The sequence below is a fragment of the Lutjanus erythropterus genome, chromosome 1 (assembly GCF_056507025.1).
Source record: "Lutjanus erythropterus isolate fLutEry1 chromosome 1, fLutEry1.hap2, whole genome shotgun sequence".
Taxonomy (NCBI): domain Eukaryota; kingdom Metazoa; phylum Chordata; class Actinopteri; order Lutjaniformes; family Lutjanidae; genus Lutjanus; species Lutjanus erythropterus.
The window spans coordinates 37,056,592-37,200,770 of record NC_139317.1 but is presented as its reverse complement, the minus strand read 5'-3'; the positions used below and the strand labels follow the sequence as shown (position 1 = coordinate 37,200,770).

The 144,179-nt window shown below is 39.5% G+C and overlaps 3 protein-coding genes across 3 annotated transcripts in view; 2 read left to right on the top strand and 1 right to left on the bottom strand.

Annotated features, from left to right (window-relative positions):
- The first annotated feature begins 782 nt into the window (after positions 1-782).
- On the top strand, positions 783-48,765 carry lrrc49 (leucine rich repeat containing 49). The gene is made up of 18 exons (XM_084721124.1): positions 783-1,064; positions 1,238-1,300; positions 1,396-1,465; positions 1,604-1,843; positions 1,994-2,096; positions 3,311-3,514; positions 4,318-4,384; positions 10,646-10,789; positions 18,322-18,383; positions 21,645-21,792; positions 25,217-25,300; positions 27,352-27,527; positions 29,320-29,415; positions 40,494-40,728; positions 42,057-42,242; positions 42,931-43,040; positions 46,247-46,400; positions 47,938-48,765. Exons 1-18 carry the CDS (start codon positions 975-977, stop codon positions 48,151-48,153), a joined length of 2,448 nt encoding a protein of 815 aa, XP_084577250.1. The 5' UTR covers positions 783-974; the 3' UTR covers positions 48,154-48,765.
- Positions 48,766-56,836: 8,071 nt separating this feature from the next.
- On the top strand, positions 56,837-117,104 carry thsd4 (thrombospondin type 1 domain containing 4). The gene is made up of 18 exons (XM_084721110.1): positions 56,837-57,107; positions 57,832-57,886; positions 59,279-59,348; positions 60,587-60,909; positions 62,806-63,238; positions 64,829-64,931; positions 67,651-67,787; positions 102,888-103,092; positions 107,317-107,492; positions 108,806-108,887; positions 109,127-109,324; positions 109,576-109,705; positions 110,368-110,572; positions 111,669-111,842; positions 113,016-113,189; positions 113,327-113,506; positions 114,803-114,947; positions 115,788-117,104. The coding sequence occupies exons 2-18, from the start codon at positions 57,858-57,860 to the stop codon at positions 115,928-115,930; spliced, it is 2,907 nt and encodes a 968-aa protein (XP_084577236.1). The 5' UTR covers positions 56,837-57,107; positions 57,832-57,857; the 3' UTR covers positions 115,931-117,104.
- A 15,846-nt stretch (positions 117,105-132,950) lies between these two features.
- Positions 132,951-144,179, bottom strand: part of pepd (peptidase D) — a 20,518-nt gene continuing 9,289 nt past the window's right edge. Inside the window, exons 6-15 of the mRNA XM_084721094.1 lie at positions 143,276-143,337; positions 141,471-141,515; positions 140,477-140,552; positions 139,017-139,063; positions 137,941-138,009; positions 136,601-136,678; positions 136,353-136,501; positions 135,711-135,895; positions 134,461-134,652; positions 132,951-133,850 (exon numbers count right to left, since the gene is read on the bottom strand). Of these exons, the coding sequence (XP_084577220.1) occupies positions 133,707-133,850; positions 134,461-134,652; positions 135,711-135,895; positions 136,353-136,501; positions 136,601-136,678; positions 137,941-138,009; positions 139,017-139,063; positions 140,477-140,552; positions 141,471-141,515; positions 143,276-143,337 (1,047 nt within the window). The 3' untranslated portion in view covers positions 132,951-133,706. The remainder of the gene's footprint in view (positions 133,851-134,460; positions 134,653-135,710; positions 135,896-136,352; positions 136,502-136,600; positions 136,679-137,940; positions 138,010-139,016; positions 139,064-140,476; positions 140,553-141,470; positions 141,516-143,275; positions 143,338-144,179) is intronic.

Here is a 144,179-nt window from a genome sequence, read left to right as displayed (position 1 = left end):
ATGCACAATATCAGCACCCTGACCCTGTTTGATCTGAATATAATGGAACCTTAATTATTGTCATTGGTAACACCTATGTTTACACTACTATTTCATGTCAAAATGGCTGCTATGAAAAATATATTTTTGTTTGTTTTATGCTCATACTCATTTATTTATTCTTAAAGATTTTTTTAAATTTAATTTTTTTTTAGTTTTTTTTTCTGTTTTTATGTCTGTGAAGCACTTTGTAAATTTGTTATTTGTAATGTTATATAAATGAGGAAATTTATCATTATTATTACTAGGTACAGTCCATATAACAGACCTCCATAGACTTTTATTTTCATGAAAACCACATTGACACAAAATAGTAAACACAGGTGTTACCAATGATACTAATTAATGTTCTGTTTCATTCAGGTCAAACAGAGTCAGGGTGCTATTGTGCATGTTCTGGAAAGGCTCTGCCACACTAAATGTCATAGAACCTTAATTAGTATAATTGGGAACACCTGTGTTTACCCTACTATTTCATATCAATATGGCTACCATGAAAAAGGTTTATTCGGTGATACTGCCTGGCCTCATTACTGTGTGTAATACGGGCATCTAAATTCAGATTATGACGCAGCTGGCTTCAACTAGACAAAGACACAATATAAAGTAATGCCGTGTGTTGCAAATAAAGCCAGTTTGAGCAAAAGTAGTTTCCTTAGTTTCCCTACGGAGTGCTTTTCAGTGACACGGGAAGTGAGTGTAACCAAGCAACGCCGTCATTGCCATGGCAACAGTGCTTGTCTCCCAGGAAGTTTGTAGCGCCTGAAGTAAAGATGAATGTCGGTAATGGAAAAACAAATCTAAGCTGTAGAAATAACTTCATGTAGCAAAAGAGTTTGTGTAATGCTTTTAAATATTCGTGACGTTTTTCATAGAGGTTTAGTCAACGCGGAGGTTGATCTTGTTATCTGTTAACTTTAGCAAACGTTAGCTAAATGGAGCCGGAGCGGACTGAGAGCAAAACAATGCGGTCTCAGAAACACAACACCAGTGCCAACGATAGATGGGTGTTTCTCACCCCCATGGTAAATACATCTTTTCAGTAGACTTTTACCATTGCTTCACAATACGATACTATATAGGCAAACGATATAAGTTTAAGAATCTAAATTAATAGGATAGCTATATGTTAGTGTTTAAGGGCTCTGTGTCTTTTTTAATGCAACACAATTTATTTATTAGTAAAATATTTTTGCAGGTCAACAGCTGCAAGCTGCACCTTACAACTATTAAATCACTACCTGAGGGAGCCCAGAAGATGGTATGTAATGTCAAGGAACACACTGAGAGACAAGCTATGTGGTTAACGGACTATATACATTTCAGTGCTTCACAATTTATCATATTTCTTCGCAGACAGACTGTCAAGATCTTGTAAAAAGGCAGCACATGAATACCACCCAAACACTGAATCATTCTAACCCAGGTAAGCTTGACCCAGTCCACTCATTCACACACTCTCCCACCAACCACCCAAGAGGTTTTCGTGTGATTCATCCTTGTATATTCACGAGGTATGTAAATAATCTTATGGACCGTTTGCACTCTACCATACCATCTGCAGAAAACAGATTGCATGCATGCAGCCAGAGAGGACTTGTCCAGACACATCCGGTGCCATTGCTTGCCAGTGACTCTATGTATTCTTCTGCACATAACCTAGCACCACTAGCGTGTGGTGCTCAAAGTGGTTTGGATACATTTTCACATGCTGCCCAAGAAGCCAGAGACAAATCTAGGAGACCAACCCATAGTGCAGGGACCACTTACTACTTTAATGCCTTAAACCTTCCCAAGCCAGCAGGTAATGACAGTATCACTTAGCAAATATTGTGGAACTGGGGAATTAGTTTTATAACTGATTTTTAGATTGTACAAATATATAACAATGTTTTTTATGCAATGGACTATGTATTATTTGTGTGTATTGACCTAAGTGTAATGTCCATGCCAGGTGGCTCTGGAGGATATAAGTACAACGCAGTTCCTGGTTTTCCCTTCACTCGATTGCCTTGTGACAGCTTAGCATCTGGTTTTCAACGAATGGACTTGGACAGGTACCTCTGGTCTCGTTCTGATTTTTTAACAGATTAGATTTTTTTCTCTGCAGTAGAGCTGCAAGAAAGAAAATTAGTTGCTAGCTTGATAATTGATTAATCATTTCAGTCATTTTATACACAAAAAACATTTCCTGGTTCCAGCTTCTTTAATGTAAGTGGTTGCTGCATTTCTTTGTCATTTATGAGGGTAAATGAAGAGTCTTTTGGTTTTGGAATGTTGGTCATACAAAGAAGAAGTTTTCACTTTGGGCTCTTAGAAATAATTATGAGTGTTTCACATTTTTCTGACTTTTTTTTTTTACTGAACAATTATTTGATTTACTGCAAAAATAATTAGCAGATTAATCAATCACAAAAATATATAATAATATAAATAATAATACATTCTAATTTGTTGCAGCCCTGTTGTCTGATAAAATCTGTGAACTGGACATGTCATGTTTCAGGGAGGTTGTGTTGTGTTGTGTTTAGTTTGTATATCTTTCATATTCTTGTGTCATCCCTGTGCTAATAAGTTTATGATCTAGAGCTGAACAATTTTGAAATTTTATTGAAATTGCAATATGGTCTAAGCAATTTTCAAATTGCAGGATGCGCAATATTTGTTAAAGGCAACATGTGTGTTAAAATACCATTTTAAATTAAATATTATTTGTGCCACAGAGATGCCCTGGCCTACAGATATATTCAACAACATTTAAGAACGTTTAGTGCAGATCCCCACAAAAAAATCACATAATAATAATTTTAATATCTTTTTCAGTGATGGGACAATAATGATGCAAAAATGATCATTCCCTTTAATGTCACTAATCATATCACAAATGCAATATCAGTCAATATAACTGCAATTAAATGTTTTTTCAACATTGTTCAGCCCTATTTTGAACTTAGTCTGGACATCACAGTATCTTGAAATAATGAGACTTTTATCTAAAATGGCAAGTGCTTCAGATTGCCACCAGGGAGCAGCAAAGTCCCTTGAAATAGCCATTCCTAGTCTGAAAAGATAAGTGTTTACTGAGAAAGAATTACTCACTGGTGGCAGGGCAGAAACAAGTCAATCAATAATCACAGCAAAATACTAAATGAGTAATTTGCCAAACTAGATTGCATGTCTTGAAGGTGAAATGCAGTTATGTCAGGAAAATGAGGCACTGATCTGTAATCATCTAAGTAAAGCTTAAACTGTGTTACATTTAATTTTCCAGGCGTGGTCTGGAGGAATGCCCTCAGCTGGGCATTATGGATGGACTACAGCTTCTCAACCTCCAGCACAATCTAATCACAAGAATCCAGCATCTGTCACATCTGCAACAGCTTGTTTTCCTGAACTTGTATGACAATAACATCTCTGAAATGAATGGCATTGAGGCCCTGAGCTCTCTTAGGATCCTTATGTTGGGGCGGAACAGGTTGGCTGTCATCAGTGGATTCACAAACAAACAAACACAAGAATGGCTCAGATTCGTCTGAATTGTCTCTGTTACACAAGATAGCATTGTGTGGTTCAGATTTGTGGTAGTACAGAATTTCAGGGTAGATGAGAGTGTATAGACTTCAGATGGAGTCTAATGTGGTGTTGCTCATACCTTATTTGTTTTATACATTTTATACTGTTATACTCGCTTTTCCACATGTTAAGATTCAGAAAGGGGTGTTTTCCAGCAGGTTCCCTGTTTAATTTGAAAAACCATTCATTTTGGTAGTAGTCATTTTTGTTTCAAGAGGTCAGCAGGAAGAATATTAAAGTCACAAATCACTGTCAATGACATCAAGATTTTATAGACAAACTCTGGCTTTTTTTTTTCCTGGCATTTTTGTTTCTGTAAAACATGACGTTTATCTTTCTAGACCTGCTTCCTAAGCCATGTTTGGCTCTTGAAGAGCAAAGAATACCACTATTTAGCTTTTGTACTGGCATTCTTCAAGAGACTGCAGCCTTACATGTAATTTGATCTAAATCCATATGAATCGTCCTGAACAATAAATCACTTATGTATATTTCCCTTGGGGGAATGTAACACACACACACACACACACACACACACACACACACACACACACACACACACACACACAAACTTTCCTATTTTCCCATGATTTTCCTGAACACGTAGTTGGCTGCACCTGGTACATTTAAGAATCAACAAAATGTGTTGTTGATCTTTTTGAAGAGATCATAACAAATTATGTCACTTCTTCTTAATATTCTCAGAATCCACAAGATATGTTTCCTGGAAAGCCTGTCCAAACTGAATATCCTGGATTTGCATAACAATCAGGTACTGTTCCTTTGCTACCCTCCCACCTACAAGGATGTGTGTGTGTGTTTAGTCTAGTTCGTTTGGTTGCCAATATTGTAACTGGAGATCATTATTTTCAGCTGCAGAGTTCAGCAGCAGCACTGGATTGTCGCTTCCGCCTCCTCCACACTGTGGCTAACTAGTAGTTTGCTGTGTGAGATGCAGCTCTGTAATGCTAGAGTCAAACAGACATGACAGCAGGAGGCCAGGCATGAGGAAACACATCCTCATGCTCATTCTAAGCCCTTCATCTTAGTCCATTGGCCTATAAAGTGATGTCTATTCAGGGCAGACATTATAGCTAAATTGTCAACTTGTTACTGTCTAACATCTTTGAAATGCAGTGCAGCTATATTTTGTAGATTGAGTGTCAATCAACAGTTTTAGGGACAGAGAGTCATGTCTGGCATTTTTTCAGGCCACAAAGTAATTTTTAAGTCATAAATCTGATGGATGATGCTATGATCACCCTCCTACCTACCTCAGTTTTTAAGGACTTAAAACAGCATTTGTTTGAGTTCCCAGCACTGTAAGAGAACAAACAATTGAAAACCATAAGAACCCACAAGCTCTTGTCCAGGGTCTACTCCCACATTTGTTTCCTTAGTGACCCTAGCATAATTTATTCAACAGGCACAACTGATTCTATGTTGTTGGGTTTTTTTTTTATCACTGGGAATCGTTATGCACTGTAGTAAATTATGCTGCCCCTCAGGTATTTTGAGTCAAAGGCTGGATTGCACCAACACGAATCCATTTGAAAATCATGGTCCGATCATGGTTTAACTTGCTTCCCCAAACTTTTAAACTAGCTTAAAATGAAAATAGATAATAGAGAAAGGTAAATTTTAAACCTCTCTTTCATTATTACTTTAGTTTTTATTCTAAATCCAAATCAAATTTAAACCTTTTGCACCAAATATTTTTGCTACATTTTTTGAGATGGATTGAGTAAAATTATCCAGTAGAAGTTTAAAGAACAAACTCAGCTCAATTGAGTTCTATGATGCGTCTCTGCTTATGTTCACCCCAGGTGATTCATTAAAACAGTTATTGGCAGGTAGTCTCTTTTTTCCCCTACTATATTGTTATCCATTTTATAATATTCTATCTATCATGCCTAGGCTAACTAGGTTAACTAACTTTTTAGCCAGATAGCAAACAATCTAACATTTTAATTACTTTGCTAACACACTATAAACTTTTGTTAATTTTTTAGCTCTGTCAAACAACATACGTTATTGTTAAGTGTTTAACTAGCTATCAAACATTGTGACATATTGTTAACTTTGTAGCTAGCTAACAAACAAAATGATATTTTGTTAATTTTCTTCTCAATCTGTATTTACTCAGTTGAAACCTGGTTTTGCTTCTGTCTGGCCTGCCTCCATAATAGAGCATAGCTCACTGCTCTTAAAAGCCTGAGAAATAAACTGGTGTCAGATGAGGATTTTAGCCGCTCCTGGAAAGGGAGTATAGAATAGAAAGGCTTCCCTCGGTTAAATTAGCATTTTGCCAGTTTGCCGCCTACGCCCATCCTCAGAGAGCTACTCCAGAGGCCTGGTAAGACTCCTTCCTTCTCTGATGTTGGCTGTCCTTTGCATGAGCAGATGTCCCGATTACTATTCAATGACTGCTTCAGTGTTGTGTTGTTTTTCCTGACAGCGGATACTTTGTTGTCTCAAGCTCTGTCCACCTGTTGTGTTTCCTAACTACATCTCTATAGTTACTTTAAACACCTCTGATAATGTGACAGTTGAATGGTGAGTGAGTTTAGACAGAAATTATAAATAGAATCTTTTGTGCTGTCCTTGTTAGAAATGAGAGCATATTGTATTCGGAGGTAGCCTTTTGTTGGCAGGCGCCTATTGAAGAGCAGATGATAAATCTATTATTCTGACCAGGACAGGTTGCTTTTCACTCAGTGGCCTCGAACCCTCTGTTTTGTGCACTTAAATAACTGTTAAATCACCTTTATTCAGCGTTTTACGAACTCACTAGAGACGTGACCACCCAAATGTAATGTGAATCGCTGCACAACGATGTTACAAGATGATGAGGTGAGTGAAGTCAGCAGGGGGATTATTGGATAAATGAAGTAAAATAAAGTTGAAGTCATAGTTATTCTACCCAGATGAGTTGTTGTGTAGTCACTGTTGGCTGCATAAAACCAGCTGCTTGTCCTCTTTCCTTTTGTGTGCATGCTTTAACCACAAGCAGTACATCATTGTCATCCTTTCTTCCTCCAATCCTCTAGCAGGGGGGCTCACATCACTTCCCAACCTATCCTTTTACACACACATTTCTGTAACAGGATGTCGTTTCATTTCCAGTTTGCTGGAACTATTCAAAAGGAGATATTCTCTTTGGGAGTGTGCATCCAACCCACATTTGGTCTCACTGACCAAGTATTGGGGTTAAAGTGTGACCCGACATTGTTGGATAACCTCTTAAGTCAGGCGGCGGTGTTTTACACTCGAGCAGTTTGACTTGAATACTCTCAGAAGAGAGTGGAGAAAGCCCTGCAGGGTCTGTGAAACAAAGAAAAAGTATCACAGTTAGAGAAGTTTGTTAAACTCATGTACACGGTAGAGCTAATATCACTCTTGAACATCAAGATGATGATTTTGATCAAGTTTGACTATATCTGTCATGTGTGGTAAGCATAGTACTCAGGGTTTTGCTAAAGCTGGAACAGAGAATGCATTTGGCTTTTCTGTCATTAATGACAGCTGTAACCCAAGGTTATCTGTGTGTTCTCTTAGTTGACAACACAAGGCCATTATATGAAATATTTAAGATGTTATTACTGTATTGTTTACACGAAACAGGCCAGGAGTTGATGTTACAGCTCTCCTTCTTGGCATGCCCACCGCTGCTCTCAAATCTCCGAACAAGAACCTCTGTTTTCTGTCCTGCCTGTCCTTTTTCAAAATCACATTTAAATGACCTGTATGTAAGATTTAGTGGTGTCTAGATTGCAGCCAAATTAATACTGCTCACGTCACCGTCCCCTTCCAAGGCCCCGTTTGAGGCAGTTTTTGGATTATCTGTTGTGGGCTCCTACAAAAACACGGCAGTTCAATATTGTGGCTAAGTACTAAGATGAACTGGATACAGTGTTGGAGGCTGTTCACTCCTATGAGCTTTGCTCAGCCACACATGAAGCCACCATGTTGGAGCTTCAGCTTATGCTTCCGTGTTGTGTGGCCCTTTGAGGAAGCGCAGAGACCTCCTTTGGCCAGGTGACTAACTTCCACTTTAGCCTCTGCTAACTTGAATGGGATGAAATGATTTAATCATGCAGCTCTTCTAGACTTTCCAATGTTATTGGACTGAACGTATTAAATTCTGATTGGAATGAGTCATTTTGAGGGATTGTGATACTCAAAAAATTTATCCTCTCATTTGCAGACCATTCTTTCACAATTTAAGTCTATGGGGAAAAAGCATGTCATGACACGATGTTGTCATTACATGGTTTGGCCACTATGCTGAATGGACTTCTGAGCCTGGTGCTCTTCCTTCCTAGTAACGTTGTGTGCATGTGATATAATTGCTGTCATTGTTCTGTGGCCTGGCTTAGATAAAAAAAAAAAAAAGACTTACGGGACGCTGCTAGGAGGTAGCAGTGTCTCATTTCAGTGCTAATAAATTACATGATATAAGGTTGTTGCATAGATAGGGTATTGAATATTTGCTGATAGCCAAGCCAGCATTTTGGGCTGTATTGGAGGCATTTCCAATACTGGTACTGGAATAATCCTATTCCTACTGTTTTTGAAGTAAGAGACATCTTCTACACTCTCGCATCCATGTCCTACTTCCATAATCTCAAGTGCTTAGAGAAATGAAATGTTATTAGTGTAGTACAGGTGAAACATTTACCATGTAAAATACCATCTTAACGTTGTGGATGCCTGACCTAAACCACTGGAAAGGACCTAATTCATGGTGTGTAACACAAAATCCTCAAATATTTACAAACGAAGCTATCCAAAAAAAATTTCAGTGTATGTAGAGATACTGTGTCTTTGTGCTGACAGAGGCCTGGTGTGCCGACATCTGCCTTGCTCAGGTCAGGGATACCCAAGTCTGAGCTGCTGTGAGGTAATGTTAACCTTGTGAGAGTGTTTCTTTCCTGTTTGGGCGATGATATGTATAATGTATTCAGGTACGGTTCACTGACTGTTTTACATTCATGCATTTCCCTTCTTCATACTTGAAACATAAAGGTATCACAAGCCTGCCTCTCTAATCTATGAGGTGTTATGGTCCTGTTAGTGTGTGGTGACTGAAGTGTTCATGTTAGCTGTGACACCACAGTTGTAAACACCTTTGAATGCAGTGTAATGATCTCACTCTGTTCATCCATCACCAGATAAGACTGCCTAATGGGGGTATTTGGAGGTGATGCACTCAGTTTATTGTCATTTTCTTTTAAGAGTGCTGCCACCTGTACATGCACACGCACTGACAGTGCACTGAACCAGCTCTGTAAAAATGTTGTGTTTTTCATACATCAAAAACAAGCAAACTTAACAGTCTTGATTTTTAAACATTTGAGCTTTTCATGACATTACCAGAGGGTGTACATTTGTCTCTTCCCAATATTTAGAAAGTGCTACGCAAGTTTATCTCTGTTGTAATAAGTTCCTGTCTGAACTCTTCAAAACAATCTAAAACTCTGCAGTCAGACTGCTGACTGAGGCCAAAGGGAAAGCACCTATTACTCCTCATGTTACAGTGGTTTCCTGCAGGTTTGTGTATTGATTTTAAAATCCTCTTTGTAGTTTTTACAAGTATGACCCTGTGAGATCTCTCAGATATTTCAAGACACATGCTTAAAACCCATTTGCTTCTTATCTCTATCTGTATTTCAACTACTTTTTCCTTTTTTTTAAGGAGAAATATGTAACATGTTTACTGCACTAAATTATAAAACGAACATGATCTGCCATCAGAGATTAAGGAAACATGCTATGTTGAAATACTGGCTTCTACAGCAACAATGCTACAGCCAGCATGTACTCAGTTTTACCTTTCTTAGAGTTAAAATTCATCCTGAATGGTTTATGAATGAATAAGAGTTTGTTTATAAGTTATAAGAAATCTGATAATCTTTTAGAAGGTATAGATGTTTATAACAGTTAAACTGAGCAATACAAAGTCTGGCAGGCAGTCCCTGAACTCCATCTCCACATTGACAGACAACTGGCTGTTCTAAATAGCTGATCATTTTACAGTGTACAATATCGCACTTGTCTTGCACTCCTGTGGGTTCAGTGTTCATGCAGCCTGCAGGCAGCCTGCCTGACCTTCTATTCTGTGGATTGGGTGGGGGAAAGAACTCACTTCAACCATAGACCGTATAATAAATAGGGCTTCATCCTATTTAATATACTGTCTATGGTTTCAGCTTTCTATCAGGATTTTTTTTTAAAAAAAGGGTCTTACATATTGCTCCTTTAATTCTTAGCTGAATTTCTATTCCAGTTGACCTATTTAATATTTGAACAGTGGTGATCCTTGGGTATTGTCTTTTGACAGAATCCTTGAACCCCTGCTGCCCTTTTATCCTCATCCTCATATCTACAGTGTATGCTATAGGGGGCAAACACATCATTCTCAGGGTAACAGCCTTCAGGAATTCTTCTGAAGTATTTTACGTGTCATTATGACAGGGGGCCCCTAAGTATTCTCTCCCAGACAGAGAGGGGAGAGAGCTGGGTATCGTTTCACCATTGACTGATCCTCAACTTCTTGTTTGTTCTTATGATTTTGGAGGTCAAATGGGAGTTACAACTTGAAGTGAATGACTGCGTCTGAGTCCTTCAAGATGTTCACAAGTTATACAGATTGTTGCTGTGAACTGGTTCACTCTGAGGTACTTGAGAGGGGTGGAAATGTCATTTCTGTTTTAGTGTCATTTAGCAGAAGGTGTAGCCTCAGGCACTGCAAAGAAAATGGAGCACACTGCTCTTTTGCTGTCTTGCATCTCCAAAGAATTAGCTGAGTGTAGGCAAAAGAATTCTAAATAGATAAAAACCATCTAATGATTATTAAATGCATGATTTGAATGTGAGGGTGAGCGCTAAATGTACACAATTCCAAGTGTATTTTCACACTTCTAACTGCCTCCCTCTGTGCCTCTCTGTATGAACAGTATGATTTTATAGACTGTTGTTTTACATAATCTTATGTTATGCACTGTCTTTGTCTCACTGTGCTTTCATACAGATCTGCAGGATAGAAAATGTGTCTCACCTGAGCGAGTTACGGGTATTGAACCTGGCAGGAAACAGCATCTCCAGAATGGAAAAACTGCAGGGCCTGGACTGTCTGAATGAACTCAACCTACGACACAACTGCATCTCTATGGTGGTGAGGGGCCTTTTTCCCAATTAGCGACATCTTAAAGCTTATTATTCACTGCATGCTCATTATTCTGCTTCATATAAAGGGAAAGAATTGTTCAATTGTTCACATTAAACACAATCTCATTTCTAGCCAAGGCTGACATTTCTTCCCTTTTGCTTTATGGAGCTTCTGTTTTCTTCTATGCAAACAGAAGTTAGAAATATTATAAACATGTGTTACAAGATTATGATAGCAAGCTCAACAGGCTTTCTTTGCATGAAATGGATATCATGATGGTGGTTATCAACTTTCTTTGGGAACCCAGGCTTTCTTCTTCAGGCTCTGTGCATGTTCACCTAAAAAAAAAGGGTGTTTTGTGCATAATTTGAGTCTTCTTCTGCACAAAGTGGGCTGATTGTGTGACACCAACTTCAGTCAAGATGAACAAGTTGTAATAATGGAGGGCTATTTATAAATAAATATACTACAGAATATATTAAGGCAGACAGCAACAGTGTTACCTAAAATAAGGCAAGAGAAGAACGCAGAAAATTACACATACAATTAATGTGTTCTTGAAGCCTGCTGTTTATTTCTAACAACTGCGACAACTGCATGACAAACAATTAAACTTGATACAGTATGATACATGATGTGTTGGTCTGACACTGTCCCATATTGGATACGTGGAAATTGCTTTAGCTTTTGGCCAAGTCAAAGTGAAATGAATTTTATTGATCAGATCTTTTCTGTAATTAATAGGATAGACTAGTCAGTTTTCTAATAAGTGTTCTGAGATTATTTCAGCAGTGTCAAACAGAGTTGGCAGCAAATCAGGATCAAGCTTAAAAACATCATTCAAAGTGGTCTGTATTTGCTTCACCAGTCTTTTAGTGTATGCTGTGTAAACTTTCGTGACCTGGAGCACTTGTGAAAAATCAGTTTATGCATCACCAACTGAGGTTCCCATAGCAACCTGATGCATACAGGTTGCACTGCTGTAATTACATGACATTCATTTGATGACATTATTAACATACAGCTCAGCAGCTTTGCATCTTCCCTATCTATATTGCTCATAAAGCACATCATCAGAAAAAGAGTTAGTTAAAGAGTGGCATTTTTTACTGCCAATTTAATCTGAAACTCAGAATATAACCTGGAAATTCCTCAACAGTACCTCCCTAATCTATTGATCTTTGATCTCAGGTTTTCGCCAAAGTGCTTTATGACAAAACTGAGCAAAAATCCAACATACTTAAGTGCATGGATGTATTGATGACCTGTGAAGTTTCTGCAGCTGCCAAATAATTCACAGTATTTTTTTTCCTGCATTTTCATGAACAAATAAACATTGTCATACCCACTGACAACTCTTCTGTAGGAAAATATTCTTCATAGGATAAAAGTGCAAGTAGCGTGCTTCATCTTTCATCTTCATGTCACTCCTTTGGACCAGGCTCTTTGGAAGGTTACTGTTTCCTCTATTTGTGGGATCACACGTAGCAGTTTTTACTGTCACAAAATAACAAACACAGAAATTACATCAATAGAATCTTTGTAAGAAAGTCTGTGGTGAAATGTATCTCAACGGTGTTACCCAGGGAGACACAGCTCATTACCCACAACCTCCCACCAAGTTTCTGGCACAGTGAAAGAGAAACTGGATATTCTAAACACGGAAATTCACTCCCCTTGGTTTCTATAGTTTTAATCTGATAAACAGAAGGGTGCATGCCAAAACAGGCCCCTTCATTTGTATGCAAATCCCCTAAGCCCTTTCCTGCTTTTTGGGGTAGAAAATACAAACGGAATTCAACATTGTGTGGTATGAAGGCTCTTCCCATCACTCACCCTGCCCTCTGCCTGCAAGGTCTGATCGAGAACCACTTCCAGTCCTAATTATCGGATGCAATGTTTCATTTGATACACAGTAAAGGAAAAATGCTACCCCTCAGCAGATTCTCCAGTCTCTGTCATTAGTGGTGTGTGCTGCCAAGTGCTTGTTTCAGGCGCAAAGTAAATAACCATCCTCCAGGTGTCCAGGCTTTCCCTTTCATTCAAGGCAGATGAAAAGTGGAATTCTGGACTAGAAAAAAGTGCTGTGGCTGAGAGTGCCAGAATTTTAAGACTCATATGTCAGACTCAGTCATCCAGTACATAATTATATAAGCCTTACATGTTACATACGCATATTTTATCTGCCAGAGGTGTGCAGCCTTTACTTTCAAAGTATCTGTTTCAAGCCACAACTGCCAAATTTGCTATTTTCCTCTGTGACTTTACTTTTTTTGGATTTGGCATCCATAGCTGTCTATGGTCGTTGTTGTGTTTTTCATACTGTATTTTGTACAGTGCAGTGAGTATTTACTGTTTTTATCATATAAGGCATCTGCATTTACTGTAGTCGATATTGCACTTTAAATTTCATTTATTGCATCTACTTGTTATGTGCAGGACTACAGATGGAAATTAGCATCTTGCTAAATCTGGTGCGACCATGTTTTCATTCCTTGACCCATGTCATTGCAGACTATCCTTTTATAAATCAAATAAACTGAACTAAACTAGGGAGACTCAAGATGAGTCACTGGCAAAATTTGGATGAAAAGGCACTGAGCCATAGATGTCAGCTATGATGCACAATTTTAGTTGAAGAAATATTCAACTTTTTTTTTTTAATTTACTGTAGAAACAACACATTTTCTAACTGAAGAAGGTAAAACTATTTTAAGACCCACAACAATGCTAAATAAAAATGATGAAAGATATGTTATTCATTTCCATGTGATTGATTTGTAGAAGTCACAGGGAGCTGCTGGAGAGGGGCAAAGAAGCTGCTTGATGCTCTGGGATTGCAAGTTGAGAGATGTAAGAAAATGTACAAAAATAGAGAGTAGGCCTAAATCTCAGAATTTTCTTTTATTTTCTCTGAATAAAACTGAACAAAATTGTAATTTTGAAAGTTTAGATTAGTATTTAAGATGTAAACTTTCAAATAACTTTCAATAAATAAAAAGTATGTATGATTGTTAATCATAAGAAAAAACACAATACAGGCAAAGAATAGTATAAAATGTTCCTACAGAACTAATCTCTGATGCAATATTCACAGGAAATAATGGGCTTAAAATCCATCCATATTGCTTGTTTTGCACAAACTTCCTGCAGTCATTATGTTCACTATTTGGGTTAATTGTACAGTTTATCAGTTGTTCATTGAAAATAATATGAAATATCCATAAAATATGTCACTTGGGGCTGTCAGGTTTCTTAATGATAGAAAATTGGTCCTTTAAGGAAAAAGGTGGAGAACCACTGTTTTAAAGCATCTAAACAGATGTATTTTTGGTTCTGTTTTGTTGAAATACATTCTAGTACAGTTGTTTTGCTTACTCACTTGTAGTAGCCAAACATTTCCACTTAAATTGATTACATTTTCATACACATTACACTCTAATGCTTACTACACAATGATAACACAGCAGTGATTCAGCATATAATGATTTCATAAAACTTTTGCTGTTTACTCGTGCTCTCAGGTGGGTCTTCCCATTGAGAGATTTTGTGGCAGTCAGTAAGTGATACATTTTACATTTTTGGCAGCAGGAACAGTGATTTGTTTAGAAAAGCAAAGCAGCATGAGCATTGCTAAAACAGACAAAACAGAAAGGCATCACCCAGAGGCAGACTGGCTTTATGGATTAACAGGAGTTTTTCCAACGGGCTTGTCTCCTTGTGGGGCCAATAATGAGTCAAGCATCACTGCAATTGAAAAATATCCAATGCTGTCAGGTAGCACTGCTGGAGATTAGTCAGCTCTGGTCTGTATGTGTGTGTGTTCACATCTTCTGAATCCATAATTTCTCTTTGGCTAACATTACATAGGTCTGTTCTACATGTTATAAACTTGAAATTTTCCACTGAGGGGATCTAATGAATTAATATGCTGCCTCAAAGCAGAAAAAGTGGAAAATTTTAACATTAAACTTGAATTATCAAAGACAGGGTCAATATAGCAGCAATAATGAGGATTTTTTTTGCTCAGTTTCCCCAAGTTTAAAGGCAAAGAGCAGAGAAAATTAGATTAATTATGAAGCAAGTTAATTTTGCTACTGAAAATCTAATCGATTGATTGAGTGATCCGATCTCTCTCAAGTGCAGTGCAAAAACAACACAGGAAGGCACATTTAACACCAGATCTGCTGTCTCAACATGTGTGTATACATAATGCACAGCATCTGCTATTCTAGTGCACAATACCTGCCAGATGTGCTCACGTCTCAAGTCTGTGCTATTCAAAGAGCAGCCGCAAAACCCAACAGCTTACAATCGTTGTAACCCCCTCAGCATCCACATGTACCTGTGTGTTTGTTTGAGCAGCTTTCATGCTCTTTTTTTTGTGGTGTGTTTGTGTATGCACCTGAGACAGCGGTGATGAGAGGCAGCTCTGTGTTTGTGGAGTAATGCCTCTTGCCAGGGCTCAGTATAAGTGTGAAAAATATAGACACGCAAACTGTCAGTGAGAAGAGGGTGGAGCCGCGATAAAGAGGTGAAGGCACAGGCACACCGACATAAATACATACCCGCAGGCATGCCAGCACACAGCAACACAGCTGTACCCAACAACTGTACCCAACCTCACATCAGATCCTGTCAGCCGATTGGTTCTGATCAATCGGGCTGCTTGAAAAAGAGACCACATTGGTGGGCGATTGTTATGCAGCACATCAGCTCAGTGATGACATCATTCTGTCTGAGACAGGGCTGCTAAATTTAGTCTCAGACTGTGCGTGCAGGGGCTGCAGCTTCACCAGCATCCATACAGGGACTAGCACAGACACAGACTCAGGGAGTGTGGTGGAGGGTCAGATGAAGCTAGCACTGGATAGCATGACTTGCAGTTTTAACATGTGCCCGTATTGCTGAGGTGCACAGTAAAGCATTACACAGCTGATACAACAAAAATCCCTTCATTCTTGGTCTTTAGTGTTGAGTCAGTATGTATGTGTGCTGTTGCAATAAGAAGCACGCTTTGCTTTTCCACATATCAGAAATGATTGTCAAAGTAATGTTTTACCACCAGGCAGCAAAAAACCTGAATTATCATGCTCATGGCTTGCATGTTTGCTTAAAATTTACAAATGATATATTCAGCAAACACAGAGCAACATGATCGTCCCATTTTAGGTGTGGTTCAAGCCACCAGATAAATGTTAAGGGGAGGTTCACCCCCAAATGGAAAATACATCTCTTTACTCTTACCTGTAGTGCTGTTTATTCAGCTACATAGTTTAAGTGTGAGTTGTCAAGTGTTGGAGATGTCAGCCATAGAGATGTCTGCCCTATCTGAAATATAATGGAACTAGATGGCACTTGGCTTGTGGCGCTAAAGGTCAACAAACTCAACAGCAGTGTCTCTTTCCATAAATCATGGCCCGGTTAATCTAAATAATACACTATTTTGTGCTGGACAGTTGTTGCTTACTGGAGTTCTAATGCAGGGAAAACAACCAATTCCTGTCATGTTATAAATTAACCATTTCAGCTTCATCAGCGATAAAAATAGTTCTGATAAGCCTCTTTTTTGTATCTGATAATGTAGAGAGTCGGGGAAGAAGGGCATGATCAATGATGATCTGATGCTTATGTTGACTAAGAAGGTGGTTGTGCTGTGGAAATGAATATGTTGATGTTGATGTTACATACAAACACTAATATATACTAATACTAATACAATTGATGGTTATTCTATTTATTTTGGTATTGTTCTCTTCCTTTATCCTGTACTGCCTTGAGATATGTTGTTTTTTTTTAATCTTTTTGTCTGTCCTATGTATATGGTTTTCCCCCTTGGGGATTAATAAAGGATTGTATCATATTGTATGTACATTGTTAAACAGTTCTCAACAAAACAGATCTCTGAGACGGTCTAGGATGAATCTTTATGGAGGATTGTTGGGTAGATTGCGTGTCTGACCTTACTTACCTGCCTTAAAACACAACTTTGTATAATGAGAGTAAGTTGTAGTTCCCTTTTTGCTACTCACAAAGCCCATGTTGTATGCAAAAATTACATTCAGTATCAGTTGAATGAATGATAAGTCATAAAAATGAAACTAAAAGAAATTATTTTGCATGGTGGAGTGCTGAGAATAGGTGGGAGAGTAAGGGAGTCTCACAGCCTGAGGGAAGAAGCTGCTCTGTTGTCTGGTGTTGTGGTAGCAGATACTTTTGTATCTCTTGCCAGATGGCAGCTTGCTATGATTTGGGAAATACTCAAAAAAACAACAAACTGATAAATCGTTGTTGGTCCACAGCATGCAAACGGGAAAGCTAAGAATGGTTGCTGTAACTGTTGAATTTAGTGCAGTGAGACTGAAATAGACAGGAAATGTCTGCTAGTTTGTTGTGCAGCAAGATGAAACGACTCTATACTGTCAACAAAGTTTTTACTTACAAAATTTTTATTGAAGGTTCACAGATTTCATTATATTAATTTCATAGATTGAGAAGAACAGATAACCAGATGAAGATTCTCTTTAGCTTTGCTCCTGCTGTTGTTGTACTATGACGAGCATTTTAGCTGTTGGAATGGATAAAACAAGGATGAGTAATGTGTGCTATATTTATAAGGTTGCGTGGACGGGGAGTCTAGGAATTCTCCAAATGACTGGACTGCAGTGTTGAGCTGTTTTCTGCAGAGGAGCTAGCATACTCTCAGCTGCTGATCACTCATTTGAATGGAGGCTGCCAACAGTTCTTGAGGAGGCTGCGAGGCGGTGGCTGCAATATGGGTGGACGCTGACGCAGCTCATTCAGACTGCTGCTGGGAGTGTCCTCACTGCTTCCAGCATGTGCAGCACTGGCCATCCACACACACACATGTAGACACACACGTAGCACAGACTTTGACACAACTGAACATGATTCCCTCCCACACTGCCGTCTGATTAGCTTAAGTCGTGGTGGTTATGACATTGCCTGTGTCCCTGTATGTCCTGTTCGGCTTGCCAGGTGGCCAGCTGCGGCTCCTCACCCCACCCCCTCGCTAAATTCCGCATTGATTTTGATGCTGAGTCTGCCTGATGAAGGAACAGCCCCCATCCCATTTCGTTTGCATTGAATTCTACCTCAGCTATTGTTCTTGCCGGATGAGGAACACTAGCTAGCTGCTGGATGTGTGTGTGTATCAATGAGCATTTCGAGTTAGCCTCCTGCAGCAGGGGATCTCTGCATTAGCGCAGCACACACTCTGCTCTCTCTCTCCCCTCCCCCCTTCCCTTCCTCCTCATGCTCTCTCTCTCTGTCTTCCTCCTGCCCCTCCTCTCCATGTGCAGACGAGGCAGCGTGCTGTTTGTGTGTGTGTGCATGCGCAGGGTGGTTGGGGATGCTGGATGCTGGAGCTGAGAGCTGCAAGGTGACTGAGGGAATGGAGAGGGATACGGAGCTCTGACGACAGTGACGATGCAGTGCCCTCTTCCCGAGCACCTTCTCCTCTTCACATCCCTCCATCTCTCTCTCCTCCCTCTCCCTCTTTCTCTGTTTCTTTCCAGACTGAGGTGGACCGCCTGCCCTGCTTGCAGCGCCTCTTTCTCAGCTGCAACAGCATCACCAGGTAAGAGCTCGCACCGCTTAACTCCCTCCTCCCCACAGGGCAGGGACGGGGATAGTGGCCGGACAGTTCCACGTCCACACGTCCACTCCCTTGGCTCCTGGCAAGGCCTGGCCAACAAGCTGCAGGCAGAATATACACAAACATGCACAGCCTCTTACACACACACACACACACACACACAGGTTTGCTGTGGTGGGCAGTTTCTGTAACCTAGAACACAACAACCTGGATGTGTTCTTTAAATGTTAGTAATTATCATGCTGCTACTAAGAAATGGGTGTGCCAACACTTTAAAGTTATTCAGAAAAAAAGAGATGGTAGCTTGCCTCTGTGGAAAATTAATGACACATTTGAAGGTGAGTGAATACAGCGGCAATAATGCTAGTTTAGGGTGTGTATTATGAATGACAGGAGTGTTTTGTTGCTTGGTGCAAACATCAACCTGCTTTACACACTTTTTCCAGTACCTGTAGTCTGTTTTTTTCTTTGCTTCTCCCAGCAATCAAAATGTCTAAGAGTTAACTTGTTCAAGCCATCACTGTATTTTACACTGCTTTAAAATTGCTTTGTGTTTCCCTGGAGGAGGGGCCTGTGTGTGGGATTCAGGGTGGGACAGTGTTCATTAGCCTCCTTTTACCACAGTCACCTTGTGCTGTGATAGATCTGATCTGACATCTCAAGCCAGCGTCACTGTTCTAGTGTCCGTATGACCTGTATCTGACACACTGTCACAGAGAGAGTCATGACAGAGACATAGGCAATAAATATCATGCTAACTAATGTCAGTTTGTATCCTTAAACTCTTTATGAGACTGTAGAGAGACACTATACTCTATATACAGTGGTGTTATCCAAGTAATTCCCATAATATTGACATTTGTATTGTTTTCCTTCTTCGCATTCTTATTGCCATCAAGACCTTGTGGTAAAGGCATTTTAAGTAAAACTACTCTTTTGAATGGATTCAGTGTAGAAACCTGGTGTGTGTACCTTTTGAAACTGTTCAAAGCTGATAGGAGAGCAGTTGTGCTCTGTTGCTAGGTAGAGGGACAGAGCACACTTGTCTATGTGGTGCAGTGAGTTTGTCCAGTAGAGGATGTTAGAACAAAAAAAAAAAAATCAATCATTAATCTTTACAGTCATTATTTCACTCACCGTAATATTGTTCTTTATTTTTTTTACCTTAACCTGCCAGGATTATAAAACCAGAGCAAGTCACAACTGATAATGAGAAGTCAGCAAAGACAGAGATGCAGGGATTGTAGTGCTGGATGAATTTGGACACTACAGAGTTTTCAGCCACACCCCACTCTGCATCCACAGCACACACAATATTTTTTGACATTCACTTCTTACTGACTTTTAAATGTATGTAATGTATTTACTGTACTAAATGATAAAATAAACATGATATGTCATCAACATTAAGGAAAAATGCCAAGTTGAAATATTGGCTTATTCGACAACAGTGCTACAGCCAGAGTGTTCTCCTTTTGAAATTTCCATTCTGGCCTGTTCCACCTTTATACACTTTACATGGAGATAAAATAATATAGTATGTTCATGGAATGAATGTCTGTTTATGAGTTGTAAGACATCCTTAATTATCTTTTAGAAGGAGTAGATGTTTATAACAGTTAAATTGGGCAATATGTTAACAGAGTCTGGAAGATGATAAAGCCGGCCTGCAGGGCTGAACTACAGCACTGTAGCATATATTCTTCCCAGGGTCCACAAAAACCATTTACATCATAACACATAATATTACAAAGTGCACTGGACAAAGACCCAGAGGGGGGGGGGGGGGGGCTCTTCTATGGCTCTCCCTGAGGTTTTTTTTCAATTTTTTCCATATTAAAAGAGTTTTTTTGGGGGAGTTTTCCTTACTCCTTTGAGGGTTTACAGGTCAGGGGGTGTTGCAGACTGTACATTATGGATCGTCCAATTGATTATATTCAGTCACTTCTTTTAATTCTATCCACCACTTATCTTACTATGAACACACTATATTCGTACCAACATAGCAACATCAAGAAATGAAAAAGATTTATAATACTATCATAAACGAGAGCCACTACAACTATAATACATTGATGACTGACAGTAATAGAAAACTGATCAACTTATAGTGCAGGACTCGTCATGGTAATGTTGTACTTGTCTTGTGCTCGTGTAGGTTCAGTGTCCCTGCAGCCTGCAGGCAGCCTGCCTTAGCTTTGAGTGTGGGGAGGAGGGGACCGGGGAAACAACTTGCTCTAATATTTTTAATTTGGACTGTACTACCAATTTTTTAATTCTAGCGTGTTATAAGTAGTATTTCACCTCTAATTACCGTGACTAATATTTGGCACTGTCACTGTGATTATGAATGCAATAATTAAACAAAATGCATGAGGTGCAGTCAAACACCATTTGGAACTTTCAACTAGTCTCTCATTATCACTGTGAAAAACGCCCTGTTTATTATTAATAGTATATAATTGTCTCTATTATAAGTAATTATATGAAATGACACAAACTATTGTACGTACGTGAGAATTAATAACAAATAAACATGGCCATAGGTGACAGGGTTGTGCATGTATTAGACATCTCCACACAGTGCAAGAGAACAGAAGACAGATATGTACCCACTGTCATTCTGAGATAAGAGAAAAAAATGTTCAAATCTCTGAAATGATTGCTGTTCTCTGACTATCTCAAGTGAAATTTTGCTTTGTGCTTGTCAGAACACCAGCTGCACTTGCTTTAATAGTACATCAGAGGTTTATTATCTGAACCTCTTTTGCATCTGAAGAGGCCTCTGGCTGGCATCAGGCACAGTGCAGTGTTGTAGGTCCATAAGTAGTTCCAGGCAAATGATTCATCAAGGTTATTATCACAAATTAGCAACAATAGAATCTCCAAAGCCTCACATAGCATGACTGTGCTCTTTCATGTCTCCCTTTGCCACAGGGTGATAAGGGCAACAGTGTCTTGGATATTTCTCTCTTCATTGCCCCCTGAGTAATGTCAGCCTGTCTGCTTAATTACCAGTTTTTCATGTCTTGTTTTAGCTTGGCTCCATTCTGTCAATACAGGCCTAAATTAAAGGTTCGAGAATAAAAACAGAGAAAGGGGAAGTTATCTTGTTTGATTTGCTAGGTGGATGACTCAGGCTTCCCAATATTGAGTTAAGTCATCATGATGCTGTTCAGTGTACCTTGTTTTGTATAACTTTAACCCTTGATCTCATTCAAATTGTTCTTTCTTTGTGTCTAGTTTTGATCAGCTAGCCTGCCTTGGAGAGTCGCGCTCCCTTTCTGAGCTCACCCTGGATGGGAATCCTGTAGCCCTGGAGACATGGTACAAGCAGGCCGTCCTGCGCTGTGTGCTTCATCTGAGACAGCTGGACATGAAGCGCATCACAGTAAGGCTGAACTGTTTAGCTGTGTCTGTGTTTACAAGAGGAGAAACTGGCCTCTGGCCAAATTCTGCTAATTATAGCTATGTCTGCAAATATTAGTTAACTGTCCCTTCAGATATTTTTTCTTTTTTTCTTCACGCTTAGGATAATGAATCACATGAGCAGAGCAGGAGAACGTCATGTCATATTTTTTCTCATGCTCTATAGCCATTACCAAAGATGTTAAACATTAACAATGATGACTCATACAAAGTTAGGATGAACTTAAAGCTAAAAAGGCCTCACAACTCGTGCCTGTGCTGTCTTTGTATTTACAGAAGCCTGTTTTGCGTGCCATATTTTGATCAGACACTCATGTTCAGCTAATGGCCCAAAGCTTTATGTCACTGTCTGAGCATATGTTCCTGACGGCACTGCGCATGTTGATTCTTGAATGTGATGCTGTCTTGACATAAACCTGATTGATGAAAAACTTGATGATTTCATAGTTCAAAACAAACTTGATGAACCCACATAGTCACTCTCCCATTCACTGTCAATGTGGCATGTCCAAGCTCCTGTGCATGTTGACAGTACTATACTCTTAGTTTTTGTTCTTCATCATGTTCTGAGGTGCATACTAAAGGCAAGAATACAACAGTAACCATGATCTAAGTTTTACCAGTACCCATAATGTAAATCCAGGCTAACAAAACAATGATTATTTTCAAGCATAGATAAGAAGTCACTGTATTTGTACAGCATGCCAGCAAAGTGCTACAGTGAATGATCAGCACGCTCTTAGAGGCTGTCAAGCAGGGAGCTCAGTCTCAGCTTGTACTTTTAAGGAATCTGTGAGTACCACACACCTTGCCCTCAGAACATACTGCAGATGCTTAAAAAAATCCTCATAACGCCAATTTCAACAATTTTCATGTTTTTACTTGAATTTTACGGTACGTATGGCCCCATAACAGGTTTAGCAAGTTTCACGATTTCCAGCGGCCATTAAACCCCTCCAACAATTTGCCATATGTAGCTGTCATTCCTGAAAACAGGGATGGTGTTTCATTTCCAGAAAGTTTCCTTTTGGGAGATGCAGAGTTTTGATTTGACAACAACATCTTCCATCAAACGGCATCATGATGTTGCTGGGGGCAAACTTCATGGTAGCCACTGAAGATACACATTTTCCCCTCTCAACTGATTTGGAAAAAACTTGCCCCCAGTGCACTGTGCTGTCAGTAGGAGTGAGATGAGATTATCTGAGATAAAATCTATGCCTTACTGCTGGCAGACTGGCCATTATTTATGAATGGAAAGGGAGTTAATACTGCAAATGAGGAGATACAGTACTTCTGTCCTGCTTTGGGCTAAATTAATAAATGCTGCTTCTGTTTCATCTGGGGATATACGTGCCAGGATTGTTTGGATTATTTCTAAAGCTAATAAAGAAAGTTCAAACAAGACACACACAGCTAGACTCAAGCTGTCTTTGACAAAATATCAGTTAGCTTAAAGTAATTATGTGTTACAGACTAATGAAACATATAATCCCTTTGGTGGCATCTAGGCATGCTGAGCTGTCAAATGCTTGTGGTGATTGGCTGCAAAACATTTGATGCACTAGTCAACGAGGCAGAGACCAGAACTGGACATTTTTTTTTACAGGTGACCAGCTGGTCAGCGTCACATATCCGATTCTGTACCAGTCAAATTCACACACACATGCTCTGATGGTCAGATCATACACGTAGTGACACAGACAGTAACATCACAGCCACAACAGTGCTGGTCACAGCTACACACTCAGACACATGCATGAAGTCGGCATTAGTGACAGATTCCAAGAACAGAATAAAGAAACGACAGACAGTCTACAAGAAGAAGGAGCAGCTGAGCAGCTGACAGTGTCACTGAACAACAGTAACATTTCTAGCTCCTCAGGCTAATGTTAGCCAGCAGCAGACTACTGTTCACAGACTGACAGTTAAAATCTCACCTCCTGTTCTGGCTGAAGAATAAACAACTTGTGTTGATGTGTCTCCTCAAACATTTTCTCATCCAGACTTGTTTAACTTCTAATGTTTTTCTCAAAGCCTTATGACAGCAAACCGTTGCACCACATCCGTCTCTGGTTTGTTTACATCTGCTTCCACATGAGAACACATGAAATCGCATTCTTGTGATCTTGTGGGACCGTGCTCCTTCTAGTATATAATCTTAATATGATAATGTAATAAGGCCTGGCTGTAACCTGGTGCACTTTTGGAGGAAATGTAAAAGTGATTTTATAGTCAGCGTTTTATTATGAACATCCAATTTAATTTTTACATTAAAGTAAAGTTACAAAAATGTATTCTGACAATTATAGTTTGCAGAAACACTGAAAATTGGCCAAAATTGGCAATCAGCCAAGAAAATTGCAATCAGTGCATCTCTATCAAACACAAGTATCATTTGACTGGTTTCTATATTACTTGATACTGGGCTGTTTTCAGTTGATACCTTAAAAGGTATTGAGCACTGATACCCCGCTCTAGCACTGCATGTATTAGCTCTTATTATTAGCCTCAGACTGACAGGATCTATACACTGTCTTCAAACAAGACACATACAGTAGACTAGAGCTGTGTCTGACAGAAGATGTTATCAGTTGGCTTATAGTCCTTATATTTCATTGGCTAATAAAACATATAAACCCACTCTGATTGTAATATTTCCTGGAAAATACATTTAATATGGCAAATAGAGCTTCTGTATTATATAAGACAACCATTATGTTTGTGCAAAGATAATTTTCAGGAAATAATTTGTTTAAAATGTTTTATTGTATTATTAAAAACTGGAAATAATGTAGTTGACTGAAACCTTAACAGCCAAAAAAGCTGCCCAGCAAAGACATTGTTATTGCAGATAAATAGTACCCTTTGCAATCAATAAGATATTGATCACTTTCACAGAGTGACCCTCTGGTCTTTTTTCCATGAAAAGCTATTCTTTTTACAAAATTAGTTTTAAGTTGTGACATATGGGCCTGGCATCTTAATCTGCCTTCACCAGCTGACATCAGCGCCTTGACTCCAGCAAGGCTAGCATTTTGCCTCTATTGATCAGACTGAAGTGTTGTCTGTGCTAGCTCGTCACCGACAGCTGAATATCCCCCAGCTCTTAACTGGCACACTCAGATTGTGTTGGCAGCGTTGCATTCTGGGAGTTTTGGCTTTCCCCAACAGCTGGGCTCAGTTGATCCGAGACTGGAAATCAGACAGATAATCCTGTGATGCAGCCGGCTGGTGTGAGAATCTCTCCCATCCTCCACAGTGGTCCAGTTCTGGTGTAGAGAAGCAGTCTTCCTGGCGGCATCTTTTGTGGTTCCCCTCTCTCCTGAATAATTCAGAACTCATGAATGGAGCGACACTCTGATTGCACAAGCTATCTTTTTCAGGACGAGGATCGGCGCATGGCTGGTGTACAGGCTCGAAAAGAGGAGGAGAAGAAGAGGGAGAGTCACAAGCAGACCATTCATAAGGTACCACTCTGATGTGATTTGCTCCAGTTGTCTTTGTCTGCTGGATTGAGACTTTAATTGTATAGCAAATGACGACACATGACGGCATACATTTCAGAGAGTAGAGTACCTAGTGTTCTTTGAATCCACTGGTGTCTTTTTTTTTATCACATTGAGTGTTTTTTGGTTAGTTATTCATAGTAAGAAGAAGATAATTAGTTGCAAAGATTCAAAGTACTGGATAAAGCTACGTATTGCAACCTTCTAAAACTACCACATACTGTGGTCATAATGAGATGCTATTAGCAGTGTTTCATGCGTTATCTGAATGTTATACTGTAGTTTGAATCCAATGCATTTTACAGTATTAGCCAGCATCACACCCTTACAATTATCCAGGTCCAAGTAAGGGTAAGTAAGTGTTTATCTGAACCATAGCTGACTTCTGTAGCATCTTAGTAATAACGCTTGCAGTTTTTTTCGTTTTGATCAGTTTTTCGTTAGAGAGGTTTCGATACCACTATTAGAAATAACTTCAATACAGCCTAAAATGCTGGATAAACGGGACCTTGATACTTCCCAGTAATGTCCTGTGTGTACTTTATATATCTATACAGCTATTAAAATAATAACAAAAAATATATATTTTTAGGGATGCACAATATGGATTTTTTTTTCCGTCACATAACCAATAACATTACCAATAACCAATAACTTCTCATGGCCAGTACCAGTAAAATAACCAATAATTTCACTTTTTTGTATTTAAAAAAAAAGAAGAAGAACTTCAGTGTTTTAAGATAAGCTGTGAAATCAGATATTAATATACCTAACATACCTAACATATGCCCATACTGACATAGCTGTAATAGGCCAATATTGGCAGAAAATCTTTTGTGCACTGGTGTCACATTGGATCATACTGCTATTGCACAGTATTGGATTGGTATTGACTGATACGCAAAGTTCAGCTATCAGAATCAGTATCAGGAAGGGAAAAAATGGTACTGAAACATCTCCAATCTAAGCACATTTGATAAAAATAACAGCTCTAAAATATTTAGGTCATGCACAGGATTTGTTTCTACATTTCCCCAACTCTTTTCCCTCCTCTTATGTGTCCTCTAATGTATGTGTCATGTGATCGTTGAGGCTGTTTTAGTGGGCCATTAAACACACTTTTTGGAGGCTGACATGGACTTCAAACAAATCCACATCAGTACTTCAGTACTACACACCACATGGGCCCGTTGGGAATATGTTAATGTATGGAGAGGGATAAACTGTCCACAGTGGTACTGTATCCTTAAATGGGTCTGTAAGTTATAATTTATTTCTTTAAATGGTCTAAAATGTTCTGTCCTACACAGGCATCTGTTTTGCTGTAAATGTGTTTGTGTGTCTATGTGTGTGAGAAAGTATATATTGATGTGCTCCTGCTGTGTTTGCGCTGCAGTGGTTACTCTTGCTGAGAGACAGTCTGTGTGGAACACATTGTCTCTCAGTAACCTGACTCCTGCTAATCCCTGGTGTTGAGAAAATGTTATATTGAATGCTGCAGCCAAGAGTTCGTAAGGGCGAAGGATTCACTATGAATTGATACTGACTCACCCCTGCATTGGGGAGTGGCACATTCCATGAGTGAGCATATCGAAACTACAGCTTGGCCAGGAAGGAACAATTGAAAGAGCAGAAATCTTCTCTCTTGCGGGGTAGGGATGTCACTTTTACTGCTGTGAGAGCCAAGCACAGTTAAATTTAAATGCTGCAGTAACTGAAGCAAACAAATAGGAGAAACACATGTATATTCTATTTCATTTCATTTTATTCTATTCTATTTCAGATCTTTCTTAAATTAAGTGTGATATCTGCCAGTAAGGCCGATAAGCAGTTTTCAAACTCTCTTTAACAACATACTGTATCTCAGGGGGTCTAAGTTTGCCTGTGATTATGTTAAGATAAACAGAGAGGTTCCATCAGCCTAGTATATGCCCTTTGTGTTGCGCTCAAGAGAATTGTTACTTGAAACCACCTCTGTCCTTTGTTTGTGTGCTTGTGCTGTGTTCATCAAGGAGAAGCGGCGTCTGGCCATCCGTAATGCAGCGCAGCAGTGGGAGGGGGTCAGGGCCTGCCTTGAGCTGCCACCAACAAATGGTGCTAAAGATGAAGTCAGTCCAGAGAACAGTCCGGCCCACAGTCCTGCCCAGACCAATGGGCTGGCACAGGAGCCTTCTCCAGACGAACCCAGGTACACATCACGTGTAGGGCTCAGGGCTCAGCTAACTTACCTGAACTTTCGTGGTCAACTGGCCTTTTTATAAGCTATGGAATGCTAGTTTTGTACAGGCAGATGAAGCCCACTGACTTTAGTAATCACCTGACTTTTACTGTAGCGTCACACATTTGTGTTTTTTATTAAAGTGTCTCAGCAGCTGTTGGGTGGATTTCTATGAAATTTGGCACAGACGTACATGTCCTACTTAGGATGAATTGTTAGTTTTACACACGTTGGTCCATTGTTCCCCAAATGTCTGAAGAGCTAATGACTAGGGGTGTCCCGATCCGATATTGATATCGGATATCGGTCTGATATCAGACAAAAAACGAATATCAGATTTTATCAGACTGCATCTAAAATCTCTGATATAAGCGCTCCGATAAGCAGTCCATTTTCCGCTCCAGCACTTCTATCCATAGGTGCCTCTGGTTGCTGACTATTGTTCTCTGTTTGAGTAACATCACTTGATCAAGCCTTTTCTAACATCCCACACTACAAAATAAGTAATAAAAGTATGTATGATTCGTGCTGATATTGTATCAGATCTATATCAGTATCAGCCAATACTCAAGGCTGCAATATCGGTATTGTATCGGAAGTGAAAAAGTTGTATGGGGACATTCCTACTAATGACATTCCCATTATCCTCAGCTGTACTTTGTGTCTAGTGCAAATCAGTCAATGTTAGCATGCTAACATGGTAAAACTAGCTGGTTAGCAGTTTTCTAATACAAACAGTCAATTTAATTCTAACTGCTGTTATTAGCACTGCTGTGCCTCATATTCATTTCTCAAGCTACTGTTCAATTAAGTGTTCATGTAGTTAGGCATCATCGGATGTTAATGTTCAGTAAGTAAGGGTTTTTATCAGGCTGTGGAAGTGTTTCAGTGGTAGATTGTAGTGGATCATGATAAACTAGTTGTTGTTGTTTGAGATTTAGACCTGGGATTAATAAAAGTGTGGAAGATTCAGTAAACAGATTTTACAAATCTGTTGACAGGTACATCTTCTGTGCAGACTATTTGTACATGGTGAGTCAACATGATTAACACTGTCAAAGTCTAGTTATTTAGATTTGATTAGACTTAGACTTAGACATAGTGCTGCTCAGATAAGAAGCCGAGGTTTGATTTGATCTATAGTAGTCATGACTCATGAGTCCTGACAGTCGGAGAGGAAATCTGGTCCGGGGTTTTGATTAGTACTGATTTTGGGCATGGAATATATCTTTTGAGAAACATCAGTCTTCAGACAAAATGATAACCCTTCAGAACCCTTGGTTCTCATCTGGCACCCTAATAATTCTAAACCAATTTCATGTATGCAATTATGTCAGTACTGTCTGGATGGACACACACAATAGGCAATGGGAGACAAATCAACAAGGTGGAAGAAGGGAGACATCTGAGATGGTGGAAAGGAAATGTGTCTGTTATCGTGCATAAGGAAGATTTGGGAGGAGAGAGAAGCATGCATGAGGGTGGGACAAGTATGGGCAATCTTAATAGTTTTGTGTCTTTTATGTTGCAGTTATTTTTAATCCTGTAATGTATGTTCGTAATTAGACAGCAGAGAGTCTGTAAAATCTATTTAAATGTTTGTGATTCATGTGATTTCAAAATTGGTTTGGATTTCAAAACCACTCTAATCTGAGTCTGGCTTTAAAGGCTTGCTTCTCCTTCATCTGCGAGGGTTCTGAAAAGAATAGCTTGCTTTGATGCTGAGTTTTTTTGTTTTGTTTTGTGTGTTTTTTTTAATCAGACGGGTAAGCCCAGGTTCAGGACCAGAGCGACCGTCAGGGGGAACGGAGAGCAGACTCCGCACCAACAGCCGTCCAAACAGCCCACGAGATCCCAAGTAAGAAATAAGTGCATGTCTTTGTATATCCAACCTGCCATAAACATCAACATAAGGTCCAAAATAACCACTCCCCCTGGGTGCTTAAAGGGAAAAGTCCAGTCAGTGTTGATGGTTAATGTAGTTAATTGAAACCATAAGTTCCTCAGTGTGTACTATATTGACCAAGAGAGCTGAGTTTTCCTTCTGCAAAATTTGTTGTTCCTCCTGCATCCTGTGATGTCACAGTGATATAGTTGGAGGCAAGAAGGAAATACAGGCTATTTCAGCTTGGATTTGTAGTCTCCACCTCTGGATATCCATGGGGCAAACTAGATGAGTATTTTTGTCACCTAATGCTATGTTTTGCCCAACAAAGTCATAGCTATGGCTATGCTCTACCATCTGAATGAGACACAACACGATGTATGCCACCAGTTTTGTGTGGAAATAATTCTAAAGTTTAAATAATGGAGATGCATATTGTGCACTGCGCTGGAAGGATAAAATCTGCTAGACTGATGTTTGCTGCAACATTTGAAATATCAGACAAAATTCCAGGGGAAAGCCCAGTGTTTCAAGAACACTGGATTTATAGTTTATCCGAAACACATCTGTTTGAAATACTGCAGCATCCGATGGATTTAACATCAGCAGTTGGCTGTGGCAAAAAGCGTGCCTCACTGAAGAAAGACACCAAAATCTCCTGAAGAATCCATCCAAAGCCTCACACCAAGTAACTGAGAACTTTTTTAGAGTTTTACTTTTTAATGTTAAGCGATCATTAACTTTATTAAGCCTACTCAGTTGAACATTGAAGCGTGCACGTTGCGATCTCTCTTGGTCTTTATAGCACACACTGAGAAATGTATTGCCTTACATGTACCTTTAACACTGATTGGACATTCACATGAAAAGTGCTACATTTTCCTTTGACCATGATGTGTCATCAGAAGTCAAGCAAACGTGTTAAGTTGAAATACTTACCTTTCCAATCCTGATCAAAATAATTTGTTTTGTATGTCTGTTTCACATTAATCAGAGTTCAAAGTAATGCCAGAGTTTTGCTGAATGAGTAAGTGTCTATTTATGAGTTGTAAAAAATCAATGATTTCATAGAAAGCGTTGATGTTTATAACTGTTACATTGAACAAACTGTTAATTTAGTCTGGTAGGCAGTAAGAATGGCAGCCACTGAATTCATTGTCCAGTGTGTTATTTCAGAGCAGTGGGCTTTTGTTTTCAGGGTGATCAATCTAACTTTACATCTACAGACAAATGACGGTGATAAACCGATGATCAACTTACAGTGAAGGACTCGTTGTCACTAGTTATTGTCAGTTTATGAAGTTTTGTGTATCCTGCACTCATGAAAAACAACTCACTTCAACCATAGATACCTACAACTTGCTATTTGGACTGCTGTACTCATTTTTGCATGCACAATGACTACGTATTTATCTTTTTGAAGCGTAAAAAAAAGCTGATTACAGATTTTATGATTTCTGTTGGACTCCATGATGATTTTGAGACATACGTATGTAAAATTGGTAAGTGGATCAGTTCAGACAAATTGTAAAAACATTTCCCCTTGTGCTGTCTAGCCATGTAGATAGTTCTGGTTTTGAGGTATCTGCCACTGTGACACATATGTTGTATTGGCAGAATGGAATTTTGCTTCAGGCAATGAAACAAGAAGTAACATTGAAAAAGGGTTAGACAGACAGACACTCATAAATACATACACACAAATATGCAGATCACTTAAGAAAGCTAAATCCATTAATGACAGAGGGTCACTGAAATCCGCAGCGCACAGAATATTCAAAATCGAGCATGAAACTGTAGAGAGATCATCCTGGTTACAGATCTGATCCATGCAACAGCTGGTGCATCAAACTCATCTTGAAATATTAGCACCAAGGTGGCCCCTTTACTTACTCCAGGGGTGTGGGTCTCTCTGTGAGCTCTCTGGTAAAATCAGTCTGTGCATGTCTGAGATGTTGCTTCTTCCACTGTTTTTTAACATGATGTTGGACAATTACTCTAAATCAACAGTCTGTGTCGAGCACAGGGCTGCGATATACCCTCCTACACAGATTGTGATCCAGGTCTGGATGTGTTATGAGGGGGAGGATGACATGGAAGTGTGGGCTGCGTCAAGGACTATTATTACATGTTTCAAAGACGGCTTTTCCTTCCTGCACAAGGATATGAAAATGGGCCTGGAGGGCAATCCCTCAATGGCAATGGCTTTCCTTTACGAGCTCTATTATAACTTCAGTCATGTGGCTTAACAGGTTATGTTGACAAACAGGACTCACGCGATCCAATCTACCACAGTCTAATGAGTTGGGAGTTTTGTTACTTTGGCTTGTATTGAATGACTAAATAACAAGGGCGTTTACAAACCCCTGGCACCACCAGTAACTTGAAGGAGAAGCATGATGTGTCACTAAAAGGTCAAAGGGTAAATCTTCAAAATGCTGGGGTCTGTGTACAGTAGATGGGAAATAGAAAGATTGTTTTGTTCAACAATGTGTGTAGGTATATTGAAGGGTTATAATACCCACACAGTGTAGGCCAGATCACCTCTGATAGCTGCTGAAGTACTAGATGCTGAAGAAAATTACACCCTCCTCCCTCATTGTAGAGCATGAAGGGGCAGATGATGGATGAATTTCGATGAACTGTTTTTTGAGGCCTGTTAATCAACACTCTTTCCTCACTAGTGTATGATGTATCACGTATCAGGTCCTTGGGGGTGTGAATTCCCAGGAAATGCTGACAACAGGAGGAGCTTTATTCTTTTGCACCCTGAAGAGACAGTGTGTGGTTTGTTACAGATCATCCATAATCCTGTTACTCCAGAATCTCAACAGATTCTTGGTTTTCTATTGAGGTCAGGGGCCGGACCTGGCACATCCTCACATCTGGATCTTTTTAGTGGCAGCCTGGGGAGCAGGGCAGACACTTGGTGCATATATGTGTGTGTGCCGTCCTAAGTTACGAACTGAGGACTGCCCTCCTTTTTTTAACTCCAGTGCTTCCAAGCCTGCTGCTGAGAACCATCATCACACCTTAAAGCTATGATATGTAACATTTCCACATTAAAATGTCTAAACATGCTATACATATATGATCTATTTTGTAGAGTTCTGAGTTGCTGTATCCCAAATATTTCCAATAATGTTCAAATGCAGAAGTATTAGTTATTTATTTGAGGTAATAGTGTGTTTCCTGATACGTCAGAGAGTCAGTGAGGCAGTCAGAGCATTTGAGTAAATGCAACATGAATAAAACTTAAATATTACCCTATCCATGAAATATGATTTCTGCCCTAGTCACACCAGATAGATTTACATCAGCTATGGTTGTAGTTTAAAAGTGAAGTTACAACAACTCTGATGGTTCCACTGCACAACATCATCAAACTACGTGTTCTGTTATTGTTTTAAAGTAAGAGAGACCCCAAGTGGAAGAATTTACATATTATGTATTTAAGAGTAAAAAACAACTTTAATTGCTTAAGTTATTATTCTAAACTAAAATTATTCTAACTTGCCTCATTTGCCAATTTTCTCATATTTTGAATATTCTCTTAGGCACGAACACAATTTACGACTGTTCCAGACTAGTTGTAAGAGTCATTTGCAGTTAGTCTGCTGTTACCTAAACAAAAAAAGGTTTTCATTAATAGATTGTATACTTCAGTACTTGAAGCACATCCTAAATTATAACTCATAATTATATTGACATCATCTTGTTTGACTCTGCAATTTGAATTATAATTATGTCCAAATTAATTCACATAGCCTAACAATATCATCATTAATTTAAATTGGCTATTACCATTACTGTCATTACTGTCTATTTGCTATATCGTCACATGCAGATTTACTGAAGTCACTGTCTGGTGGAACATCCGTGGTTACAGTTCCTGACAGTGCAACATCACTGTTGTCCATCTCCAGGATGGAGACTTCATTTCATCCCCTCCTCTCTTTGAAGCCATCCATTGCCTTCCTGTGGCAAGTGTTTTTTTTTTTTTATATTGAACCATGTCATCTTTATTTCAGTGCCAGGACCGCCCTCTCGTGACACAGCGTTAACAGCACTATTTTTCACTCTCGATCACTATTTTTCCCCATTCCTTTGCTTTAGCAGGTCTTTCAATTCCACGGCTGATACATTAAAATGATTGACTTTATAATATCGTTCTCTAAATGCAAGTCTTCAGTCTCTCAACTTGTGAGCTTGTTAAGTTTTTCTATGATTCTATTTTCATTGAATGAACGCTTCCTGACATATCGGGCAGGACGTGGCTTAATTTGGAATTATTTGGCAAAGGAGGGTTAAGGAGAGTTAGGAGAGTTTAGGAGTTTAAGAGAGATTGCTGAATCTGACGTGGCAACTCAATTTAGAAAAATCTGTTAAAGTTCATGTAAAGCGACAATAAATGTGTGTTCTGAGTTCTTTGTTTGTGTCGGGTTGTTGGGACTGAAGTGAGCTGAAGTGAACTGCTGGGCTGATTTGGACTGAGAGTCACTTAAGGTACGTTCGTAACTGAACATTAGGGAGGGTGAGGGGAGGTGGAGTTTCGTTTGTGTGTTGGTTCGTGGGGCTTATATAGTGTTGGGGGAACAATGACTCCGGCTCCGTTACGAAGTCATGTTTCAGGTCCACCCTGAACACAGAAATCGTTTTGTATTAAGGTTGCAGGATAATTTACATCAGTTTCACTTTGAAAATTTACATCATTGAGGATTTTTACAGCAGACATTAAACTTGAACACCAACATACACGGAGGAGATGAAGAGACAAACACTGAGACAGAGAGTTTAGTCTGCAGTGCATAAACCACACAACTGCGCAGCAATATCAGGATTTATAGTCAAAAAATTACAGTCAGCACTTCGCACACACGCTATTGTTCCTTTCTCCTCTCTGCTGTCTTTCTCTCCACCCTTGCAGTTATGATTCATTGGCATGGAGTAATTAAGTATTAGAAGTACACAGATCAGACTTGGAGCGAAAAATCACAGACCACAGAGCTGTACAGTAACATTATGCTTCACGATCATTAAGTTTTTATAACAACTTGGCTCACCTGTCCATATCCACAGGCTCTCTCCCTCTTCCTCCCTCCCTTTCTGCTGTGGGTTGGCTTTTTCTTCTTTTACCTGGTTTCAGGTGGAAGTGCAGCTCCATCGGTATTCACTCCTCACACCTTCGCCTTTTTTAAAAATTCATTTAGCTCTCCCCAAACATGTACCGCAGCTGCAGAAAAAAAGCTCTGGTCCTCATTTGACACCAAAATTGAAACAAGTTCAGAGTGGGAGCGTCAAGGCAGTTTGACGTGCGCCAAGATGCTTTCAGTGTGTGTTCTGCCGTTTAAAACAATGGGTGTACTTCAAAAGGAGAGCTTCAGACACTTTTTTGTGCAACAATTCAGTACATAGCTCTCAGTTTTCTCACATGTTTTCAGCAACTATGTTCTACCATGTAGAATGTGTTAAGAAGAAAAACTTTTTCCTTTTCACCAACTTTAATGGAGAAAAGTGTGCTGGGTCCAATTCAATTTATCTGAATAAAGATATAAACTATGTATGTATAAATTTATTTATACATATATTGGAAAATAGAGAAGAAGATGAAGATGATGTCATCTCTGGTTGACATTAACAGCCCCAGTGAGGTCGAACTGAATGTTGACAGCACACTTAGCATGATTGTGTCAATGTGCTCCTACAATAAGTTATGGGACAATAACCTGTGTCACTGCCAGACTTGACTGTGATGCAGGCCCAAGTTTATTCCTGTGCAAATTTAAGATTTATTTGACCTCATTTCCCCTGAGAGACAGGGGCAGGGCTGCATGGTATGGAGGAGTTATTACTCAGAAATCCAGAAGTGGTGTTTGATCACCATGTGGAGAGATTGAAAGGCCTTTGTACTATTCATACGTATATGTAATAAAGAGCTGTGCAGACATCCCGAACAGGTGGTTTTTCAGGCACATAAATCAACGAGTTATCTTCACCATTCAAGTGGCCCCTCAAATGAAACCTGAAATCCAAAACCAGCACATACTGTAGAGACACACTTCACAGTAACAGGCTGCAGCACTCACCACCAATCAGCCTAAAATCTGCTCTGCACCAGTAACTGCCACTTGAACCATTTGTTTTCACTTTCTAACATAGTGAAATGATGAAATGCTCTTTTAGAATGACAGCTCAGAGAGTAATGTTTCATGCACACCACTGCCACACAGTATTTAGGCGATTGGAGACATGTGGATGCTACAAGCCATGTCTTTGGGGGGATTAAGTTGTTGAGAGATGACAGATGTCCTTTTTAAAACTCCTGTAGGATTTAGTGAGATAGCTCTAATTGAATTAGATTCTGAGTCTAATAGGCCAGAGCAGGATCCATGTAATTGTGACACATTCTTCATTCGGTCTTCTCCGCCTCGTTCACTTCTTCTCTCAGCGTTTGTTGCCGGGTTCATGTCAGGAGGGGATTCAGGGCCACCTGGCAGCGTTTCAGCTGTGATTATGGGTGAACAATATGTGACACAGTACAGAGTGTGTTCATGGCACTCCTCCAGGCGCACAGAAGTTACTCTCATTCTTTATGTGACTTATCTACATGTTACGCTCCATCTCCTGCACTGCTCCCCAACTCTTCCTGATTTACTGCCTTTGGCAATCCTACATTTCGGAGGCGGGGCATATCCTGACGATTAAACTGCCTTTCAGCGTCTGGCGTCTGGCCGTCTGTTGCTGGCCAGGACCCATGTTTCTGTCCATGTGTGTGCTTGCAACAGGACACACGCAGACTTTGCAGCTTTTGCTACTACCAGGTCTGCTTTAAATACTTAAAGTAATACAATCAGTCTGTACTTTTTCTGCAAGGAAGTTGTGTGTTCAGTGCCATTTGTTTGTTTGTCAGTGGGATTATCGAAAAACTACTGGCCCTGTTTTCATGAAACTTGGTCGAAGGGTGTAGCATGGACCAAGGAAGAGCCCATTAAATTTTGGAGCAGATACGACTCAAGGGGCAGATACACAAATTATGTTTCATTTTCATTAACATTGCGAGACAGGGCATTTGGCCTTGGTCGACTAAATGCCATACATCTTAAAATCCAGTAGATGCTAGTAAAGTTTAATTGTGACAAAACATAGCCAATTGACCCTTCTTAGGCCCCACCCCTTTTTGCTCTATGCTACAGTTATACAGTTTAGTAAGCTTGCTACCTGGGTCAGCTTTCTAATCTAATCTATACCAGTTGTTAGCTAGCTGGTTAGCTGACATTTTGCTCTGTTGCAAAACTCTACCTAACTAGCTAGTTACATGTGGTGGCTTATATTAGCAAAACCCTCACCAATTAGCTAGCTTATCTACATCAATAGTTACCTAGCTGGTTGGCTAGCATTTTGCTCACATTAGCTAACTCAAAATGTTACTATATATATGTTGCTTTTTCACGCCTCCAAGCAACATCTTTTGACCATCTTTTTTTCAATGTGGACAAGCCTAGAGCATAGCATATCTAAGTTGCAGGAACAGGAAAGGAGAAACTAGAACAAAATTTCAAAAGGGGTGGGCCTTAGGAAGGGTCAATTGTAGCAGTACAATGACTCCATATCACAATCCATATCCACATACTCCAGTATACTCCAGTGTGTGTAGCCCACACATGTTGTCACTTTAACTTCATGCAGAAAGCAGTCGTTACAGAACGCTAATGGACGGTAATTTCATGGGAGATTCAGTACAATTATGACATTGCCACAATTGTAACACCACTTTTTCTCAAATTAATGTATGGATATGGGAGCATTACTACATATATATCATGCAACTATTTCTATTCTTACATCCAAATGTGAATTGTCCAAAAGAAACCCCACTAATGGTATTGAAGGAAAATATTCAAACTTTAGGCTTCATGAGATCAAGCATTAATATGGACCGTGAAGTGTGTGCTTGGAGATTTGCATATCATAAAAGAGTGGGCTACTGGCCTTGGTGGAGGTCTGTACTCTCTGAGTACACTTCTACAGTAGCTATGCCTCAATGCTGCACTCAATTCTGTGAGTTAGTAGTATAACAAGGGACCAGAGTAATAATTGACCCTGTGTTTTTTAAGATGTCCTGACCGATGTGTGTTTTGTAATCAATGTCTTTTGGCGGTTGGCCCCTGGGAAAAATTGACAGCATATCCACTTCTCTTAATATATCCATGGCATTCCCCCACATTCTCCCATTACCATTCCTTGACCTGTGATCCAGAATGGCCTTTATACAAGGTACACAGAGGATCACCTGGGGTATCATGTCAGAGAAATGTGTCTGGAAACAAAGTTAACGATTAGGTAGGATATTCCCTGTCACTCACCGGTTTATTGGGAGAGGTTCAGGCTTTATTACACGATTAATCTGGTTGTTGTGTTTTCTGGCAAGTGTAATTTGTGGCTTAATTTGTTAGGCTGTAGCTGTCCCAAAGGGTATTTAAAATGAACTTAGTTAATTAACTTGACTAAACTCCAAGGCAGCCTCAAAGAAGACTTGGAGTTACATCACACCAGATACTTACATAGACACATACAAGCAGGCCACACACACACACACACACACACACACACACACACACACACACACACACACACACACACAGAAAGTTTCCAAAGCCCCAACATCCATTGTATAAACTGGTCCTGCACTTTTTCATCCCCTGAGGCACCTGACCATTCACCCGTGTTTTTTTTACACAAGAATGAATCACTTAAAGTGGCTCAAGGCCAGTATCACCCACAAAGAACCTGATGTTAGTGTCTTGTCATGTTCCTCCTCCAGCATTTTACACATATAGTGTGGGCTGGTGGAATATTCCACTGTGATTACTGGTTTGTGATCATTTATCAACCATATTGACAGGCTTCACCTTTCAAAATGATCACTGGAATCAATAGGCATGCCACGATTCACTCAACTCACAATACAATTCTATCACGATTCAGGGTTCACGATACAGGCCACATCGCGATTCATGGTTTAATTAAATCGATTCGAATCATATTTTAAAAAATCGATTTAAATCGATTTAAATCGATTTTTTTTTTTTTAAATTGCGGCATGCATAGGAATCAACAATTATTAAACTCTTGTTTTTCAGATGTGAGGATTTGCTGCTTTTCTTTGATTTGTTTGATAGCAAACTGAATCTCTTTGTGTTTTGGACCGTTAGTGAGACAAAACCCAACCTGAAGACAGTTTAGAGGAACAGTTTATAGAGTAATTGAGAAAATAATCTGCAGATGAATCGATAATGAAAATATTTGTTCCAGCCATAATCAACAGCATATTGCTCTGATGCACCAACCAAACAAAGTTCAGTATGGAATTTTAAGATTATTTTGGGGGATTTTTAGCATTTATTTGATAGGACAGATATAGATAGATAGACACTCTACTAACTGAACTACCTGGCCACCTTCTCAGTTCACTTTAGATGTACAAGGGGCGTTATCCATTATCAACCAATGAAGTCTAATGCCTTTTGACACGATTGTGTAGACCTACAACTAATCAGAGCAATGAAACGTGATGCAGCGCTGAGTGACACATGCAAGTTTGGGCGGTAAAGCAGAAAAAAATGGCAGCCAGCAGTGTGTGGTTCAGTGTGGTTACGTATGTAGCATAGTAATGTATTTCTGAAAACATCTGAGGTGAGAAATAGGCAATGCAGTTTTTTCCCCAAGAAGGTGGTTGTGGTAGATGAATTGATCAAAAACAGGACTTTCATCCAGGAGACTGGTCTTTGTGTTCTATGCGAGGCTAAATAATACTTTTAAGTGTGTTTTTTTTAAGATGTAGTTAACTTATTATTTTCAGTTTTCAGTCATAGTTTGATTAGGTTTAGGCACAAAAACTACCTAGATTTAGGCAAGACTGTGTGGTTAGGCAAGATCATTACTTGGGTAGATTGAGGCATAAAAACTACTTGGATATGTTTACAAAAAAAATAATTTGTTTATGATTAAAATAGCATTAGAAGGGCTCTCTGGCTGTCACACAGACATGTGTAATATCACTGTGACTTTTCAGATGTCTGAACGGGAGAGTGGCCAGACATATCTGCCAGAGTGGATGAAACAAGCTCACAAATTCATCTGGCTCACCAGGCTACCAATCTACTGTAGCACACCTCTCATTTTGAAGATGGCGTTTAATAATCTCATTTAATTATTTGCCAAATCCTACAAATATTTGATCCCCTTTTTGCTGCTCAGTTAGAAGAAGACACTGTTCCTTTTCTCTGGTACAGAGAGGAGTCACCTCTGGGGGATCAGTCAGACTGTGCCTGCAACAAAAGTGGCCTTTTCAAAGAAGCTTCAGTTACAGTACAGCTTCGTTTTGTTTCCTTATGTATACCTCACTTTCTACAGTGTGTCTGTTGTCCTTTCTCTTTCTGACTGTCTTTCACCTCTCAAACACACTCTAAAATATCGGCCTCAACAAGAATCTTGGATTTGCCTTCTGCAATCAAAGGATTAGTCTTCTAACCACTATGGCTTTCTGTTGCGACGAGATTGGGAGGGTGTGAAATATGAATAGGGGTGATTAGTTTGTTGGCGGGCTGAACCCAAAGTGATCAGTGTTGAGTAGCGTGCAGCCAGTAGCCATCTGATGCCCTGCTATGCTGAAAAGTCCCCCGAGTGTCAGCAGACCCAGAGGGTTGAGCACATGGGCTCAGGCAGGGAGATTATGTCTCCTTGAGACTTGCCTAGTTTCTCTACTCTCACGACTCTCTTATCAGGGAAGGGCACTTCAGCTGTCGTATAGCAGAATAGGAAGCAATTAGACAAGACAAATGGGACATTGACTAGACCACTGCAAGTTCTGTAGCGATGATGCTTTTTCCTTCTTTTAGCACAATGCCTGCTTTTTCAAACAAATGCAAGCAAAGCACTTTTGGCCCAAAGATAGTCCTCAAGTTTCACAAGGCAACAAATTATGTGCATTCAGCATATTAAGACTGCTTTACAAAGACTGTTTTTGTGTTTCTGTGTGTGGTACTTTGCAGACTTGTGGAGGCAGGGAGTGGCAGTGTTCAGAGCTTGTCCCTCTCTGACAGTCACCTGGCGGAGCTGGATGGAGACACCCTGCGTTTATTTGGACTCGGAGCCCTGGAGGCCCTGGAGAGGGGCTGGGGAGTTCAGACTGCTGGTGCTGTCACTTTAATAACCTTCCGCTACATCAACTTTGACGCCATTGTACCAACACTGCCGCGAATAAGGGTCAAATTCCCCAATCTATCGGTGAGGAAATAGCCTCATACCATACTGAGACATGTTGACATAAATTCCTCAAACAGAGAGAAGTAGTATTTTAAGTTTCCATTTTACCTTCAGATGTGGTTGTAGCAATTCTTCATTGTCATCTAACATCAAACTGCCATGTCATGACACAAAGGTGAGGATTTTGGAGGTGTTGGCTGGTGGATACCTGCCTTTCAAGCCAAATAGTCTTTGTTTATCATCAACTTTTGTCTTTATCTGCTGCACCATTTCCTATCTTGTGGGGCTGCAGTAGTTGTAAACCCAATGTATAATTTTTTTCCCAAGGCTAATCTGACATAATCTGACCTCAACAGATAACTAAAGGTGCTGCATATGCAGTTGTGGTTATTCTGACTCTCTTGCACAAAAACATCAAATATTTGTGGCAGAGCTGTCAGATTGCTGTGGTAAAGAGAGCACTGACTTCAAAGGGAAAGAAAAGGGTTCATTTAGCAGTCACTGGTCATGGCAAGAACTAAAGCCAAGACCCTACAGTGTCTGATATACATATTTCTTTCACTTCAACTTCCATTTACCTCACAGCTGTTCCCACTCCTGGGCATGAAATGCATTGATGCACACAAAGAGGCAGGGCTAATCGGGAATCAGGAAATATGTATGTATGTTAGCATGGTACTCTTCTTGCTTCTGCAAGGAGAAACAAAGAGAAAGAAAAATACAGACAAAGACTTTTAGAATGTCGTTGAATTAAACCTTAAATTTGTGTTTTGCAAGTAAAGTTTCTGGTCAGCCTTTCATTGTCTAAGCTAAGTCAAGTCTGTCCAGAAAATAGCTGACACATATTTTTCATACTAAAGTTAGGGCAAGTCATTGGATAAAAGCTCCATAATACTCTTTAAGCATAATGTAATTCAAGTGGTCTGAGTGAAAACTAGACTTCTGCTCCTCCTCTTGGCTCAGTCTTTAGCCTTACAGAATCTATCATGTGACCAAAGACTTTGGCCAATCACAGATCATTAAGATAGTAGATTGTTTAGTCTTATTCTCAAAATGTCAGTATTTGATGGCCTGGGAATGAGACTCAACAATCAACTATCTTTCTCTAGAATTGCTTACTGCCCCTTTAAATACTGTGAATAAAAAACATTGCTCATGCAACATACTGTATAATTAGCTGGATATTTTTGTTAAAATCACCTTATTTTCTCATACGCAGATTTGCTTTAAATTGATTTCTCTGATAAAAATCCTAACACTGTCAGTCTTAGTCACTGTCACAAACAATTATACATTAGCTATATGTATAGTTCTGCCTCTCTGAAACCAACATGTCACTTTTTCTGCAGCACCTGATCTTCTTAGAAACCAACATCAGCCGTCTGCCCCAGCTGGCGGCCCTGGCTCAGGTGAGGCGTCTGGACCAGCTGACCATCCACCCAGAGGGCAATCCAGTGGTCAGTCTGGCTCTGTGGCGCTCCTTCGTCATCTACCGCCTCCACCACTTCAACCTGCAGAGGATCAATGGCCAGGAGGTGAGGACCAGCTCTTTTCTCTTTTTTTTCTTGCAGCCGTCATGCTGTAAAGAGGGGACGTCTCCTGTTGCCTTTGTAAGGCAAATATAGTAACGAATAAAAAAATGTACTTAATTATAGGCACTGTTTTATTTTTTTGCCTGTGGGTGCCCAAATTATCTACTCACAACCACTCCAGACAATTACTGCAACTCCCATCCTGCAAACCGAATTAGAACCTGACATTGCTAAGACAACATAATTTAAACAGCTTGTCTGGCTCTGTCCAGCCCCTCTTAAAATCACTGATTAACACATTTTATGTTGTTTGTTAAATCCACCCAAAATGTCGAACTCATCTATCTCTCCACCAGAAACCAAAAGAAAGCAACATATCAAACTATTGCTTTACTGTCCCCAGCTTTCAGTTTTGGGGCTCTTATTTAAGTCTCTTTTCAGACTGTAGTTTGATAAATAATCTTTTATTTTTTTTTATATCTGCTGCCTGCTATATCTTGTTTCTTACCTTGTTTTTATTCTGTCAGCTTCTGACTTATCTCAAGCAGCATCTGTTAAATGAGTTGTAATATTTTGCTGAGTCTAAAGCTTTTGACAAAATGGTATACTCCTACCTTTGTGTTTTTGGAGTCTAGAGATATACATGAAGCGGCCAACCAGTCAAACATGTTTTGCTGTGTATCTACCTCAGGTGACCATGAATGATGTGATCGCTGCAGAGCGTGTGTTCGGGACACTGGGTCACATAGCAGCCACTGAAACTCCACGTTGCCGTCTCCTCCTGCTGCTAGAGGAGTCCAGGTGAGAACGTAATCACAGACACATAACCACAACATAACATTAACTACAGTCTAATGACGGGTGTGTGCTGTATCCTGGACTGTGTATGTGGTTCATTTAGATATGTCAAGTATGTGTGGAGTCTTAAATGAGCATATATGTGAGTCATAGCTCACAGCTTGTGAGTGTGTAGCCTGCACTACATGTATGTGCATGCCTGTGCATAGTGTTTTTTCGTGTATACGTTTGTGTGTGTGTGTGTGTATGTGTTCATGTTTGTGTGAGACAGCAAGACAGAGCCTGGCACCGAGGAGCCAGGGGAATTAGACTATGTGTCTCAGGGTAAGGGTGGGTACTTGGCACTTGGACACAAACATTCCTCTCTCTCCCCAGCCAAAAGTTCTTGAGGTCTGTCACTCTTGGTTAATGAAAAACATCCTTGTGAAGCAAAAATCACCTGAATTTGTCATGCACAAGAATATTTTTTAATGCCTTTTAGTCTTACTAGTCCACCAAAGATTGGAACATTGCCAGGTTGAATCATCTGACTGGTTAAGAAAACTGCATTACATGCATTACAACTCTTTCTAAATAAAGTCAACTTTAATGGACACAATTCGAGAATTTTATTGCTCTGGCAGAGTTATTCAGTTAGAAGTGGAAAACAGTGACAGTCATGTGCAGATGTAAATGTGAGTTTTGATGGTGCTCAATGAAACATGGGACCTGTTTACACCTGGCATTAACACACATCTTCTCCAGTTACAAGTGGACAGCCTTAAGTACAGGTGTGAATGTACCAAGGACGCATTAAGGACGCATTGAGATGCGATGGCTCAGACCATATTTTTGGGTGGGCTGGCCACATGTCACCACATTCTTTTAGCAATGTGTAAGCAGTATCCCCTGAGTCCCTTAAAAAAATCACAAAGCTCTCAAAATTCTGAGACCTGGTGAGTTGTGAAGAAACTAAACTGTAAATGACTATGGCAAAATCCTTCGAGCCTAATTGTAAATTTGAAATTGCATGCAATTCATTATTTGCTTCTTCTCTTGTAAAAAACATTGTCAGTTTGTTTCAGCATTGCTGGTGGCTATTTCAGTCTCACTGAAGTGTGTCTTACTTGCCTATATTTAGCAACTGATTTTACCATTTACACTAAATGTATGAAAATAGACAATATTTTGGTGACATTAAACATGTGAAATGTGAAAAAACAGTTGTTGAGGTAGGAGAAACATCACAAACTTTGTGAAACATTTAATTATTTGGGATTTCTTATAAATTTGGCAATTGCAATACATTAAGTTAAACGCAACAACATAGTTTGATGACATGTGAAGTAGCATGGGATCGGGGAGCTGTGTTCTTCATTGTTTAACAACCATCACGCATATGAAAATTCATCTGACATGAAATTGGGTAGAAATCAGGTAATTTTATTCACATTATTTTTAGTCCCGTTTCTCCGCTTTCCTTCCTCACTCTCTGATGTATCCCTTGTTTTCCTGCAAGTTAAAGCAACTAGCGGCTGGCAAGAAGTGCACTGTTACCTGAATAAATTACAGGTTTCTCTGCATTTGACCATTGTTGGAAACATTTGGGATAATTTTAGTCCAAAGCTCAACAAAATATACAACATATGTCTAGTATTTTTAGGTATTTTAATGTGGTCATGTGAGACGCATGTGGACATGCCAGGTTTAAACAGCACCATAAATAACATAAATAAATACTGTTGAGTAGTACAGCAGTATGTGAGACTCAGTGTCCTCAATTGGCCTTTGAGAATGATGTTGAACATGAACTGGTGAAGTACAACTGGCTCTTGGCTGTAACTCACCCTGATTCATACTCTGTTACGGACAGATAATACACAGCAGCCCAAGGGTGAAGATTATTTTTGCATCAGTGCTGAAATCTTAATCACTTATCTGCATGCTTGCAAAATCATTACCCCTTGAGTAAATAAATCCATTTATTACACTCAGCGCTGTTAGATTTGATCTGTTATCTATCAAAACCTTCCTGCTGAAGACTGTATTTGATATAAAGTGTATATTCTGGATAAACAACACCACAATGTCTTCAGAAAACACAATGAATCGGTTATTAGAAAAAAATTGTCAGGACAACACTTCCATTTAATGGCCGTCAGTATTGTTTGATTTCAACCTCAGCTGACCCCTTGACCTTGGGCCTGTGTTTTGAAGGAGGAGAGCTCACTTCTCCTGCTCAACACATTTCATCACCAGCGTCTCACAGAAGGGAAAACGTAGACGGGAAACTGCTTTGAACCAAATCCACTCACTGTAATGCCTCCTGTTGCATCAAAACCTTGTGTCTAACAGAGAGCAACAATTAGAGATAGATTTTATTGCCTCTGTGTTTGTAAAAGAACCAAAACTAGTATCACGTTAACATTTGGCTCAAACGCAAAAATTAAAAATGAAATTCACAAGAAGTGTTGCAAGGTTCCCACCACGCATCAGATATTCTTGACACAAGAAGCATTTGGCTGAGTTGGACTTTGTTACAACCTGATCGTAACTGCTGTTCTCTCAAGGGACGTTTACACTCAATTACACTTTATTTGATGGATATACAACACTTACTTTTTCTGATGTCAGGATACTGGCTGTAATTTGCACACAAACACACACAGACAGAAGTCTGCCTTCCTTGAGCTTGTTTTACCTTGTTAGTCAGCATGATTTGTGACAAACTAAAGCATGTTGGCATACACACACACACGTACACACACGTACGTACCCACACGTTCACACACACTTTACAAACTGTCTTGTTCTATATGGAATGTTTGCCTGCAGCCTCCTCTGAAAAGACTATTTCAGCATCCTGGCACTGGCCTGTAGAACATGTTGGTGCAGTAGTGAGATTTCATTCTGATAGACAGAAACATTTGATGTAGTTTACATCACTTTTCCTCTACTGCCTTTATAAGTGTACACATCCTGCTGCTGAGTGATAAGAGTGAAATTAAAACACTGAAGTTCACATTTACACAACACTGGCTGCTGTCAGTTTGTTTATTTCTCAAAAAACTTGCTTCCCAGTATTGAGGTGAGAGCGTTTCATTTGATGGACACGAGAACACGCTTTTTATTACCCTGGTGTCACTCACTTTCAGCCACTGTTCACCCCAGGTGTCTGTGTGTCTCCTCACTCGGTGTCTAACTCACGCTTGTCTCTCTTCACCCTGAAGAAAGCGCCAGCTGCAGTTCCTGTTGGAGGGGCGGGGCCGGCGAGCGGGGCTGAGTCCGGAGGAGCTGCGAGACAATGGGAAGCTCCTGGGAGAAGGCCTGAGCAGAGCGCTGTTCAACTATCCAAGCAGAGACTGCAGTGCGGACAGCCCTGAGGTCAGTTCTGGTTTGGTTTTTGTTTTGTAACATCTTTTTTTAGCAGTGGCCATGTGGTTTGAGAAATTTGACGTTGCATTCATTTTTTCAGTAATTCATGGTTAACCCTCCCAAAGAAGCTAGAAGTCACCAAATCAGGAGGCAAAATTTTATTCACAACAAAGTATTTCCATGTAGAAGGCATCAGGATACGTTCATCATAAATCTTGCACAACACTTGACAGTTCACCCTGTATGATGTGTGATGTGTTAATGAATGCGCTTTAACTCGCCATCAGATTTCACTTTCTATGCTACTATGTTTGGCTCCTTGTCCCAAACATCATTCAGTCTTCATTTCCACCACAATAATTGAATAGGATTTTGGTAAACAGCCCACTCAAACTGTTGTTAAAGTTAATTCTAAACACATAGCAATTTAATACAGTTTATCACAGCGTTTTAGCTACTATGGCCTCTAATTCCCTTCTGGTGAAAAAGCGGGCAGTAGCTCTAATGCAGTCTCAATACAGTTTTATTCAGGAAAAAAATAAAACCTCCCTTCCACCAAGAGAGCGTGGAGTGGTGTTAGGGCTGTAGGATATGATGCCATATATCATGTGACGATAGAAAAATGTGGTGCGTTTGAGTTTTTTTTTTTTTAGGTGTTTTTGCAGATCTGGTACTACAGTACAATACTGGTACTTGTGTTGGCACTACTTTGCTGTTGCTTGTCTGCCTCCTGTTCAGATCACACTTTCACTTTGATCAACGGCTTCCACCAAGAAGCAAATACACATTTTTAATCTGGTACTGATTTGGAACTAAATTAAAGCCCAACTTCTAATTCAACTAATGGATTGGATGGGCATTATTTTAGCTTTTTATCCAAATCAGTAATAAAACCAATTCCAGAAATGAATTAATGCTGCTAGCAAGTATTTTCTGTGTAGGCAAAGCCTGATACACCTTCTGCTTTTGTGACATTTTTGCTGCTAAACTGTCGACACAAGGTTCATAGTGACATGTTCTATCACTGCCATATGATGGAAAGTTAAGTTTATTCATGAAAAAGAGAAAAAGAAAAAGCTTTGCACACAAGATGTACTTTGTATACAGCATGCACCAATTGAAAGATTAACATGTAATCAGAAAATTAAATCAATAATACACCGCTTTACTTTTAATTACTTTGATGTAGTCATAACTGTAGTCATAACTTTGTATCATTCATTATGATTAGGAATTTCAAAAGCGGACATCATCTGACATTGAAAGCATATTTTGACAGCTATAAAAAAGCATTTAGGATATTACTTTTTTGTATCTAATAACTCAACTGTCATTTTTTGTCAATACTCACGTGTTGATGTCCTGCTTCAGGAGCTATATTAAACTTGGGCACTGTGATAGCTTCATTTTAAATTACGATGCATCTAATAAGTTCCCTCTTTGATTTAGATCCACACTGGTTCAAAATGTTGTCAGCCATAGCACCTTAATGTACTGTTGAAATGACAACCGAATCAGTACAAATATTTACTTCTTTTCTTCACAGGAGGGCACTGTGGAGTCATCGGAGCGTGCAGCCATGATAGAGCAGTACCTCCAGGAGTTGGTCCAGCGGGCGTCAGACACCAACCTGAAGGGCGAGGCTCTACACAAGCTGTGGCCCTCCATGTTTGCAGAGATGGTGAGGGACTGTGTGTTGGAGATGAGGGACCGAGCCGCCTTCCGCCAAGCCAGCCTTGCAAAGCTCTCTGAGACCAAGTGAAGAGGACCAAAGGTTCACTCTTAGAGACACACGCTCACACACACGTGGACACAGCTTGCTTGGGCTCTTCCAGGGCTTCATCTCAAACTCCCTAACCTTAACCCTAACACATCATCACTTAGTGACTTAACACTGACTATCAGTTATTAAAACCTTTGGAAACTGAGGGGTGTATTTCCCTCGTATTTGGGAAGCGCTCTCTTAAGATGGATGTAGACCGTCTGAAGAAAATATAACAAAAGCATCTTGATTGAATGTAGATTTTCACTGTTTGATTCTTCAGTGCTTGGAGCTGTAACATACTTGAAGAGAGTTAAAGAGACTTATCGACTCATGGTGCATTGTGGTCCCTACGGAGCATCCTGTGCACTTTAAAAGCCTTCTGAATGACCCCTCGTCACCATTACTGTCATCAGCTGAAAACGTCCGCTGTCTCTTTTGTCGAGACTAGAATGATTTTTCTGTGTCTTAAATCTTGTTTCATGCATCGCTCGCTCACTCTCTCCTGCCTGACGTAAAAAGAAGGGCACAAACAAGGACAAAGACTTTTCTTTGTTTACCACTGATTTTCTGTATTGTACTTAGTATTAAAAGATTCTGTATTAACACTCAGTTGTGTGTACATGGCTTGCATGATTGTTCTTCCTACAAAAACTGTCCACAGGAGTGAAGAAGTCATGTAGGGTTGGGCAATATGTTAAAATTTTCCAGGCGTTTTATCTGTGGGGTTGCTGTTCTCTGACCATCTGGTGCGTTTTCCGTATTGCACATATCCATGTATAGAGAGGAGAGGGTTGCACTCACGAGTAATATCATTTAACAGGCCTTCATTTTCTGCCAACTTTTCCAATCGACTATCGTCAGTCCAGCGACTCAGGTGTGCTGCTGGAGTTTTAGCTGGGAGATATGTGCAAGTGGTGACTTCAGTAAGTTATGTATGCCATGTGTGTACGTTAGGTACAATAAATAAACAAAATAAATCTACAAAATGTCAAGAAAGGAAACATTTTCTGTACTGTACACCCTCTGAATTCAAGTTTTTCTTTCTTACCGAACTAAAACATACTTAATTTAAATTCAACAGAAAAAACTAAATAAAACTCTCTTTCCAGTGTTCACGAACTGTAGTTTGGTGGAAATAAATCCTCAGTTCATTGTGTTAGATGTGAAAATATTCTGGCACTGCAGGCTGTTTTTCTCCCACTTGTTCTTCAGCTCAATGAATGTACACTGTGGCTCTGAATAAGAGTCTGTCCCCGAGCACCTTGTCTCACTAGTTCTTCTGAGGCAGACCATTAAATAATTTATTATTATTATTACATTGCCCAACCCTAAAGTCATGTCTTCCTTTAATCAGGCATCAGATCTGTTCAGATCAGTTGTTTTGTTGGTGTGTGTTTTTCTGAAGTCTACCTCTAAAATTCATTAAAAAGATCGTTCAGATTTTTTTAAGTGGGGTTGTATGAGTAACTTATGCATAGTCAGTGTATTGCCTACAGTAGATGGCAATCGAAACCCCCCCAGTTTGAAGAGGCAGCAGGAGTACTGATGTAGGAAGCTAATTAATGTACTGCTGTGGACAGGGTCAGTAGCAAACCAGAGGGTGATTTTGTCTTATATAATAGAGGTTTCCTTGGGAAAAGGAAAATATTCTAAATATGGCCTACACTTCAAGTGAGTTTTTTTTAGGTGGCTAAAATCTGTTTTGCTGCTAACCCTGTCCACAACATTGCATTGCTTAGCTTCCTACATTGGTACTCCTACTGCTTCTTCGAACTGGGGGCATGCTGACCATCATCTACTGTAGGTAAAACACTAACTATACATAAGTACTTCTTACAACCCCACTTCAAAAAATCTGAACTATCCCTTTAAGGCTCAAGTTCTCCTGAATGCTCTCTTTGGCAGTTTAGCAACACCTCATAAACCGTTGGTCTGCCATCAGGCAGAGGCTGTGTATGTGTTTGCGAGGAGGTCCAGGAACCATGAAAGGTCCTCTGGGTAGTGTGAACTCAGACTGGAATGTCCCTGAAGGCGTGGAGGCTTCACCAGTTTCTCACCACCTGTTCCTGCTCACCTCACTCAAGACTATCCCACAAAGAAATTTTAAACCCTCATTTAATAAGGCGTAGGTGGAGAACACCGCACCGACCTGCAGGAGGATGGAGCGTCACGTACACCGAAGAGTTACAGGTACTGCTGTCCAACGTCATCCACTCCACTGGAGATCAGTGCCTTGTTCACAGGTATTCGACTTGGAGAACAACAGGATTATATGTTAAAGGGTAACTGTGGTATTTTTCAACCTGGACCGTTTATTCCCTTGTTTTGTGTCTTAGTGATTTTTGACTTTTGAAACTGGTTCATTATTGTGCGAGATGCAGAGAAACAGACTGCAGCGTAATCCTTATGGGCAATTACAAACTGTCAAAGTGCTCATTTTGACACCATTGTTGACATTGATGACTGATTATGGAAACAGAGAAATAATAATTTTGTCACTGAAAAACGCACTTCATTCAAATTTGACAGAAACAAAATAAAACTCGCCAAAAGCATCTTCGTTTGTCTTTGCACTGCTCCAACAAATTGCTCTGCTTTGGTTGAAGTAAACTTTAATTGACCACGTTAGATGTGAAAATAATTCGGAGAGGAAAAAGCGGGAGATCCGACATCAGAGAACAAGCGTGGGGGAAATAATGTGTACAACTGGAATATTTCCACAGCTGGTGAATTAAGGGTTTATTTCAATGAAACAACCAGAGTTGGTGACGGCTGGAGCAGCAGAAAGATGAGCCAAGGCGTTTTTGGTGAGTATTATTTTGTTTGAATTTACAATGATAAAATTGCTGTTTCTGTAAATGGAGTCTGGTGGCTTAGGTGAGACAAAGAAACAAATGTTTCTGATTAAACAAACATCTTACTCTTTAAGAAAAAGGTCTACCCCTGTAGTGATCCTTTGCATAATGTTGCCAGACTCTTACAATAACTGTCTGAGCTTATCACTGGCAAAAACAAGTACTGTTAGTGGACGGGTCCATGTTCTCCATTGGTACTGGACCAATTTAAAAAATTAATGTCCCTACTAGTCACTTACACACAAAAATAGATTGGTCCAGGTTGAAAAATCCTGAAGTTACCCTTTAAATGAGTTTTCTGAATACTTCTCCAATAGACTGGTTGATCTGAATTAGAACAGAATATGTAGAATATGTAAACATGCTGCATATGAAGTATGACTCTATATTGTGTTGCTTTTGAGGAGGTCCTGAAGATCTCATACAGACATGAAAAATAAATGCTATGTTTTCTGCTTTGACAAGACACCACTCAGTGCACATGTCTTCTATCAAAAAGCGACAGCGAGTTTCTTTTTGAACAACTCTGATAAACAACATGGCTTTGTGCTGACACATTTATTCATTTTATGGGACTCCGGCTGTCAGTGTCATGACAGAATTCGTGTCCCAAAGGACTGACAGAACTCCACGACCGGTGACAGCATGGAGATGCAGAGACAGACAGCCAGTGTCTCAGAGTTCGAAAGCAGTTTAGAAGTGAAGATAGTGCAGTTATTCTTTAGTCCCACACAGTGCAAAGGGCTCAACACATTAACAAAGTCCATATGTCCATAATTAATCTGTTTATCAAATTAAAAATAGTATTTCTTCTTTACAGAGCCTCATATTGGGATTTGTGTCAAACATATTTTTCCCATTTTTGGCAGAGAGAGACAGCAGTGCTCCAGGTCTTGATGACTGTGAGTGCGTGAGAGCCGCTGTATATTTAGCAAATTTCTGTGCTGCTAGAGTTGGGGCTTAAGGATTATGCTGGTGATGTCAGGTGTCTCCATCCATTAATTCACCCAACATCTTTGTCCAGATATAGAGCTGGGTATTTTAGACCTTCTGTGAGCTTCTCTCTTGTGCTGCCCTCAAGCTAAATGTCTCACCAAAGTCAAATAAGGAGATCACCATTGTGATTTCATGTGCATTCTTCAGGAAAAAATGGATTGCAATGAACATTTCAGTTTGTAGTGGCTAATACAAAGTGATCTAGGCCTCACAGGGGTTCCCAAACCTGCCCATATCACAGCCCCACAAATTGCATTATCTTATCCCTGCGGCCTCCACTTTGCAAGATGTCTTTAAAAACTTCTAACATTTTGGCAGCAGCCCATGGCAGCCCCCACTTACTAATGCTAAAGTGTATACACGTTGTTTGAATGTTGATAGTGCAATCTTTTGGCAGTTAATTTCTACAAAATAATGTACTATTCTATTTATAAAAGGTCTGCACTAACAGATGTCTGCCCCTGTAAACTTTATTTTTGGGGGAAAAAAACCAAAAACAAGCCAGTTTTATTTTTTAGCTATTGCCAGCTCTAAGTAACTCCTCAATTTCAGTTATCTATTCTGTCATCCATCGATACTAGTTTCCAAAATTACCATAAGCCATTTTCATGTGGACAATGGTAAAAAAAAAAGTACTTATATTACGTATTGGTTTTCTTTTTCTAGTTCAAATTTGAGATGTTTTTTGTTCCACACAACTGGAACACAGGAGTCATCTTGTTACATAATATCAACCATTTATAGTACCTGACAGTGAGTGAGGAGGTGGGGATTAGTGTCTGAACTGGCAACCTCTTGGTTATAAGACTCCACTCACCAGACAGAATGATCTATTTAAATGTAGAATTCCTCATGTATTTTGGGGAGAAATGTAGATGTAAATTAGTCAGTATTTGAAATATATACATTTAAAAGGCAATTAGATAAGTAAAAAATTATACAGAAGCTTAACTGGTGAATATATATGTTTTGTGGTTTTTCAAAGCAGGTTTTCAGTTAAAGGTATAATATGTCACTCTTATGCATTAAAATGCCTAAAAATGCTGTGTACTTACATTATCTTAATGTTCAAATGTAGAGAAATATGTAATTTATTTAAAGTTACAGTGTGTTTCCTAGTGGCTGCTAATTACTGTAACTTCCAGGAAAAAACAGGATATGTTGGATACGTCTGAGAGAGAGGAAGGTAGTCGACACGTGTGACAAAATGTAGCGTGATTTAAACTTTAATGTTACTTCGACCATGAACTGCCTGAGTCATATCAAATAGGTTTGAATCTGAGATGGTGGTTGTTATCGACGAAGAGAACCACTCCCATAAACCCATGCTCCTTCACAACTTCATCTAGCTACGTCTTTTGTTATTGTTACACCAGAACTTACATGTTGTGTGTTTAATCTGAATTATCAGTGTCATTAAAATTACTATTTTTTTAAAAAAAGCTAAGTTCTTAGCTAAACTCTTGGGACACAGATGAATGTGACATGTAATAAATCAAAGCAGTGGGTTTTTTTCAGTCACAAAGTGCACAGTGGAGATCGGCCAAGGAATTTAAGGATACATATAATTACACAAATATTCATATCAGTGTACGTGTGTGTTGCACCAACTTTCTCTGTCTGCCTTGTGTACCTCTATTTCAGTTAGTTATTCCCTACAATTCCCAGAATACTTTTTGATAACCCCCAAGGAACATGCATGAACTTGTTTCATCCAGCTGTAAATTTTATAGATGTACCCGTTAAACACAGTAATGTTGTCATGATAATTTTGTTTGCATTGAAGAGGTTAGGGCAGCACAAAGAGTCAGTGAAGCGACAGCAGCATTATTGTGCTAACATTAGCTGAACAAAAGACTGCGATCAGGCAATATTATCTTCACAATTTGTGTTCAGCTGAATGACAAGCAATAAACCTAAGCGCTGGTTACTGGAGGCTGCAGTGTTGATGTGCTCGACCCTCTGATAGACTTTTGTCTAGTCTGGAGACAAGGCTGCCAATTCGTTCCACCTCACAGGACCGACTATTAGATTCTCCTGGAATGAACTGAACGCATTGTTTATTGTTACCCGTGCACTGCAAAAAAATAACCAACTGTCATTTCAAGGTGTTTCAAGTTTTTGCAAATACCAAAGTAATTCTTTACAATATTTTATTCTGTTGAATCGTCAGTGATTTTTTTTTTCTTTTCATATCCAGTGGCAGCTCAATGCATATTTTTGTCCAATGTCAGACGACAGTAGGTCCCCTCTCCAGATCTCGTCTGAGGCCTTCAGTGGGTCATCCGGAACGCTAGTTCATTAACGACGCTTTAATTGGACGCTTGTTTGCCTCTGACGGGTTTGGAAACATTGGGGTTAAAGGCAAATTCCTGAGCAGCATCAGTATCTACGCACCAGTGAGGACGGCCAGTGGGGACAACAATGGGACAGGCTCCCCTGCAGACACATACAGAGATACATATGTACATGGACTTGTTGGCACAGAGTTATATTTGTAGACATATGGACACACTGCTACAGTTCACAGTATTTATAAATGATGTTTGGCTACATAATGAAGCCATTGTCAGTCCACTGTGTTTACAGACAATGGCTGTAATGAACAGCGTGCTGTACGTCACATAGTGTGGTGTAAACCACTGAACCATGCACAGCTCTGTTTTGTCCTGTCAAGTTAAACAAACAGGCCAAAGAGGGCAACAAGCCAAGTCTTTTACGTTTATATTACAAGAAAGTGAATGTCAATGATTTTGCCCTGGAGACAAATTTCACTCCACTCACCAAAACTTTTGGACCACTCTCATAAATTAACAGGCTATGAACCATGTCCCATTTTTCACTTTGCTTAAAAGTCTTTTACTTCTATCCAATTTAGTGTATTTGTTTTGGGGCAATAAGTCACGGCTGAGTGTGGGTGATGTACTTCCTCTTAATGGATTGTGATGGTGCCCTGCTTTTACTAGTTTTTTTTTTTCTTCTTTGAGCTGAATGCAGAGAAAAGGCTTGACATCTGTCCACAAGAATGTTTCAAGTAGGGCTGCAATGAATCATTATTTTCATTATCTATTAATCTGTCAGTTCTGTTCTTGATTGATCGCTTAGTTGGTTGGTCTATAAAATTTTGAAAATAAAATAAAAAATAAATAAATAAATAAATAAAAAAAAAAAAATCAATTGATCAGTGTTTCCGGGAAGCTGGAAGGTGGTGTCCACAAATGTCCTCTTTTATCCACAACCTTTACTATATTCAGTATTCGTAGAAGACTAAAGAAACCAGAAAATATTCATATTTGAGAAGCGGAAAACAGGGAATTTGGACATAAAAAAAAAAAAATCATGACTCAAAATGATTAATCAGGGTTTTGGACCATTGACTAAAGGAGACCTGGGAAAAATACGGCCCGGGGACTGAATCAGGCCCACTGAAATGGAAAGGTTTCACGTCTCATTGTAAGGAAGGTTAAAAAAAAAAAAAAAAAAAAAAAAAAAGTTATTAAATGAGTTATCAAAAGGAGATCACATAGAATAGCCTAAATTTGTTTAATTTGGTTGAAGAGATATTGGGGAATGTTACAGTTTTTCCCACTTTTCTAGAGTCTGAAACTAATAAATGCCTCTGGACAGACCTTCTTTATATATTTGGTGTAGTCTGAAGTTATATAACAGCTCTATTAGGCTACCTTGGCTTAATTGTGAGTGTCTGTGGGCTCAGATAACATATCCCAGAGAAATTGAGCAGAACTAAGCAAGTGAACTAAAGGAGTGGGTGTTTTTTTCCAAGATTTGTCTGAGGGGAGGCCCACAGTCTCAGACTTCCAAAACCACTGATCTAGATAGTTTTTGTGCGAGTTGCCAGGTTTTGTAAATATCAGCAGTAGAGTTGTCTGCCTTCTCTAAAATATTTAATGGAACTGAATCACACTTGGCTTGTGGTGCTCAAACTGCCAAAAAATACACTTGAAAAATTCATTGCAAAACCTGTTTACTCAAGATAAACAACAGATGTTGTGATGAGCAGTTTCATTTAGAAACTATTTTCTAGTCACGAAACTGCTCAGAACAAAGGTCTGTGGTTCTTACTTAGTTTTGCTCAGTTCCTGGATGTCTATGGGATCATGATTATGTTATTTGATCCCACAGACACTCAACAATTGAGCCAAGATATCCTATTATTGCTCTTTGGAGTTCATGCTGAGTGCCATCTAGTTCCATTATAATGGAGAGAGGACAGACTAATCTCTACAGCCAATATGTCCAAAACTCTGCAACTCACACCAAAATGATCTAGATGGATAAAGAGCACTACAAGACAGAAAAAAAGTGTACTTTTGATTTCCAGGTGAACTGACCCTTTAAACAATCACAGAGCAGCCAAATCAGTTAACTGATGTCTCAGGGTTTCTGGATTTTTTAAACCAACAGAGCTGCCAGATGCAGCTTTGAGCTTTGGCCTCACTTCAGCAGGTAAATGAGATCATTTACCTGCCTGTGGCTCCTCTGTGGACACTTGACTGCGAAAGACATGAGAGGCAGAGAGACACAGAGGCTGCAGAGCGTTATGAAAAACTCTGTCTTCCACACACAAACACATCAGAGCGCGCTACTCACGGAGTGGGGGGAAAAAAGGAGACACACACCTACATATTTACACGACACTCTCTCTCTCACACACACACACACACACACACACACACACAGAGAAGATAAAGTGCTTGTTGCGGCAGGGGGCGCAGCAGAGGTTGTTTTCTGTCTGCCCGCCGTATGTGTGTGTGTGTGTGTGTGTGTCGGTTTCCAGCTTTCTGTCATTCTGTGTCTTCGTGCGTAAAAGCAGAACCGCCGGATTCACCATGATGACCGACGTCCGGAGTTTCCACGGCACCAGGATCTGATTCACTACTCGGGTAACGGATCTACTGACTTAAATGGCTCAGGACAAAGTCTCCGGAGGGAAACCCTGCAGCTCCACCTGGATTAATGTTTCCACCATGAGGATACCTGCGCCTGGAAAACTATCTTTGAACGCTGCGGTGTAACATTGGATACACTGCTTAGAAAGTACAGTGAAGTAGCAAATACTTCACCAGCAGTCACATACAGGTACGTAGACATGACATATCGGATGTTATCCTTATGTTTTTAGGTTTGTTTTGCTGTATTGATAATAATGATAATATTATTATTAATGATAATATTAATAATGATGATGATGATGATAATAATAGTAATGTGTGGTCTATGTTTTTCTATAGCGTGCAGGACTTTTTGACCATTCTGTCTACTTCACTGAACTTAATTTAGACAGGTTGCAAAGCAGGGCTGAGTTATAAGGTCTGGGGTGAGGGGTGAAAGTCCTTCCCTAAGTGGCGCACAGACCTGCTGTCTAATCGGGTTGCAGTTTTTCAGCAGGGGGGCTCCCTCATTAGGAGCCAGAGGTCACAGAGGTCAACTCACATGGTCAAGTGGGCAGAAGTCGTTTATTTTTTCCCTGAGTCAGAGTCCCGAGGGGCTGTCAAGCAGAGGGATGTAGTCGCAGGATGTTGACATTGGTGGGATATTTATGGCACACGGGCAGGCACAGATATCAGTAATCAAGTAAGTCATATAATTTACATTTTGATACAAGTAGCTGTTTGTTCTTTTTTGGAGTTTGTCTAGACAGGTGAGTGGGCTCTATTCTGTAGGTTGATGGTGATTAGATAAAACAGAGTTGGGTTTTGACACTGCAGTGCCTCTGCACTGCAGCCACACACAGGCAGCGTTTGTGTTGAAAATGTCACCACTCAGGTTTATGCTAATGTAAACTTCTCTGTTTTCACTTAAGTGTCCAACTTTAAGAGTCCAGCAGCTATGCAGGGAGCCTCTGTCTGGATTGTCAGGTAATGTCAGTGATTGTTTAAATTATGGATTACACATTCATTTAAATATGTCTGTATTCATTTGTATTTGATTGCAGATGAATATTTTGATGTAAATGTCTCATTCTCTGATTATACACCAATCTCTATTTTATTAGCATCAACAGTGCTAAGTATATCCTTGTTTGTAATACCACTTAAAGGGACAGTTCACCGCAAAATCAAAATTTCCCTCTTACCTATAGTGCTGTCTATCCGTCTAGGTCATCAAACTCAAGCACCTCATTGTATATGGCCTGTGAGAACTTGTAAAAAATATCATCTGCGCAATATAATTTCATGGAAGTATAGTGTCCATAAACTACATATCCCAGAATGCATCCCAGATGGCAGTATATATGGATACAGTCTCAATATCATATAGCTATTTCCAGCAGTGGCACTCTAGCCGAGTGTTTGTAGCTAGTAGCATTAATTGTAGCCACCTAGCAAAATGCTATTTTCTTTTTTCTGACATGTACCCCTTCAGAACCAAAAAGTTCCCACCAACCCACTTCACAATTATTATCAATCATAAAAATAATTGGGCAACTGATAAAAGATGATTCAAGTTGAATTTTAGTGAAATAAAGCTGAACTTTGTTTCACTCTATATTTCTCCCCTGGTCATCCACACCTGCAGTGGCTCTAGGCCCCACAGGGGGGCCTGCTCCCCAGTTTGAGCTAAATAAACTGAAAAAAGCCTTAGTGTTATGTTGACTTTATTAGTAATACTACTTTGTATATTTCATAGTAGGCTTACTACTTGAATATCTGTGTGCCATAATTTTTCCCAGACTTTTGCAATCAGCTAGTTATTAATCATTAATTTATTACTAAATGTAATAATAATCAAATACAGAGACAGTTATGTAATATGATAACAAGTAGATACATTTATACAGTCTCACATTTACAGCTTGAGGCAACCATAACACTGATGTGGCCTGGAATGAAACTAAGTTTGATACCCCTGATTATTTTGGTTTGAGTTGCCAAAATTTTCCCTCTAATAAAATGGGACTAGGTGGCACTTGGCTCGTGGTGCTCAAAGTGCCAAAAAATGCATTTGAACAACCCAACAGTTCATGTTCCGCTTAATCAAAATAATCCACAGACGACATGAGTGGTTTCATGTAGGAATCATGTTGTGATTTCTGGAAAGAGATGTTGCTATTGAGTTTTTCGAATGTGTTTGTTTTTGGTGTTTTCAACCACAAGTTAAGTGAGAACTCTGCAACTCACATCAAAACTAGATGGATAAATCTAGAAATAGAGCTACATGTACAGGGGGAAAATATGTTTTTGATTTTGTGCACTGTCCCTTTATGTAAAACTACCAGTATCACCAGTAATCACTTCTATCTTCTCTAGAATTTCCGTCCTCCTGCTGTTACTTTGGTCAGACCCCCTGGACTGCCAGCACACCACAGACCACAGGAAGGTGAGCAGCAGTTGTGTAGCAGGTGGTGCTGAGTTCTAACATGTGCGATCTGTTTGACACCCTCATGCTACAATGGTGGACCTCCCTCAGATATTTCCAGGAACATTTCTGTGTGTTGTTTTATCTTTTAGTTTGATCGCATGGTTGGCAACAGGCTGGTGGAACGCTTGAAGATGGCATGCATGATTTTGTCTTGTTAGCAGAGCAAAATGCCATAAACTTTCACTCTTGCTTCCTCTGTCCCAGCATGTGTAAACAGTAAGTCTTCCCAGGGGAAACCTGACCGGGGTGCTAATCTGTTAACTTGTAATGAAAGCATGAGTGAAAAGTTCTGTTGATTGCAGTGAAACAGAGAGAGGGCTCATGTCAGTTGTCAGCAAACCACCTCCTGACCTGTGGAGCCACAGGAACCACATGGAGGAAAGTAGTGATTTCACCTCGTGTTGGGTGAAGATGACTGACATATCGAGTGTCCAGTCAGGTTCGAGGGGGTCTAGCCTAGTGCGAGCCGGCTCCATGGTTGTCGAGCTGCGTGTGACCTACAGCTGACCCGAGAGATGACAGTGGCGTTGAGTTACAAAGGCTGAAGCAGGGTAGAAGAGGTGGGGCTGGGGGTTCTGAGGTCTCTCTGAATAGCTGCCCAGGCTGATTGACAGCAGTAGAACTTCCTGCCAACTCTCCCCACTGCTTCTGTATTCTCTTTCCATTCGCTAGAAGTCAAAGACAGCTGAGCTTTTACTACGGCCATGTGTTTGCCCAGAGAGGTTGCTGTGAATGGAGACAAAGTGCTGCTTAAAGAGCTGGATTTCCACGCGGCTCCACGGATAAAGCCAGCTTGGCACAGGGCTCCTCCTGGCAGGTTCCTCAAACAGAGAGTGCACTGATCACTGCTAATACGTCCCTGGCAAAGTTGTACAGAGGGATAGAGTCAACAGTGAGAAAAGCAGGTAGCCAATAGGGGATAGGCCCCTCACAGACACCCACTAATCGGCCAAATCAGGGCTTTATGACCATGAACAGAGGTCTGTTTCATGCACAGTGTTGGGAGGCAGAGGGGCAGGATAGTCATGTTGATGAGATGAGGTCATTGACTTGAGCCTTTCTACAAGGTCGTGATCTAGGGGGATTAAAGTCTCGATGGAGGCTTCCATCAGTCCTTGGCATTAACTGTCTGTGGCACTATCCGCCTCTCTGCACTCTGTGGTGTTGCTAATTGTGGTTATTTCATCTCCACACAGGTTACCCAGAGGGTAGAGCCCCAGCAGGAGTTCAGGGCTGAGCATGGAGAAATTCAGGGGTCCTGGGGCGCCTGGGGTTCCTGGTCGACCTGCTCTCGGACCTGTGGAACAGGGGTACAAGAGCAGAGCAGGCCCTGCCTGCCTGTTTACATTCAATCCCAACACCCTTCCAGAAGAGCTGGTGCTCACCCCCAGCAGTCAGGCCATGTCATTTCAGCCTTGCGGCCCACAGTTCCCCTGCATCGTGATGCAGGCAGGTCCTCCAACAGCAGCGGCCGTGGAGAGCTGAAGGAGGAGAAGCAGACCCGGCCTGGTGTACGCAGGTATTGGATCATCTAGCAAAGGGTGATGGAATTAGTATTGAACAATAGGAATAATAGGAATAGGAATGCTGTGCTTTATGTTATTAATTTAAACAAAGTATTTAACTATAGATGGGGAAAGGATACACACAACTAAATGAATGAAGAAACATAATAAAAGCAGATGCATCCATACAGGCCATGAGATGTCAATCCATGGTGGTTTAATGAGTATATTATTATGTTAATGATGTTCTATGACCTGAATGATCACTGGCTCTAGATACAGACTTTGGCGTTTTGTGCAAGATTTGTGGCCACTGTAGGTTCTCCTGCATGATTGGAAGGGGAGAGTGAGACAACATGTTTGCAGTCTGCAAGCTCACCACTAGATGCCAGTAAATCCTACACACAGGTCCTTTAAATGAGGGAAAAACTGTTGGAAGAATGGTGTCCATCCTTCCAACTAAGTTTCAGAAATGGGGACACTATTTTGGTCCTTCCTTTAATTTGTCACCCATTTGTAGCTCTGGAATTAAGCACAAAAGAGTTTGTTTCTTTTTCAAAGGAGTTATTATTATCTATTACATTTTATTATAATCCATATTTATATGGTCTGAGTTTTACATTTTATGCACTAAAAAGTACTGTGAAAAAACTGTCATCTGTTGGAAGTAATTTGAGTATCATCATGGTCAATGAAGAACTTTTTTCATTATTTGCAGCTCTTGTCTTTGTTGGGATTTGCAGGTCCTTAAAGAGTCTGTATGGCTGTACTGCATGCTGAGCAGCCTGGTCTAAAAGTGACTCTGTGGAGCCATCACTGTGGGCCATCTGACTGCCCTTCAGGGGAAAGCTCGTCTTTTATGGATGGAGTCAAAGGCTCGGCTTGTGCTTGGCAGCTCTGTGACCTCCTTCCTGTTGTGCTTGCCTTTAAACAAATAGCACTGACAGCTTAGTAATGGGGGGCTGTTTGAGTTGGAATCTAAGGAGCCAAATAATGACAAAAGCTCCCAGATTTCTGCTACTGGGATCTGGACGCTTGTCAAAAGTCATAATATGGATGAAAGGCCATGATAGCTTCTACAATAAAAAGAAGAAATTAGCTAAAACATTCTTAATTTAAGAAGATATTGATCCAAATGTACTGGATAGCCTCTGTTGTAAAATGTCTGGTTGGTTTTAGGAAAGTAATCAGATAATTTTATACAGTTAGATGGACCAAAGGTAGCTGTTAACTAGATTCAGTCCACCGTCCACCTGTCCTAAGCCCTGCCCATTTTTGCTGTGTGCTCCAGTAACAGTAACTAGGTAGCTAATCCACATCAGTGATTAGCTAGATAGTTAACTAGCGTTACCAAGATACTAGCTAGCTAGTTAGGTAATCTGCGTCAATAGGAAAGGGTCTTTCTTTGTCCCCTCAGCATACAAGACATGCCCACATTATTACTTGATTGCATGATTACATCATGAGATAACTTTGAGCCTTAACAAACATATTTAAACCCAAACCGTGATCTTCTCCTAAACCTAAGTATTTTTGTCCCTGAGTATTTTTTGTGCCTAGATCTACCCATGTGGTTTTTGCTGGTTAAACCTGCAACTGTTTTGGGGTGGTTGTCCTGTAGTCGTGTCCACAGTTAGGTCTACCTGGGTCAGTCATTAACTAGTTACATCTGATAGTTAATGTTAGCAAAACAATAGCTAACTAGCCACTTAATTTGCATCAATTGTTAGCTAGCTAGGTAGCTAGCGTTTTGCCAATTTTAGTCAGCATTAACTTCAGATATGACTATATGTTGCTTTTATAGGTCCCCCAGCAACTTAGGAACAGTTTTATGCTAGTTAGCAGGGACATGTCTAGGTCTAGAGATGGAGGTGACAACTACAACACAGTTTTGATTTTTTGTTCTGCAGGAGGGTCACTCACATCATCCCGGGGAGGTATGGCTATGGGAGAGCTCCTTATGTCGCTCCTCTGCAGACAGACACAGGCCAGGGATCTGGGACAGTTCGCCCACACAGGCAGAGACGCTCTGCCGTTGCTGATGCCCACCACCACACCGCTAGAGGCCAAGGTGGCTACAGGTCAAACAATCTTGACCCCTCCAACAACCTCCAGCGCTACAGCAGACCCTATGTGCAGCCCAGGGCCCAGCAGCCCCAAAATAACCAAGTCTGGGCCCCCCTCTACCAGCCTGGTTCGCCCAACCAGGCCCAGGTCCAGCAGGAAGTACAACCAGGCAGCCAGACATATGGACCCCAGCAGCATCAAGAGAGACCCTATAACCCCCTGCCTATGTCCTTCTGCACAGGGGAGCATGCCCACTACAGAATCTGCAACAGTAATGTACGCAAATCTGTACCTTCTTATGTTATTCATGTGGTTGAATAATGTTTCTGATTTTGTTTATTGTTCTGATTTGTTATTGATTCTTTTTGTTGATAAATCAGCAGGTGCAAAGAAGGATATATATAACCTTTGTAGTAATTAGTTTTATTCTATAAAACGAAATGTTAGAGCCACAGATCAAAACATAATACCCTTCTGGGTAATACTTTATGTGAAGTGGTGTGCATAACACTGTCAAGACTGTGAATGTGTCTTAGTGAATGATTGGGGATGAGTCAGCTGCAGCTGCATGGCTAACTACGCTAACCAGCTAATACCAGCTACAGTGAACAACTAATAGTGGTTTGCCTAAGTTAGCAACAAGCAAATTAGATAACAAATATTTGTCCATCAGGTATCTTAAATCTGTAAATCACCTTGGCACTGTACCCTGTCATCAAACAAGCCTCATGACATTTAATGACACCTTAATGACAAGTCTAAATTAACCACTTTACTTGAGGTCAAGAAAAATATTCATGACACACTTATAATCAAAACCAACCACACATAACAGACTACATCTCACAAGCTACGATTTTGCCACGAGATTTTTGTATATTCAGACTAGTATATCCACATAATAATGTGACCAGTGCTCACCCCTTCAAGCTAGATTGAGTATTTATTAACAAATATTATTCAGGAGTGGCAGGTCTGTGGAGGAGAGGATCATTATTGTATTTTCTGGGATCCCTCTATTCTCTGCCACTGCCCTCCAGGATTACAGATACAAAACAATCTATGAAGTGCTGCTTGACACAGCTTCATGCAGCACTAACACAATCACTGACTGAGAAGTGGCGGAAATTGTTTGTTTGCTTCCGCTGTTCCTCTTTTGCATAGAGTTTATTGTTGTCCAGAAACTATACAAAACTCATTAATGATCCATACCATTGCACAAGGTGACATGTCTCTTTATTATAAAACTCATCTGGTGCTGGTAAATAGCATTTTTACATTAGTTTGTAGTGAAACATTTGTCAGATTTTAAAATTATTTAGGCCTAATACTTAAACTAAATATTTTCCATTGGTAACTCTTGTAGAAAAATACTGGCAGAGCTTTTAGATCAGGAAGGCTTACTAGTTAAACCCCAGCTGTGATACACAAGTGTGTGGATGGGCTTTGCTTATCTGATCTGGGGTTATGGAATCCATCCTGTGCATTAAAATAAATTCAAACAGTGTCTGGTTCTGTATATTGTCTCTGGTGTGCGATGACACTGATATTTAAGCAAAGTAAAGCAGACCGGGGCCTTGTTTAGACAAAGGAGATATGGAGAGATGTCAGGTTGAGGTTGAGTTTCACTGCTGAGCCTTCAGAAATACTGAACTTTTGGCAAGAAATCTTGAGCTACAAGTGCAGGGTTAAAACAGTTGAAACAGAAGAGGTCAACTGTAGCAGTCAATCACTGGCTACAGAGCGTGACAGTGAGAAATATGAGCTGCTGTAGTCACGAAAGGATTTACCTGTTGGACTCGGCATATATGGAAAATAAATGTATGTGTGTGTATGTTTATGTGTGTGTGTCTGGTCCATTCTCAGGCCTGTCCTCTATCCAGCAAACACATCAGGGCCGTTCAGTGTTCTTCATACAACAACCAGCCTTTCATGGGCAGACTGTACGAGTGGGAACCTTTCAATGAAGGTAGGTTGTATCTATGTATTTATGTATGTACAGGATGTGTACATGTATGGCTTTATATGTATATGTATGTAATGCTTTGCTGATATTTGGTTGTAAACTTAAGCACTGGATAAATTGATATGTTCACCTGATGATGTTTATAGTCACCAACGTGGTTACAATCCATCCTGAGGTGTGTATACCAGTTTTCACAGTAATCCAGTGCACTCTTAGAAAGGGTTCCAAAATGGTTCTTCCCGAAGGGCTGAGGTTCTGCCCAGAACCATTTACTTCTAAAGAACCCTTTTTGAAGTAGGATTCATCAAGAGGTCTTTGAAAGACCCAAGGGTTCCATTTCAGATGAAGCCACCTAAACTTTTCTGTTCCTCCCTGGTAGAGCACTGGCTGATCTGTGGTGGGTTTTTGCTGTGACCTGGCAGAGCTCGTGGCTGTAATGAGATCCCCTGTGATGACGCAGAGAACACAGGGCCAGTTCGTAACACCCATAAGTTCAGTTTGTAGAAACCAGTTGCAATGGTCTGTTTATCCACCAGCAGGACCAGTGATTCTGGGAGCTGAAGCGACTTACTATACCTGAATTCAACTGTTATTAGTGTACTATATCATAGACATTTTTGATGAGGGAGTGTGCTTCTCACACAGAGCACATTTAATGATCATCAGGCTGTAAGAACATCCTTATCAAGGGTTCTTTGTAGAGCCCCCTGGGCAGGTTCTAGATAAGACCCTAGGAATATAAAAGGTTTTTTATAATATTGCCTGGTCCAGGTTCTAGATAAAACCCTTGGGATACAAAAGAGTTCTCGGTAGAACCCCCTGGGCAGGTTCTAGGTAAAATCCTTATAACCCTTTATAGAGTATAAGAAGTTCTCAGTTGAACTCCCATTTGGTGGTCTGAAGTTATGCCAGACAGCAATATTAGTCTATCTTGGCTCAATTGTTGAGTGTCTGTGATGAAATTGATTAAACTAAGTGGGGAGAGGGGGCACCTTTTTCCAAGCTTTGTCTGAGTGGTGGCCCACTGACTCACTTTGTAAACCTCTGCCTTAGTAGCAGCACCCAATTTTATTCTGTGGCACCAGAATAAAAGTCTGGGGGTTTGGGGACCAGGGACTCGTGTTGGGCTGACCAACCAACAGAACAATATCGCCATCCACAGCCACATCACTATCAAAGCTAATAAAAAACTGATGGAACAAACAAGCGAAACCTTGCAGTCTGTCTATAAAAATGTCTGTAAGACGGGAAAGAAAATGTGTAAACAAATGTATGAGACCTAAAAAGTCTTAACAGCAAAACACACACATTTCACAATTAATCACATTTCCTCTGTCAGTTACATCTTCAGCTTCCTGACCTTTGACCTATATGAACTGAGGTGTGTTGTGATGTAAGAGCTGCAGTATGTCACCTACCTGTACGCTCTCTGATAAATGTTCATTCATACAAACTCTCTGACCTAATGCACCTGAAGTATCCAGGCAACAGTCAAAACACCTTCTGACATGTCATTTCTCTGACAACACTAATGGAAATAACAGTCTCCAAATTAATATCCTGTCAGACAGATGTGTATTTTGAGATCTTGTCTTTGTGCCGCAGCCCTGACTGAAGGGTAACGCAGATGTAAAGATTAAATATCCTCAGGTAAATGTATGAGTTTGAGTCTGGATGATTTGACACCCATCTTGAACAATGCTTAAACATGCTCCTGTACATCTGTTTAAGGAATACCTTGCTACTGGGCTTACTGTATATCTAATTGATAAAACACCTGAGCAGAATGTAAAGAACAGGAGTCAGGATCCTTTGTGGTCACTCACTGCTGTTCTTGTGTCATCAAATAAAACAGGGAATCTTTTGTTGAAATCAAAGAGATGATGTCAAACAAAGCTGAACATTTTGAGGACACATTTTTATTTTATTGTACTGTCTATTTTAATTTCAACATGAATTTATACTTTTAAGTAACTGATAACTTATCAAACAAGTTCTAAATTATTCTAAATTTGTCAGCAACTTTAGAGGACTTAAAGTCATAATATGAAATATTTTCTTCAGAAAAACAGCGTTGATTCACATAAACAAAATCCCTCTAAATCATCACTTATGACCCACTAGAAGTGTTTCGTGGTGTCTATATCTGCAGAGACCCTGACCTCTGCCTCTATTTTCTGTTTTCTCATATTTTGCTATACTCAGGACTAGAGCTGAGAAATTAATTTAAATTTTTTATCAAAAGCACAACATGGCCTATGGCAATTTTCAAAGTGCATGAGGTGCAATGCAACATGTGTGTCAAATTACCATTTTTAATTAAATACTGTACTGCAGACTTAGGAAAACATCTTTGTTTGGTACAGATCCTTGCAAACATCACACCGTAATGATATGTTTTAAATGAAAATGAGCTCTAAAAAAACATGGCAACTAACAGTTGTATCATATTCTCTATCTCTTTCCTCTGCTCTCTATGTGTGAGAGCTGTGAAGAGAGTTTTACACACAGACACACACAGGCAGAGCAGACTGAGAATTTCTTCAGCTGTATTCACACAAAACCATCGTACGAAGGTGTGAGCTTGTTTAGTTGTTTTAGAACGTAAAACAATCAGCAAATAATGTGTTGTTACTTGGATTCACTGCTTTGTTTGCACTACTGTCACTCACTCTCCTAATTTACAGTCTCTTCTCTCCTTCTCTCCTAAATTTTGTTTCAGTTCCCGGGGATCAGCATTGTGAGCTCAACTGCCGGGCCATAGGGTTCAGGTTCTATGTACGACAAGCAGACAAGGTGATCGATGGGACTCCATGTGGGGTGAATGACACCTCTATCTGTGTGGCAGGAAAGTGCGCGGTAGGCCATTGTTTTTATTTCAAAAGGAAAATGATACAGGAGAAAGTTTTGTTCATGTAATTTTACAGTGAGAGTTTCTTCTGCTCAGTAATACTTTTTTAATCTTGGCCAATACGCAGCTTCATTGAGGCTGTTAGCTGCAGAAACATTATGAATCTACAAGTTGGATTAATTTGTGGATTTGACTCAATGAACTTTTACTGACAAGTCAGCTTTTTTGCTTTATCTTATGACTTCACCTTATTTCTACCAGATCCATGGTGTTTGTGAATATATATGCTGGAAAATAATACATTTGATCACTTTATTCACATTATATTAATACTCAGGTATACAGCAATACATACAATACCATACCAAACAATAACAAATGTGTTGTTTCCCCTCAATCTATTTCCTACAGTTACATATTGCAAATTCTGACTGCATTACTCTCTGATCTAATCTTCTAATCTCTGTTATCTTTATTTGATAGTAGATTTACTTGATTGATCAAACTCTCGATTAATCGGTCACTGATCCACTGTCATCATCCCTAGTATTGACCTTGCTATTTCCTAAAATGCTTGTATTAGTATCAGCGAGTACACCTGCCTATGCACTGATCCAATACCACGATTAACCCCAAAACCCCAAAATGGAACACTGCTGCATGCTGTACACCATGTTTTTGCCTATAGTTTTTCATGTTTTACAAAGGGTTTAACCTAATAACCTAATTGGTGCTCGGTATTTGTCATTACGCAAAGTTCAGGTATCGGAATCAGTATAAGGAAGGAAAAAATGGTATCGGAGCATCTCTACAAACAGTAGTGCAAAGGATATTGAGGTAGTATTGTATTATGTAGCTGTATGTGGATGAGGTAGCTTTAAGTATACCATATGGAAGTAGGTGCAGTAAACCCAAAGTAACAGAGTGCAGTGCAGGAGTAATGGGTGTACTAATCAGTTAAGTATTGCAATAGATAAATAAATACTGTAATAATGTAATAATATAATCATGTAATACATCAAAAACGTCAACCACTCTTAAAACATGAATGAGCAGGTGGTACAGATATTTTGGTCAACACTTTATTAGGATGTCCCATGCTGCAATCTTGGAATATGGTTGACAAAAAAGTAATATTTCTATTTTTAAATGAATTACTTTTGATTACTTTGATTTTTTTTCTTTGAGTTTTTAGCTCTAGACAAAACATCCTGACCATAAACACAACAAATCACTAAACAATAAGACACTGAAAAAAGGGAGAGGAAGAGGGCAGTAAAGACACATATACATTATCATTCTCAGTTATTCCATAATTTAACAGTTCAGTTACAGACAATCTCAAACCTTTTCTCTCCCTAGAGGCTCACCTTTGTAACAGTTCTTTGTTATAGCTTTGTTGCTGATTGTAAGCAGAATTGTTGCCAGATATGTTTCTTTCCTTTGTACAACATCCTCATTGATCCCTAGGTACATCATAGCACAGTTGTTTGGAACAGCTTATCCCATAATATCTTTTAAATTTACATTTGGATTTTTCTAGTAAGGCTTTCAAGGTGTAATTTAACCCAACATTGTGATGATCAATGTAAATTTAGGCTTTTAGCAATAAGGTGTTTAAGACCTGGAGTGATTGCAGTAATGTAGTGACATCTGTGACCAGCAGAGGGCAGCACAGCACCAGACTGAGAGCTTTTCGTGTACAGCACGATGTGGAGGAGTGAAGCGGAGGTCAGAAGGAAGTTTTTACCCCTGTGGGCCAAAGCAGGAGATCTGGGATCTCGATGTAGGACATATTTGTACTTCTGACCCTGTATTTAATAACACACCATGAAAACACACCTGTGAGCTCAGAGCTGGGCAGACAGAAGTCGTTGTGTGGGCCTGCTTATGGCTGGCTGTGTATTCAGTGTGCTGGATTCACTTTAACATTCTTTTGATCAGGGTTTAACTCAAAGAAATATGTTGGAGACGGAGCTCATTTACTGACCTCGCTCTGTTTCTCATGCGCTGTAATCCAGCGACAATCTTTGCAACATTAAGATTTAATCAAGATAGAAAGCCCTCTGATCTCTCATTTTGCCCTTGATCACATTTCCACCGTTAACACACACGACATGGCGAGCCCTCACATGGGTAGGGTTGAATTATTATTAATAATGGAAACTAAATTGTGATATATTAGTTTAAATCAGGCAATTCCACAGAAAGTATTGATCTGCAGGTGTTACTCATTTATTTTCCCGTATTCCCGTATACTGGCTGAGCATTTGACGATTCAAACTCATCAGCAGTTTTTCAGAGAGGAAAGATTTTTTCTCATCGCTCACTCCCCTGAGATTTTCTCAGCTGGTCCAGCCATTTGAACAGGAGATCCCCCTCAGCTTCAAGCCAAGAGATAATGTAAAAACATCTGGATAATTGAATTTAAATCAGAACCGCTCTCATCATTAAAGTCAAACATTATTGTGGGAATTGATAACCTTTTGAAGTTCTGCTCTCCCCCCCAGGCGTAAGAGCTCCCAGCAGATATACAACATATGGAAAATACTCTGTAAATAATACTCAAAGCGAGAGACGTCATTGCGAGCATATTGATAAAAAAGACCACAACAGGGGGAAGTTGACCTGGTGGAGGGAGTAAGCAGCGCAGCTATTCATCAGCAGCAGCATGGAGCAGGAAGGAACCACAGGGAAGAACGAGGAGTTGGCAGCTCCAACAGATTGTTTGAAGTGTCAGTCATCATTGGTGCCTGTTTGGATCAGCTGACGGTCAGCTGGTTTGGTGCACTCTGCTTGACCTAACATGATACCTCAGAACGTGTCAAAATACTATAGTAAGTAATGGATCAAAATTGAACTACAGTATAGATTACAGGCTATACTACAGGCTTGTTAAAGGACCATTGTGTAGGATTTTAGTGGTCTGTTGGTGAAGTTGTAGACCGCAACCAACTGAATACTACAAAAAAACATTAAAGACCATATCTAGAGCCAGTGCCTGTTTGGCCATTCTTGGCTACTGTAGAAACATGGCAGTGCACCATGATCAGCCTCTATGGAAGAGGACTGTTGTCCTTTACCTACAAAGGGCTCCTTCTAAGGAAATGAAAACTCAAAGATTCTTATTTTCAGGTGGTTATATACTAATGAAAAGATATTAATTATACATATTTCATACCATCTCTGCCATATTCTGCTAATAGATTCCCCTAAATCTTACACACCTTTAAATGATGACATAGTAGTGACATAATTGTGATGACTGCTGTAATAATATTTAATAACTCATAATAATATTAAAAAACCAGTTACTTACACCCTCAAACATACACCTGCCTGTCAGGCAAATGCAAATTGTCCAGGAATGTTTCATATAAACAAGTTTGGTCTAAAGTATGACCCATTTTGAGAGACATTGTGTAACACTTAGATGGTATTGCATCGTTCACCTGTTAGCAGAAGTTAGCTTGTCACTGGCTAAGGATGTAGTTTCTAAGGTCTTTGTGGATAGTAAGGTGTCACTTGTGAAGGGGTCATCTCCATGAGCCAGCTCCTTTAAGTCGAAAACAGGAGCCAGTCTTTTTTTTGTAAATGAATACAAGACAGTAAAATACTATATTTTTTTTGCCACACTGCTTGTTGGCAAAGTGAGCAGTGTGGTGGAGGAGGAGGCTGAAAGTTAGAAGTTGGCTGTACTGTGAGTCCTTCCACAAAGTAATAATATTTTACAAGTTGTTTTACTGTTTATTCTTAAAAATGTTTTTGCGTGAAATACCTTTCAGATAATTTTTTGTCCTAGTGATTATTTTGCAGATAAACCTAATCCCAACAAAACAAAACCAATGAGCCGTTCTTTGAACAGCTCTTGAAAGGCATTAGATCCAGCTCCCTTCAAAGAGCCGTAATTCCCATCACTGCAGACTAGAATGAGTGCAGTGTTTTGATGTGGCCCCGGTGGCTTTCAGCTTTGCCCCAGTCCACTATACTGTATGTGTTAAAGTGTTTGATGGTCTCTGGTACTGGAATAACAGGGATATCATGTCATCGGTATTTTGAAATGTGTGTTCAATGCATAGTGAGTGAGCACGTTTGCTCCCTGGGAGAGTCAGACCGTACGAGCGAATTTTACAAGTCGGTCACTTTACGAGGATATACCGGATTGTATTTTACAACATGTTTCACACATTCATGACATATGACTGCGGTTTTCAGTTGCTTCTCTACTGTAGTGAAAACCAGACTGTTTAATCATTTTCTGACATGATGAACGAACAACAATGACAGACCGAGATGGATATTACATTTTGCTTCCTATGGGAAAGTTGTCACATAAAAATCATGAAGTTTGATCCGTGTTTGTGTAGTTGTTATAGCAATACCCTCCTGAGCATCTCTGCTATTTAAAAGTCAAATTTTCACTGCTCTCTTTGTCATTTGATCTGTATTCGGTCTTTTGCCTCAAACTATTTTTGTTGGCTGTTTCAAAGTCAGGTTAAAACTGAAGTAATGCAAAACTAAAACTCAATAAAGTAAAAACTTGTCTATTAAAGTCCTGACTAAAGCACCACTACACTATAAAGATCAGTCTGTATATCGAAAACAGCTACTGTACGAACTGGCACGCTGTCCTCAAGACAGTGAGAAGTTTTATACTCTGACTGACCTACTGTACCAGGCGCTGCCTCAGGTAATGCCTCTGTTTCACATCCGCGCCAAACCATACAACCATTTCTTTGTAATTATTCAAACGGAGGGGATCCAGCAGGTCAGAGCCTGTCCTGGCATAGCACAGAGATACTGGAGGAGATTTTTCTGGAAACTCAAAACACATTGATGTGGTTGTCAAGAGACAGCCAGTTATCCAAAAGTGTACCTATTTTTCTGGTTCATCATATTGAAAGTTTGCTGTTTGTACAATTAGGTAGGAAACTTCTCCCATAGAAAAAAAAATCAGTTTCCCATTGCCTCCAATAATAAATGTGTCATAAGACTTATATGTCTCATACTATGATTTACTCACTGAAGTGGTCACTTTCAGAAAGAACAGTTATGAACATACATGTTTATTGATATAAATATATATTATTACACTATATATATATATATATATATATATATATATATAGTTGTTTAGGTTTATCTTTTTCTTAAATTGTCTGAACTCTTGTATCTGGTTTGGCTGTCATATATATTATATGGAGTATATGAAATTCAAATTAATTAATTATTCAAATAAAACCTTCATCTGTAACACTTTATATGAAGGTGCTTGTTATAAATGTTAATTAATAGGTAATAAGGCCCATATAAGATGCTTATTAAATGTATGTAAATATGTGATAGTAGGACAACGTAAGTGTTAATAATAGCATAATAAACATGTTTATTGTAAGATTATAAGACATTTATAAGCATTTATAGAGATATTTGCTTGTTTATTTGTAAAGTGACATCCACTCATCATTTAAAAACCTAATTGAAACCTGATTGAAAACACGGGTACAGAAATTATTATAACATTTTGCAGAGGGTAGTTATTAACATATGTACTTGGTTGGACAAAGTTATTACCCTTATAGGCAGAATCAGTTTTTATTTTTATGGTTTCTACTTTCCTAGTAACTTTTGGAAAATAACAGATGAATTAATGAGAAGAAGAAGAAGAGGAACAGTGTCAAGAGCTGAGGTTAAACCTACATTAAACTCACACAACATAACCGCTCACACTGTCCTTTGATAGTCATTGTACTTTGCAGTAGTGTCTGGAGGTAATTTTAGTGTTGGCTTTCATATCGGTCCCAATGTTCTCTACTGCAGGTTGTGGCAGTGAACCGATTTTTAGATACTTAATCATGATAATGAAAAATTAATTCAAAACATTTGGACTGTGCTTTCATTTTAGAGGGAGCTGTGGCTCATGCTTGTGCTTAAACCAGAGAGGTTTTGTGCTTGTTGCAGTGATGCACTGCTGCTGAAACAGTGTCTCCTACCACACAGCCCACAGTTTGTGTGGTCCCTGATACTTCTCCCTGACACCTTTCATGCTGCATGAATAACAACCCAGCTCTGTCCATTTGACCTTTGGCCCCTGCCACAGGTCTCCATCTCATATTTCTGAATGTGACGCTCTCAAATTGGCCTGTTACAGAAGCATGTCTATCAGGTTTTACAACCAAAACTAATGAGGCAAATCGAGGTCTTTTATGGTTTGTACGGAATAGCTTTGAACGAACAAGAGCTCTGAAACCAACAAAACAAAATCTGAAGCACTGCCGGTATAAGTATAATAAAAGCTCATGGCAGATTTCAGCATAACTCTGTTGTTTTTTCCATGCTGGTGAACATTGAGCCCACACAGATTTAAATGACCTGTCATTGTTTTTCATTGCATTTTAGTGCCTGTGCTTACTCACAGACAGTCTACATCCTGAGTGTAAACAAGTGCTGGAAAGCCAAACAGTTGCTCACTGTTCAGGACACTCGGCTCTCTTTGTGTGTGTGTGTGTGTGTGTGTGTGTGTGTGTGTGTGTGTGTGTGTGTGTGTGTGTGTGTGTGTGTGTTGCTGAGGCTTTGCTTTCCTCCATGATTTGTCCTGTCTCAGATGGCTCCAAGGGGCTGCTTCAAAACTGCTGAGTAGCACTGCACACTTGATTGGGTCGCTCAGCACAAAACTGATGACATGAATGGGTTTGGACAGGCAGTCAGCGTTGCCTTTTTGTCCACATAAAATGAAAAAGAAAGCATTCTGTCACTTTGGTCCCTGTGAGATTTTATAATAGATGTTGAAACTCTGTAGCGATGACTTCAGTGTTTTTACACATTCGACAACCCACACTGCATAGAACGTGTGACCTTCCAAGAACAAGACAAGAACTTGTCAGAATTGTTTCGCCTCTCTCTCGCCTGGTAGGCTGTGACGCATTCCATGACATGTTCCTTGACAGTGACCAATAGCACAGAGCACTCCTCTACGCACAGCTGCAAACATAGTGACGCAAAAGAGGGATGATATTGCTGCTGCAAGGTAGGGCTGAAAAATTTATTGAAATTTTATCCACATCGCAGTATGGCCCAATGCAATTTTCAAATTGCTGGAGGTGCAATACTTATTAGTATTAGTTTTTCTGTCTTTTTTAGGCTTTTGTGAACACAAGAAAGCCAATATCATACAAGTGTGTCATGTCTCTAGGCCAGGTCATGGCAAGAACTTATGATTCTATAGTCTTAAGTCAATGACTTGACTTAACTCAGACTTAAGTCACAAATTTCAGGACTTGCTTTACTAACATTAATCAAAGACTTGACTTTGACTTGGTAATAATGACTTGAGACCTGACTTAGAACGGATACAGATGACTTGAAAAACTTGACTTTGAACAGCAACTAATGATTGTTTTCACTGTCGATTTATCTATTATTTTTTTGATTAATCGATTAGTTCTTTGGTCCAAAAAATATAAGAAAACGGTGAAAAATGTCAATTGGTGTGTCCCAAAGCCCAAGATAACATCCTCAAGTGTCTTATTTTGTCCACAGCCAAATGATATTCAGTTTACCATCATAGAAGACTAAAGAAATCAGAAAACATTCACATTTAAGAAGCTGAAATCAGCGAATTTTGACTTTTTTTCAAAGAAAAAAACACCCAAACAACTCAAACAGATTAATCGATTATCAAAATAGTTTGCAGTTTAATTGCCAATTTAGTTTGATAATTGATTTATAATCGATTACTCATTGCAGCTTTTCTGTCTTGTAACTGATTTAAATATGGAAATTGGTGGATCATCAGAATTTCATATGACTTGACTTGTGACTTGCTTGACCTGAGCAATGACTTGGACTTGACGGGCTTGATTCTTACCACAGTAACTTGGGACTTGCTTGAGACTTGAAGGTTAAGACTATAGACTTGCTCCCACTTCTGCACACACATTATTTTCCAGTGTGGCAAATGATACTCATCTGACACTTGCTTAGGATAAAACTAATAATAAAACAGTTTTTCCATTTAAATCTTATATAGATTTATATGCTTTATGTGCTGTTTAACTGCATTCCTGTCAAACAACCATAGTGCCAGAACTATAATATGATGTGATTGTAAACTTTGTAATATGTCATGTCATTTGCTAGTTAGATTTTGATACATTATATCATGTGCTCCATTTAATCTAAGAAGGAAAGCAGTATGTCATGTTAGTGAAATCACAGGACTCTGAATGACCATGCTTTTTTAGTTGAGTATATTTGATTTGATCTGTTTCTTTAGGATCACCAACTGTCTTTTAAAGTGGAATTGCTGGACATTTCTAACGACTCATATGTGCATATGAACAGATTGGAAAAGGCAGCTCTGAGGTATTGAAACCCCTCTTGAATGTGGTCACTCATCAGATGAACAGTGAAAGAAAGATCCCTTTGCAGGGAAGATCCCTCGGTGGGAATTCCATTCAGCTGCGACTTCTCTCTCTTTATACCAAGGAAGGGCATTTGAGAAGGGTGTGTGTATTTTTAAAGGGCGATCACTGACCACACACTTCTGTGCTGGCGGTGGTGGGCCCAGCTGAGGGTAAAAATCCATCCAGCACGCACTATTCTAGACCCAGTAGTGGGTTTGTTCTACCTCCTGCTGTTTTTGACATTCAGGTTGGAGACGATAATAAAATAACAGGAAAAGAAATCAGGATAAATAGAAAATGAGTCCAAATGTTTTAATTCGGTTTCTGTTTGGATTAATGCTTGCTGATAATCAGTGCAACATTTAACTGACAGCTTTTTGACGTATGATTCTCTCATAACAACAGTGACAGAGAAAGTGAGGCTGCGTCCGACCCAGCGCAAGGTTGAGGTCTCAGCCACAGTCTTCCTCTCTGACTGGCATGTTTCCCAGCACCCAGAGCGCGGCTCAGGCCCAAACTCATCAGACAGCATCCGAGGCCACTCCTCACTTCTCTCCTCTGACAGCTGCATCTGTTTTATGCATTCCCCGCTGTGGCGGACAGGCAGACTTGTTAAAAAGGAGATGAGTGCTCTGATATACAGCCTGCCTGGCGAAGACTGGTGGAGATACCTTAATCCCCTCTCTGTCACGACAAGCCCCAGCTACAAGCTTACATGGTGTTGTCCACCATTACCCACTGCAGATGGGTCTACGTTCAGTTATTGGATGTGTGCAGTGACAGTTACAGTTGGATGCTGGGTATTGACTGAAGAAAAATGCATGTGCTGTCCAATCAGTACTCATGATAGGGATTTTAACTTTTCTGAATAAATAACTTTTTTTAGTCATGCTAGCATAGTGGCTCTGAAAATGGCAGTATGGGCTGGACACTACTTTGAGAATAAAATATCTCAATATCTATCAGATGAACTGAAATGACTGCTGTCTTTTCAGTGAGCAACATCAACATGTCAGAACACGTTGGCATAAGAGCAAATATATACATTCCCACCAGCTCTGCACTTTCACCTGGTTCTGTGGAGTGACTGGGCAGGAAAGAAGCCCCCAACTCGCCTGTACATGAGCTAGTAGCTGCAGTTGTTCTTATTCTGATTCAGCTTTTTATAAGTGAATTCAAACTTAGCAAGTAATGAACCTTGCTTTCTCTTTGTCATATGTGTCCATATTTTAGTCAAGTGTAAGCTTGTCAAAGCAGAAAAAAATCTACTACTTCTCTGGTTGTACTGGGTCAACATTTGGGTTGCGGACCATTTACAACAGTGCCACCAGTGGAAGGAGGTCTTGGCAGAAACAACTGAGTATTCAATGGCAATAGAAGAAGAACATCACTGAAATTATTTTTCATAGTGAATAGTGGACATAGTAAGCTTTTAAAAGAAATTTTTATTGACAACTGCAAATGACAATTGATTTTTCCCATGAGCCCCCCAAATTTTGCTGTCAAGGCTTTCAGGGGCTAACAAGTCTTAATCAAGGGGTCTCAGATCTCCCTCCTACATTTCGAACCATGTCTGTGTGTGTGTGTGTTAAATGATGAATGCTAATAATGTTTATTTTGAACATAAAAATAATACCTGCTAAAAATCAGCCTATTAACATTTAGCTCAAAACACTGCTGTGCCTGTGTAAAGCCTTGCAGAGCCACTAGCATGGCTGTAAAACTTTGACAGATTTTCATATCAGACCTATCTGAAGTCAGTTTTTGAAAAACACTCTTGGAGTGCAAGTGGAACAATGGTTCAGCAAGCCTGCATTTGGAAATGAAGTTTTACAATAGTCTAGATGTCTAAACCTCTTAAACGTCTATACTATAAACAAACACAAAAAATGAATTAACTAAATCACAGATATATATGTGATGCTCAGTGAATCCTGGACTAGAGATACCGTTTCTTCACAGGGCAGGCTCAGCTGATGGGCAGCAGTCCTACAGCTAATAGAGATACACTGTCCTGCTTAATGACACTTGTTATGTCACATGTCGCTGTCAAAAGGGCTTGAATATGAGAATTCCAGTTGTAAGACAGTCAAGACAAATGTTGGCTGTGATTGATGTCTTAGTTTGGCCTAAACTTCCTGGATCTTGATGGGCCCCGCTGACTTCCTCACTGGCCCACGCTGGTCCTCGCTGGCTTTGCGCGACCTCTGCAACTTCAGTACACCTGAGAGCTCTGGGTTCTGGGGTCAGACACTTTTTCTGCACCGCCACACCTCTGCTGGGCCCTGCTACAGCTCATAAAGTCTTTCTTCAGGAGGCAGGGGAGTGTTTAACCTTGTGAGTGGGGCCTCTGTCAAGCTGTGAAAAAGCAAAGTGCCTGCATTTGATGGGATCTCCATTTGATGTGTTTCCAACGCGCTGGTGGTTCCTCTTTTTATATCCTGCCTTCTTCATTTGATCTGTTATTTTCCTCTCCTCTGTCCTGCCTTGCGTCACTCCTAATCCTGTTTGCTAATATGCAAAAAATCTGAACTAGTTTAAACGAATGTTTGTACAAGAGACAGACATTTCCTTAAGGCTTTTTGGTTCATTTTCTGGGTTATATTTTCATGGTCCCATACAGGACTATATGGGACTATGGAAAGAATAAAAGACAGTCAGTGTTGACCTTTGCGTTGAACTCCCATTTCCTGATCGTATTCTGGCAGTTCAGCACAACAACAGCTGGGCCAGCACCTTCAAATATTGGTGTCAGCAGAAATAACCAAAGTATTTGCACAATGTGATCCAAACACTTTTCTTATTTATCCTTGTGGATAAAGTTGTTCCCAGTCTCTTTCCTCAAGGGACCCCTTTATTCAATATTATGTTCAATGAATAACAATAACATTACAAAACAACTCATAAGGGTTACAGATGACTCAAATAGTGAGCACAATAACGGCTGGAAGTTTTGTAAAATGAACTATTTCCTGCAAATGTTGCATCAGAAATAAGTTTTGCTGATATTATAGGAACTTTTCATACAGTTCTCCTCCTGCATTATGATTTTTTAAATTTGAACAATTATACATAATTGCTGCTGCAACGGTTAGTTGATTAATCAATGAAGTGTTAACTATTGAATTAATTGCCAACTATTTTGATAATCAGTTAATCGTTTTGAGTTGTTTGTAAGAAAACAATTCTCTGATTCAATCTTCTCAAATGTATTTCACAAATACATTCTAGTTTCTTTAATCCACTTTGACAGCAGACTGAATTTGGGTTGTGAACAAATCAATGAATTTTGACATCACCTTGGGTTTTGGAAAACAGTGATGAACATTTTTCACAATTCTCAGACATTTTATGGACCAAACAATTCTATTATATTCTTTGATAATGAAATTAATCCCCTGTGAAAATTTGGGAACCATTGGTTGGGAAGGTTGGGAACCGTTATCATTATGCATCTCCCTGACAGCGTGCTACATCATGGTATCATTACCCAACTCAGCTGTGTCATCACTGTGATTTGGGCAAGGCTGATGTGTAGTGATCAAGTTGTCTGACACACAGCAGGTTGAGCTCTGCAGCTGAGTGTGTTTCAAGGACAGAGAGTAGTGAATCTCAGTGTCCGGTGGTCTCTCAGACAGATTTATGAGGGTATACTATACGGATACAGAGGTTGTATTTTTAGCACTCAGTGGTCACTCAGGTCTTCCTCCGACTGTTGACAGTGATTGGCTGCTATCTGGGTGGCTGTCAATCGAGCACATTTTATGCCTCATCGGTTTGTTTGGAATGTCAGAGATCTGGAGCTCTCGATGTGTGGCCACATTCGCTCGGAGCCGAGAATTTAGGGTCATTTGAGAATAAGATAAGAAACGCAGGTGTGTGTGGGTGAGTGGATATTGCACTTACATGTGTTTTTATAATTGTAGGTGTTTGAGAATATTATGTGAGACGATATCTGTTTATGTGCAATTAATAATGGATGGCTATTTATAAATGTCTGTTTCTATGTCAGCATGTGTGCTTGTAAATGAGTAAATCTGTTTCTAAGAGGGAGTGTCAGCTGTAGGCTTCCTGCCGCTCAGGGTCAAGCCCTGTTGTAAATTAGTGTCTTATCTGATGGTGTCTAACAGCTTTACTGACAAAAGGCCTCCAGCTGGGGTATAAAGACATTAAACACAGAAATAAACGAGTTAACACAGAACTTATCTGGTCTATTTGGTTATTGTCAGTCACAGTTTTATGCGCCACAAAAACTTCTTATTGAGGAGATTACTGAGTAGGGAACAGGCCTTGAACCCTCTACAGGCCAGAGTTTGTCTGTGATCAACTTTCACAAAATAAAAAAAAAGTTTTCAAGTCTTCTATGTTAAAAACATAAAAGGCAAGAGGAAATCAATGTCACTGTCAAAATCAATACCATGTATTTTGAAATTGTGTGTGCTTTGATTGACTTTGAATTTCAACAAGCATCTGACAGATTTAAAAAGTCCAGGTGTTACAAACGTGTCTGTGTCTTCATGCTGTGAGCAACGTGTCCAATATGTATGTTATATGATGAAATGATACTTGGACATCAGTTTCATCTGTCCTTGTAATTTAGCTTTAAAGTTGTTTCTTTTGGTGAAGATTTTAAATTCTTATTCTTATTTTTTCTGTTTCTTTTGGACTTGGTTGGTTTTCCCCCTTGGTGGGATTTTTTTTGGGCAGGTGTCAACACACTAATCATGCTCAGGTGTGGGCCAAAACAGCTGCATGTTAAATTGCAAAGCCATTTTTCCCTCACAGAAATATGCACTAGCACAGGACAAAGGCCTTCCTCTATTTAGTTTCTTGCTCCTGCCCTTAGCACATCTGGTGGATAAGCAGAGTGAACATCCTCATGTGGTTTGTAGTGATACATTTCCGTAGATTTTTCTCCGTGTGAAAGAAAAACTGAACAAAGGGGAAAGTGTTTACAAACTCTTGACTGGTTCAGACCAGAGCAAAGGAACAGTTGGTGTGAAAATGATGAGTCTTGCTGTAGATATGGTGCCTTGTATCACACTGTTATAACAAGCAATACCACAGCAGCTAGCCAGTGGTTGATAGAAACTCTCCGCTGAATATCCCTGGACCTCCTGGAGGTCATGGTGGAAACGAAGAGGTAGTGTGTTATGCAGTAGTCTAGTCTGAAATCACTGACCAGATAGTGACATTAGAATGTAGAGACTCAAACAGTGTGTAAAGTGGAAGTGATGGAGAGGAATATTGTGGGAAGAAATGGCTGAAATTCACCTGAAGAGGAATAAAATGATGCGAGATAATGTGAAAGACAAGATCTTTGATTGAATTTTACCAAAGCTCCATTTAGTGTGACAAGACGCGTATGAAGCTACGGTGTTTTATTCCATTCAAACAGCACAGGTACAGACAGGGAACTGATATCAGCTGCTGCAGTGTTTGATTTAAATGCAGTACCTGTGCACTTGTCTTATGATGGCCCGTGGTCTGAGAACGCTGGTGTACAGTAACTATTCTATATCTCTTCTGCAGACTGTGCCATCCACCGTCAGCTGTTTTTCCGATAGAAGTGGGGGACAAATAGAAACAGCAGCTTCCCTCGGCCACACCTTGCCCCTCCCAGGCCAAATCCCCTTTCGACCTGCTTTATTCATTAAGCCGCCTTCCTCCACTCCACTCCTGCCTTTTTCACTCAAATATGTTGCTCAAAGGAAACAATCATGGGACCTACATGCCTGGCCTTGCTGACTAATATGTATCCCAGATGCACAAAAATCATGTGTTTTCTTTTCCTGCTTTCTGGCTTTTCTAAACTTACTGCTCTAGATAACAGATTTAAAGGATGGACTGTTTAGAAGAAGTGGATTAAAAGCAGTAGAGATTTTGTTAGAGGTATATTTATGAATAAATATGTTTGCACAAAAGACATGGGAATGATCCCATTCAATATCAGTAACAGGGCCAGATATTGATGTCAGTCATTCATTAGGTGTCAGACTCATGTCACCAATCTGCATTCTGATCTAAATTACACCCTGTGTTTTGTATTAGTAAATACTATGATAACCTATACAAATGCAACAAATGCATTTAAAATACAACATTTGCTGTTATGAAAAAAATAGCTAACTTAAAACTTGAAGCATTGCATCATGGAAAACTATACAAATTAGGGCCATCTCTCAGCCCATCTGCTGCACATGTGAATGTGTCAAACCACATTCCCACAGTGCCTCACAATGGTTGTAGGGCACCATTAGACAAGTTACATTATACAAACTAAACAAGCTTTCCAGATGGTGAAAACTCTGGCTCAGCATCTGCTGACACAGAACTTTTAACCGCTTCACTGGTGTTAAGTTTCAGTCTCATGTAATTTTATTAATACCAATAATTATAATAGTAATAATTAAGAAAAAAAGAGTGCTGCTATCTGTATAGTATCAGCAGATATCCAAATTCAGATATCAGAATCGGATTGGAAATGACAAGTGGAAAAGTGGATTAGTACAAATCTAGTTTGCACTGCAGCGTACAACTTAACTATATAACTTTTTCCATCCTTCAGTGTGAGCATGTATGAAGCATGATGTAAGTTGATTAATGATAGAGGCGTTACAGCTGCCAGGTAGCGTGTTTCCCTCTGAGGACACACCTGCTAAACATGTCTGCAGTCACGGTTCTGCTAATGAGCTCTGGATTTAAACGACTTCCAACCAGCAAATGCCAAGACAGGCTGGATACGTGACAGAGAATAGGAACAGGAGCTGAATACAGCTATTGTCTGAGAGTGTGTCTGTCGGACCCTGACAGTGTACAGTAATGTTGGGCCCACCTGCTGTAGAGCATGACTCTGACGTGTGTGGGTCGGAGACAGGAGGAATCAGGTGCCTGGAGCCAAGGTTGCTTCAGGGCTGACCCACTTGTTGAAGGAAACAAAGACCCCGGGGTGTACTGGAGAGTCAGTCTGGCCCCACCCGACCTCTGGGCGCTATGCCTCCATAATGAGATGTGTCCAGATCAGAGGCAGATCAGGGCTGCAGGAGGAGACGATGTCTGTTGGTTCATTGCGACGGATTCCCCTCCTACATGTCTGCAGCTGTGCTGTGTTGACTGGATACTGTTCATACTGTACATGCTGCTTCATGGTGTGTGTGTGTGTGTGTGTTTGTGTGTGTGTGTGTGTGTGTGAGGTGATAGGGGTGGAGAATGAGGGTTGCTCAACTTTGAAAACAAATCTGATTGAGTGAGCCATTCACAATTTCACTGTACTACTGTTCTGTTTTGAGAAAGACACATGCTACTGGCAGGATGAACTAGGCCAGATGTATGTGTGTGTCTGAGTGTGTGCGTGTGTGTCTCAGCTGACACTGTTCCAACATAAGCCAAGCCAGTTGCAGGTGTGCAGATATTTGTTTCTTGCACTCAGTGCCTCTGCCTGCTCTGTGAAACAGCTTTACAGAATATTAGGGAAGGTGGCAGGGGTGTGATTTATGCCAACATGCATATCATTACCAAGCAAATATTTGGTAATCCCTTTAACTGATGTGTGTGTGTGCGTACATAAATCTTAAGTCCCAACCTTCATAGTAGCTGTTCATTTTAATGGGGTAAGATTACTGTGAGCTGGTGTTTAAAACATTGCATCCTCCTCGCATCCATTGGGATCCTCATAAAGGATGGTATACTTTTAACATCTTCCCAGTGGCTCAGATTGAACCTGTGCTGTATTTACTACCTTTGTCTGCACAAGTAAATATGGTATATACTTATTTCTGTGATTGTCCTTTACTTTCATTTAGAGTTGAACAGTTGCAATGTGTACAATTTTTGATTCACAAGAACTGCAATAAATTCTAATAACTATGGCTGTAGCTAAGGATTAATTAATTATAAACTTGAGTTGGACGAACTATTATAAAGCCAAGTAGTTAAGTCATGATTAGCACTGCAATGATTGGCCAATTAATTGATTAAATGATTGAAAAAAGATGAATTGCTATTCTGATATTCGATTAATCGTTTCAGTCATTTTTACAGCAAAGTTTTCCTGTAAATATGTGATAGTTCCACCTTCTTAAATGTACGGATTTTCTTTTCTTTGTCATTTATGATAATAAATAAAGAGTCTTTGGGTTGTGGACTGTTGGTTGGACTTTATAAGCGTTCTTAAGACCTCACTTTGGGTTCTGAGAAATTTGGATGAGCATTTTTTCCAGTTTTTTGAGTTTTTTTAGAGACTAAATGATTAATAGTGAAAACAAGTATATTAATAGATAATGAAAATAATTATTAGTTGCAGCCCTAGTCATGACTGTACTTGAATATTATTGAGTAATGTTAAGCATAGTACTGATGTACTGCAACATTTTACTAAATGTGAAGTAATTTGGTCAAATTTTCTGTTAAAAACTTAATTTACTCACAGGACTTTTTTTTGAATAAGAGAAACCTTGCAGGTCTCCAACAAAAACCAACTGCATTATTGTATTGTATGTATTGTATGTATAAAGTACTGTGTTCAGATCACAAATATGTGGTTGAGGTTTAATTTGTAGAAAATAATCACAATTCAAAATGCAGTTGTAATATTGGATAGGATCGTTTCCTTGAGATATTGTCTAATTCTTCAGCCTATTAGCCTTCATGTTGAAAACAATGTTCAGTCTGTGACACTGTACATGTCAGTCACCTAATTAATTCTCATTTACAAATAGGGCTGCAATATTAATTATTAATGAATGAATGAATTATTAATTAACATAATTACAATTATTAATTGCAATATGGCCAAGTGCAATACTGATAGAGGCAAATTGTGTCACAGCACACCATTATAAAAAAAACTGATGCCCTGGCCCAATCATATTCCTCTGATTTAAGTGATCATGCTTATTTGAGACAGCAATAGTAATCACATTGTCATCATTTAAATTTATTTTTTTTAGTGAAAATTAAATGCAAAAATTACTTTTTTTTTGTTTTTAGCTTTTTTGCCTTTAATCATAGTGACAGCTGAATATATAACAGGAAAGGGGGGTGAAGAGAGAGGGGATGACATGCAGCAAATGGGCCGCAGGCGGGATTCGAACTGGTGGCTGCTGAGGAGGACTAATAGCCTCAATATATGGTGCACACACCATGCTTTTTAAATAAAAATCATTTTGTAAAGTATACAGATTATCTACTGTGCAAGAAAACATACGGTGTCTTAACATTGCTCAAAGAGTTTGTCAGTCAAGGCTAGACTGACTGCAAGAAGTGGAAATCTTACCAGTATTTGAAAAGTTTTATTTTTGAATTATCTTGTCTCCCTCCCTGTGTGTCCTGGTGCTCAGCCATCTGAGACGCAGCCTTTCAGTGTGTACAGTAGACTGTGCAGCAGCCTGTTGTGGTCTCAGAGCACCACTTCAAAACAGAAAAGTTTTCAATTATCTCATGCTTATATTCCAGGCTCCTGCTCGCACAAGTCTCTTTGTGTAGAAAGACTTTCAGCCACAATGTCCCTGATGTGCTCAGACTGCCTATATAATTTTTATGAAAAAACCAAATGTGAGATACGAGGATGAGGAGTGTACTCCTTACCTCAGTATATTCTGGTGAATTAGGATTTAATGTCGTGGAAACAATGGTGGTGCAATAGGAAAACCATATGATGACTTGGGTCTTTTTGGCTACAGCAGTTCCAGTGTTGCAACGTGGCTTATAATTAAGTATTTAGAAGGGGGCTCAAAGAGGGCAAAGGGATCTTATTGTTTTGGGGGTATTGTTTCTCCATCTTGAGAATGTATTTACTGTTACATTTACTACTTACATTTTTGTTTGCCTGTTTCCTGTTTATTAGAGTAAAAATTAATGCCGGGCGGCATGGTGGTGCAGTGGTTAGCACTGCCGCCTCACAGCAAGAAGGTCCTGAGTTCAATCTCCCAGCTTGCTGGGGCAGGGCCTTTCTGTGCGGAGTTTGCATGTTCTCACCCCCCATGTCTGCATGGGTTCTCTCCGGCTTCCTCCCACAGTCCAAAGACATGCATGCTAGGTTAATTGGTGACTCTAAATTGCCCGTAGGTATGAATGTGAGTGTGAGTGGTTGTGTGTCTATGTGTCAGCCCTGCGATGAACTGGTGACTTGTCCAGGGTGAACCCCGCCTCTTGCCCAATGTCAGCTAGGATAGGCTCCAGCAGCCTGCGACCCTTGCGGAATAAGTGGTTACAGAAAATGAATGAATGAAAATTAATGCCCAGTGATCAATCAGTGATTAAGTGTCTGTTTATGAGTTGTAAGAAATCTTTTAGATAATAATCTTTTAGAAGGAGTAGATGTTTAGAACAGTTAAATTGAACAATATGTTAATGGAGTCTGGTAGACAGTAAGGCAGGCAGTCACTGAACTGCAACTCCAGTGTGAGGACTCCAGTGTCCAGCTGATCAACTTATAGTGCAGGAGTCCAACAGTAAGGATTACTTGCTTGCCTGGGGCAAGTAAAATGTCACGTCAGGCTAATAAATCAATCAAGCCACTTGTCTGTGGTAAAAAAGCATTAAACTACTCTGATTAGCAAACTGAAAATTTACTTGGGTCAAGTAGATTTCTGACCCACTTGCTCGACAGGGAAGGTGAAGAAAAAACATGCTGACCCTGTATAATGTTGCACTCATCTTGAGCTTGTGTAGCTTCATTGTCCGTGGAGGCAACCTGCCTTACAGTAGTTTTGAGTCTGGGGTGTAGAGGATGGGGGAAACAACTCGCTTCATCCATCAATCATAATGCTCCACTCTATTTAATATACTGTCTATGGCTCCAGCTTGCTGTTTAGACTGCAGTACTCATTTTTGAACACTAAGGTCTTATTGCTCCTTTAAACAACAAAAAATATGTTTTTCATTTTCATTTTTCATTTTTGGGATTGTTTCCACTGGAGGATGTTTGTGAGACCTTGAGAACTTTATTATTCAGTTAGTCTGCCCTTTTCTCTGGTTTGTGTTGCTGTAGTATTAAGAAGTATGTAATTCTGTAATTCCTATTTGTTGGCATCCCCAGACGATGGCATGCCCACCTGCCAATTATTTCCACACAATTTTAACCACGGTGGTTTTGCTTACACATTCATTTCAGCCCCGCAGGAATTTCCTTCCTCTCTTACTTTTTCTGTCACATTGAAAATATTCCCCCAAACTTCCTCTCCAGGTTCCAATTTACTGTCAGCAGTAGCTGCCACACACTCTCCTCTCCCTGCCTTCTTTCCCTCCCGCCTCTCCCTCCCCTCCTTTTCATTTTCTACCTCTCGCTCTCCCTCCTCTAAAAAAGCCCCTCTACCTCTCTCAGCTGCACCTCCCCCAGCTCAGTTTACAACGGGAGCTTGTAGAGATCAGCTCTGTAGTGAGAGGAGTTTTTTTGGCATTCTGAGAGCTACAGAGGCTGACAGGAGCAGGCAGCAACTAACTGGACCCTGTGTTGGAAGCCTGAGTGACTGGTCGGATTTTTCCGTGGCCACATGAGAGAATGCTGTCAGGACTGGCTCTGCTGCTGCTGGTCTGCCTCCACGTGCGCGTGCAGGGGAAGCCGCGGTCACAGGTAGGACCCGCGTCACCTCTGTTGGGTCCTGGAGGAACCTGGGAGAGAGTGGGGATTCCCATTGATGCTAACACTCTGGCTGTTAGAGGTGCACTGAACGGTGCATTGATCAGTGTAAGTTTGTTTCGGACTCTTTGCAGTGAGGTCTTGGAAGTGGTTGATGAAGTTGTGTGCATTTATTGGACTAGATTTAATTAAGAGATCTAAATTCTTGGATGTAGAAGCTTGGTCCTCATTTTCATCCAGTTTCTAGTGCTTGTAAGCAGCACTGGACAGTGTCTCTCCAGAACTTGGACTTGTCAATGCAGCCCCATGATCCTGTGGTCCATCCACAGAGTGGAAGTATTTACAGTATGGCTGTTTTCACTGTGGCTCTGCTTGCTCTCGGAGCGGTTTATTTTTCCACAGCACATTCACAGGCTACTTGTGGGATTAGATTTCCCTGCTAGTGGAAGACTCAGTGAGTCAGGCCTGTCCTGGGACTATAAAGATGTACTTGGAACTCTATTAGGGATGGACTGCAAGCCTGAATTAGCCCGTCGCTGCCTGTGGCTCAGCTCAGCTGGTTTAAGCTCACCTGTGTGTGCTGATGATTGATGAGGCTGGTGTGAGGTGCCTGAGGTTGTTCATTCAAACTTGTGGAGTGCCAAGCTCTTGATGAGTAGGTCTGTGCCAGTTTTATATGCCTCTAAACTACATAGCTATCAGTTTTATATCAGTGTTGGAATTTGTCAACGCAATCCTGAGATATTTTGAGCAGAAAAATCAGATAAATCAAGAGTGGTTCAATCAATTAAGTTGACAGAGGTCATCATTAATGTTTGATAGAATTAGATCAAAGTTAAGGTTTGCATCAGGAGTCTGCACAATGGTAGTGGATGACAAAATACAAAATTTAGGGGGAAAAAAAATCTAAATTGTTTACACTGTATAAGGAAATATTTCATGTTTTACATATTATAGAGGTCATTAGTGATGTGACAATATATTGAATATTGCAACATCACAATCATTTTTTCAATACTATACTGTATTGTCAATTATGCTTATTATTTTTATTATATTATACACAATGGCTACTAATGACTTTGTTTCACAATTGTATTAAAGGAGAAAAGCAGTAAGTTAAAAGGGAAAAAAACTAACAAATGAAAAATGCTGTGCACATCATCTTTATTATTTAATAAATGCCATTTGAGTTTTTGGTATCATTACATTCCTGAAGGCTGTGCATGAAAATATATTTACTTGCCAAAAAGTCAATCAGAGACAAAAATCTACAGCATGTCATTCTACAAAGTGATATGCTCATGTTTTGATCTGTAACATCTATTTGAGCAAACTGTTACAAAACTCCAGGAAAAAAGAATTGGCAACACCAATCACGGATATGAAGCATTATATACAAATCCATAGTATGTATGCATTTTTTTTTTCATTCATTTTTTTTCAGCTGTGGTATCTTAGACCCCAGATAGTAATAATGTATCATTTTCTATTGAGTCATCAGTTCAAAAGTTTGTGTGTAAATTCTTAGAATAATAAAATTACAAACATTCAAGTATCAAGCAGATATTTGATACGGTCAGCCAATGGTCAGTTTTGTCCAGTCAGTGCAGCTCATAAAAATAAAAAAAAATCCTCCTTTTATCATGTGATCAGTCTCTGTCTTTTTGTGGGTGTCCCCAGTGGGAATGAAAGCCATTACTTTGCAGAGACCATTCTGTCATTCTGTTCCCAAAACAGGGCGTCCAAACGAGAGCAGTGATGTCAGGAGAAACCCTATACGTTTTAATGGCTGTAGATTCACTGTGCTCAATGCTATTTCTGAGTGTTTTACAAGCATGCAAGCCTTTAACGAAGACGCTCTGGCCTTCTCCCTGGGCTGTGAGGGCAGTCTGTGGTGAGGATGAGGCCTCTTTTTACTGTTTGGGGGTCAAAGGTCCTGCCACTCATGCCTACATCTCTCTTCAGCACTCGGCTACAAATGCTTGTGGGATATCTTCTAGATAAGATGACCTGATTTCAATTTTTGATGTAGAGTCCTGAAAAATGCTTCATACCACACTAAAATAAATCTGGAAAACTTGCTTATTCACAAATTCACAAAAATGTACAAACAACAGCGTTATAATTTCATTTGCAAATTTGATGGAACCACAGCCGCCACTTGTTTTGTCCTCAGCCCATCTTGTCCCACATCATAGTAAATAATCCCAGCTTGACTGTGTTCCCATTGTTGGTTTGACACATGTTGCTATGATTTCATGAAATGCTATGTTGTGGAGAGCGGAAAGCTGAGTGATTGCTATCCAAAAACCATAACTTGTGTTTCTATTTGTGGTTACAAACCACAGTTAGTCTTCTAGTTAGTGTTGCCAGTATACCAGAGCCAGAAGTGAAATCTAAGGGAAAACAACAAATTGATTAAATCTTTAAGTTTTGATCTATTGATGTAGTCACATCTTCCATATAGTACATACATAACCAGGCCAGAGTCAGAGTTTGATTCATCTTGGTGCCATCTGCATTAAAATATCTTCATAGTTCTTCAGATAAAATATCCAATTAACTGTATATTCTGGCATGATGGTAAATTAGATTTATTGATTTTTGGGGAGAACAAAATACTTTTTTTTATAATGTAATGTCAGGCTTCCTTACACTTGTTTAACGAAAGGATTACAGTCAAAAACTTTAACATTTATGATCATATTTCAGTGCTGTAATGAAATGGCACCTAAGTATTTTATAATGATGAATGGTGGCAAATTTAATTCTTTGTTATGTTTGAAATATTAGTGTTTGATTTCAAACAGGTAGACACAGCACAGCTCTCTCATTTCTAGCCAGTGTTTTTTCTCTGCTGAAACAACTGTCACTAGCATATAGATCAGCTATAGCAAGCCTACTATATAAGCTATTGTTAGCTCTGTGAGTTGGTTGAGAACATGGTCTCTAGCTGACTTTTTAATGTTTCCAGTTGGTTGGCATGTGACAATGTCCACAGTGTGCTGGGTTTAAAATTGTCCTTGTCTCCGTACCACAAGAAACAAAGTTAGCTGGCTAGGTTTACTGAGTACACGAAGCTAGGAAAACAATTAATGGCACAATTGAAAGAGACACTAAAAGCTAGGGCTGGGCAATGTATCAAGACATGGTATTAGTATTGTCTTCCCCTGGATTTAAAGGCTGCTTTACAGTAAGATGATGCAATTTTTGGATTTATCAAACTGCTCAGGCGCCCGGCTCTGCTGAGCCCTACTGCCAACAATGTAACCAAGCATCTTGGGTTAACCTAACTGGGCAGGTTTAATAAGAAAGTAGGGAACTAGACGTAACACTGTTGCTGTGATCAGCAGCAACAGCTTGGTAGAGGGCTCAGTGGTCGATAGCTGTCAGCCGTCAGCGACAGGCCCAACCCCATTCCAGCAGACTACTTTAAAAGGAAAATCTTTTGAAAGGGGTCTTAAGTATGCACTTCATGGGTACATACATAAAAACTGTGGTAAAAGACTCCCACCAGAAGTTTTGTGTCCCAGGCAAAAAAGTTAGCATCCTCACCAGATGATGATTTTATGTAGAAGACATGAAAACAGAGAAGCATTGTTGTTGTATAGCAGTCTAGAGATAAAGTCATCCTAATATAAATATTTTAAGGAAATATGTGGGATCAGACTGTTATCTTATTCTATCTCACATATGAGAAATACTAAACTGTATGTACCCCATAAAAAATGTTTTAAAGTGGTGCTTGGTCTTAGAAGTAAGTTGTTGCTCTGTTGGTATTGTAGGTAGTAAGCTAATGATTGAAGTTTGCTGAACAGATCTCACTTACTATCAACCAATTCCTTCCATTTTTTTTCTCTTGTATATTTGGTTTTGGAAAGACTAAAAGATAAACCACGCTCCTCCTCCAATCCTTTTAAATCCTGAGTATTAATGTTGCTATTCTACAGTAGATTTAGAAAATCAGTGCCAATAATTGATGTACTCTTAATCACATCCAGTGTGACCAAAAAAGAAACCAGATAAGTGTAATCCCCAAAAAGAATTCTCTATAATATTTTGGACTTAAAAGACTAGTGTTTAGGAATTAGTGGCATCTGGCAGTGAGCTTGCAGATTGAAAACACCTCGGCTCACCCTCCCCTTCCAAGTCTTTAGGAGAACCTGTGGTGGCTGCAAAACTCATGAAAAATGCACTAGGCCTAATCTAGAGCCAGTATTTAGTTTGTCTGTTCTGTGCAATATTGCAAGCTCCATGGAGGTTGGAAAACATAACTGTTCTTATTTTCAGGTGATTTTACACAAATGAAAACAAAGTTCTGAATATTATATTCCATTTCTGCCATATTCTGCTGTTAGATCACCATAAATCTTACAGACTGGGTCTTTAATGGTGTATATTTCACACAGGATGTAACAGTAAATCAGGGATAGACAGTTTATTAGTGAGAATGTCACATGTGAACTTGAAGGCAGTTTGGCTTCCACAGATACAGATGTGTTTGAAGTGCTGACTGAAGTAAAAGACGTGTTGCCTTCCCCCCACTCATTAAAACCAGTTAAAGATCCACAGCATCCCAGCATGTGGGAGGCAGATGCTGGTAGCCGTGGCAACCACAATCTGCATTTCATGCTGTTTGAAAGAGGGGGGGGTGCATTATTACCATGATCTAATTTCATCTCAATCTAAACCTACTTTTAAAACCTTACTTAATTATAATCTAATTTAATTTTTCATCTGTGAAATGTTTGTAAGATCTCAGTAATGTCGTTTCCAGACACAGCATCGTTTCTTGAGGTCACTTCCACTATAAATTCCTTGTCACTGGAATGATGTTGCCTCTGTATCCTCAACCTGGAAGCTGAGTTAGGGCTGTATTGCATTTCCAGATGAGCTGGTGTGTCACAGCTGACCAAGTAATGATAACTTCATTGGCCGTTTGCCAGTGAACATTACAACCTCTCTATGTGTGAAGCGCTGTAGAAATCCCCAGTGTGTTCACCAAAAAGCTCCCTTTAACCCCACACTCATAAATAAGTTTTAGAATACTGCATTTCTTCCATTCCGGGATGCATTTTTACTGTAGGAGTACAGATCATAGCATGCCTTTATTCCCAGAGGTTTAAAATGAGGAGCTGTGCCACTAGCTTTGCCTTGTAGAAAGTCTGTTGACATGAATGAGATGAAAATCATAAGTATTTTAATGAAACTTATTTGTTCATTTTCTCTACAGACGTGTATTTGGTATGGCACATTTGAAGATAGAGAAGACATGTTTTGAGGGAGACAGCAGTCCGTGTCTCACAGTATTGTTTTTTGTTTTGCTTTTTGCGGTCAGTAGCAAAGCTGAGAGGGAAACTGCCAAGACACAGGTTAGAAGGTTCTGGTGGGATCTGAGCCTCAGCCAATGTGGATTCATGGGGATTCAGACTTGGAGGGAATTGCACCATCTCCAGACTAATGTTTTCTTAGACATCCATCTATTCATAATCTTCTCAGTTTCATTACCCTTTTTACCATTTGGACCAGCAGCGTGTAGCCATGACAAGTCTGTCATTTTTATCTGAAACTGCTATCAAAAGCTGCTGTCATGTAGACTGCAGCCATTGTTTTGTTGAAAACCTTAGTACCAAAAGTAGTGTACTAACCTATAGAAGAACCATGTATTGGCTACAATCTGATGATACGATATTTATCACAATACAGGGATTACAATTCAATATGTTACGATACTGTAAACAAGGTGATATATTGCTTTTTTAAAACATTTTTGGAACCACTGTCACAAAACTTTGCATGTATCCCAAAACATATTGTGAAACTCAAGTATACTGATATTTTCTTATATCTCTAACAGTATAGAGCAGAGGTTCCTACTAACTTATAGTGGGGCACAGGGAAGAGGCACCAAGTCATGCACTTTGTATTTGTGTTGACCTATCAAAGCGCCTATTAACAACATGACATTATTATCTTGACACACTGCCTCACACCTGCTAACTTACAACATGATTTGGATATAAGGCAGTTTGAATTATTGTCTTAGGACTGTTGGTATTTTTTTTATAATGACAATACAAGGGTAACATAACGACATTGCCCCCACAAAAAAGAGGGCATTACATTTAGTCATGTCATGGAAACATAGTTTCCACAAAGGAATAAAAACTACAAAAACAACAAATAGAAAACCAACTATGATAAATAAATAACGCCATAGGCATGTGATGTAAGCAATATAAATAAATAGCATACCAAAAAATCATCATCATCATCATTTTTCTAAAGCTGGTTATACATGTATATGTACAAAAGATGACCAACGTGAAAGAAATGCAATGCAGTGTCTTTTGTTGTAGCTTCAAAATGGTGATCCTACATCACATTGTGGTAGAAGTTCAAAGACATCCATTCTTACAGTCTTGCGACCACAGATAGAACGAAATTCTGACAGCGTCAGAAATTTAGGTTAACCATCTCACAATGTGACTGCTGCTGCAACACACGTCTACTAATCAACCAATGGGAACGCAGCAGGTAATGACATGGATGTATGCTAAAATAAATATACAAGGTTACCTGAAGCTCTGTTCACAAAATCAGCAGCCCAGACATATTGACAGTGGTGACCCATTTCAGTATTTTCTGTTTTATTTTTTTATCTGTGACACCAGCCGCGATTGATTAACTAGTGGACAATGTCCCCTTGCTGTCTCCCTCCCTCACTTGTTCACTCTCCTATAATGAGAGCCGTCCATTACAACAGTCCTCCTCCACACATGGAGCCCAACTGCAGTTTTAAAAACAGCATCACAGGCAGAAAATTCCAAAGCGTGAGTTGTGTTTTTTGGGCAACTTTAGAAGACATACACCAGATGACGTTGACGGATCAGACTCATCCATGGAGACAGAAACAGAAAGAGGCAGGGCGGGGTGAGACACGCTATGTGTGCTGTGAAAGTGTAGGGCTTGTGTATCGGGGAAGAACTGAAGGGAAAAGTAAGGTGAGCAGATAAAAGTAGTTTGTAAGTAAACACTAAATAATGTGAAGATCGTATGGTGGTAAAATAAGAAATGACCTGTTTGAAATATCATTCTTTCAGATATTTAACCAATCTGTTACATTCAGGCAACAAAAATATATTACACTGCTTACATTGTTTAAAGCCTGTGCTACAAAAATGTTCACCCTTTGTAGCTCCGCTGCTATGTGTGGAAAAAGTTACCGTACAGCCCTGCTATTGAAAGGACTCGATTGTTGCTTAGCTTCATTGTTTGTGGCGCAGATGGATGACACACTGATGAAACATGCTGATGATGTTGTCTTCAAAAATGATGTTGTACCCAGATCAATCAATTATTAATCCATCATCGCCAACTATTTTGCTAATTGATCAATTGGTTTGAGTAATTTTTTTGTCCAAATTGTCTTATTCCAACTTCTTAAATGTGAATATTTTCTGGTTTCTTTACTCCTCTCTGACAGTAAACTGAATATCCTTGAGTTGTGAGACCATCATCTTGGGCTTTGAGAAACACTTATCGACATTTTTCAACATTTTCTTATGTTTTAACAACTATTGATTGTTTAATAAGAAAATGATCGACCGATTAATCGACTATGAAAATAATTATTAGTTGCAGGTCTGTACCCAGGCTTATTAAATCCATACTGCAGTGTGTCTTGCAATAAACTTTTAATATTGCTGAAATCTCACAGCCTGTCAGTGACATAATATGCTGACAATGTTTAACCAGACCAGTTTGTGTTACGGTGAACGCTTAATAAAAACTTAAATAAATAAATGACAGCCTTGAACAATACATACAGCTTCTGTTGTAGTAGTTTATACATGAGACCAAAAACAGCTGCGCACATTTGATTGCTAGTGATGCACTGGATGCAGTGTACCTCTGTTGTCCGGCCATCTGCTGTCAGTTTGTCGGCCTTGGACTGATGTGTCTGTCAGCTGCAGATTATTCTGTCTGAGCAGCCTAAACACTTGCTGACAACTTGCACGTTAGACACGGAAACCGGTTCCTTCACTTTGCGAGCTCTCTCTGACATGCTTTGCAGTCCTGTTTCAGAACGACGTCAGACCATTGCAGTGTATCAGTCTGTTACTAATGTAATATGAGCGTACAAAATCATGTTAATAAGGCTATGACCCTTCTAAATTAAAGTATCATCGTGGTCACAGAATAAAATGCGTCAAATATCTTGATGCTTTAGGCCAGTGTAACAAGAGAGCTGTGTTGCCTGATGAAATCCCGCTTCACCCAGTAAAGACACAATAACTTCTGTCTGACAAAACCTCACAAAAGATTTGAACTGCTGCAAAACTAACAGAGTTCATCTGAGGTACACAAACACACTCGCACACTCCTCTGCTCTGAGACGTTCCAGCACCAAGTCGAGGCCATTTTCCACCACATCTCAAACTTAATTTACTACTGCAGACAGAAGTTAAATGCCTGCATGTTGCATCGACCACTGTTGTTAATTTAAGCATGATATCATTCTGAGAATTAGTTTTTAATCATATTTGCATGTATATTTGTATGGAGCCACAAACAAGGCCTCCTACATGGATAAAAGCACTATTATTGCAAAGCAACTGTAACATTATGCCAGAGCTGCTGGGAAGAGATTTAGTGCCTGTGTAACTGTATATCTTGACATTGTGCATGTTTAGTGTTTAGGAATGATACAAATGTGTGATATTTGACACTTTTTCCTTCACGTCTCTGATATTGGTTTAGACAGTTATTGCTGCTTCTAAATCTTTATCCTAGACAGGAGACGCCTCTGTACACGTGCCAGAGTAACAGCAAACTGGGAATCATTTCTACAATTATGCTCTAACAGACAGATAAAGAGAGGCCTGTGCAAATCATATCAAGGCTTCTGGACTACAGTGTGAAACTCACTTTGTGACCTATTTAAGAGTTGCTTAAAATTGTTAGATGTCAGTCAGAATGTGTATATTAATGATATATGTAATGTTTTTTTTTTAGGGATGTCCCGATACAACTTTTTCACTTCCGATACGATACCGATATTGCAGCCTTGAGTGTTGGCCGATACCAATACCGATCCGATACGATATCAGCACGAATCATACATACTTTTATTATTTATTTTGTAGTGTCGAATGTTAGAAAAGGCTTGATCAAGTGATGTTACTCAAACAGAGAACAATAGTCAGCAACCAGAGTCACCTATGGATAGAAGTGCTGGAGCAGAACATGGACTGCTAAATCGGAGATTTTAGATGCAGTCCGATAAAATCCAATACTCGTTTTTTGGCTGATATCGGACCGATATCTGATATCAATATCGGATCGGGACACCCCTATTTTTTTTTCTAAAACTTTTTACAATGTGAAATGTGTCCCTCATTGTGATGAACACACAGGAACTTCTCCCTATCACTTGAGGTCTCTTTAGCTTTTCAGAGCGTTTTAGTGTCTTTCAGCTCATTGTTTTGACTTTACAACTTGGAATTTGAATGTTTGGTTTCACTCTCATTGACCTTGTTTCCAGCAGCATCGTGCAGCTGTTTTCAGTGAAAAGCTGTGACACTATACTTTGCACTACCTACCAGAACTAAATGGTAGACTCCCAAAGTTAATTTGTTGGTGAACATAGTGGAGTGTTAGGCAGAAAATGAGCCGGGAGTTGGTGGAGCCAAAAACAAAGGTGAGAGTAGGGTGAGGCTGGCCTTTACAGTTCTGTCAGGTCTGAAACAAGACTCCTGATTAATACGAATATGCTCAGTGTCTACTGAACATGTGATTACTGAGGCAACTATTTGCTGATGGTAATGTTGTATTTATAGCTTGTTTTCCACTCCCAAATGGCTACAAATAATTTATTCCTGCTTTATTCTTTGATTCCACTGGGCACATTGTTTCTGCAATGTGGTTTTGATCTGTTCTCCACACGGTTTCATGCCCCATCAGCAGCATTTCAGAAGTGGAGCGTTTTGCCTACCTGATTATGTTGACTTGCTCAGATTTCTTGATTTTTTGCTTCTACCTGGAGTAATTAGGCTACGTGATTAAATAATTCCTTTTTTTGTTTGTTTTTATGAGCACAGGTCTGTACAGGGTCTTTTATTTTGAAAACTGACTGGATTCTCTATGCTGTTTCAGTGTCTGACTTCCTGCCCCCTCGATCTGCTCTGTCAAGCTTGACGGCAAAAACAGACTTGGCACGTATTCTCCGTAGAGCATAGCAGAGAGGCACTTCTGGGACACGCCACAGCGCATCTGGTGGAATTACAAACACTGTGTAGAATGGCTTGATCGGTGGCTCTGGTGGCTGTGGCACAGCTGTAATATGACGTGGCAGTGCCCAGTGGAATCACGTTTTTAGAATACTATTTTTATTTTTGAAAAATCTCCTCAAATGATTGTAAATGAAGTGCCACTCCTACCAACACCAGTATCAAAAATGCCTCCAACACAGCCTAAAATGCTGGATCAGTTATTGTCAGGTAGGGGTGTAAGAAAATATTGTTACACTTGAGCACGCTGGTATTGTGTAAAAAAAACTTTTTTATCTCAGGTTTTATACATATGGTTTGTGTTCTTTATACAATGATTCTTTTTCTTAAATTAGATTAAAAATAGTAATATATCACTGAATCATAAACTTCTGTATCGTGATGTGTATTGTATTGTCAGATTGTTGCCAGTGCACTACCCTATTGGCAAGTACACAAATCTACACACCCGTCTGATGTATTCATAATCCATAACATATTAGCCCTAAAATGAGACCCTGCTACATCCCAGCAGCGTCCTGTACGCCAGTTTTGGCATTGGCCCATACACAAAGTTAAGGTACTGGAATTGCAGCTGGGAAGGAAAAAATGGTATCGGTACATCTCATAATCTGTCATGGAAATAACATTTCCTCAGTGTTCATAAGTGTCGAAATAAAGGAAGAAGACAGTATTGTGCTAAAGAGAACAAAATGCAAAATACATCTTTTTAATGTCCTTGCATTCACATGACCCCAGAAATGAGTTTAAATGACTTGTTTTTACTCATTCCAGGACCAAACACGTGTTACAGTTAACATTTATCCTACAGCTCACAGTTCACAGGTCACTTAGCAGCTAATAACCATGACACTGACCACTCAGGGTCAATACTGGGAGTGCAGACCCCAAGATTTAGAGTCTCGGCTCGAGTTTAGTTTCAAGTGAGTGGAAGTGAAGTGCTGCCATCATTGATGTATTGTTCTGTGGGAGTAAATTTGTAGTTCAATGAGAAAGGCACTAAATCTCACCTCGTAGGACATCTGTGTCTAATTCTAAATGTCTTGTTGTGTTTTCTGGGAGTAGAAGAAGTCCCCACAATGACAAGTGCCTGTGGCTGTGTGTGTGTGTGTTCAGTTTGTTACGAAAACTCTGCAGCATGACGGGTTTAACCCAGCTGCATTTTGTGGGACAATACCACCAGGATGTAGTTTAAGATTATGTTGTTTCGGTATTCGGGAATTGACTCGGAGTCGATTCTCCCGTCCTGACGCATGTAACCATTTCCAGATGAAGGTGGGCTTAAGCAACAACAGGGTGATTTCCCTCACCAGATGGCACAAGCCACCCACAGAGACAAGGTGAAAAATCATTGAAGAAACAAGACGAAGACTCCAAATGAACCACTGTGAGATTTTTTTATTTGAGTTCTGCAGGAAGAGTTAATGAGTTTTGTGCTGAGCTGTGGCCATGTTCACGTGTCCTGACACCAGCAACACCTCGTTCTGATGGGTTCACAGTTAAGGTCAGATTTGTCAGAGACAGCCAGCAGGACAGATGTGACAATTTGGGGGATTATTCAGGGACAGATTAGGTTGTTAGTGTTTTGTGCAGCATGCTACTGCGAGGCTGAAAAGTTTGTCTTGACAGTTCAGTGATTTTAATGGTGCAACTGTCCAACTCACTAGATATCAAGTGGTCCTATAACTCTCTAATGCGTCGTAGGCGTAAAAACCCTCTTGGCTCTTCCCATACCAGAAGAACGAAAAACCCTGTGTGTGTTTTAAATCCACGGTCATATGATATTACATTGACAATTCGGACTTTAGGTCAATAAATTTCACTCTTTATTCTCCAATCCTACGTTAATATGTTTGGATTCAGACATTTTCCCATACAAATGGCCACAGATAACCTTTCACCATGTCAGCGTCTGGTTTATGAGAGGAACATTTTTCCCTTTTTCAGGCAGAGGCTGCCTACATGTAGCTGCTATAATTGTGTTGTTGTAGTTAGAAGGGATTTATGGTGAAAATGGAGACGTGGAGGAGTTATTCATTGGTAGTCATGTCACTAATAGTTCTACTTGACTGCATTTTTATTTGTTTTCCATGGTGGACTTAATGTAGTTAGTTAAAATATCTGAAAATGTGTCTTACCATGCATTATGTATTCCCTTACCGTCAGCCTGTAGTATTATGAGTTGCTTTGTATCAGGAGTGCCCAAACTTTTTCCCTTTGGAGGGCCAAAACTGAAGCTTAAGGGGCTTTTCCATTGGCACTTTTGGTCATGCCGAGTCGAACTGTGTTGCATTCATTTGTATCTCCATTACGACTTTTAACAAGCCGAGGTGCGCCATGTCACACCCAACATAAACCATCTCTGGAGTGTGGCCAAGGCGCGGCCAACCTGCCTTCAAGTGAGTTGTGGTGACCTCTCTCTAACTGCTGTGACGACCCCCCCTTCTTCCTCTCAAACAAGCATGTGTTGTGATACTTAACTCATGTTTGGGCAGGAGAGAGAGAGAGAGAGATGTTTTAAAAGTCTCTGTGTGTTCAGCTCTCAGTACTTTTGTAGCTTCTAACTGAATCTCTGTGGTTTGGAGTTTAGTTTAGTAATGGAGATGCAAATCTCTGCCATGCTGGGTTGTTCAAACAGAGTCAAGCCAGGCCAGCACATGTGTAGAAATGTGTGGAAAAGAGGTCTTAATGGTGGGCCACAGGCTACAAGAAAACACTGATTTTATTGTAAAATGCAAAACATGCAAAATGGTACTAGAATTCAAAATGACCTTAGTTTAGTTACACAAAGTATCAGCGTTCCTGCCATGCTCAGATTTTGAAAAGTAATTAATTCGGTATCCTGAATATTTAAAGGATGGGTCCATTGTTTTCAGGTTTTTATGATTCTGAGGCTTCTTTGGTTCCTTATGTATTCAATTCATAATATACAAATTTTGGTCAAAGTATGTCTGATTTAGCATCAGAACACAATTTTCCCCGAGCCCCTCTAAAAATGCTTTCCCACTTGATCTGACATGGGTTTCTGCAAGATGAAGTTTCTACGTGTGAACCCCCTAGATTGAGAGAGGGCATCAGTGCTAGGGTAGTTAGCCAGCTATCCCAGTTATACTAGGGGAGCTAAGCAAAAAAAGTAATAGCAAAGTAATATCTTGGACCAGAGCATCTTGTGTTTTGTCTACTTGGGCAGGTTTGTTAAGAAAACAATAAATGGGTGAGTGAGTGGGTGTTTCCATTTGAAAAACATGCAAAGCAACACAGATGGAGCCACTCTTTAATATGCATTTTTTTATTGCAGAAAATTAAAGAACATAAACACTGATGTCCATTATAATTTGTCAACACCTTTCTTTTCACTAGGGCCAAATCAAACCTTATTGCAGGCCAAAGTTGGCCCACGAGCCCCACTTTGGCCAGCCCTGCTTTATATTCACTGATTTGTAGTGAGGTCATGAAACACAGCAGTTTTTCCCTGAATGTTACTGTGCTATGCTGAGTGATTTTTATCCCGACTTTATCCAGCCTCCAGCCCCATGTTGTACCACTGCGACATATTTCCATTCTAACCACAGAAGCGCTTGGCTCTTTTTTTTTTTTTCAGCTCTCTTAGTTTGCTGTTCTTTTCTTTCATCACTTATTTCCTGTGTGGAAGGAGGCATTTCATGTTTGTTTTGGCCCAGGTTGTGTTTTGGCGCAGGACAGAGTGAGCGGCTGTGGGTGGGATAAAGTCAGAATCATGAGTTCACGACAACCGCCTCAGTCCACCTTTGGACACCATTTTCCCCTAAATGCTCCTCCTATACATCACTTTATCCTGCTTTTCATCTTTTACTTTACCTTTCCCCACCTCTTCGTCCTCTCCTTACTCTGTTTTTCCCTCTATCCATCTCTCTACTGACCTGCAGCTGACTTACGGCTGCTCTAGTACAGCTAAATCCATGGAGATGACCACATTTTTATGACTTATTATACACTTCCTGTAGGTTTGTTGATGTCATTCATCTTTAGAGTTTGGTTTGGCACCTCATGACCACATGTAAAGCCCAGCAGCACCATATTGGTCTATGTTATTGAGGAAGTTGCCATAATTTTATGAATGTTGAGGCCCGGTTCATGCATTAGGGAAATATGTTTGCATTAGAAGACCGAGCAGGAGGAATACGTCAGCTTCAGTCAAGGATTCCACATGGAAGCTAAGTGAGGGCTCTAAACTGGCCAGAAGGCCTGGAGGTTGGTTGCTGTCCAATCCCAGAAAGACCCCACATGATGCCCATTCTGCTGGTTTCCTTATTGGTGACTGTGGTCTGTCTGGGACTTACCCTGGCAATGCAATAACCACAGCGTCTGAGTGTACGGTAGCTCACTGGGACCAGTTTTGGCTGCTCCACCACCTGTTTGCACAGTGAGTTGCTTTTACTGCTGGTTTGAGTGAATTTATGGACTGCTGATGTTAACTGTTCTATTTTTACTGTGCCCAGGTTTCCTGTAAATCACTACCACCAATGTGACACAGGAAAAGATTTAGGAAGGAAACTCTGGGGTCAGTTTAAAGACAGTCGTGCCAAAATAGTGCCTTCTGGAAAGTAACAAGATCCCTGCTAATTAGTTTTTCTGCCATTTTTGTTAATGATGTGAGTTTATGGCGCAACATCTTTATGCTTTATGCTTTTAATGGTTTAATTAACCAAGGATAGCTTGTGCTATGTACTAGCACACATTGGCATCACATCATTTTATTGGAACGCCTTTACTGCACACTTTGACACAGCTGTATCAGCTCGTCCCTCCACACATCTGCATTTAACCTCCTTCCTCTCCTCTGTCTCACAGAGTCAGGGCTGCGATGACTACCTCGGATCAGGAAAGGTGATGGACAAATGCGGTGTGTGTGGAGGCGACAACACAACCTGCAGGCTGGTCTCCGGAGTGTTTAAACACAGTTTAACCAAGATCGGCTACCACAAGATAGTGGAGATTCCAGAGGGAGCCACGAAGATCAACGTCACAGAAATGGTGAAGAGCAGAAACTACTTAGGTGAGAAAAAACCCTGGTCACGTTCATAACAGTTCGCACAGTGTTTGTAGACATGTTTGTAGTTTCACAACAAAGAAACCTGGATTAACTAAAGCAGTGGTCCTCTGTCTGCTTTGACTTCTTCTTCTTCTGGTTTGGTGTTCTTTCTTCTGGGTGAATCTTACGACAGTTAACTACCACTGTGAAGAAGGAAAATTAAAAAAAAAACATAACTGTTCAGATCTACTCATGAACTTAGGTGAAGAAAAATAAATTATTTCATTTTATGAACTGAAAACTGTATGTTCTTATTTGACTTATATCATGTACTACCAGGAATATGCAAAGCTTATAAGTCACATACTGTATACTATGGGGTGGTATTCTGCAATATTCTTGATGATATAACAAAGTACTGAAAAATATTGTTGGTTTAGAGCTCTGAATAGCTGTTGAGTTATCCTGTTTTGCTCTCCTCGTAGTCGACTGGGTAATCCTGCTTGGGTGGTGAAAATAGTTTGTTGTGTTGACCCCTTTTGTTGTTACAGTCTTCTTGCACTTCTTACGTATTATTGTGGTGCATCTGATCTTTTGTAACCAAACCACTTTCACATAACTGAAGTCGCCTGACTCGCTTCCCCTTTTGGTACAAACTTTTACACTGTAATATTGCCATTATCACGACAAGAATTTACAACATTGTAATTTTTCCATTATCATGTCAATTTTTCTTTACATGAAAAAAACTATAACAATATATCCTGAAAGATACGACATGGCACACCCATAAAGTATACCACTTACATTTAAAACTAGTAAAAGTAGAGACAACTGGTCAATTCAAACCCACGTTGTTCTCTTATTGTGTGGAAACCCCAAATATTGATTTATTATGTAGTGATGTATGTTTTCAGTCTATAAAAATACAGTTTCCAGTTACTCAAATGTAATAATTAAAGTTTTCTTAACTTAAGTACATGGGAAGATCTGAATAATAATGTTAAGTTTGAAATACTTAAGATCATGCTTCAAGTGAACTAAGGTAAATACTTAAAGCTGACTAGTAATGTTGAGTTTAACAAACTTAAGATAGCACTTTGAGTGAACTTAACTGAACCTGACACAACAAATTAGCCCTCAGTTGAGTAAACTCAAAAACGCCTTGCAGCTGGTTGTTTTACTTTTTAGATTTCCTCAACCTTTTCTTCTTTTACACTGCAATAGAGCAAAAACAGCTTTACCCTCTGACAAGGGCTGGAAACACCCTTTTCAATATGTTGTTGTTTTTAAGATGTCATCGCTTTTTTGCCGCCATACCGGCCGTCACATTGCTCACCTGAAAGCTCTGTCACCACTTGCCGCTTGTGCCGCCGCTGCTGCTGATGTAGCATTTCAGAAGCCCCACCTCCACCCCAGCGCCCACCTGTAGGCTCTGAGTCTGCCTTTCCAAGGCCGTGCTGAGCTTGGTGTTTTCCTCTGTGGAGTGGTGAGGTCAGAGCCTTGACGCCAAAAATCAGTGCTGTACATATTTTGCATTCACATAATAATCCATTCCATGTGAGTTGGCTGAGTGAACTACATTTGGGGAAAACTCAAACTATTCTCTTCGCAGCATGATAGTGTGTTAGAATCACATTATAATAATACTGTTTTGGCATCTGTTAGTTTGCCTGAGAACAGGGCTTTTGTTGCTAAATCATTTGAGCGGTTAGTAATGCTTGAAAATTGAAGAAAATTGGGTTTTTTGGAGAGTCTTTATTCAATAACAGGGTGCAGTCCAGAGATGTGAGTGCCAGGAATCTTTACATGTGAAGAAGTTCTAATTATTGAGGTACTGGTATTGACCACTATCATACTTTCATCTTCTGATGAGAATCTATAATATTTTATATGGGCCTTGCAACATTTACTGGACTACTTGTGTTCTGTCACAGCTAATTTAGCTGCCTCTCGGCAAACAGAGCATTCCACTTTCCACCCATGTTACAGTTTCATCAGTTGCAGTTTGCTGCAGAGCTCAAAGTCTTCACTCCAGCTCAAAACCCATGCAGAAGAAATCTAAATCACCATCCACCACATACAGCATTATATTACACATAAGAAGTATAGCATCATTTAAAAAAAAAAGTAAATGGAACGTCATGGTAGAAATAACTGAATGATGATTGTAAGAAATGTTTTCCCTTTGTTAAGTTGACATTTGACAACTCTACAAGTTCCAGCTGTGCAGCCAGCTGCTTGTAAAATTAATTAGATTTGTCTCAAAAGGCAGATCAAGCAGGAGGTGGTGTCACTTCTTCAGGATTTCTCCAGCATGCAGCCTGTAATACCACCCACCAGCCACCGCTGTGGTGCAGCCTTTCTTCGGAGCCTCTGAGTGAAACGCACTGCACAGATAATTGGCGTCTTTATAGAGGTGCAATAGTGGGACACAGTAGTGGGTTATTTTCAGAAGTGACTATTGGAATGTCAGACATTGTTTAATGAGAGCCATACCCCGACTCAGCAGTAGGTTCGGAAGAAGAGGGGAACGGCCCCCACGGCTGCTTCCCTCAAGGAAAGTGCATAAACACGCTTTCATTAGAGGATCTTACCCCTAAAGCCTCACCATCCTTTTTAATTAAGGTGAGGAATTTCACCACTCTGTAAAAAAAAAAGAGGTTAGGAACACTCTGAGGATGGATTCAGTGGCTACTTTTCAAATCCCAAGTACTTGGATGCCAAGTATGCTCAGCTTTCTTCATTCGAACTGACCACTTTTATACACACACAAGTACACAGGGATATGTACAACCCTACACTGTAAAAAATGAAAAGTTGATAAATCTTTAAAAAAAAAAAACTCAACCAGCTGCAAAAGTTCTTTTGATTTTTAAAGTGATCTCTTAAGATTGTCAAAATTAACTACTATTACTATTAATTACTATTCCAGTTTACTCATGTGTACCACTCATATTTCAGAATTTAACAGGTTGTATACACAGCTGGCAGATTGAGACAATATTTTCTCTAGACTAATATCCCCAAATATGGATTTTTATACAGTGGTGTGGATGGATATTTTCACTCTATAAGAGCACACAGTTTCCAATTCGTCAAATGTAATAATTTAAGTTTTCTTAAGTTAAGTATATAAGTATTAAGACCAACTTAATATAGTACTTTGAGTGAACTTCTTAGGTTGACACAACAAAGTACCCATTAGTTGAGTAAATTCAAAAAGGCTTTTCAGCTGATGGCTTTACTTTTCTAAAATATCTCTTTTAACATATACACATGTATATGCACCATTCACTCAGTCAGTATCATAGATTTATATATTCACACATATACACATTACATGTACATGTAGTAGTTCAACTCATTTAAATAAGGGATTAAAACATTATTGTTTAAAGTAAAGTAATCTGTAGTCATTGTTCTTATATTTGTTTGCTTTTACTTTTGTTTTTATGGTCTTTTAAATGCAAATTAGATTTTCTCTTAATATTTTATTTTAATGAGTCGCTGTGCTCCTGTAAAGCATTTTGTATTGCCTTGTATCTGAATGGTGTTATATAAAGGAATGTGCCTTGCCTGTTTTTGGCATCAGCACTCGTGAGCAAAAGCAAAAATCATGCATGGAAAATTACTTCTTTTACTTTCATATTGTAGGAAACTGTGAAACATCTTTGCACATAAAATAAACAGGAGTCACAAACATTTTTTCCAAAATGGATATATAGAAAAATGCAAACACGAATATGAGATGAGGGCAGGAGTCTATCAGGAGCCACCTACCGTATCCTCACCACGTCCCTGATTTTCCCTCAATAGGCCTCTGTTCCACACTGCGCATCTCTAATGTGCTTTTAGTTGTCCAAACACTCTTTTACAAGCCTGTCTAATGTTACACTTCTAATGCTTTTCTAATGGCCTCTTGTACTTAATCCATGAAATCAGTGGAAAACATCTTGGCAGATTTTGTTACAGGATTTGCATGAAGGATTTGCCAGCACAAACAGATTGTCACGTTTGTAAGAGGCATTGCTTTGAAAGTGCACGTGAGAGAGTTTATTCCGTTAGCTGCAACTACTTCTTTGGGTGGAGGATGTCAGTGTCAGTGTCCTACACTTCTCATTATGCCTAAATGGTTTTACATTAAATAATAATTATGTGGAGGAGGTTGTGGCAGTATTTTCCTTTTCGTTTTGAGCGCAGGCCTGTCAGTGGTGATTGTGCGGTTGTTCTCTCTGTTTCTCTCAGCTCTCCGAAGCCGATCGGGGCGATCCATCATCAATGGAAACTGGGCGATTGACCGACCAGGGAAGTACGAGGGAGCGGGGACCATGTTCACCTACCGCCGACCCAACGAAATCAGGAGCACGGCTGGGGAGTCCTTTCTCGCTGAGGGGCCAACTAATGAGATCCTGGATGTTTATGTAAGTGATGAATCAACGCAGTCCTCCAGATACTTACAGCAGTGACTCTCTTTCCCTTTTATTCATACTAACAGGTTTGAAGGTTTGTCATTTTATGATCACATTTCAGAGAAGGTGTTTGATTTTAGGAGGACATTCTTTAATCTCATCAAACCACTCGCCCTCATATATAAATATGTATGTGTGTACACTGTAAAACAAAAAAGAAAGAAAGAAAGAAAGAAAAAGAAAAAAGAAAGAAAACTCAAATGCTCTTAAGTTTTGAAATAAACTAAAAAAAAGTTGTGTTGATCCATGATCTTGTGTTGGGATAATTTACTGTTCTTTTTTAAGTAAACTTAAATCTTTGTGTTTTAGGAACAGAAAAATGTATTTTAAAAATTGTTGAGTAAACTTATTAAAGTGAAAATGAATAATGGATTTTCAATTGCAGCCATTTAATTTTCAAGCATCCAAGTGATGAGAAATTGGGTTCAACACCCACTGTGAAATAATCTTTAAAACACAGAATTTTTGAGTTTCCTAACACTCAAATATTCAAGTTTGCCTGAGTTAGAAAGGTAAATTAGTACACCAAAAGATTATAGGACCTTTTTTTACAGTGTAGGGAGACAGCAGGTCAGAAGTATTCCTCATAGAGATGGTACACATCACCTCAAAGCTGGGAACCTGAAGATTAATTTGAAATGCAGCTCAGTATTGTGTGTCAAGTTTTTGTGTAGATCTGTAATAAATATTGTGTTTTCTGTAGGTGCCTATTCACATTTTGAAAGTTTAGAGTGTATAAGAGCTTAGAAGTATGACTTAAGTAAAAGAAGCTATCCCCATGCTCTGTCATGTCTTTTAAGTTGTAGCCATTTTTAGGTTGATACCATTTATTACAAAGATATGGTACAAAATGTAACCATTTTTTACCACTTGAGAATGGATAGAAATAATGCTTCCAAAATACCACATTAAGATGGTGTTTTAATGTGGTATTTGAGTTTGAGGAACACCATAGAAAAAGTCATGCTGTGATTTGGTATTGAAAACTTTCCACAGCGTGAGATTTCTCCAAAAATGAAATTTTTTGGTTTTGGATGGCGAGCACTTCTATTGTGGAAATTTCTCAGAAACCCCCTCATTGTCAATAATCTTAGGAAAAGCTCAGCAATAGTTTGTGGTTGTGAAGGTTCATGAGGCTGTGATTACAATAGGTCATTTTATACCATGAGGTCAAGTTTCAAAAATGGCCTTACTACAATGATACAGGGTTAAAATTTAAAGGTGAAGAGTTTTATTTAATGATTGTCTCATCTACTTTGCCCCAGATGATCTTCCAGCAGCCAAATCCCGGTGTTCACTATGAATACATTATCCCCTCTGACAAACCGGCCGGCCCTCAGCAAGAAGGTAAGTGAGACCCACTTTATAACCCCCTAACTATTGTAAATGCATTTTATTGGTGAAACAATTTCTCGGGAAAATGTTTATCAGAATAGTAATGTGTGTTAGCTCCAGTCCTACACTTGTCCATCTACTCATACAGCTATGCAAGCAACAAGAAGCAACAATCAACCATCCGTTCACCCACAGCGACTCTTATCTGTCACATTTCTTAGTGCGTCTAAACTCATGTGTCCATGTCTTAGGGAACGCAGTGAATGGACAGAGTGGATACGACCCTCACAGCAATGCTCACCAGGAAAACTTCAATCCAGCAGGTGGGGGGAGGGAACCTCCTCATCTCCCTGACAACCAGGTTCCTGCCGTACAGCCACCCAGACGCACGAGAGAATACAACTGGAAGCTGGCTGGTGCTACAGAGTGCAGCGCCTCCTGTGGGAAAGGTCAGTCAAACTATTTATATTTTAGGCTTTTAGTAGCAGAAATTGAAGGCAAACAAAAGTGCTTCATGGTCAGTCGGCAGTTATGAAATAAAACCAGTTCCACTCAGCAGTTATATTGTATAAACTGTGCTAAAAGCAAACACCATTACCTTTTTTATTTACGAAAGGTTAAACACTGAGGACAATTTCAGTTAGCATTAAATAGAAAAAATGCAATTTGTTTTTTACAGAATATTTTTTTTATATTTCAGGATTCAGATACTCCATCTTTCACTGTGTCTCCCGGCTGAACCATGTCCAGGTATCAGATGCTTTGTGTGACAGCAGCAGCAGACCGACTCCTCAGGAAGAGGCCTGCAACCTGCAGCCCTGCCCAGCCTTGTGAGACACCGCACTCCTCTGTACTCACACTTGAGCACACTGCTGAATACTGCTGCACTTCAAAGACCACTCTTCCACTCAAAAAGAAAGCTGACTACATAGTGTACACTCTATTGCAGATCAGATTAAAACAATGAGCAGTATTCAGACACGTAAGCTGCCACTGAGTGGTAATGAAGAATGGTGTACTCTCAAATTGTTTTCACTTTTTAAGATCACTGGTGTCAAATGATGGCATCTACCCTCACAAGTCTGAAAAGCAACAGCAATGATAGGTGCTCAGGGCACTCCATGACTGGCTGAGAGAACTGAGTTTAACCCAAGAAAATATTTGTACCATGTAGACTTACCACTCATACAACCAGTGTGTGGTCTTCAATGTATATAACATCTGTGTAGTGTTTATGTGCTTGGAAGTTTTGATTTATGTTTTGAACATGAAGCTTTCTTAGCCCATTATTACTCAAAATAGCTCTTTCAAAATGTAGAAACAAGCAACCTTTAACAGCCTAATTTTCACAGGTGGTCAAAACATTCCTTCATATGAACAAATCACAAAATAAACAAGAATGTATATATAATATTCATGCATAAATGTATGCAATATACACCGCCTAGAGTACCTTTCTAACACCAAGCTCCTGTTGTTTTCACCTGATCAGCTGGGATATTGGAGAGTGGTCAGAATGCAGTAAGACCTGCGGCCTCGGCATGCAGCACCGGCAGGTCCTGTGTCGCCAGATTTACGCCAACCGCACCCTCAACGTCCACACGAGCCGTTGTCGAGACCTGGAGCGGCCCGAAATCGCCACTACCTGCCAGCTGAAGATCTGCAGTGAGTGGCAGATCCGCTCTGAGTGGACCGCGGTGAGTGTCAGTCACAATGTGACTGTATTGCACCTATTAGACCTGTCTCCACAGTTAGCATACAAAATCATCTTTAATGACTCTTTAAAATATAGATGAGTTTCAACAGAAAGTGCTGTGCATATTTGAGATTTTATCCCTGACACATCACTATTTTTTTTCCCCTTGACTCTGGTATATCGACATTTATTTAAAGGAATAGTTCAACCCTTTGGGAAATGTGCATACTCTCATACTGCTGCCAGGAGATGGTTAGCTCAGTTAATAGTATAAAAAGTTGTGGTTTTACAAGGGATTATACTGAACTCTTTCTTGGCCCAGCACAGTGACCTCCTGGAGTCTCAGCTGAAACCCTCACCATGACGATGAGACTACAGGAAGTCATTGTGCTGAGTCAAGAAACATTCTAGCACATGAACCCTCTAAAACCACAACTCCTAAGTCTTTGTACAGATTAAACTGCTATAATTGGCATTTTACAATAACAATGTATCAAATGGCAATGTGAAAACAATGTGAAAGGGGCTGCCAGTAGTGAAAAGGAGCCAGTAAAGAATCAGATATTTCCACAGGAGCTGGGAGAGACCAAAACCAGAGCTGAAAGAGAGTAAATATTGGACGTACATTCATTAAATGGACAGAAAACATGACTCCAAATGAGAGCTCCATAACTCTGTAAAAGGTTCTGCTATATTAAATGGAATTAGTGTAGCATCAGTTAGTTGTTCCTATTACTGGACAGAGCCAGCCTAGCTGACCCTGCTACCTGCTAGGATCAGCTAACCATCCCCTGGCTCCAGCTTCATATTTAATGGACAGATAAGACAGTGATATTGATCTTGTTATCTTGATAAGTTTGTCTCCAAAAATATCAAACTCCTTGAAGGCTAATGAAGTCTGTTAGTAAGCATTCGGCGACTGAGCAGATGGGTAGGTAAGGACTATACACTATATTTCCTCTATGGGCTCTGCAGGGCATAAAGAAGATATACAGTAATTATCCCAAACACTGTAAGGATAGTTCTTATAGAGAAATGTAAGTCCAGTCTCTCACCTCCACAGTTCAGTATTAACCATGTGGTCTGTGTCTCCATAGTGTTCAGTGCCATGTGGGCTGGGTCAGAGGTCTCGAGAGGTGCGCTGTGTCAGCAACGTGGGCGACTTTGTTCCTGACGAGGAGTGCAACATGAATCTGCGGCCCATCGATGTAGAAAACTGCGACATGGGAGCCTGTGCCAAGAGCTGGTTCTACACAGACTGGGGTGACAGGGTAGGTGTACGAGTCAAATAGGAACTTTCATTTCTGTCTAAGAACAGTGGCAGTCTTTGTGTAGGTCTGTCCTATGCATCCAGCTGCTGCTTTTGAAAACCAGACAATATATAGATCTTTTAAATAGATATTGATGGCTAGAAAGACAGCTTGCCCTGTCTGCTTTTGTCTGCTTGACTTTTTGTCTGTGTCTGCATTCCTTCTGGTTTTACCTCTTTCTTCTGTAATGTAATGTAATTCTGTATGGTCATATTTTCATTACTTGTGCTGAATGTCAGCTTATGCTATGATACCTGAAATATGCCTCTATGTTGTAATATTTTATCTGCTTGCATTGACTCTTTCTTTGTTATGTTTTCCATAATGTGATTCCATCTTGTCATCTTGTAACTGCTTAAATGTTGATTTTCTGCATAAAATTATAAATAAACTCCGCTTTAACCTTATATGTTGTTTTAATGGCCAACTGAACATTGGTCAAGGGTCAACAGGTGAAAATGAACCTTTTGGCCATTACTGGCACATCTACAGTGATAACTGATCAATGTGCATTGTACCTTAGAATAAACAAGTAAATAAAATGAAATGATAAAGCTTCAGTTACCCATCACAAGTAATTAGTAGGTGTTCAAGAGGTGGAAAAGTGTGAAAAATAAGAGCTAAGAAGACAGAGAATATAGAATTTTGAAGATAGAGAATATTGACTGACTGAATATAGAGAACAATGTATATGGGGAAGGTTCAAAAAGGATACTGAGAGATTTTTCCTGTTTTCAGTTAAGATAGGATGGTTGATGGCTGTGGTAAAGAGGAGAAAAAGGTCCTACTGGGAGGGGAGAACTGATCTAACAGGAGCAGAGAATAGAAATGAATACATCTTTTTGTTTTACAGCACTGCAGATCTGATGGGTCACTTAATTGTACAGCATTATGACAATAGAATAGAATACAGAGAGCGGAAAGAATAACAATGATTTCATCCAGTCCTCTTCGGACTTGGACGATATAAGCCGCAAAGTTAGGGGAGACATGGGTTATTCAAAAGCAGGCAGAACTGAATGTTAGGAATGTGTTTTGCCCTCATAGTATTTGTACTATAAATCAGAGTTATACCAACTGCATGTCTTCCACTTAAATCAGGTTATTATTATAAAACCAGTGTTTACTCCGCAGTGTTCGGCTGAATGTGGGATGGGTGTGCGAACCCGTGGAGTCCTGTGTCTGACCAACCACATCAGCAGCCTTCCCCTGGAGGGCTGCGGCAGCGAACGGCCCGCCGACTCTCAGGTCTGCAACAACGGCCCCTGTGAGAATCGCATTGAGTGGTTCACAGGCCCCTGGAGCCAGGTATGAGGATGGGAGTAGCTTAATATATGGGATTTTACAGTGACTTTACACCGACATGTCTGGATTTGTTGCCCTGTCTCAGTTTTTGCAATGTGTAATTGACTCCATATGGTCCATGTTATTGTTATGTGACCCAGTGCTCTGCAGAGTGTGGGCCCGGCAGCCAGCAGAGGTCAGTGGTGTGTCTGATGAAGTCAGATGAAGGATTCACCGTCATGCCGCCGTATGAGTGCTCCTCCCTGGAGCGGCCCCTCAGCCAGCAGAGCTGCAACCTCAAGGCCTGTGGAGCCAAGTGGTATCACACCGACTGGAGTGCTGTGAGTGAGATACGAAACCATCTCCCCTTTTTGTGCTCAGATGCCATTAAGTAAGGCATCTACTCATTACTCCTCCCAATTAACTGATTATTTGCCAGGAGAATAGTTAATCTTGGTTGCTCCCATTGAAGAAATCACTCAAAATCTTATATAGATTCATTGTGGTGCACACTGACAGTCATAGTTGAGCTCATTTGTGAAGTAGGACTCGGTATGTCAGAACAGGATAAAGCAAGGACTTATTTTCTAGGTCTCCTTGATAAAGCCACTTTGTGAAGCATGCAAAATCTGATGTTGTCCATTTATTAGAACTTATTTTCATCATCACACTTTGGTGTGCTGCTGTTTAAGGAAAAGTTTCCTTTACTTTTTACTAATATTTACCAAAACATCAAAACAGTAGAAGATTTCTTAATTTTCAACACAGGAGATAGATCTGGTTTGTTTCCTTCACCTGACTCTTGAACAAGTCTTGTAGCTATTACTTTAGAGAATTTTATAGATCCGAGATGAATCAGACAAAAGGGCCAGACTTAGAGAATAACAAAATCTGTCTGAAATTTCAGCACCATGGACAGCACAATGGATTATCTAGTCACAGCACAGTTAGGCTTCTTATTTCAGAGCCATGGTCGGGGCCGTAGATTCTAACTTGCACAAACCTCAGTCAGATAAAAAAGGATCAATGAGTCTGGAAGACTAACATATTTATCTAAACAGCCCCTCTGCTCCTGCTCTTTCTGCTACAAGGGGAATTAGAGTGGGGATGGCAGGGTAACAAAGACGATGCATTTTGTTTGATTTTGCTAACAAGTGGAATGGCGTCCTCCTTCAAATCACCATCTGCAACAATACAATCAGAGATAATACATACAAAACTCTGCTAATCTGCCTCATCAGGACAGTGTGGATTGATCAGATTTGATTGACATGACCAAACAACCCACCAACTGTCTTCAGGTTTTGATTCATATGTTTCTTAACTCCTACTGACACACTGAAGTGCATGATCCTCACCTTCTTACAACTGAGCCCTGCCCAAAACCTGTGGTAAGAGCACGAACAAAAAGGAATACAGAAATGTCTCATGTGAAAGAAGCACATCTGTTCTTTGGCAGAAAACTCTGTTTATGTAGGATCTCATCACTCATAGAGTGAAGCTAATGAGAAAATACGTTTTTGGAACCTTTAAAGGTTCAGATGACAACATGAAGTATGTTTCCAAAGTGTCAGCAGGGTGGAGTGGAGTTTTACTAACCTGGGACTGACTGCTGTCATTGACTCCTGCCCTTCCAGTGCTCGAAAACATGTGAGGGAGGTTTCCGTGTGCGGGAGGTGCGCTGCCTATCTGACGACATGCTGTCCAGCGAGGGCTGCGATGAGCAGCTGAGACCAGCAGAGAGGGAAGACTGCAACCCAGAGCCCTGCATACCTCGCATAGGTCAGTCATCTTCGAACATTATTGTGACTCTATTATCCACCTGGAGAAGTCCTGACATAAGGCAAAGACGAGTATTGTTCCGTGCCATCTCTGAATGCTGGAAATGGAAATTTAACAGGAGTTCAAGCAGCACAGCTGCAGATGTTGGTAACTCTTCCATTCACCTGCAACACCTTACCCAGCGCCTGTTGTCATGTGTTTTCATCTCTCTTGGTGAAAGGGGTGAAAGTGTTTTTCTCTTACCTGTTGTGCTTTTTATCCACGTAGATTGTTTTGTTGTGAGTTGAAATATCATCTGTAGAGCTGAGTGCCTTCTCTCAAATATAATGACTAAATGGCACTTGGCTGGTGTGCTCATAGCTGCAAAAAAGCAAACAAAAAAAATCCACAGATTTTATTGTGAGCAGTTTCATGTAGGAAATAGTTTCTTTCTATTGAAAGGAAGGTAGTTCTGGTAGATTCTCCTGCAGAAAGAAAATAGTTTGAACATGAAACTGATCACAACATGCGAGTCCATTATCTAGAGTAACTGGATCATGATTTCTGGAAAGAGACATTGCTGTTGAGTTTTCAAAACATATTTTTTGTTGCTTTGAGCACCATGAGCCAAGTGCCATTTAGTCCCATTATCCTGGAGAGCATGCAGACATCTCTTTGGCCGATATTTCAAAAGCTAGACAACTCACACCAAAACAATCAATATGGATGAAAAGCACTACAGGTAAGATGAAAAATGTTTTTTTTTTATTTCGGGGTGAGCTGTCCCTTTCAATAAGGATCATATATTATTTGTTAGAACCTAATCTAAGAATATAAGATCAATCTCACTTTTTGTTTCAGATGAGAACTGCAGAGACAAATACTTTAACTGCAACGTGGTGGTCCAGGCTCGCCTCTGCGTGTACGATTACTACAAGACGACTTGCTGTGCTTCATGTTCGCGAGTGACCCACAGACAGTCGGTTCATCGGGGCCGCAGCTAGCACTCTCTCGCAGGGTCCCTCAGCCCCATGTTGGGCCAGACTCAATACCCGCTGCAGGCACTCTGTTCCTGGGCCAGCCAGGGGAGTGAACCGGCTGGACCTTGGCTTAAATGGACGCTTGTTTTGATTGCCAAGGATGGAAACTGAAGAAGGAACATTTCTCTTGGCTCATTTGGAGACAGCTGTTGGAAGAAAGGAATACCTAAGTGGAGGACAGGAATCCACTCACTGGATAAAAAGAGAGAGATCAGTAGAAAACTGAGGAACCTACAAGAAATATTGTGGGTTTTAACCACAACATTTAATATAAGGAATCCATCTTTTTTTGTTTCAGGAGGAGCAGTTTGCAGCTTTTTTTTACCAAGAATTTCTTCTGTGGTTTACATATGAAGAGGGGAGCCCCTGTAAACTGTTTAAGATGGACTATATGTAGAAAGTATATGTTCTAATATGGTTCTTTACACTACGATGCTCAGATTCATGGCATGATGTCATATGAAGTCAATGCTGTCTCACCTATAATCAACTATTTAACGCCCACTTTGTTGACCAAAGATCTGTAACCTTATCAAACTGAAGAAAGTGACCAATTGATGCCCTTAAGTCCCACCCCACTTTGCTTCCTACTCCAATAACAGTTCAGTAAACTCGGAACTTAAGTCAACTTTCTTTTCCTGCAAAAGCGACCCATAAGACAGAGCTCAGATTAAAGGTCCGGTGTGTAAGATTTTGTTACCTTAGAATGAGCTGTGGGCCCTTTTCCACAGAGGACACCATATTTCACCACCATGTTCCTAGAGTATCCCAGAACAGACAAACCAAACACTGGCTCTAAATCCGGCCGCATTTTCATGAGTTTCACAGCCACAGTAGTTTTTCCTACATGCTTGGAAGGGGAGGGTGAGGCAAGTTGTAATCATTAGGTTGCAATCTGGAACCTTGCAGCTAGATGCCAATGAAATCCTACACACTGGGGCTTTAAGCCAAGAGTCGGCTTCAATCTTTACAAGTTAAACTAGGGCATTTAAGTATCTTTCATGAATGTGGCTTGAATTTGGCCTAATAAGGTAAGTGAGTAAGCTTAAAGAGGCATTTTAGTCTGGGCTAGGCTTAAGCATTGTCTTGGCTAATGTTACGCTTGCTAACTAGCTAGCAAATGTTAGCAAAATTCTCACTGCTAGTTAGCTGGTATTTTGCTAAGATTAGCTAATTTAAGATATGAATATATGTTACTTTTACAGTTTACCCAAGCAATATCTTTTAACCATCTTCAAAATTTTCTTTTCAACATGGATGAGCCTACCATATAGCACAGTGCCAGACTTGTTCAACTGTGATTGGAGCACAGAGTGAAAAGAGGTGGGACTTAGGAAGAGTCAATTTACACTTGTTTTCCAAACTAAGAATTCTTTGTGGCACAAATTAGTTTTTTTCTGATTACCTAAGCAGTAGCATACCACCTTTTTCCTGCCTGCACAGTCATGAGGTGTAAATGCAGCCTGTGTAATATGTATATACTGTATATGTATGTAAGACAGAGTGAATGATAAAGGTCGTTTTTTTTTTAAGGGTTCTCAGACAGTCCTCCCAGCAACTGAAGAGAAGAAGCCCTCTTTATTTATTTGTGTGGCTCCCCAGGGAGGACACTGGTTTATTGGTGGCCCCATTTCGGCTGTGGGGATAAAATCTTTGCTGTCTCTCCACCAATCACAGCCTCTGAACTGAATGTAGGCATTCCACAGCCTGCTGGATGGTAGAAGCAGATGGTCACAAACTTTAACGTATTCTTGAAAGGTGAAATAAACTGCATATATATATTTTCTGTGGGAGATGATCATTCCACAATTGTACAATTCCTGATAAATCAACATAAATACATTGAATTATCAATTAAATATTATTAATATTTGATTGTAAAGATAAATCATGACAGTATTTTACAACTATTAATCTGGTATGGTATATGTGAGGTTTACATTGAGTCCTTGTTTATAAACCAGCCTTTTCTGCCATATCACCATTTAATACAGTTTAATACAAAACCTGCACACTGTACCTCTCAAGTGTTTAACTGTTTTTGTATTATATGTTATTATCAGTTCCCTCCACGCACGATAAACATACCTCTGATCCATAAGTACTGTAAATGTATCCATGTTTAAGTTCAGGTCACTCAAGTATGCAATTAATTCAGTCTCTAAAGGCAAAGAAAGATTTGAATGTGCCAACTTGATACTTGATTTTCCCCAGAACAGTCAAGAAGAGTTGAACTAAAACACCAGATTGTCTCAGTATTCAACACATGACTGCAAGTAATAAAGCGCCTGTTTTTGCCTTATTTTACATTTCAAGTGTTCAGTAGTCAGCCTGATTTTCATGTGGAGTGTTCTTGAGATTTTCTGAAATAAACAAAGTTACTAATTATTTGTACACTCAACTGCATGCTTTGTTTGTGTGCTTCCCAAGCCGATTCAGTTTTACATCACACTGAGGATGAGGACATGCTGTCTCTGATTTAAGTCGTCCATCTAGAGGACAAAGGTGGCATTACAACAAATTGAGGCAAGGGGAAGAAGAACTTCCACTTCCTATAATGGTGTACAGAGCTTTTTCTTTAAGGCAAATTTAGAAGACAAGAGGTTGTCTACTGACTGGCTCACAGAAACTTTGTGCTCCAATGTACTGGTTTGTTTATGATGTTTATGTTGTGACGTTCACCTTAATGATGTCATAAATCATAATTAATCTTAATTAATTCATAACTTGATTCATATGTCAGGGTTAAACTGGGGATTTCACAGCTTGACCTGATCTCAACAGTTAAGTTCATTATGAAAAATGTCAGGAAATCTCATTAGTAAAGATTAAATGCATAAAATTAATTCACCAGTATTTTTACATTAATTAGTCACAGCATTTCTGTGAATGAAATCATTAATTCCTGCCGAGGGTATTACCATACTCAGCCATACCAGGTATCAAGTGCCTTTTGAGCTCTATTTCTATAGTCTCATTTTTAAAAGTTTCTTTCTTTCTTTACTGTATTTATTTAGAATTTCTTCATACTCACCTTTAGTTAAATCAGCTCCTGAGAAAACACATACAGACATACAGTGGTGGACAAAGTACTCAACCCCAGTACTTGAGTCAAAGTATAGATACTCCTGGTCAAATATTACTCAACTACAAGTGAAAGTTGCTCAGTCAAAACTTTACTCAAGTTAAAGTATTAGAGTACTTGCTTTTAAAAATACTTAAGTATTCACAAGTACATGTTTTTAAAAATACTTAAGTATTCAAAAGTACAAATTACAAAGTACATTTTCTAATATCAATACATGCTGTATTGTTTTCATGATGCATTTACAGAAGCTTGTAACTCTCTGAAACCATCTAATGATGCACTGACTTGCTTGTAGAACCACTCTGCTACACAAAGCCTATAGAAACACCTATAAAAACTTCAGCATAGAAATGCAATCAAAAACAAAAAGGACAGCTATTGTCATTTTCTGATGTAACTGTATTAAAATCACTGCATAAAAGCAGATTGAAGCTAACTGTAAGGAGTTCTCCAAGTCTGTTAAATAACTGAGATTTCTTTCCGTCTTCAGAGGCAGTATATACATGAATTATGCTCTATTTTTCACCCTGATAAAAACAATCCAACTTTAAAGCTACCTGGAATAATTAATAATTATAATAACATCTTGAGATGTCATTTTGTCTTTCTCCTGATGTCACCATTACCACTTTTTGTTTGAATGAAAGAGGGAGAGCTTGCTTGTGCTTGTTAGTGCGTCTGGACGTATTTCTGCTTTTACATCAGTCCCATTTGAGAGGAGCTACTGTGATTGGTTTCTTTCTGTGAGGAACACAGCATGTGACCATTTGCATTTTAGAAAAGAAAAAAACAGCAACAGCTGACTTCAACCATGTGCTCAGTCAAAAAGTAACAACAACCTTCCTAGAAATGTAGTGGAGTGAAAGTCAGAAGTTTCCAAAAAAAAAAACCAAATACTCAAGTACAATACAGATACTCAAAAAATGCACTTAAGTGCAATACTCAAGTAAATGTACTTCTCCACTGTCCACCACTGCAGACATATAATTTTGCAGGCAGGCAAGACAGCACTTGGTTACTGATGAAGCAGCTCCAGGTCCACCAGGTGGTTGATGAGGACCATCCTCTTCTGCACCAAGCAGCCAATCCAAAGACTCCTCAGTCCAGGCTTGTTAATATATTCCACCCCCTAAATAACATGCAGGTAGTCAGATACAATGAAAATATTATTACTTTTTTCATTAGTTTTAATAAAATATACTGTAGAATATCTGCAGCCCAGACTAAAAACTCTCTGAGCACAGTATATATTTTATAAAAATGCTTTTTGTAATTTTGATAAAACAGACAAACAGTAAAATGCATATAACAGGAATATAACCTCCTAATATACATTGGACTTTAGGTGCAATGATATTGCATTTCCACCTAGACTCAGAGTCAGATGTAAAAAAAAATTGTAAAATGTAAAGATGCAAATGTAAAAATGCATTTTTTAAAAATCTATGAAGACAGTAAGACTTTGTGAAACTGAATAGAGGCAAAAATACAAACTTACAGGTTACTCTCTAAGAATACAGATGTTTGTATTAGTCATCAAAAGCTCATAACTCTGTTAAATGGTTACTGTCTGAAAAGGTGGTGGGGTTTAAATGGGTAATAGTCATTCTTCAATCACCTGTAGGTCTAATTATTAGAGAAACCAGGCACCGATATGACTGATGTTAATATATCCACAGAGCATTACAGCTACATACAGTAACATACTTTCCATACTGACACTTTCAGCCAGTGGACACTCAGCAATTCCTCTGGAGCTTCAGTGAATTAACAGTCTTGTGTATTTAGTTGTCAGAAGTTTATGACTGTCCTCCAAAACAACCTGAAACCATCTGTATTCAGAGTTCAGACAACATTCAGCTTCCCCTCTCTCCTGCCCTCATCCTGAACTTGTTCCTGCAGCTTGGCCTCCATTTGTTCCCATCTCACTTCTGCACTGAGGGACTCTCCATTATTAATGTCACATCAATATTTGAAGAACAGGAGGACTTGGTTTTCTTCTTCTGCTGTTTGAAGTTTTTGACTGATAACATGCCTAACTACTGGCTGGTTATGATGCGGGCAATCTTTCTGTTCTCACCTCCATCAAGACAGAACCAGGGTTGACCTTCAACATGTCCTCCCCATTACCATTCAAGATGCTGATTTTCACCAGCTCCTCCAGGTGAACCCGGTCAGCCAGGTGGTGCATGTCAATCTACTTCACACCATCAACTGGAGCATCATGGTTTATAAAGAACTGAAGTTTTGTCCACCAAAAATAGTGATCTAACAATGTATATTTGCATTTTTAAGGCTGAAAGCCTCCAAAAATGCAGATATGAAAACAGGTTTAGAAGTGAATAGTTACCACAAAACAATAAGCTATAATTCATGCTGGTGATATATGACTATATATATATATGACTATAGTTCAAGAACATTTCCAAAGTGCTCTGAGTTCAGAGCAACATACATACACAGAGATGAAAACATTACACTTAAAAAATTACATGAATATGATTTCACTTTGACCAATTTTATTTTTATTTTGTAAAGCATTATACAAGTTTAGGTCTTGAACAATGTCTTTATTCAAGCTCACATTATTACAAGGTGTCACGTCTACATGGGAAAGTCAAACTTGCTGCTTATATTTCTTTCCCACAGGTAGAACAATTTGGCATGTAGAGAATAATCAACACTTCCCCTTTTCTGAAGAATCTGTAGCCTGCTGAACAAGAGTTAATGAGCTTGTGAGTGAGATAAGTTTGTTTGCATTTAAAAACTACTAAGCTACTCGCCACATGTCTCCATCCACGTCTCTCGTCACTGGGAGCTCCAGCGTAGTCATCGAAGATAACAGAACAATTACTGCCCTTGGTGATGAATAATGATATAACACCTGGGGTAAAAAGATTAATAGTAATTATATATGAATAATTTATTGCACCACAAAGTGTTTATCACATGTCAAGTGACTTAAACAAAAACAACAACAAAAAAAACAAGTTCTAATTTAAATAATGCATTTCAGCACAACAGAGGGATTGTGTTCAGTTTTATATCATTTTTCCCTTTTATTTTGTCTTTTGAGTACAAACCAAGACATACTGACTATACATGATGCTCAGGTCCACATTTTTCAAGCTCTCAATCATCTTGCATTCACTGAACTCTAATCAACAGGAAGTATTCATTAAACATGGCCTTTGATACAAAAGGCCAAACCATGATTAGGAAACGTCTTGAAATTCTTCATCCATAATGATGTTCTTATCTGACAGCTGAAAGCCTTACATCCGTCAGACACAGGGGATCAAGGTGTGACGCATCCGTCCCTTAGTGCAGCATTTAGTGCTGGAACAGGCCGATGGTGAAACTTTCACTGCCCTCTGTCTGACTCCATGCTTTTTAAGAATTCATTCAGAACTCTTTCTTCATCACACGGTCACACTACACAACATCGTGAAGCTTTGTAAGATGACAGCTCACATTTCCTGGTTCTTCTTACACAGTAAACACAAGAATATTGCTCCATTTTATATTTCTATCCAGGTTTCTCTTCCTTCGTGACCTACAGAAAAGAGCTCTTTATACCACATTTACTACTATTGGATCAAACTAGTATTAACTCATAAAATGCATACCTGAGGTACTAAACTCTCAAAATCATCAGTAATTGCTTAAGTGACATGCTTTGCTGTCGACCAGTGTCTTTCTTTGCATTACCACACGATGGCACCAGAGTATGAACATTTAAAATCCTTATAATAATAATGTTTTCTGTGTATGAAATGGCTTAAAATGCATGAATCTGGTACAAATTAAACCCTGCTGGTGAAGCTACTCTCAGGCACAAGACAAGACATACAACACTCTGCGAAATCAAATGCAGTTTGGGGCACAGGCACATTTCTGTGGCCCTTGTTTCATATGTATAGTTCAGTTATTTCATTAGAGCATAGTTTTTTCAAAGTCTGAGTTTGTGGGCCTTCCCTCAGACAGAACTTGGAAAAAGGTGCCCCCTTAGTTTACTTGCTTAGTTTCAATCAATTACTGAAAACCTATGGGATCTATTTGGTCCCACAGACTCTCAAGAATTGAACCAAGAAATCCTACTGTTGTAGTTTAACATAAGACTACATCAAAATCAAAAAAGTTCTGTCCTGATATTAATTTCTGACTCTGGGAAAGTCGTGAAATCAGTAAATTTACCCCAAACCAAATCATACACATTTTATTCATTCTATTCTGTGTCTCTCCTTTTCATAACTAATGCAGGCCTAATAACTACTGTATTATTTTTCATGTCCATTCACTAAGCCTTTTCTTGAAACTGGGGAGGCCACGCCCCCCTTTAAACACCTCTACATTAGAGTATAAACAGTTTGAGAAACTATGACAACTAAATGCAGTTAAGCCCTTCTTGCTGTTCTTTCTTTTCTTATTGGCTCCTCATATCATCTTCATTTTTAACACTGATACACATATTCAGTAAGAGAGCCCTCAAGCACTTGCTGATTTTCTGTTTTTACCACACACATATAGAAAGGGTCATGACTGTGGCCTGAAAGCTATTGAATGAAGATAAAATCGATAGCATTTAAAATGGTGTACAGCCTAAGATGATCCTCATATCTTGAATCCTTTGAGCTGTTTGATACTGAGATACTTTGGGTATTTTATTTCATGCCATGACGTTTCCTTTTCTTTCGATATATTTCTATAGTTTGAACATATAAAGTATAGGAATTTGAGCACTCTTGCAAATACTCTGTCTGGCCAGCAAGAATCTTACCATTTTGTGGGCCTCACCTGTTGGTGTAGTGCAGGACCTCCAGCTTCATATCAGTCTTGATCCGACGGCTGCAGGCACAGACAGAAAGAAGTGAGAGATCAGTTCTCTCATTCTGATCTTTACACTGGCAGTTTATTCATGCACAGTACAATGAATTTACAGCCCAGCTGGATAGAGAATTCATACAACTATGTAGAGCTAAAGGAATACAGTATTTGGATTGTGGCAGTTGTGACAGAGACATATTTTCAATTCATCTTTCTAATATATACTTTTTTTTTAAACAGTAACTGATACAGAGAACAGACAGATGGTCCTCCATCATTCCCAGGAACATTGCACTTAAATGAGATTGATTGTTTCTTGCAAGTACATTTGGGAAACTTCTTCAAAATTGACTGTTAGAAATGTTTCAAACCACAAATAAAACTTAATATAGTCTTTGATTTAATTTTAAGCTTTAAGACCATCTTATTCCCACTGATTTCATTCATTTGGGACAGGAAAGCAGGGGATGGTTAGATGCAGAGTAGTAATGATTTCTACAATAATAGGAACAAATAAATAACACAAGGCAGCGGTAACCAATAGTAACACAAATGAAAAAAAAAGCCCTTTAAAAGAGTGCCGTCCAAGCTCTGCAGTATAGAGAGGGCAGGGGGTTCAATCAAGTCTTTCTCCCCAGGAGGTGTGCCTAAAAGACATTCCTCCTTATTTCAGAAAATGTCAATTCATCTGGGAGGCTGCAAACTCTAATGCCAAGGACGACCAAGTGAGCACGAAGTCCATTACATCTGTGAGGACTGACTTCTGATTCTAAGGGGGAAAAAACAAGCCAAAGAAAAGCTCCTGTTTCTGATTACAGACACACAATTACCTGGCTGTGCAGCTGTAGCTGACAAGTGGCAGAATGACTGAATACAGCCGCCGCCATATTGGACTGGTCAAGACTGGCCTGTAAATGGGGGAGTGGACCATCAATCCTTCACTGGCCGGTCTTGACTGGACCAGTACGGTGGCAGTGGTGTGGTGTCACAGTGTAGGGTTCATGGCCTCCTCATCCTAAAAAGTGCAGCAAAAAATGTAGGATTTTTGCAAGTTATTATTCATTCTGGCTTTCAGAAATAATCAATATTTAAATCAGCTGATTTGGAAGGGAATTCAGTAGTTTATATCTCAAAATATACTAAACTGATAAATTGGTACAAATTAACTGCAACAAAAATGACCATATCCATTAATAGTTAAGGCTGAAAGCTGTGGACCTCTAAATAGCAGAGATGGAAAGTATTTGATCTTGTACGACATTAAATAGTCCAGTATTTATACTTAAAAAGCACAACTATCATCGCTTAGCAATGTGGGCTACCCAGTAACCTCACTACATCATGAACACACATCACAACAATAAACCTGAATGTTAACAAATCAGTAGATGTACAGTGCACTGACAGAGTTACACAGTCCTATATTTAGCTGTGTACACTGTTACTTTACCATTTACTTTACCATCGATGAAGGAGAGGGGTTGCTTTGTGCACTCTTCGTTACCTAACAATTCATTCTCTGTGGAGGTGAGCTGGGCTGTAGAAAGTTGTGGTACCGATGCTGGAAAGAGTCTTTGCTGTGCAGCATTCGAATGTTCAGACAGGAGGAAAAAAGGTCACTCTGTGGTCTCTCTTTCAAGGTTAGCAGTTTGAGGCTAACCTGTTTGTTGCTCCTAGTGTTGAAGCTGCTGCTGGTGCTGGCGTGTTTCTGCTGTGAGGAGTAAAGTATGGTGTGTCTGCTCTGAGTCCTGTGAGACAGAGAAAGGACAAAGAAAGAAGTTGGCTTTTGTGGACCAGTTTGGGGGTTGTGAGCATAGACCAGACTCGACCAATGATAACTGCATGCTGAATCTGTAGGCAAAATTCACACATCAGCATGATCTATGTGGAGTAAGTTAGGGAAAAATAACAAAACTTTTTATTTCTCAGTCTGTAGAATGAGTACAAAGGAGTTCACATTTATTCTCACAGTCTACTCACACTCAAACACACCCATGCACAGTCATGTTTCCACTACTTCAGAGAACATCAACTTACATTCATTTTCCTGGAGACTTACCCTAATCCTACTCATAAAAACTTATTACATAATCCTAACCCTTACCCTAGCCTTACTTCACATTACCCTAACCTAACCCAAGTGGGGTGGGTACTTTCCCCATAAGGAAGGCGAGTCATCACAATGTGAAAGTGTAAACAGATTTATGAAGTATTCTTATTTTTTTTATTTTGGATATGATGAGTGAGCTGGCAGCTAACATCAGGTAAGGTGAGCAGACTACCATCCTTAATGTTGTAAAATACTCCCACACCACTTCTGAATAACTGGTACTGAGATCATATGAAATGAAACTGTACATAACCAGCTGTAGTCAGGTTGGAATGAGTGATGCACGGTTTTCATAACACTCTACAATACAGAGAAGCCATCAGCATACCAGTGTTAGGCAGAGATGGGAAATAACTATGTACAAATACTATGTTAGTGTGCATAAGTCTTTTTTTTTAGGTGTCTGTACTTCACTTGAGTATTTCTTTTTCTCTTTTATTTATTTAGTTTTACTTATACACATTACAATTTAACACAAATATCTGTACTTTCTAGTCCTGACATTTTCAAAACAGGCTCATTACTTAAGTTTTAATGCAACATGTAAAACAAGAAAAAAAAAAAAAAAAAAAAAAAAAGTAACACTACAAAAATGATGTAACAAGAAGAAAACAGTGTGAAGGAACAAGACAAAAGCAGCCTAAAAGACGTAACAAGATGAAAATGACTAAAAGATGTAACAAGACAAAAATGACATGATAAGACAAAAAATAATGTAATAATGAATAACAAGACGAAAAATGACATAAAAAAAAAAAACAATGTAATAAGACCAAAACAGCATAACAACACATAACAAGATGAGAATGAAGTCAAAGATGTAACAAAATATAAATGATGAAAGAAGACAAAAAAGATATAATAAGATTTAACAATGTAAAATGACATAAAACATGACAGGTTGGACAGGACATCAACAATCTCTAAAGAAATGGACAGGAAGTAATTAGAAGACAGGGACAAACAGTAGAGCAGCAGGGACAACATGCACCAGTTTTCTGCTCTCAGTCTGCAGAATAAAGGTCACTCTGGCAGACGCCGTCGTGGCTACGTGGCCTCTCTGGTACTCAGCAGCACACTGAATGACAAACCTCAAGTGACTTCATTACTCTTCTGCCAACAGCCTAAATGTCAGATAACAGATCCCTGACTCACAGACGATGCAATGATATTTGAGCCTTGTAATTATTATTATTATTATTAACACCACTAAAATTAACTTCCTATAATATTCATTGTATTGTCTCTGCAGAGCAGAAGAGCCTCCTTAACAACTAAAATCTAAATCTGAGTTGTAGCTTCATTTAGTTTTAAATGTGGGAATGACATTCTCATTTAAACAATAATTGAATGATTAACTGCAATAATAACCTCAGCTATTTCATCAATTACAAATCAGATTTTTTTTTCATTGTATTCAATAAAAGTATATGATGGGAGACACTGAACATGAAAACATGAGTTTTAAATGTATTTTATGCATGAATAAGATTTGTTCATATGTGTGGTAGTTGTAAACCAAAGGAGTAAAACATACTTGTCAGTCAAGTAACGTTTGTGGGGAAATTAGGATTTTTCTGAAATAAATAAAAACTAAATGGGTACAACAAACAATATAAATACTCCTGTTTCATCTTGTTTTGTTTTGTTTTAATTATAGGGCTTATTTGAAGCTGTACAAGATAACTTTGAGAGGGCAAATGTGACTTGTTGCACATATTTAACTTTCTGAAAATATCAGCACAGATTCAAAAGTTTGGATATAATGATAACAATAAATCACAAAAGAAAACTCCAGCCAGATACTTAAATAATATGAAAAGCACATTATTCATATTTTTCTCCACAAGCTGCTGTATTCAACAATTTAAAAGTGAACTATTTGCATGTTAAGCAGGTCAATGCTGATAAAAGTTTGCGTGCAACACCTTTTGTGTCTGAGTGTTTGAAAAACAGAAAACTGCTCAAATATTCAGAACCTAGTTCTGATTAAAAAAAAAAGAAAGATATATTGCTCTTTTAGTTTATTTTGAAGGCGGCATTGTCAAGTGAATGCTGAACACCAGGTGATTTTTTTCATCTGACTGAATGGCAGTATTAGTTAAATAAATGCAGAGGCAATTATTATTTAATTTAATGTTTTCTAACTATGTACTGCAGTGTTGAGCTGCTATTATTACACAGAAGAATTGGCTGTTACTTGAAGTGATAATCTGAATCTTAACTGATGACTAATTAAAAAAAACCTAACAGGTTCAGAGATGTAAAAATACTTGAAACAGCATCAACAGGATGACATCACAGTGTAAATCAAGAAATTAATGTAAAACTGTTTCAAGTGCAAACGTCTAGTGATTTGCCAGGCAGTGAAAGCTGGTATACTGTAGTCAGATTATATTATTTTGATTTGTCAACATTCTCACATCCAAAATAGCCCTGGAGCTGTCAGCCCTCAATTATAGCTCCCCTGGGGATCTGCTGTCAGCGCTGCTATACTGTTTTCCCAAATTCTCAAAATAGGCAATTACAGACAGTCTGAACAGGAAAGTATATTTAGACTACACTGTTAAAATGGAGACATGAAGCTGCAAGTTATACATTTAAAATAGAGTTCAATATAAAAGCCCCCTGAGAATTTTGTTGGTTGATCTCTGTCAGATGAATTGTTCTCCCCAATGAATCATCAGTGTGACGCTCCACATGCTTTGTGTGATCCTAACCACTGTCCACATTTTCTCAGACAATAGCCACTGATGATGATGTGGAACCTACTTAAAATTCTCCATGCATGTTAATTCATTTTTTAATCCCTCTGAATAACACAATGTGACAAATATGAGGCAAAAAAAAAAAAAAAATACTTGACGTATTCAGTTGAGCAGATGTAAATGGTGCAGGTCTATGTTCTACACAATGTCACCTTCTCCTGTAGGAGGTCCAGGTACAAACGCGTTGGTCCTTCTATCTGGCGCCACAGATATCTTTGCCAGCAGGTTCAAATAAAAGAGTGATGACTTTAACCTTTAAAACAGTCTATGGAGGCACTGGTGTCCTTTGCTGTAACTGTTACTTCAAAGCTTGGTGACTGAACATAAAGGTTCAGTCACTGCACAGAAAAAAGGTCACTCACATGGAAAACCAGCACCAACACACACAGACTTACATCGCAGGTGTAGTGCACCTCATCGACAGCATACTTCTCCTTGAAGTTCCCCTCAGTGCAATATCCTATGGAAAATCTAGAACAGGTAAAAAGTATAATAAACATATGAAAGACTTTTGGGAACAGGTAGGGCGCTATTTCATGGTCTAAAGAGCATGGTGCAAGCGTCTTTAGGGCATGTCCAACTTCACTTTGCTATTTATGAGTTGTATGTAGTCTCTGTGTTTTGGGTGTAACATGAACAAAACCAATCAGAATGTCATCTCCCATTCCCTTTAAGAGACAGGTCTGCCTGCATCAGGCACATTGTTTTATAAATGACAGATCTGACTAGTTGGCGAAGCAAAGAGAGATGCTGAAAACGACCCACTAGTAGTGATGCAGGCGCTGTGGTGAGTCCGTGGGTCAGGTGGGCTCGGTCATAAAAATTAACATTATGATTAATAGCAGATGGGTCACAGGTGGGTGAAAGAGGGTGAAGCGTCTCCCCAAGAGAGAGGTTGCGTGCACATTTACACACCATTTACTCCAGACACTGCTGGAGTTACTGCTTTACTCCAGACAGTTTCACTGTGTCAGTAACTTCAGATCCAGGCTGGTCCTGTTGGATTTAAACAGTTGAAGTTGAAGTTACAGCTGCTGTGTGTAAATGCTCAGTGTCTCTCTCCATGGGGAAACACTTAATTTTCATGATGTGTGGATTAACTGCAGTAACTGTGTTGTGAACCTACGGTGGAGGATCTTATTACCTGAATGATGAGCCCTTTAAATACCAGGAAAATACTGCAACATTGACTTTAGACCAGGTTTTTGTTGTTCAATGGCGCAGTCACTTTCTGCCGCCTCAAGATAGCAATGCATCAACAATGCGCCTGACCACACCTCATAGTAAAACCAACACACCATAGATGCACAGATGGGTACAAATACATTTGCTACCAACACAATGCAGGTGCTGGGCATGAAAATGACAACCGCACCAGTTAGACAATAGCAATGACAGCTAACTGTGCTATGTGCTGCTTGGTAGAAGACAGAGCCTGTAATGTTACAAAAAAGTGTAGACAAAATGCATGTGAGGTAGTTTGGGTTATGAAATCCTTTGTTGCATTTTAAAGATAAACAATGCAACGCGAAAACTTGTACCGTTATGCTGTGTGTAAGAGGTATACAACGTAACACAATGTGTGGAGCACACAGCTCACAGCTATGACTGCTGGCCATGTACACAGCACTTTGAAGATTAGTGTGACTCACTCTCCCATCCAAGTAGCATAGCTTTCAGGCAGTTTGGGGACAAAAAGGATGGATTTCCCAGAGTCCACATCAATGGCTCCATAACAGTCAGGCTCAGTTACTCCAAAAGCCCAGTGGAAGAAAGACTCCTGCAGAATGGAATCAGCCAGAGCATTAGTGAGGGAGATTATGATAGTCAGCGAGAAGAGAAAGTTTGCCAGTTCTGGTCAGATTATTACATAAAGAATAAGATGATGTCCCTGAACAAAACAAATATTTTAATGTGACTGCTGATTTTTGTTCAAAAGCAATTATAGTCACGAGCTTAGATGGTCATGCCACAAAAAATAGATCATGAAAACAAGTAATTTGTGGTTAGAGTGTCTGGTTTGCATATTTATTCCAGAGTGAAGAGATTAGGAGTGCTACAGAAACTTTACCTGCTCTTCCACTTTGAGAGACGCTGGGTGAGGATTTTGGGGGACCTTGACAGAATCCAACCAGGTGCTTTTATTTAGTGATGAGGCATAAACAAAAGATGGAGATGGACCCAGGACATGCCGAAAGGACTGGAATGAAACTGATCTCCCACTTAAGTCTCGTTTGCACTTGTTCCCAGAATAAACTTGAAGTCCTATCTGCCTGAAGAGGTGGTTTGTCTATATAGTACATCAGTTTCTGCTCTCCTCCTCGCATGGTGTGGAGTAGTGGTTGGAGATTTTGGGTCTAAATGAATCTACATGGCATATTTTTTCCCCCGCTGTCGCCACCATCATCAAACTATTTTCTGAAATCCTGATGCATTCAGGGCGCTTCGTTCATACACAAAGCCAATTATGATGAAGGACAGTGAAAATAAAACTGATATCCTCAAAGATAAACAGCAGCTGCAGTGTGAGGAGTTAAATTAAAAGAGTTATGACTTGTTGCACTGGGTATGTTGTGATTTCAGCTTACAACGGAAAATGTGGTTGCCAAAAAAAACCAAACCGCGCCACTGTGGCGGCACACAGTAGATTCACACATCCTTAATCTGACCAGAAACCCAGCACAGATTTCCAACACCAAACACAGTGATTTTCTCATACTTATAATTCTCTGAAAATTCAATTCATTTTTTCCCCTTTTCCTTCTCTTTTGGACAATTTTTTTTTTCAGTTCTGCTATTTCTCTTCATAGATGACGCTTGGGGGCTGTGGTGAAAATTGGTCATTTGAGCTTTAATGGCAAATTATTGGTGCAAATTCAGGAGAATTATCAATTACTTCAACTGGGCACAGACAGCCCTAACCCCATTACATTTTAGTCACATCTGAAGGTAATTCCTTCAGTAGATTTGAGTTTGATGAGATGTGGGGACTAGCCAGAAAGCATTACGACATTTCTCGGCTACACAGCCATTACACTGATAGATCCAGGTTATAAATCTTGGTCTCTGACTATGACTTGATTGAAAAGATAACAAACACAACATATCTAACTCAGCCTGGACTGTACAAAAGGTTAATAGCCTCAGTATATTTTATAGCTCAAGGACTTCTGTATCATTCATTGTTGGCTGCGTATCCAGATGTGACTGTGTATCTGCAGGGATAGATCCACCTCAATGACGTGGTAGATATATATTTACTGGTGCACTCTGTGACAGTAATTGTATAGATCTGAGCACCAACACGAGGTAGACAATAATGCACAACAGTGCTATTCATTGTTGTGCCCTGCAAAGGGCTTAAAAATATAAAAGTCTAATATTTACAATGAAATGTTCTACATTTTTGAGGTATCAATTCCCATTCATATTAATTTTAGAGGGCCAAATATCTGCTGCTGCTCTAGATTTTATTAGCCATCTCTGTAAGTACCAATACAAAATCATACAAATCCTTACCAACCTTGATCTCATTTGGCATTTAAAAAATGAATGCAAATGTCTGTTTTGGATTCATGTTTGATTTATGTCTTCTCACTTTTGGCACTGTGCCTGAACAGAAATCAATGAAAGGCATTTTGACAGCAAATCACCCCCCCCCCCCCCGAATTATCTTTGATATTTCAGTGGCAATTATCTGGAGTTCACAAAATTTGACTCTTATTGGTTGTCTGTTCAGATTTGACATGGCTCTGGAGTGGCTGCTAAACAATATAAAATAGTTGAAATATCTAGCTGGATGCTGCACCCATGTCAGACTGTAATATTCATTTTTCCATTAAAGAATTACAGTGGCCTCTGGTGGCCAATAGCTGCAAGTGTGTATTTTACATTGCATTTAGGTCATCTTCCCCACCTTAACGTCAAGGCTTTGTAAAAACTGAACATATCTAACAACTGCTGTCTCCTTCATGTTAAGGCTGCTACATGCAACTCAGGAGAGGCCACCAACCAACCAACATGTCAGTACTTCATGACCTGACAAATGAGACTCAATCTTTCTACAGTGCTTGTACCAGCTTTAGAGGTCTTCAAATATATTGGATTTATGAAAGAATTGTCTTACAATACTGAAAAAATACTCTCACAAAATACCAAATATGCCAACAAATAAGCGTCTGCTGCACACAGTTGCAAATTAAAGTGTTTATTTAATTTCATATCACAGCATTTTTTATGAATCAATGTTTACAAAAGGAACTTAGAAGAATAAAAATCATTTTAAAAATGTAAATTTCTTTTTCCAGGAGCCACAGAAATGAACACTTGTGTTAAGGTAGAATCTGTCCCTTGAAGTGAGTGTTTAGTAGAATTTTCAAAACGTTATGAAAAAGATACTGTATGAAAATTCCATATTTGTTTCATGTTAATTCTGCTTCTTAATGATTTTCTTGATTGTGTATCTGTTGTATAAGTGAGTTATGAGAGCGAGAGTAGTAGCTTCAGTTTTATAGAAGAATATGCTTTGTTGTTTATCTACAGTTAGGGATGAAACAATTACTTGTTTCACAATAAACCACGATAAAATCCAGATTACTGTTTCAAATTTTAATTATCTTTAAAACTGTGTGATAACCGTGCTTTGAAATACTCAAAGTAAATACCGTCCAGCATGAAGCAAAGTTATGAACAGTCTCTCAGGCGCAGGTGTTTTGTGTCATTAACCCACTGACATAGCAAAGGACTTGATGCTGTTTCAAACTGTTGAGAGGTTTCCAATGTAAACCTTAATGATTCCAGTATTTGAATAAATCTGTGATAATACCGATAATACTGTGAGAATTCTGGTCACTATAATCGTGATATGAAATTTTCATAGTTTCATCTCTACCTGCAGTAATTAAAGATATTACAGCGTACAGCGAAGACTTTACTGTGTGACATCATTCAGGGTTTGTCACTGCCGACGACGGGGCTGAAGGGTTTTGCAGATTCAGCCATGAAAGCTTCGATCTCCTCCACGGTGCGAGGGACACAGGTCAGCAGCTCCATGCCATTGGCTGTCACTGCAATGTCATCTTCAATGCGAACCTGCAGACAGCAGTGTCACAGCAGTCAGTCAAATAAGGTAGAATCAACACTGGAAATTCAGTCAATGCAAAAAATGTTCAGAAAAGTTCATATGATTATGAGCTGGACCAGGCACTGAAAATTCTATATTTACACTGCTTGCAATTTTGTTTTACTTAAAACTACAACAATGAACTTTCCTATTGCATTGAATTTGGAGCCCCCCCTCAACAAAAGCAGCACCTTTAACCTCAATTAGTCAAAGCAGATCTGTAACCATTCACAATAGCTTCCAGAGAAGTCTGGTTCCGTCACAATGTTCTTGAGGATTTATCAAATTTCCTGATTTTCCATATCTAAGCCTTGACTTTTATATTGCATTATTTGACATTTTCATGCATAAAGTCACATTACAAATAGCTTTTAGAGTCACAGTTGCAAGACTTGACAGAGCAGCAATGTTGCCATTCTGTGGATCAAGTATCAGTCTTCCCCTGGCAGCTCTCTGATGAGTTCCCTTCAGTATTAGAGGCTTTGTAGCACTAATCCTGTAGACAACCTGATTAATTTCTATCACCCCTTCAGTGAATTCAATACAACAAACACAACAAAATAAGACAGGCAGACTGACCCCTCCAAAACCACGGAAACGAGCCAGCACTTGGTTGTTGATAAAGCAGCTCTGGGCGGGGTTGGCCAGGGCCTGGTCCAGCAGGTGATTGATGAAGTAAATGCCGGGCTCCACGGTGAGGACCATCCTCTCCTGCACCAGGCGACCCATCCGAAGACTCCTCAGTCCAGGCTCGTCAATACGGTCCACCCCCTGGACAACAGTACAGTTTATTAAAACTAAGCATCAAGGCTGACAGCATTCATGTCATATGTACAGTTCAAAAGGAGTTTCACTGCACAATGAAATTCTTCCTTTGCCTTTCAGTGTCAATGATATTAAACAATCAAACACACAAATTGTGAAGAAAAGTATAAAAATACAAGAAACATAAACAAATGATATTAGCAGAGACCCTAACCCTTTGATTGAGTTTGCTAAAAACGAGCCATTAACACTGATTTTCATATAATGACAGACTGAGTGAGCTCTGCTTCAGTGTTATTCCCATACTGACACCTTTGGCTGGTGAACGCTCAGCATTTCCACTGCTTCTGTATTTAGTTGCCTAACTGTAAAAAATCCTCTACCACAACCATCTTTGTTCAGAGTTCAGGCAACGTTCCAGCTTCCCCTCTCTCCTGCCCTCATCCTGAACTTGTTCCCGATGCTTGGCCTCTTTTTGTTTCACTCTCACTTCTGCACTGAGGGTCTGTCTATTATTAATGACGCATCAATATTGGAGGAAAAGCACTGCAATTTCTTCTTCTACTGCCTGGAGTCTGACTGCTACATCGCAGACTACTGGTTGGTTGTGATGTGGTCTACTCGACTCACTTTTGGTGCCTCTGTTTTGTTTTCTACTGAAGATAGTACTGAGCTGATCGTCATAGCAACACTATTCCAGCAGTTGAAAAACAACAAACAGGAGCTTTACTTGGTCTTAAGAAGCTACAGCTTTTTTTCCCTGACAAACTGTAACCTATGCTGTACATTTACTGCCACACTGACAACTTGTCTGCTCACCTTTTTCTCTCTGCTGTTCACTCAGCCACACACTACCTAGGCTACACTACTCTAACCAATTAGTAGTCTGCAGTGATTTCACATCATATTTTAGTTCTGGCTCAGCTTACTTGGAACCTTGACTTAAAAACGTACCAGGTACAGGTTACAAGTTACTATCCACGGTGAAAAACCAAAGCAGAGCAAGTCGAGCTGAGCCAAGCTGTACATGAAGTGAAAACGGGGCTTGATTCTTCTGTTCTCACCTCGGGGTATCCTCCCACATCGTGCACGTCGATGCCCAGCAGGTGTCCCAGGCCATGGGGCATGAAGACGGAGCCCAGGTGGACCTTCAACATGTCCTCCACGTTACCCTTCAGGATGCCAATCTTCACCAGCTCCTCCAGGTGAACCCGGTCAGCCAGGCGGTGCATGTCAGTCCACTTCACACCTTGAAAACAAACAGCATGGTTTAGAAAGAACAGTGTGTTTTATTCATGTTGAATTTTAAATTTAAGTACGCATGAGAGCATGAAAGCCTCTCAAAGTGTAGGCATGAATCTAAAGCCAGGTTCACATTTAACTTATAAGTGTAATTCACAAAGAATTTTTATTTGTGAGACCACAGGAACTATAATTAGAAGTAAAGACACTATCTTTAACTGTACTGAAAACCTTACAGTTAAACTGTCAAGGAACTCAAATGTTATCGCTAATGATCACTAACATGGTTTGTACTTTACAACAACAAAAAAGATACCTATGAAATGCAACAAAACAATTACCAGTTAACCCAGTGCTAGTAATACTTTTTCAGGTTGGAAGATTAAACTGTAAGTACTTTTTCTCACTTTACTTTACACTACAGGCTACTCAATAATTAAACCGACTTAAAAAAAGATGATAACCTGGTCCGATAGCTGCCATGACAGCTCGGGAGGATTTCAGGACGGCCTCATAGATGGACCTCTGGTCTGGAGTGAACTTGCCGTTGGCTGGGAAGGAGCAGGTTATGTCTGAGGTGTAGCAGTAGTACTCGCCACCCATGTCAAACAGACTGCAGGGGGCAAAACATCAGAACTAATTCAGTAAAATTCATGTCCACAGTGCCGTGAGTTTTTAAGCCAAAAATTAAGAACTACTGATGGCTACTCACCACATGTCTCCGTCCATAATTGTCTTGTCATTGGGAGCCCCAGCATGGCCGTAGTGGAGAATGGAGGAGTTATCGCCCCTGTTGTTACATGAATATAAATAGTTACTATGAATAAATACTACACGACAAATTGGTAATTGCATTGGATGTGACCTTATGAGACGACATGAAAACAAATTTTAATGAATGCATTTCAGTGCAGCATCAAAGGGATTACAGTCCTTACACATTTCATCACTCTCTTTTTACCTTTTAACTAGAAAACCCAGACACTGTGTATCTTTGAAGAATCCCTGTGATGATCAGGTGCTTGTTTTTCAAGCTCTTAATTTGTACATGAAAATAGCTTGCGTCCACTGACCACTAATTCCGAGGAAGAATTAATTACACATGGCCTTAAATACAAAAGGCCAAAGCATGATTAGCAAAAATGTCTGGGAATTCTTCATTCATAATGAGGGTGTTAGACGACAGTAACCCTGCAGAAAAGAAGAATTCGATGTTTCAGCAGGCATGGTTTGATTTGACCAATAAGACAATCAGGAGACTGCAGGGCCACAGAGAGGCAACTTCCACTGCATCCTAAACTCTGCTTTGGACAGAATGTGCCACTGAAGCTTGAAGTCACAGTTTGTAACTTCTATAAAAATGATATGTCATATTGGTAAAAACTGTCAGTATATCCTGACAGAAAATGGATCAGGTTCCTGTGGTTCCTCCTGGTGCTCCTAAAGGTAACTGCAAGAATCCACCATGCCTGAACAAAAGCAACCAATCAGAGCCAGCTTTCAACCTGAAGCACTGGCATGAATGAGTCTCATTCCAGCCCGGTTGATTCTTTTATAGATATAGTTTCAGCAAATATAGCAAAAACTTTTTTAAAGTAGAGGTTACAAACTAAAGCTTTAAAGGGTGTTCTAAACTATATTCTAAAGTGTTTCTAATATTTGTGTTTTTTCTGCAGGGTTCCCCCTAAAATGTGAAGACAACATTTTGAACTGGTGACTTCTTTAACCTTTAAGCTAACTTTTATTCCATTCACGACAACATCCTAACTATACCCAATGTTTAATTAACCAGTTAATTAAGTTATCAATATGATACGTACTTGAGTAAGGCTCTAGGTGTGTTGTTCACATGCACCATCAACATGTGACACAAAAGAATAATAAAATAAAGTGTTTAAATTCAACCTTTTTATTTAACTCATTTTACACTTTTATCGTGAGAAGCTTTTCAGCTACATCACCCACACCTACACTTAGAAGTATCTTTGGAGAAGCATAATTTCAGTGTTAGTTAGAAATGAAACGGGTAAACATTAACTGACAAAGCCTTACGTTCCACAGATGCAGGTGTACGAGGTGTGGCGCATTCCTCCTTTATTGTAGCAGTAGTGCTGGAACAGGCTGCCAAGAAAAAGCACAACGTAAGAAAAAGGAAACTACACAATTTCAGCACGGTAGAGCTCAGAAAAAATACTAATTAGCTGATGGACTTTCACTGCCCTCTTCCTGACGCCGCACTTTTTAAGAATTCATTCAGCACTCATTCTTTAATCATCACACGGTCAGGAACATCAAACACTTCTATGGATCTTGACAGCATCGCAATGCTGAGTAAAATGATGGGTTCACATTTCCTGGTTCTTCTTACACAATGAAGGCAGATGAGCACGACTGACAGCTGCTCTGACACAGCACTGTTAAAAAATACAAATCAAATAATCCTAATAAAATCTACAGATAAACCAAAAATTATTATGTTACCATTCAAATGACAGATCATATTTGTGTTTTGCTAGAGCCTCTTCAGTTCCAGCTATGGGTTAGTTGTGTTTCTCTGTTGAAATTTGTGATTTTGGTGAATGAGAAATTGTAACTTCTCTAAATGTAGATTGATCTTCCATTTGATTGTAATTCTATTCCTGTAATAATCCATCTTCCTTGTGTTTCATACTATATTTCATGGAAATATAGTATGACAAGAAGAATAACAAGAATATTTTTTTACTTTACTCTGGTTTTTATGTGAAGCCTGTGACATAATGTTACAAACCCACAAGTAAGAACCTCAAGTACTTACTCCACTGTGCCTATAATAAGAATTATAGATCATTTAAGCGTCAACATGAACCGAGGCACGCTATTACTTTTTGTTCCAACTTATTGACTACAGTGACTGTGTCAGCATACTCTATCTAAATGAATGTGACAGGAGCAGAGTTGGTCTCCATTTGCCGTAAAGTTTATTATCATGAGACCATTTGAAAGTAAAGTCAAATAAAATAAGTACTGCTGTAGTCTTCAAATGTACTGTGGATATACTCATAGATATGAAAGTAGACAGACTATGTCTCATCACCACATACATCTCTGGCATGAAAAAGGATCCACGGACAAAATGCACCACTTACCTCTCCATTTCATATTCCTTCTGCCCAGGCTTCACATGCTTCATGACCTACAGAGAAAAAGTGGGATTATATGTGATTAGCAAACGTGAAAACCACTTTTGAAATGGATCTGAATGTTTACCATATGCACAAACCACCAGTCCCCCATAGTAGCTAAGAATTCTCAATTGTCTGTGCATACTTTTCTTAGAAATTTCTTTGTTCTCTTTTGTTTACGTGATACTTTTGGTATCCTTGCTTTTAACATAACACAATAAATTGTGAATTAGTTCCTTTAGGACAGTCAGGACAGGATTTATGCAAAGCAGGCCTAAAGAGTTCAAAAGTCCTCAAGCACTCCCAACAGTGAGGGAACAATGGGAGGAAAACAATATTGAACACTCATAGTAAGTGATTTCAGAGGACAGATAAAACCCCCGAAGAGGTTATTGGGGGTGATAAAGTGAAATCCTGTGCAGAAGTAAAATATTGCTTTAATGTTACAGCTTATTGGTCAAAGACCATCTCCATTAACTGCTGGCCTCAAAGCTACTTAAAATCAATGGCATTTAAACAGTTTATAGCCTCAGAGGATCCTGACATCTTGAATCCTTTGAGTGAGTTTAAAACTCAAAAATCTGCTTGATACTTCAGATCAGATCACCTCGCCTGGAACCTCGACTGAGGTTATACAAACAAAAGTATTTGGTACCAGGTGCCCCACATGGAAAACAATGGAATGGAAAACCAAAAAAGGGTCATTAGAGTCAAGCAAAGCAGCTTTAGGTACTTTGGGTGTGTTCTGCTTTTACTGCACACCTCAAGAAAGAGTCATAACTGTTTTGTAACTGTATTGCTGAACTACTGTTTTAATGGTACAGTTTATTGGCAAAGGCAATCTCTGTTAACTGCTGGCCTCAAAGCTATGGGATGAAGTTAAAATCAATAGCATTTATACAGCTTATAGCCTCACAGGATCCTGACATCTTGAATCCTTTGAGAAAGTTTGAAACTTAAAAAACTTTGTACCAAGCAGCAACGTCCAGAGCTGAAGAGTGAAGCCAACGCAATGTTGGCCACTCCTATATTTAACTGTCCACCTTTACAACATAAATAAACATGTTTACAGCCTGAAAAAATGTTTTAAGCTCTGTAGCTAATTTCCCACCAGTTTAAAGTTATATATAATTATGAGCGTGCCCACTTTGAGGGACAGGTGGGCCTCAGCTCCACTCATGCTCCACCTCTTTGCCCATTTTTGAATTAGCTGGGAGGCCAAGGCCAGAGCTCACTCTCTAGAAGACTATGGGTGACATCACAGACGTTTATTTACCGTCTATGTTTGATACCTAGATATTTTAGATGTCTAATTTCATGCTTTCAACTTTTTTCTTTCTATATGTATTTCTTGTTGTTAGAACATCTAACATACACCATTTTGAGCACCCTTGCAGATGCTGCCCGGCCAACGAGAATCTTACCATTTTGTGGGCTTCACTGGAAATCCTGTTGGTGTAGCGCAGGACCTCCAGCTCCATATCAGTCTTAAGCAGACGGCTGCAGGCACAGACAGAAACAAGAAGTGAGAGACCAGCTCTCTCAACCTGACAGTTTATTGATGCACAGTACAATGAGTGTACTGCATAGAGGATTCATATAACTCTCATGGTAAGATAAAGGAATACAGTTTCTGTATATTTACACTTTTAATACAGTAACTGATACAGATAACAAACAGATGGTCCTCCATCATTCACAGGATCATTGTAATTAAATGTTGATTCTTTAAAGTCCAGTGAGAAACTTTTTCATAATCGACTGTTGAAAATGTTTCAAATCACAATAAAATGTAATACAGTCTTTGATATAAATTGAAGCTTTAAGACCATGTTAGAACCTTCCTGCTGATCTTACCATTTCTCATTCATTTGTGTCAGGAAACAGTAGCTGCATTTCAAATAGTTAGATACTGCGGCTTATTAATGATTTCTACAATAATAGAGACAAATAAAAAACACAAGGCAGTGGTAACCAATAGTAACACAAATGAAAGTGGGAAAAAAAATAGACTCTTTCAAAAGAGTACCATGCGAGCTACACAGAGTAGAGAGGGCAGGGGGTTCAATCAAGTCTTTCTCCCCAGGAGGTGTGCCTGAAAAGCATTCCTCCTTATTTCAGAAAATGTCAATTCATCTGGGAGGCTGCAAACTCTAATGCCAAGGACGACCAAGTGAGCACGAAGTCCATTACATCTGTGAGGACTGACTTCTGATTCTAAGGGGGGAAAAAACAAGCCAAAGAAAAGCTCCTGTTTCTGATTACAGACACACAATTACCTGACTGTGCAGCTGTAATTGTTTGTGAGTTAAATGTAGCAGAATGACTGAATAACTTTTGGGTAATGAAGTGAGAGGCTACAGTATAGTCTTTATTCTCATCTTCTGTACATTATGATAAAACATTTTAATTACTTACCATTCCACGATGACTGGGTGTAAGAAAGTGTTGTTCACTTGGAAGCTGAGAAAAAAAGAGAGCAAAGTAATAAATATAAATAAAGCTTTGGCAAAAAAATCTGTGACAAAGATCTCTTCCCTCACATTCTGCCTGGCTTCTTCTGTGGGTGAATGTCTGCCATTTACTACCAGTCTCCCCCCAAAATCACATTTGCTTCCCTATGCTGGCAAAATCCCGATATTCACAAATCTGACGTCAAAATACCTGACCACTGATCTTTCTGCCCATGTTCCACAAGCCAATTAGCCCCTGGCTGCTGTTCTTAAATTGCATTTCTGTCATTGTGTCTCTTCGACCTGCTACACTGCCTCACACCACCCACTCACCATCATGACCCTCAAGGACATCCAGGGAGAGACAATTGAGTTTCCATTAACCACCTACTGGCTTTACTCCACCACCAACAGTGTCAAGATCCTATTTTATTTCCTTTCCTATGCTTAATGAACATCAATGGAGCCAAATATTTTCACTCTTTTGCCAACTTCAAGACATACTGTTAAAAACACGGTTGGTTTGGAGTGTATTGGAGCAGCATCATGTCTCATAAATCTGGCTTCCAAAAACAAAAAGAAAGGAGAGGAATAAAGAGAGAGAAGAGGGGTGACATTATGTCACCAATTTTTCTAAAAGAAAGTTGGGTTTACTTCATGAGTGGTGGAATTAATAAATTTTTGCCACAGTGAGAGAGGCTACTGTTTACATTTGCTAGTGTTCACATTTCACTCCCCTGATAGCCAACATTTAATCAATGCAGACCAACTTTTAGCAAACTATTCTTGTTAAATCAGTTGTCTTTGGTCCCACAGATGCAGATTCAGCTTCAGGCCCAGCAGCCCCGTCTTCCCCTCCCATCCTCATCCCCATCCCTCAAATGAACCTGCCCTCCTCCCAGCTGAAGAAGGTGAGCAGCATTGTGTTCAGTGACATGTCAGTTCGTATATTTGCAGGGGGTCCATGGAAATTTCTTTTTTTATTATTATGAAAAAAAAAAAAATATTAAACCTTTTTAGCAACAAGAATTCCAAGAATTTAATTTACGTTTCCACATAATTATTATTATTTGAGACACAAACAGCCTGTAGTTTGTACTGGATGGTGTACAGTTTGAAGCATTGAGTGACTAAGCCAATTTTAAAATAATTCTTTAATAATACCTTGATGCAGAATGAAATGGTCACTGGCATAATTTAGGTTGTATTTATTTTAAGTTATTTATTAATGTAAAGAGGTCTTTTTCCATTCAAGATTTATTTTTTTTTACCATCAGAGGTACATTTGGACTGTAACAGATGGCTTTTTGCTCATTTCTTATAGGGTGTCAGACAAGTCTGTCAGTAAATATTGTACAGTAAGTACTGAACTACAAGAGAGTTACAAGCTGGCAAATGCTGAGTTCTGCAAAACTTTGAATGGGTCGATTAGGTTCAGGAGGTTCGGTTACAGCGATAGCACATTGTTGGCATGGCTTGTGGTGGTGGGGCCCAATGTATCTTTTCATAAGGGCCCAAAATCCCTGCTGGTGCCCCATATGTAGTTAAAAAAAGAACAAAGACCAATAGTAGCATTGTCATTAATTCATAACTGACAAGGAAAAGCACAATTATTTGCTTTATTAAATTTGATTCAGAATTAGGTTAATCAGCTACAATCAGTATACATGACTGTCTGCTGTAGCTGTGGTTATGAAAGAGAAAAAAACCCAAAACGTCCCTGAACAAAGTATAATTACGTTAATGCAAAGTGACGCCAATTAAACATACCAACTAATTCCTTCAAAGGAGGCCTCACGGCAGATGCTCCCGCTATCTGTATTCAATCCTCGCTGCAAACAAACACAAGAAAAGTGAAACAGCATCACCACCAAGTGCATTCAAATGTCGATTCAGTAGGTTTAATTGGTTTATAATCCATAATTACAGACTGACACATTTTTGAGAGCTGTACAATTAGTAAAAAGGAGTTTACATTTTTTCTCCACGCTGTGGTTTTTAAGCAGCTGATCAATATAATAATCAGGTTTTTAAAAGTTGACAATATTAAAGATTGATGTTTAGTATAGCAGACATGTTTTGCCAATATTTAACAGCTCACACACAAAAAATCTATTCTATAAATACCACTTCATGGGTATATACTCCCACCAACCACTCAAATTGCAGTTTACATCCATGTCTGTCTAGATTTGTATAATATATGTGGTAAGAACTCCGCCATCACCTGAAGCTCAATAACAGCAAAACCAATGAGCTAATGGTGGACTTATGTTTACTCTAATGAGACATGAGACATATATTGCATGTCTGAAGTTTCTTGGAATTTGGCCCACTGATAGGCAAAAAAAATATTAATCGGAGTTGAGGGTCTACAGATAGAGGGTGCCATTTACTGTAAAGACTGCAACCCCGTGAGGCAAATTTTTGATTTGTGATACAGGGAAATGTAAATAAAACTGATTTGACTTGACTTTATTCAGTTCTGTAGTTTGCATTTGCTGTACATCTATTTGTGTGCAAGTTCACTGATGGAAAGAAAAAAAACAGTAAAATTCCTTCCATATGTTAACATGCTCGGCCAATAATTCTGAACACAAAGTTGTAGTCATGACAGTCGACTATGCTTCAGATTTAGATGTTGCTGCAAATAACCTACACATTCTAAAGGTGG

Excerpts from the sequence above, each read along its gene's own strand:
- lrrc49 (XM_084721124.1), top strand. The coding sequence starts at position 975 with ATGGAGCCGGAGCGGACTGAGAGCAAAACAATGCGGTCTCAGAAACAC. Across the intron at positions 21,793-25,216 it reads TGGACATGAAGCGCATCACA|GACGAGGATCGGCGCATGGC; the intron begins GTAAGGCTGAAC and ends TATCTTTTTCAG. Across the intron at positions 40,729-42,056 it reads TCAAATTCCCCAATCTATCG|CACCTGATCTTCTTAGAAAC; the intron begins GTGAGGAAATAG and ends CTTTTTCTGCAG.
- thsd4 (XM_084721110.1), top strand. The coding sequence starts at position 57,858 with ATGCAGGGAGCCTCTGTCTGGATTGTCAG. Across the intron at positions 59,349-60,586 it reads ACACCACAGACCACAGGAAG|GTTACCCAGAGGGTAGAGCC; the intron begins GTGAGCAGCAGT and ends ATCTCCACACAG. Across the intron at positions 109,706-110,367 it reads CTGCAGCCCTGCCCAGCCTT|CTGGGATATTGGAGAGTGGT; the intron begins GTGAGACACCGC and ends TCACCTGATCAG.